General features: G+C 39.0%; 2 protein-coding genes, 2 long non-coding RNA genes, 1 other non-coding gene and 2 pseudogenes across 5 annotated transcripts; 4 read left to right on the top strand and 3 right to left on the bottom strand.

Annotated features, from left to right (window-relative positions):
- Positions 1–7058: 7058 nt before the first annotated feature.
- On the bottom strand, positions 7059–23080 carry LOC118994632 (uncharacterized). Its single transcript, XR_005068109.1, has 3 exons — positions 23070–23080; positions 15290–15294; positions 7059–7219 (listed from the first exon to the last, which is right to left on the bottom strand). It is a non-coding gene; the product is annotated as an uncharacterized LOC118994632 (long non-coding RNA).
- A 38847-nt stretch (positions 23081–61927) lies between these two features.
- On the top strand, positions 61928–108665 carry RNF149 (ring finger protein 149). Its single transcript, XM_037057273.1, is given in 11 exon segments — positions 61928–62189; positions 62192–62387; positions 62389–62525; positions 86140–86390; positions 89369–89437; positions 92572–92654; positions 94776–94848; positions 94850–94873; positions 98767–98968; positions 106838–106981; positions 108551–108665. Coding segments are annotated over 11 exon segments (1371 nt in total). The 5' UTR covers positions 61928–62080; the 3' UTR covers positions 108634–108665.
- On the top strand, positions 63984–64494 carry LOC118994645 (uncharacterized). The gene is made up of 2 exons (XR_005068112.1): positions 63984–64097; positions 64311–64494. It is a non-coding gene; the product is annotated as an uncharacterized LOC118994645 (long non-coding RNA).
- On the bottom strand, positions 87763–88525 carry LOC118994643 (ubiquitin-conjugating enzyme E2 L3-like; annotated as a pseudogene).
- On the top strand, positions 107055–107170 carry LOC118994658 (small nucleolar RNA SNORD89). Its single transcript, XR_005068115.1, has one exon. It is a non-coding gene; the product is annotated as a small nucleolar RNA SNORD89 (small nucleolar RNA).
- Positions 108666–109836: 1171 nt separating the features above from the next.
- On the bottom strand, positions 109837–128695 carry CNOT11 (CCR4-NOT transcription complex subunit 11). Its single transcript, XM_037057272.1, is given in 8 exon segments — positions 109837–110881; positions 110960–111056; positions 113134–113336; positions 114565–114767; positions 118016–118168; positions 122680–122844; positions 127979–128354; positions 128356–128695. Coding segments are annotated over 8 exon segments (1536 nt in total). The 5' UTR covers positions 128497–128695; the 3' UTR covers positions 109837–110683.
- Positions 126850–127651, top strand: LOC118994642 (peroxiredoxin-1-like; annotated as a pseudogene).
- Positions 128696–144179: the final 15484 nt, after the last annotated feature.

Genomic DNA, 144179 nt, shown 5'->3' with positions numbered 1-144179 from the left:
TAGGACTTTTATGGTGTCACAACTTATATTTAAATTTTCTATCCATCTTGAATTTATTTTAGTGTATGGTGTAAGTTGGTAGTCCACTTTGATTTTGTTTGCACATAGCTGTCCAGATCTCCCAACACCATTTATTGAAAAAGTTATTTTTACTACATTTTATTATTCTAACCCTTTGTTGAATATTAATATACCATATTGTCATGGGTTTATTTCTGGACTCTATTCCATTCCATTGGTCCACGTTATGCTATTATGCCAGTGCCAAACTGTTTTCATTACAGTGGACATGGAATATACTTTAATGTCAAGTATTGTGATCCCTCCTACTTTACTCTTCTTTCTCAAAATGCCTGTGGCTATTCAGAGTCCTTTATGATTCCATATAAATTTTTGAAGTGTTTGTTCTATATTTGTGAAATGTATCATTGGTATTTTAACAGGAATTGCATTGAACCTATAAATTGCTTTGGGTAGTATGGACATTTTAATGATGTTAATTCTTCTAATTCATGAATGTAGTATATGCTTTCATCTATTTGTGTCTTCCTTTATTTCTTCCTTCAGTGTTGTATCATTTTCTGAGCATAGGTCTTTTACCTCCTTGGTTAGGTTTATTCCTAGGTACTTTATTTTTCTTGTTGCTACAGCAAATAGCATATTTTCATGATTTCTGTTTCTGATATTTTATTGAGGGTGTATGAAAATGTGTTTGATTTCTGAATACTCACATTGCATAATGACATTTTGACAAATTCATTTATTAAGTCAAGTAATTTTTGGTAGAGTTTATAGAATATTCTATGTGCAGTATCATGTCATCTGCAAACAATGACGTTTTACCTCCTCCTTTAAACTTTGGGTGCCTTTTATTTCTTTTTCTTGTCAGATTGTGCTGGCTAAAATTTCCAATATTATGTTGAATAGTACTGGTGAAAGAGGTCACCCTTGTCCTGTTCCTGATCTTAGTGAGAAAGCTTTTAGGTTTTGCCTGTTCAGTACTATATTGGCTGTATGTTTCTCATATATGACCCTTATTATGTTGAGATATGCTCCCTCTGTTCCCACTTTTGAGTTTTTATCATAAATGGGTTCTGTACCTTATCAAGTGCTTTTTTTGGCACCTATTGATGTGATCTTGTGATATTTGTCTTTCTTTTTGGTTATGTGATGTAGTACACTTATTAATTTGCATATATTGTCCCATCCTTGCATGCCTGGGATGAATCCTACTTGATCATGGTGTATGATTTTTTAAATGTGTTTCTGGATGAGGTTTGCCAATATTCTATTGAAGATGTTAGTGTCTATGTTTATCAGTAATATTGGCCTGTAGTTTTCTTTCTTTATCGTATCTTTTTCTGGATTGGGGATCAGGTTGATGCTGGCCTCATAAAAAGAGTTTGGGAGTCTTCTTTCTTCTTGGATTTTTTTTAAATAGTCCGTGAAACATAGGCGTTAGCTCTTCCTTACATGTTTTGTAAAATTCTCTGGTGAAACATCTGGTCTTTTGTGTGCCTAGAGCTTTTTGATTACTCCTTCTATTTTATCCGCTGTTATTGGTCTGTTCAGGCTTTCCACTGCTTCTTCACTCAGTTTTGGGAGTTTATATTTTTCTAGAAATTTGTTCACATCACCCAGATTTTCAACTTTCTTGGCACATCGTTGTTTTTAGTAATTTCTTAAAATCTTTTGTATATTGTGGTCACTTGTAGTCTCTCCTGTTTCATTTCTGATTTTATTCATGTGGGTTCTTTCTCTTTTGTTTTCGGGTGTTTTTTTTTTTTCCATGTTGAGTCTGGTTAAATTCTAGTTGGTTTTGTGTGTTTTTCCAAGGACTCAGCTCCTGGATTTTTTGATCCTTTCAGTTGTTCTATTAGTGTCCATGTAGTTAAATTCTGCTCTCATCTTGGTTATTTCCATCCTTCTAGTCACTTTGGGCTTTTTGTTGTTGTTGCTCCTCCAGCTCTTGTTGTGTTAGGTCATTTATTTTAAATGTTTCTATTATTTTTAGGTAGGCATATATCACTATGAATTTCCCTCTCAGGATTCCCTTAACTGTGCCCCATAAGTTTTGGGTTGTCCTATGCTAATTTTTATTTTTTCCAGAAACTTTTTGATTTCTTCCTTGATCTCATTCTTAACCCATTCATTGTTTAATAGTATCCTATTCAATCTCCATAAATTTGAGTGTTTTTGAATTTTTATGTTAAGGTTGGTTTCTGGTTTCAGGCCCTTGTGATCCAAGAAAATGTTTGATATGATTTCAATTTTCTTAAATTTCTTGAGGCTTGTTTTTTGTCCTGTTTTCTGGTCTATCTTTGACAATGTTTTATGTGCATTTGAGAAGAATATGTGTTTTGCTTCTTTGCGATGAAAAGTTCTATGCACATCATTTATGTCCATTTGACCTAGGGCATTGTTCAATGCCAGAATATTTTTGTTATTTTCTTTGAAAGATCTATCCATTTTTTTGACAGTGGGGTGTTAAATTCCCTAGTATAAGTGCATTGCTGTCTCTATCTCTATTTTTCTTCTTTTTTAAAAAATATATTTTCTTGATTACAGTTGTCCCATTTATCCCGCTTCATTCCCCTACACCCTGCACACCCCCTCCCACCCACATTCCCCCCATTTAGTTCATGTCCATGTGTCACAAGTTCTTTAGCTTCTATATTCCCCATACTATTCTTGTCCTCCCCCATTTTCTACCTATGGTCTATGCTACTTATTCCCTGTAACTTCTCTCCCCTTCTCCTCCTCCCACTCCCCTTTGCTAACCCTACATGTGACCTCCATTTCTGTGGTTCTGCTCCTGATCTAGCTGTCTGCTTGGTTTGCTTTTGTTTTAGGTGTGGTTGTTAGTAACTATGAGTTTGCTGTCCTTTCACTGTTCATTTTTTTATCTTCTTTTTCTTAGATAAGTTCCTTTATTTCATATAATAAGGGCTTGGTGATGATGACTCCTTGAACTTGACTTTATCTGAGAAGTGCTTTATCTGCCCTTCCATTCTAAATGAAAGCTTTGCTGGATAGAGCAATCTTGGATGTATTTCCTTGCATTTCACGTCTTGAAATACTTCTTTCCAGCGCCTTCTTGCCTGTAAAGTCTCCTTTGAGAAATCAGCTGACAGTCTGATGGAAACTCCTTTGAAGGTGACTGTCTTCTTATCTCTCACTGCTTCTAGATTTCTCTCCTACATTTTAATCTTGGCTAATGTAATTATGATGTGCCTTGGTGTGTTCCTTCTTGGATCCAACTTCTTTGGCACTCTGAGCTTCCTGGACTTCCTGGAAGTCTATTTCCTTTGCCAGACTGGGGAAGTTCTCCTTTATTATTTGTTCAAATAAGTTTTCCACTTGTTGCTCTTTCTCTTCCCCTTCTGGTACCCCTATAATTCAGATGTTGGAATGTTTAAAGATGTCCTGGAGGTTCCTAAGCCTCTCCTCATTTTGTTTTTAATTCTTGTTTCTTCATTATTTTCTGTTTGGACATTTCGTTCTTCCTTCTGTCCATTCCATTGATTTGATTCCCAGTTTCCTTCCCAGCACTATTGGTTCCCTGTGCATTTTGCTTCATTTCACTTAGTGTAGCCTTTATTTTTCATCTAATTTGCAACTAAAATCAACCAGTTCTAAAAGCATCCTGATTACCAGTATTTTGAACTGTGCATCCAATAGGATGGCTATCTCTTTGTTGCTTAGAAATATTGGCTCTGGGGCTTTGAGTGGTTCTTCTGCTTGAGCCATAATGTTTTGGTCTGTTCACACCTGTTATGTATGAGGGGCAAAGGCTTAGGTGTTCACCAGGGCAGGTCAATCTGGTCGCTAGGTTGTGACTGGGGCTGGGGTCAGAGGAGAAATGGCATTTGTCCTGCATTCTCTTGGGTTTTGGTCCCCTCTGTTGCTTCCCACATGCAAATTGGGCCCTTCTGGTGCTGGTTCCCAGGTGGGTGGGCTTGTGCATGTTCTAGGACCCTGTGAGTTTCTCCAGCGAACTCTCCTGTGTGGCTGAAAGCCTCTCCCAGCACCTCAACCCCCCAAAGTTTTTTCCTTTTGTTTATTTAATTTTTGTTCAAGTGCAGTTTTCTGTTTTTTACTTCCATTCCAAAAGTTTTTTCAATCGGTGCTTTTAGGCTTTATATTCCAGCGCTGGGACCCTGCATTGCATGGTCTGTCTCACTGTCCATGTTTTCATCTGGTTTATTGGTCTGGTTGAATGGTTCGTTGTTGTTGGACTTCCACAGAGTTCAATTTTCTGTCTGTTTTGGTTGTGTTTTTGTTTCTAAATCTTTGTTATCCTTAAATTTGGCTGTGCAAGGAGGTACAGTATTTCCACCTACACCTCCATCTTGGCCGGAAGTCTCTATCTCTCTTGAAGTCCTCCAAGATTTTTCTTATATATTTGAATACTCCTACATTGGGTGCATTTATGTTTATAATGTTTATGTCTGATTGATGGATTCTTTCCTTGAGTATTATGAAATATTCTTCAGTGTCTCTTTTTATGGTATTTATTTTGGAGTCTAGTTTGTCCAATAGAAGTGTTGCTACCTCATCTTTTTTTCTCTCCATTTTCTTGGAATATTTTTTTCCAACCCCTCACTTTCAGTTTGTATAGGTCTTTTATCCTGAGGTGAGTCTCTTCTAGGCAGCTTATGTGCGGGTTATGTTTTCTTATCCATTCAGCTACCCTATATCTTTTGATTGGAGCATTTAATCCATTTATATTTAAGGTTATTATTGATTGGTACTTCTTCATTGCCATTTTCCTTCCTTTGTATCTGTCTTCCTCTCTTTCACTCTCTTATTTCATCTTACTAAAGCAGCCTCTTTAGTATATCTTGCAGTGCTGGTTTGGTGGAGGTGTATCCTTTCATCCTTCATTTGTCTGGAAAACGCTTATTTCGCCTTTCATTTGAATTGACAGCTTTGCTGAGTGGAGTAGTCCTGGTTGCAAATCTTTTCTTTCTAGCCATTGGCTTTTGACTTATAGTGTTTCCATTGAGAAGTCTGATGCTGGCCTTGTGGGGCCTCCCTTGTATTTTCTTATCTGTGTTTCCCTGATGGTTTTAAGATTCTCTCTCGGTCATTAAATTTTGCCATTTTCATTATGATGTCTCTTGGAATAGGCCTCTTTGGGACCCTCTGTGCTTTCTGGATTTATGTGACTTTTTCTCTCGTCAAATTGGGGAATTTTCCATCATTACTTGTTCAAACAGGTTTTCTATCCCTTGCTCTTCTCCTCTTATGGAATCCCTATTATATAAATGTTATTATGTTTCATGTTGTCCTGCAGTTCCTTTAACCACTCTTCATTTTTTTCCAGTTTTTTTTTCTTTTCTTGTTCTTTGTGGGAGTTTTTTCTACCTTTTCCTCCAGCTCACTAATCTGATCCTCTCCTTCATCCAGCCTGCTTTTGATTCCTTCTATTGTGTTCTTCAATTCAGAAATTGTATTCTTCATTTCTTTTTGGCTCTCATTCTTAGTTCTATGTCCATTTTCATACAGATATAGTTTGTAGTAAGTTCCTTAAAGCTTCCCTGTAGTTTTTGGCAATTCTCAGTGAGCCTAATGGACTTCCTTATAACCATTGTTTTGAACTCAATATCTGATAGTTGACTTGCCCCATTTCATTTAGCATTCTTTCTGAGAATTCCTCCTTTTCTTTCATTTAGGGGTTGTTTTTTTTTTTTTTTGTCTTCCAATTTTTTTCAGGACACTTCTTGTTTACTCCTCCTTCTTAAATTGATCTGTTTTGACTCCCTGAATTTGTGGTGTGAACTTTTATGTTCAGTAACTTGTGAGATTCAGTTGCACAGTCTCCTCAATCTGAAAAGTTCATGCTCCTGGGAGCCCTTTTATGCCATTTATGTTGGGTCTCTGGGTGTAACCAGGTTTGACTGTTGTTGGATCATTCTTTTCTGGGTCCTTCCCTCCAGGTGGTTGACTGAGGGTCACTCTGTCTGCTACATTTTGTATGCTGTTGTGCAGGTACTGCCAGAACAAAATCACAAAACTGAGGGAACAAACACACTTCTGCAAAAATATGTCCCTGATTCTCCTGGCAACCCCACTATCAACAGCAAAAGATCTAGTATTAATAATGCTGCAATGAGATTAAGACTATCATAAGAAGAGAAATAAATTATAGTATAAAATCTAGTGACAATGTGCACAAACTTGATTGACAAGAAATGAATGTTAAAAAGTTTTGTAGGAAATAAATATCACATATCATGGAGAAGACCACAGTGGATTTTGTCTCAGTAACCTCTAATATTTGCCACTGTTTTTTATTTCTGGATCCACCTCTGGTGATGTCAGATGTTGACCCTGTCTGACCATATGCAGCTTGCTCCAAGACATCATGATAGTGATCTATTGTCTGTGGCTGTCTCTTTCAGTTGTTAATCTAGTCACTCTTCACTCAGTAATTATACTTGAGCCCATAGGGTTAGGCAGAATTCCTCCTAGGGTTGGGGCTATAGTTTCCCCTCAGGCTGTTGCCACTCAGAGGAGTAGTCTTCCTGAGCAGGATGATTGCTACCATATGGTAGATGGCTCAGGACCAGGATCCTAGCAGCTACTCTCTCAGTTCTCTCCCAAAAGCCTCTGTTCCCAGTCTCTCTTCAAGCATCTTTAGTCCATTCTTCCCCTTTTTGCCAGGTATCTGCTGTCTGTGGCTTATTCCTTTGGTTGTTAATCTAGTCACTCTTCACTCAGCAGTCATGCTTAGGCACCAGAGTCTCATGGGGAAGAGTCTCTTCTGGAGTCACAGCTCTTGTTTCCCTTCAGGCTACTGCTGCTTGAAGGGGAATGATCTATCTGCGCAGGATGGCTGCTGCTGTTGGGGGAAATTGATAGCTATTTTAAGACACAACACAGTGACTAGAGAGTGATTTGTTTTTGCAGCCCAGTTGTTTTTGCAGACCAGTGGCTTGTTTTGGCCCATAGAGGACAAAAGCCTCTTTTGGCTTCTCTGAACTGTTTATCCTCTACATACCAGAGATAACGCTCTGGTTTCTGCCTCTGTAAGCTGTCTCCTGCTTTCACGCCAGAAGCAAGGGTCTGAAGGATGGGCCCTTCCTTGCTCTATACAAATAACTGCTCCCCCACTGCCCAGTGCCCAGAATTTGGAGACTGACTCCTCTGGGTCTGTGTGTAAAATAAACTTCCACTCCGTACACCCAAAAGTAGTGAGTTGTTTTCTGTAACACTGCCATATGGGGGATGAGTCAGAAGTGGGATTCCCACAGCTACCCCACAGGTATGTTCCCAAAGCTTCCATCCCTAGTCCCTCCTCAGGCATCTCTAGTCCACTCTGCCCTCACCTTTGCTGGAGCCTAGGGTAAGTAGCTGCAAATGAAAAGTTTTGTGTTAGCCCTTTAAATAACCTTTTATGTCTCCAGCTATCCATCTCTGGCAGAAGAAACCCTACCCCTTTTCATTGCTTTTTTATCTGCATTCTTTTTGGGCTCTGGTACTCTAGGATGGGGACCCCAGCTTAGGGTTTAGATCCCACACTTTTCAGGGAGATCCAATCACTTGCTTAATTATACCTACAGCAGTGCCACCTGTGGGTGACCAGCAAGCCTTCATGAGTCTCCACTGCACTCCTTATCAGGTAGGTGGTGCTGAAGCTGATTGTTCTGTCTCTCTGAGGTTGTAAGTCTTCTCTCTTCACTGTTGCTCAGTGATTTATTCCAGGTGATTCCTCCACAATTTAATTGTATTTCCAGATTGGTATTGGGAGGTTAGTGAGGCTTCCATTCATTCCTCTGCCATCTTGCATCTCCACAGGAAGTGTTTTCTAAGACAGACCACATGTTATGACATAAAACAAGTCCCAATAAATTTTGTTGTTGTTTTGTTTGTTATTTTTATTTTGTTGTTGTTCAAGTACAGTTTTCTCATTCTTCCCCTCCCCATCCTTCCCTGCCTCCCACCCTCATTTCTACCCGTGTTGACTTTGTCCATGGGCCCTTTAAAAATGTTCCTTGAGACTGGGGACTTCCGCCAAGATGGAGGCATAGGTGGAAACACTGTGCCTTCTCCCACAACCAAGTTTTAATACAACAAAGGTTTGGAGAACAAAGACACAGCCAAAGGACAGAAAATTGAATTATATGGAAGTCTGACAACAACGAACCTTTCAACCAGGATGGTAAGAGGGGCAGAGCCAGCAGCGGAGCAGGGTCTGGCAGGAAAGATCCCCCGACCTAGGCAAGCAAGTAGCCTGGACCCAGTCAGGGTGCGGGGCAGACTGACTGCAGTGGCATGTTCGCACACAGTGAGACGGACCACGTAGGCTCCAGGCCTACGTGCAGGCCCCAGTGATGGTAGCAGCTGCCGCACCTGTGGGGGCCAAGGCGGGGGGCGGCAGATGGAACACCATTGCTCCTCTTTGACCCTGCCCCCACATACAGCGTCACAACCCAGCGACTGAGTTGCCCTGCTCTGGTGAACACCTAGGGCTCCGATCCTGATACTTAACAGTCACGAACAGCCCAAAAGATGGCGCAAGAAGAACTCAAAGCCCCAGATCTGATAACTCTAAGCGACTGAGAAATAACGAACCTCTCAGATGCACAGTTCAAACCACTGGTGATCAGGATGCTCAGAGAACTGGTGGATTATAGTCACAAATTAGAGGAACATATGAAGGCTAAACTAATTGAAATGAAGGGAGATGTCCAGGAAACCAATAGTGATGGAAAGGAAACTGGGACTCAAATCAATGGAATGGACCAGAAGGAAGAACAAAACATCCAACCAGAAAGGAATGAAGAAATGAGAATTCAAAAAAATGAGGAGAGGCTTAGGAACCTCCAGGACATCTTTAAACGTTCCAACATCCGGATTATAGGGGTACCAGAAGGGGGAACGAGTGTTCCACTTGTTAATTAAGTAACGAGTGGAACACTTATTTGAACAGATAATAAAGGAGAACTTCCCCAGTCTGGCAAAGGAAATAGACTTCCAGGAAATCCAGGAAGCTCAGAGAGTCCCAAAGAAGGTGACCCAAGAAGGAACACACCAAGGCACATCATAATTACATTAGCCAAGACTAAAATGAAGGAGAGAATCCTAGAAGCAGCAAGAGATAAGGGGACAGTCACCTACAAAGGAGTACCCATAAGACTGTCAGCGGATTTCTCAAAAGAGACCTTACAGGCAAGAAGGGGCTGGAAAGAAGTATTCCAAGTCATGAAATCCAAAGACCTACAACCAAGAGTGCTTTATCCAGCAAAACTTTCATTCAGAACAGAAGGACAGATAAAGAGCTTCTCAGATAAGGGCAAGTTCAAGGAGTTCATCATCACTAAGCCCTTATTATATGAAATGCTAAAGGGACTTATCTAAGAAAAAGAAGATGAAAAATATGAACAGTGAAAGGACAGCAAACTCACAGTTATTAACAACCACACTTAAAACAAAAGCAAACCAAGAGGACAGCTAGATCAGGAGTGGAACCATAGAAATGAAGAACACAAGGAGGGTTAGCAACAGGGGAGTGGGAGGAGGAGAAGGGGGGAGAAGGTACAGAAAATGGCATAGACGGTAGGTAGAAAATAGATAGGGGGAGGGCAAGAATAGTGGGGGAAATATAGAATCTAAAGAACTTGAGACACGTGGTTATAAACTAAGGGGGGAGAATGGTGGGGGAGGGAGTGTACGGGTGGAGGGGAATGAAGGAGGGTGGAATAGAACAACTGTAATGGTATAATCAATAAAATATATTTAAAAAATAAATAAATAAAAATGTTCCTTGATGACCCTTTTAATTATTTCCCTCATATTCCCCACCCCCATTACTTCAGGTTACTATCAGTTTGCTCTTTATTTCAGTTTCTCTGGTTATACTTTGCTTGCTTGTTTGTTTTGTTGATTAGGTTCCACATATATGTGAGATGGTATAGTATTTCTCTTTCACTACCTGGCTTATTTCGCTTAGCATAATGTTCTTCACATCCAACCATGTTGTCATGAAGTGCAGGAGCTCCTTCCTTCTTTCTGTTGCACAATATTCCATTGTGTAAATGTACCATAGTTTTTTGTCCCATTCTTTTGCTGATGGTCACTTAGTCTCAACAAGTTTAAGAGGATTGAAATTATATCAAGCATCTTCTCTGGCCATAAGGCTGTGAAAGTAGCAGTCAATCTCTAGAATAAAAGTTTCAAATACACAAAGACATGAATATTAAATAACATGTCACTAAACAATGAATGGGTCAACAATGAGATCAATGAAGAAATCAAAAAATACCTTAAACTAATGAAAATGAGAACAAAATAATGTGAAATCAATGGGGCTCAGGGAAAACAACCCCAAGAGAGCATTCACAGCATCACAGGACTGTGTGAAGAAGGAAGAAAAAAGCTCAAATAAACAATATANAATATTAAATAACATGTCACTAAACAATGAATGGGTCAACAATGAGATCAATGAAGAAATCAAAAAATACCTTAAACTAATGAAAATGAGAACAAAATAATGTGAAATCAATGGGGCTCAGGGAAAACAACCCCAAGAGAGCATTCACAGCATCACTGTGAAGAAGTGTGAAGAAGTGTGAAGAAGTGTGACTGTGTGAAGAAGGAAGAAAAAAGCTCAAATAAACAATATAACTTTATACTTAAAAGAACTTGAAAAGGAGCAACAAACAAAGCCTAAAGTGAGTACAATGAAAGAAATAATAAATATCAGAACAGAAATAAATGATATAGAATCTTAAAAATGTTATAGAAGTTCAACAAATCCAAGAGATGTTTATTTGAAAAGACAAGCAAGATACACAAATCTTTAACCAGACTCATCGAGAAAAAAAGAGGACCTGAATAAATAATATCAAAAATGAAAGAGAAGAAATAACACTGACACCAAAGAAATACTGAGGATTATAAGAAAATATTTTGAAAACAATATTCCAACAAAATGGCTAAATTTTTAGAAACATAGAATATTCTAAAACTAAATTAGCAAGAAGAGAGAATATGAATAGATATATTAAACCTAGAGAAATTGAAGCAGTAATCAAAAATTTTCTAACAAACAAAATCCCTGGACCAGATGGCTTCACAGGTGAATTTTCCAAATATTCCAAGATTAACTAACACCCCTCCTTCTCAAACTATTCCAAAAATTTTAAGAGGAAGGAAGTCTCTCAAGCTCATTTTATCAGGCCAATATTATCCTCATTCCAAAACCAGATAAAGACACCACAAAGAAAGAAAACTATAGGCCTTGATGAACATAGATGCTAAAGTCCTCAAAAAAAAATACCAGCAAACTGAATACAGTAATACATTAAAGATCATATACGATGACCAACTGTAATTCATTCTAGAAGTGCATGGTTAATGCCACATTCACAAATCAATGAAGGTGATACACTGCCACGTCCTCTTCCAACCACGTTGTCTGACAAAGGTCCAGGAATGGAAGACTCGAGTTCAAGGAATTTGTCTCCCTGGAAGAGAATGTGACATCCAAAATGGGTAAACAATTGGTGTGTTTTATTTTAATTATTTTACTCTTTCTACTGAATATAAGCATTATACTGTACTTACCTATTCCTGTGAAAATCACCCAAGAGGAAGAGACAGTTCAGGGGAAAACATTAGTATTCCCCATGGAACTGCCTGAAAGGATAAAAAAATCCCCTCTAATGAAATAACCCCTGAATGTCTAAAAGTTGTTGGAATAACAGCCCCTCCTTTACCTCGAATAAGAATATATATCAATTAGAATTAGACAGGCAAAGATACAAGAGAAGCTGGTTAGCTACTACAAACTAAGCACATAGGAACGATTACCAAGGAGTTAGAGTCCATAATACATTTAAAAAACATTTTAGACAGAAAAATAGATAGCTAAGTTTGACATCACAAATGCTTATAATGAATTTCCTAACCTCTGCTCTGTCTAGTGTACCTTTTGCCCCATGACAAACTCTGAGAACTTGAATAAACAATAAGACATTCAAACTCTGTAAATAGAGCTATTTCAAATTGTCTGATTAATGGTTCTCCTGGTCAAAACAATCTTTGTTTAATATAACTGAATCTATGGGAACTTTTGTACTTTTCCTGGTTACCTTTGTATTTGATTTTTTCTGCTGAACTGATCATGCTATGCACCTGAAAATGTTAATCACTATCAAAAATGAAAATATAGAGGGGTTAAGATGGCAACAGAGTAGCACTGAGGGAACCCAGCTCTCGTGCATCTGGTGGAAAATGCGGGCGGATCTACCAAAGAACAGCATAATCAACCAACAGTTCCCCAACATTTATGAAAATAGGAGACCAGAGAGTGTGACAGAGGAACCAGACAGCTGCAGGTCAGCAAGGACTCCAGAAGGCGAGTGAGGACAAAAAGCGGCTGCGGCTGCACACCCTCGGCCTCCTAGGCTGCGGGCTTTGCCCAGGCCTGCCCAGGACAGGCAAACTCCGGCGGAGCGTGAGTACTGAAGAGAATTGGCGGGCAATGGGGGCCAGCACCATAAGTGGGAAACAGAAGCCCCATCTGACTTCAGGGCCGGGGCGCCTGTGACGGAGGGAACGCGGGAGGCCCGGAACCCAGTGGGTCGGCAACATACTCCGTGGGAGAGAACTGACTCCCCCCTCCCCGTCTAGGAAGGCAGGTTAATACTGGGCAAGAGACCTGTGGGCTTAAGTTAACGTAAAGGATGGCAACTGCGGACTCGGTGGTCGCCAGCCTGCCAGCCCGCCAGCCCAAGGGATTTAAGAAGGACACTGTCATTGCTGGTCTTTTGGGATTGGGCTGGGCTGAGAGACAGGCTTTGTGGAGAAGTCTCTACTGGAAGGTGAACTGAGGGGCTCTAAAACCGTGGCTTCCCTCCAACCACCCAGCAGCCATTCAGGGGAGGGGTGGGAATGCGTGGTCCTACACGGGACTGAGAAGGACGGTGCTGGATACCGTGGGACAGAGGCAGCCTCCAGGGGCTGTGCACGACCACAGGCCAATCAGCAGACTGCTCGTGCACGCCTGCATACCTGCCCTCAGAGAAGGGGCAACCAGAAAAACCCGTTTGGACAGTTTGAAACCAACAAAGGAAGGGTGATTCCTTTTTTTTTCTTTCTCGTGTGTGTGTGTGTGTGTGTGCGTGTGTCTGTTTTTCCCTCCCCCCTTTTTTTCTCTCTTAACCTCTTTTGTAATTAATATTATATCTTGTAAACTGTATCATTGCTCTATCTTTCAATACTCTGTCCTTCATTTCTTTTCCTTTTTGTCTGGTTTTAGTCCTTCCATTCTTCCCAAATTTTCCGCTTATTCCCCTTTTCTCCTGACTTTTGAGTGTGTGTGTGTGTGTGTGTGTGTGTGTGTGAGTGTGTGTTGGATTGTTTGTTTCTGTGTTGCTTAGTTTTCTTTTAGGTGTATTATTATTATTTTTTGCGTTATTCTTACTCCTTTTTTAATTTTAAGAATATCTTTGTATCCCACCTCTTTCTGTACAGGTTTTTTAGTCCTGGCTGGGTATACTGTACTACCTGACAGGTTCCCACTGCTCTTTGCTCCACAGTGTTTTCCTGATTTTCTATACTTCACGTGCTTTCCTTTCCTATACTACACAAGCTCTATAACCCCCATTTAGACAGATCACATAGAATCTATCACGTGAGTGTTGCTCTAATATTATTGTAAATAAGAGCTGTTATGTACAACAGTAATATTTCATAACACATCTCTCAGACCTTAGACCACGTTACAGGTGCCTGAATTCTATTACTCTATTTACTGACGCGCTACACCCAGTTATTAACCTGTACTCTCACCTTACGTCAAATCTGACCACCTGCAACCACACTGCTTTCCAGATACAACTCACAAGCCCCCCATTCTTAACAAGACACTTAACTTATGCCCACCCTTTCTAAAGTGGTAAGCTGGGTCAAAGAGCATGATTAATCCTATACATAGCCTAGAGATTGTCTATTTCTTCTCTGCCGACTGTGTCCGTAAATAACATAAAATAATCTTCTGCTATCATAAACCATTTTGCCTCCCACCCAACTGATCACACACGCACAATAAAGAAAGGAGTAGGTGGAAGCAGAGAACACCAAGATACCTGCAGGAGACTGCACCACTGACTTTCACAGGTATCCTACCACAGAAGTTCACACCATAAACCCAGTGAACCAGAACAAATCAATTTAAGAAGCAGAGGACAACAAGAAGAGTATCACAAACAATGGGAAGACAAAGAAACAATGGCCAAATGAAAGATAAGGAAGAAGCCTCAGAAAGAATGTTAGATGAAAGAGAGGCAAGTCAACTATCAGATGTGGAATTCAAAGCACTGGTTATCAGGAAATTCAAAGAGCTTACAACGAGCTACAGAAACTCCAGGGGAGATACAATGAACTCTCTGCAAACTATACCAACATGAAAAAGGAAATAGAAACCATCAGTAAAGGCCAATAGGAAATGAAGAATACAATTTCTGAACTGAAGAACACAGTAGAAGGTATGAAGAATATAATCTATATCTCGGAAGATCACATAAGTGAGATTGAAGACAGGATAGAAAAAATCTCCCAGACGGAAAAAGTAAGGGAAAAGAGAATCAGAAAAAATGAAGAGATTTAAGAGAAATGCAAGACAACATGAAACAGAATAATATCCGAATAATAGGAATACCAGAAGGAGAGGAAGAGGAACAAGGGATAGAAAACCTACTTAAAAGAGTAATAACGGAAAATTTTCCTACGTTGAAGAGAGATAAAGTTGCACGGATCCAGGAATCGCAGAGAGTCCCAATCAGGTGGAACCCAAAGAGGCCTACTGCAAGACACATCATCATTAAAATGGCAAACTTACAAGACAAAGAGAAAATCCTAAAGGCAGCAAGGGAGAAAAAGGAAGTGACAAAGAAGGGGGTCCCAATAAGGCTGGCTACTGACTTCTCAATGTAAACATTACAAGCAAGAAGAGAATGGCAAGAAATATTCCAAGTAAAGAGAAACCGAGGCCTACAGTATCCAACAAGGCTCTCAATCAAGATAGAAGGCCAAATAAAGACCTTGCAAGACAAAAGAAGTCTAAAAGAATACACTTCCACCAAACCAGCTCTACAAGAATTGCTAAAAGGGCTGCTTTAAGGAAAGGAAGGAAAAGAGAGAGATGGAGAGGAACATAGGTACATAAATGGCAATGAATAAGTACCTTTCAATAACAACCTTAAATGTAAATGGATTAAATGCTCCAATGAAAAGACATAGAATAGCTGAATAGATAAGAAAGCATGACCCACACATATGCTGCCTACAAGAGACCCACTTCAGGTCAAAAGACCATCACAGACTAAAAGTAAAAGGATGGAAACAAATTTTCCAAGCAAATGGTCAAGAAAAAACACCCGGGGTAGCAATTCTCATATCATACAAAATAGGCTTCAAAAACAGGGCCATAAAGAGAGACCCAGAAGGTCACTTCATATTGCTCAGGGGAACAATCCGCCAAGAAGACATTAATATTGTAAATATATATGCACCCAACTCAGGAGCACCCAAATATATACAAAAATCCTAGAGGACCTCAAAAATGATATTGACAGCAACACAATTATAGTAGGGGATTTTAACACCCCACTGTCAAAAATGGACAGATCTTCCAAACAAAATATCAACAAAGATATTGCAGCATTAAATGACACTCTAGATGAAATGGACCTAATTGATATATATAGAGCCCTTCATCCCAAAGAAGCTAAATACACATTCTTTTCAAATGCATGCGGAACATTTTCCAAGATAAATCACCTGATAGGACACAAAACAAGACTCAACAAATTTAGGAAAATTGAAATCATACCAAGCATTTTCTCTGATCACAAGGGACTGAAATTGGAAACTAACCCAACAGGAAAAAAACAAAAACACCCAAAATCATGGAGACTGAATGGTATGCTATTAAACAACGAATGGGTCAAGATGGAAATCAAGGAAGAAATAAAAAAGTTTGCGGAAAGAAATGAAAATGAACTCACAAGAATCCAAAACTTATGGGACACAATGAAGGCAGTCCTGAGAGGGAAGTTCATAGCAATACAGGCTTACCTAAAGAAAATAGAAACATGTGAAACAAACAACCTACCCCAATGCCTCCAAGAACTCGAGGAACAACAACAGAGACACCCCAGAGCAAGTAGAAGGAAGGAAATAACCGGGATCAGAGCAGAATTAAATGACATAGAGACTAAAAGCACAATTCTAAGGATCAATGAATCCAGGAGTTGGTTTTTTGAAAAGATAAACAAAATAGATAAACCTTTAAGTAGGCTCATTAAGAAAAGAAGAGAGAGGACACAAATAAACACAATCAGAAATGAAAGAGGAGAGATTACAACTGATACCACAGAAATAGTGGGGATTGTAAGGAATTACTATGCAGAGCTGTTTAGCAAGAAATTTGAAAACCTAGGTGAAATGGACAAATTTCTAGAAAAATATAATCTTCCAAAACTCAATGAAAAAGAAGCAGAAAACCTGAACAGGCCAATAACAGCAGATGAAATTAAAGAAGTAATCAAAAAACTCCGATCGCACAAAAGCATTGGAACAGATGGTTTCACAGGAGAATTCTACAAACTTTTAAGGAAGAACTAGCCCTGATTCTTCACAGACTAGTCCAAAAAATCCAAAAGGAGGGAAAACTCCCCAACTCTTTTTTTGAAGCCAGCATCATCCTAATTCCAAAACCAGATAGAGACACAACAAAGAAAGAAAACTTCAGGCCAATATCACTGATGAACATAGACGCTAAAATCCTCAATAAACTATTGGCAAATCGCATCCAACAATACATCAAAAAGATCATACACCATGACAAAGTGGGATTCAACACAGGGATGCAAGGTTAGTTCAATATTCGTAAATCAGTAAATGTAATACACCACAAAAACAAAAGCAAACACAAAAAACACATGATCATATCAATAGATGCGGAAAAAGCTTTTGATAAGGTACAAACCCATTTATGATAAAGGTACTCAGCAAAGTGGGAATAGAGGGAGCATTCCTGAATATAACAAAGGTCATATATGAAAGACCTACAGCCAACATCAAACTCAATGGGCAAAAACTAAAAGCTTTTCCACTAAAATCGGGAACAAGACAAGGTTGTCCACTTTCACCACTTCTATTCAATATAGTATTGGAAGATCTAGCCACAGAAATCAGACAAGAAAAGGAAATAAAAGGTATCCAAATCGGAAAGGAGGAAACAAAACTGCCATTGTTTGCAGATGACATGATAGTGTACATGGAAAATCCTATAGACTCTACCAATAAACTACTGAAACTAATAAATGAATTTGGCAAAACAGTGGCTTACAAAGTCTATATCCAGAAATCAAAGGCATTTTTGTATACTAGCAATGAAACAGCAGCAGCAGAAATCAAGAAAAAAATCCCATTCAATATAGCAAAAAGAAGAATAAAATATCTGGGAATAAACCTAACCAAGGAGGTTTTAAAGACCTGTATGCAGAAAACTATACAACACTGAAGAAAGAAATCAAGGAAGACACAAACAAATGGAAACATATACTGTGTTCATGGATTGGAAGAATTAACATCATCAAAATGTCCATACTACCCAAAGCAATTTACAGATTCAATGCAATACCTAAATAAAGTGCCAATGACATATTTCACAGACATAGAACAAACGCTTCAAAAATTCATATGGAACCACAAAAGACCACGAATAGCTGCTGCAATTTTGAGAAAGAAGAACAAAGTAGGAGGGATTACAACACCTGATATCAAACTATATTACAAGGCCACTGTAATCAATACAGCCTGGAACTGGCATCAAAACAGGCACATAGACCAATGGAATAGAACAGAGATCCCAGAAATAAACCCATATATCTACAGTCAATGAATATTTGACAAAGGGGTCAGTAACATAAAATGGAGTAAAGATAGCCTCTTCAACAAATGGTGTTGGGAGAACTGGACAGCCACAAGCAAAAAAATTAAACTCGAGCATCAACTTACACCATACACCAAAATAAATTCGATGTGGTTAAAAGACTTAAATATAAGCCGGGAAACCATTAAAGTCCTAGAGGAGAGCATTGGCAGGAAAATCTCAGATATTCCACGCAGCAAGGTTTTTACTGATATGTCCCCTAGAACAAGGGAGATAACAGAAAGAATAAACGAATGGGATCTTATCAAACGTAAAAGCTTCTGCTTGGCCAAGGAAAACAGTATCAAGATAAAAAGAGAAGCAACAGTTTGGGAAAACATATTTGCTAATGACACCTCTGACAAAGGTTTAATGTCCAAAATATACAAAGAACTCACACGACTCTACTCAAAGAAGACGAGCAACCCAATTAAAAATGGGAAAGGAATTGAACAGATACTTTGCCAACGAGGACATACAGAGGATCCAGAGACATATGAAAAGATGCTCGATATCACTAGCTATCAGAGAGATGCAAATCAAAACCACAATGAGATACAACTTAACACTAGTCAGAATGGCTACCATGAACAAAGAAACAAACAACAAGTGTTGGAGAGGTTGTGGGGAAAAGGGGACTCTATTTCCCTGTTGGTGGGATAGCAGACTGGTACAACCACTATGAAAGCAGTATGGAATTTTCTAAGAAAACTAAAAATGGATGTGCTTTTTGACCCAGCAATTCCACTGCTAGGATTGTATCCTAAGAACCCTAAAACACCAATCCCAAAGAACCTATGCACCCCAATGTTGAAGCAGCACAATTTACAATAGCCAAGATTTGGAAGCAACCTAGGTGCCCGTTAGTAAATGACTGGATCAAAATCTATGGTACATTTACACAATGTAATTCTATGCAGCAGAAAGAAAGAAGGAGCTCGTACCTTTTGCAACATCATGGATGGAACTGGAAAGCATTATGCTGAGCGAAATAAGCCAGGTAGTGAAAGACAAATACCATATGATATCAGCTTTAACCGGAATCTAAACAACAAAACAAAGAAGCAAGCTAAATGTAACCAAAGACACTGAAATACAGAAGGTCCTGACAGGGTCCAGAGGGGAGAGGTGAGAGATTCACAGGGGAAAAGGGGAAGGACTCACATGAACAAGTATAAAGGACACATGGACAATAACTAAGGTGGGGGGTAGAGATGGGAGGGAGGTGGGGAGCACTGTGGGGGCAGGTCTGGGAATACAAGAAAGAAAACTGTACTTGAACAAGAGTTAAATTAAATAAATAATAAATAAAATAAAAATATAAAAACCTGCTTGTACTTGCAATAAACGGAACAGAGCTTCACTGTCCTTTGAGGCATGTTGTCTTCTGTTACCCATCACTGATGCCTTACCCACCTTTCAGGAACCCCTGGACCCTGCTGTGCCTGGACCGTGGCAATATACCACATAAACAAAGTGAAGAATAAAACCAAACGATCACGTCAACAGCTGCAGGAAAAGTATTTTATGAAATCCAGCACCAATTTATGGTGGAAAAACTCTCATCAAAGTGAGAATACAAGGAACATACATAAACATAATAAAGGCCACATAGAAAAACACACTGCTTGCATCAGGCATAATGAACAAAAGGTACAAGCATTCCCCTTATAATTTGGAATGAGACAGGGATGTCAGCTTTCACCTCTCTTATTCAATGTAGTACTGAAAGTCCTAGCTATAACAATCAGGCTAGAAAAAATAAAAGGCATCCAGATTGAAAAGGAAGAAGTAAAACTGACTTTATTTGCAGATCACATGCTACTGTACAAAAACGACCCTAAGGATTTCACCAAGAAAGTACTGGAACTGGTAAATGTATTTAATAAAGTAGCAGGATACAAAATTAATATCTAGAAATCAATTGCATTTTTATATGCCAATAATGAGCTATCAGAAAGGGAAAGTAAAAAAAAATACCATTTATAATCGCATGAAAGGGAATAAAATACCTAGGGATAAATCTAACCTAAGATGTAAAAGACCTGTAGTCAGAAATTTATAAGACACTTAGGAAAGAGACTATGTTTTGTGACAGCCTGGATGGAACTGGAGAATATTAGACTAAATGAGATAAGCCAGGTGATGAAAGACAAAACCTATGATCCCACCTATAAGAGGAACCTAATGAACAAAACACATAAGCAAGATAGAAACAGAGGCATGGAAACAAGGAACAGACTAACAATGACCAAAGGGAAGGAAGCAGGAGGATAACAGGGGAAAGAAGGCAAAGGGTAAGCAATGTAATATGTATGAATGACCCATAGACATAGACAACAGGTTGCATATTGACTGTGGGAGCAGGGTGTAGGTGGGGTGGAGGAGGGCAAAGGAGAAAAATTTGAGACAACAGCAATAGAACAATAAACTATTTCAATAAAACTAGAGACAAATAAGTGGAAGCACATATGGTATTTATGCATAGGAAGAATTATTCACGCACAAAAATATATGGCCCAAACAAAAGAAAAGACCAAAACTCCAGAACAAATGCATCTAAGCAACAAAGAAATAGCCAACCTAGCACATGCACAGTTCAAAGCACTGGTGATCAGGATGCTCACAGAATTGGTTGAATTTGGTCACAAATTAGATGAAGAAATGAAGGCTACACTAAGTGCACAGGGAACCAATAGTGATGGGAAGGAAACTTGAAATCAAATCAATGGAGTGGACCAGAAGGAAGAAAGAAACATTCAACCAGAAAAGAAAGAAGAAACGAGAATTCAAAAAATGAGGAGAGGCTTAGGAACCTCCAGGACATCTTTAAAAGTTCCAACATCTGAATTATAGGGGTAACAGAAGGGGAAGATGAAAAGCAACAAGTGGGAAAGTTATTTGAATGAATAATAAAGGAGAACTTCTCTAATCTGGCAAAGGAAATAACTTCCAGGAAATCCAGGAAGCTCAGAGAGTCCCAAAAAAGTTGGACCCAAGGAGGAATGCACCAAGGCACATCATAAATACATTAGCCAAGATTAAAATGAAGGTGATAATTCTAGAAGCAGCGAGAAATAAGGGGACAGTCACCTACAAAGGAGTTCCCATCAGTCTGTCAGCAGATTTCTCAAAAGAGATCCCACAGGCAAGAAGGGGCTAGGGAGAAGTATTCTAAGTCATAAAAAGCAAGTACCTACACCCAAGATTGCTCTATCCAGCAAAGCTTTCATTTAGAATGGAAGGGAAGATAAAGTGCTTCTCTGATAAGGTCAAGTTCAAGGAGTTCATTATCACCAAGCCCTTATTATCTGAAATGTTAAAGAGATTTATCTAGAAAAAGGAAGATTAAAAATATGAACAGGAAGACGACAGCAAACTCACAGTTATTAACAAACATACTTAAAACAAAAACAAAAGCAAACTAAGCAAATAACTAGAACAGGAACAGAAACACAGAAATAGAGATCACAGGGAGGGTTAGTAACAGGGAAGTGGGAGGAGAGAGAGGGGGGAAGTACACAGAATAAATAGCATAGATGGTAGGTAGAAAATAGACAGACGTAGGGCAAGAACAGTACGGGAAATGTAGAAGCTAAAGAACTTATAAGTATGACACATGGACATGAACTAAATGGAGGGAATGTGGGTGAAGAGGGTGTGCAGGGTGGAGGGGAGTCAAGGGGGAAAATGGGACAACTGTATGTAATAGCATAATCAATAAAATATATTTTAAAAAAGAATTAACATCATTAAAATATATATACTACCCAAAGCAATCTATAGATACAACAAAATTCCTATCAAGATACTAAAGACTTATTTCACAGAACTAGAATAAATGTTTCAAAAATATATGAAATGACAAAAGGCCCCCCAAATCACCAGTGAACTGGAGAAAGAATAACAAGTTGGAGGAATTATGCTACGTAACATTAAACTATTCTATAAGGCCTTCATCATCAAAACAACATAGTACTGGCATAAAAACAGGCACACAGAACAATGGAACAGAATAGAGAGGCTAGAAATGAACCTATGCCTTTATAATCAATTAATATTTGACAAGGGAAGAAAGCACATTCAATAGGCTGAATATAGTTTATTCAATAAATGGTGTTGGGAAAATTGGACAGATATGAGCAGAAAAAATGAAAATAAAACACCTTTTTGCACCACACACAAAAATAAATTAAAAATGGATCAAGGTCTACAGTTATAGACCTCTAACTGTAAAAATCCTAGAAGAAAACACAGGCAGCAATATCTCAGACACTGCTCATAGAAATTTCTTATCAGATATACCTCCCTAGGCAAGGGAAAGAAAAGAAAATAAACAAATGGAAGTACATCGAACTAAAAATTTTTTGCATAGCAAGGGAAACCATCAACAATATTAAAAGACAACTCACTGAATGGGAAGACATATTTGCCAATACATCAAATAAGAGGTTAATATCCAAAATTTATAAATAACTTATAAAACTCAATAACAAACCACAGTCCAATTAAAAAATGGGCAAAGGTCCTGAATAGACACATTTCCCAAGAGGACAGACAGATGGCCAATAGACAAATGAAAAGATGCTCAACATTACTAGTCATCAGAGAAATGCCAGTTAAAATCACAATTAGATATCACTTTATCCCTGTCAGGATGGCTATGATGTTGGAGAGGGGAAACTTTTTTTCACTGTTGGTTGGAATGCAGATTTGGTACAGCCATTGTTGAAAGAAGTATGGAGATACTACAAAATTTAAAAATGGAACTACCTTATGACCCAGCAATTCTATTTCTGGAAATTAATCCCGAGAACCCAAAACACTAATTCAAAGATTATAAGCACCCTTATATTCATTGCAGCATTATTTACAATTGCCAGTGTCTGAAACTACCCCAAGTATCATCGGTAAATGGGTGGATAAAACAACTGTGCTACATATACACAATGAAAATACTTTCATTTTCAGCCATAAAAAAGAAGAAAGTTGTGCCCTTTTTTTTCTTTTTTTTTAAAGTATTTTTTAAATTTTATTATTGTTTTATGTTTCAATACATTTTTNACACTAATTCAAAGATTATAAGCACCCTTATATTCATTGCAGCATTATTTACAATTGCCAGTGTCTGAAACTACCCCAAGTATCATCGGTAAATGGGTGGATAAAACAACTGTGCTACATATACACAATGAAAATACTTTCATTTTCAGCCATAAAAAAGAAGAAAGTTGTGCCCTTTTTTTTCTTTTTTTTAAAGTATTTTTTAAATTTTATTATTGTTTTATGTTTCAATACATTTTTCCTCTCATCTTTCTTTTTTTATTCCCTCTTCCTTCCTTTTCAAACTTATCACTTCTTCCTCCTTTCTCCTACCCTTTTTTTCTTTTACCCACAAATAAGACAAACAACTTGGAACTGTGAAAAGACCAGAGTTGGACCCAAAGAGGGGGCATCCCAACTGTTGAAACAGAGAGGCAAATTTCACTTTCCTATAGCAGAGAAGCTACAAATTGCTGCATATTTGTATTATTATTGTTTTTATTATTCTTAAATCTTTTATTTTAATGGTATCTTTGTATTCCTTCTCTTTCTATATAGTCTTATTTGCCCTGGATACTTATATTGCATAATTTCACAGGTTTCCCCTGTTCTCTCTGCCAACAGTGTATTGCTAATTAAATATCCTTCACCTCGCTTGTGTTCTTTTAGCACACTGCTCAAAGTTCTATACCCCCTATTCATGTTATCCAGATCACATAGATTCTGTCATATAACTGTTGTTCTAATACTATTATAAATAATACCTGTTCTACACAACTGTAAATAATTAACAACACCCTTCCCAGATCTTAGTCCACTTCACAGTTTCCTCAATTCTCTTACTGTAGTGGTTAACTCTATTCTATAACACACTGCACCTATTTACTATCCTTTACTCTCACCTTACCTCAGACTCTGACCTTCCACAACCTCACTGCTTTCTAGAACCAACTCGCAAGCCTTCCCTCCCCAACAAGAGTCTTACCTTCTCTCTATCCTTTCTTAAACGTGATTGTTGGGATGAAGGTTATGGTTAACACTATACATAGCCTAAAGATCTATCTCTTTCCTACCAGCTAGTACTGTAAATATCATAGAATATTCTTCTACTGCCATAAACAATTTTGCCTACCCATCCAACTGATCACACAAAAAAAGAATACATGGAAGCGGTGAACACCAGGGCACCCACTGAAAGAGAAAACCCAACAACAAAGGAACCACCAACAGATAACAACAAAAGAAGGTGAAGAAGGAAGTGGAAATCACACAAACCTCAATTCATGACCTATCTGGAAATACAACTAAATAGTAGAGAAACTACCTAGTAAAAACAACTGAACAAGAGCAAAGAGAATCCTCAAAACCTGGTACACACAGAAGAACTAGCTTCAATACAACCCGCCCTCACCAGCACAACAAATTAAAACAGGTGGTGGACAGAGGGACCATCAGTTCACCAGCTGGTGGTAGGACCCACAAAAGAAAGATGCAAAACAAACCAAAATCTGTAGACAAACTCAGAGCCACCTGAAAGAACAGCTCAAGACCAGTGATCTGGGGAGATCAAAAAGACTACAGCACTGAATATCACAGGTATTATACTACAGAAGTTCACACCATAAACCCAGGAAGCCAGAACAAATCAATTTAAGAAACTGAAGCTAACAAGAAGAGTCTCACAAACAATGGGAAGACAAAGAAACAACCCCCCAATAAATGGAAAGGAGGAGGCCTCAGAAAGAATGCTAAATAAAATAGAGGCAAGTCAGCTATCAGATATTGAATTCAAAGCACTAGTTATCAGGAAGTTCAAAGATCTCACAATGTGCTACCACAAACTACAAGGGAATAACAATGAACTCACTGCAACCTATATAGAAATAGAAAAAGGAAATAGAAATAGAAACTATCAGCAAAGAGCAAGAGGAAATGAAGAATACAATTTCTAAACTGAAGAACACAGTGGAAGGAATCAAAAGCAGGATCGATGAAGCAGAACATCGGATCAGCAAGTGGGAAGACAAAGTAGAAAAAAACTCCCAGAAAGAGCAAGAAATGGAAAGGGGGCTCAGAAAGAATGAAGAGGGATTAAGAGAAATGCAAGACAATATGAGATGTAATAATATCCTAATAACAGGGATACCAGAAGGAGAAGAAGAACAAGGGATAGAAAACCTATTTCAAAGAGTAATGATGGAAAATTTCATTAATTTGATGAGAGAAAAATTCACACAAATCCAAGATACACAGAGAGTCCCAATCAAGAGGAACCCAAGAGGCCCACTTCAAGACACATCATCATTTAAATGGCATACTTCCAAGACAAAGAGAGAATCTCAAAGGCAGCAAGGGAGAAGAAGGAAGTAACATACAAGGGAGCCCCAATAAGGTTAGCTGCTCACTTCTCAATGGGAATGCTCCAAGGAAGAAAAGAATGGCAAGAAATATTCCAAGTAAGGAGAACCAGAGGCCAGCAACCAAGGTGACTTTACCCACCAAGGCTGTCAATCAAGATAGAAGGCCAAATAAAGAGCTTCCAAGACAAAAAGAAGTCTAAAAGAATACACCTCCACCAAACCAGCTCTGCAAGAGATGCTAAAAGGAGTGCTTTAAGAAAAAGAAGGAAAAGAGAGAGACAGAGAGGACCCAGCCTCAGGTACAAAAATGGCAATGAATAAGTACCTATTGATAATAACCTTAAACATAAATGGATTAAATGCTCCAAGCAAAAGACATAGAATAGCTGAATGGATAAGAATGACCCATACATATGCTGCCTACAAGATACCCACCTCAGGACAAAAAAACCTACACAGAGAAAAAGCAAAGGGCTGAAAACAAACTTTACAAGCAAATGGAGAGAAAAACAAGGCAGAGTAGCAATACACATATCAAACAAAATACTCCTCAGAAAAAGGTCCATAAAGAGAGATCCAAGAGGTGACATCATCATACTCAAGGGAAGAATCCACCAAGAAGACATAAACATTTTAAATATATATGCACCCAACATAGGAGCACCCATAATATAAAGAAAATCCTAGAGGACTTCAAGAAAGATATTGACAGCAACAAAATTATAGTAGGGAATTTGAACACCACACTGTCAAAAATGGACAGATCTTCCAAACAAAATATCAACAAAGATATTGTGGCATTGAACAATGCCCTAGATGAAATGGACTTAACTGATATATATATAGGGAGCCCTTTGTCCCAAACAAGCTAAATACAATTTCTTTTTAAATGCACAAGGAACACTTTCAAAGATAGATCACATGATAGGACACAAATGAACATCAACAAATTTAAGAAAATGGAAGTCAATCAAAGAAGTTTCTCTGACCACAGAGAATGAACTGGACATCAACTCCAAGAAAAAAGATCCCAAACACTCAAAATATGGAGATTGAATAGCATGCTATTAAACAATGAATGGGTCAAAAAAGAATTAAGGGAAGGAATCCAAAAGTTTATGGATACACATGAAAATAAACTCAAAACAACCCAAAACATATGGGACAGAGTGAACACAGTCCTGAGAAGGAAGTTCATAGCAATGCAGGCCAACCTAAAAAAGATAGAAACATTTCAAACAACCTAAACCTATGCCTACAAGAACTCGAGCAACAACAACAAAGATAGCCCAGAGCAAGTAGGAGGAAGGAAATAACCAAGATCGGAGCAGAATTAAATGACATAGAGACTAAAAGTACAATTCTAAGGATCAATGAATCCAGGAGCTGGTTTTTTTAAAAGATAAACAAAATCGAAAAGCCTTTAAGCAGACTCATCAAGGAAAGAGGAGAGGGGACCCAAAGAAACACAATCAGAAATGAAAGAGGAGAGATTACAACTGACATCACAGAAGTACAAAGGATTGTAAGAAATTACTATGAAGAATTGTATACCAAGAAATTTGAAAACTTAGATGAAATGCACAAATTTCTAGAAAATATAATCTTCCAAAACTCAATGAGGAAGAAGCAGAAAGCCTGAACAGACCAATAACAGCAAAGGAAATTGATGCAGTAATCAAAAATCTCCCATCACACAAAATCCCTGGACCAGATGGTTTCATAGGAGAATTCTACAAAGCATTTAAAGAAGAGCTAACCCCTATTCTTCACAGACTATTCCAAAAAATCCAAAATGATAGAAGACTCCCACACTCTTTTTATGAAGCCAGCATCATCCTAATTCCGAAACCAGAGAAAGATACAACAAAGAAAAAAAAACTTCAGACCATTATCGCTGATGAAGAGAGACACTAAAATCCTCAACGCAATATTGGCAAAACCCATCCAACAATACATTAAAAACAGTCATACACCATGACCAAGTGGGATTCATCCCAGGGATGCAGGGATGGTTCAATATTCACAAATCAGTAAATGTAATACATCACATAAACAAAAGAAAGACAAAAATCGCATGATCATATAAGTAGATGTGGAAAAGGCTTTTCATAAGGTACAACACCCATTTATGATAAAAACATTCAGCAAAATGGGAAGAGAGATAGCATTCCTCAATATAATCAAGGCCATATATGAGAAACCTACAGCCCAAATCATACTCAATGGGCAAAAACTAAAAGCTTTTCCACTAAGATCAGGAACAAGACAAAGTTGTCCACTTTCACCACTTCTGTTCAATATAATATTGGAAGTTTTAGCCACAGCAATCAGACAAGAAAAGGAAATAAAAGGCATCCAAATCAGAAAGGAGGAAACAAAACTGTCGCTGTTTGCAGATGACATGATAGTGTACATGGAAAATCCTATAAACTCTACCCCAAAACTGCTTGATGTAATAAGTGAATTTGGCAAAACAGCAAGATACAAAGTCACTATCCAGAAACCAAAGGCGTTTTTGTATACCAACAGTAAAGCAGCAGAGGTAGAAATTACGAAAAAAAATCTCATTTGATATAGCAAAACAAGGAAAATAAAATACCTAGGAATAGAGCTAACCAACGAGGTAAAAGACCTGTACTCAGAAAACTACAGAACACTGAAGAAAGAAATCAAGGAAGACACAAACAAATGGAAACTTACATCATGTTCATTGATTGAAAGATTTAACATCATCAAATGGCCATACTACCCAAAGCAATTTACAGACTCAATGCAATACCTATTAAAGTACCAATAACATATTTCACAGATATAGAATAAACACTTCAAAAATTTATATGGAACCATAAATGACATGGAATAGCAGCTATAATTTTGAGAAAGAAGAACAAAGTAGGAGAGATCACAATACCTGACATCAAACTGTATTACAAGGCCACTGTAATCAAAACAGCCTGGCACTGGCATAAAAATAGGCATATAGACCAATGGAACAGAACACAGAGTCCAGAAATAAACCCATGTCTCTACAGGCAATTAATATTTTACAAAGGGGGCAGCAACATAAAATGGACTAAAAATAGCCCCTTCAACAAATGGTGTTGGGAGATCTGGACAACTACGTGCAAAAAATGAAACTCGAGCACCAACTTACAACATACACCAAATAAGTTCAAGTAGATAAAAGACTTACATATGAGCTGTGACACAATTAAAGTCCTAGAGAATATTGGCAGGAAAATCTCAGATATTTCATGCAGCAACATTTTTACTGATATGTCTTCTAGAGCAAAGAACATAAAGGAAAGAATAAACAAATGGAATCTCATCAAAATTAAAAGCTTTTGCATGGTTAAAGAAAACAGTGCTAAAATAATATGGGAAAACATATTTTCCAACTATATGGGAACACATATTTGCCAATGATATCTCAGACGAGGGTTTAATCTCCAAAATATACAAAGAAGTTACATGATTCCACTCTAAGACGACAAGCAACCCAATTAAAAAGTGGGCAAAGGACTTGAACAGACACTTCTCCAAAGAGGACATACAGAGGATCCAGAGACACATGAAAAGATGCTTAATATTGCTAGCTAACAGAGAGATGCAAATTAAAACCACAATGAGATACCACTTCACACTGTTCAGAATGGCCATCATAAACAAAGCTATAAACAACAAGTTTTGGAGAGGTTGTGGGGAAAAGGGGACTCTAGTCCATTGTTGGTGAGAGTGAACACTGGTACAACCAATGGAAAACAGTATGGAGTTTTCTCAGAAAACTAAAAATGGACCTGCCTTTTGACCCTGCAATTCCACTAAGAATTCTAAAACACCAATCCAAGAGAACCTAAGTACCCCAATGTTTACAGCAGCACAATTTACAATAGCCAAGTGTTTTAAGCAACCTAGGTGCCCATCAGTAAATGAATGGATTAAAAAACAATGATACATGTACACAATGGAATTCCATGCAGCAGAAAGAAAGAAGGACCTCCTATGCTTTGCAACAGCATGGATGGAAATGGAAAACATTGTGCTGAATTAAATACTACAGGCAGTGAAAGACAAATACCATATGATCTCACCTTTAACAGGAATCTAAACAACAAAACACACAAGCAAGCAAAATATAACCAAAGATACTGAAATAGAGAACAGGCTAACAGTGATCAGAGGGGAGAGGGAAGGGAATTTCAGGGGAAAAGGGGAAGGATTTTCAGGAACTTGTATAAAGGACACATGGATAATAACTAAGGTGGGGGTGGAAATGGGAGGGAGGTGGGGAGCACTGGGGGATGGGGTTGGATGGGAGTAAAAGACAGAAAACTGTACTTGAACAATAATGAAATAAATGAAAAATTTTAAAAAGAACTAAATAAAATCGAGATAAGCAATCATTTAGATTCACAATTCAAAACACTGGGTTTGATTAAGTGAAATAAAGTAAAATCTACAGGAAAACAACAGTGGAGAAGATGAAGCCAAGAATCAAATAAAAATTTTTGTACACAAGGAGAAAAAAGCATTTGCTCACAACAACAGGAAGAAAAAAGAATTTTAAAAAAAAGAACAAGGATAGACTTAGGAACTTGTGGGATCTCTTTAAACATACCAATACCTAAATCATAGGGATGGAAGAAAGAAAAGAGAAAAAACAAGAAACTGAAAAGCTATTTGAAAAAATAATGAAAGAAAACTTCCTGAACTTGGTGAAGGAAATAGACAGACAAGGATAGGAAGTACAAAGAGTCTCAAACAAGTTGGACCCAAAGAAGGCAGCAGCATGATTACATCATAATTAAAATGCCAAAGATAAAAAGGAAATCTTACAAGCAGCAAGAGAAAAGCAGAGAGATACCTACAAAGGAGTGCCCATGAGACTATCAGCTGGTTTCTCAAAAGAAACTTTGCAGGCCAGAAGGGACTGGAAAGAACTATTCAAATTGATGAATAGAAAGGACCCACAACCTATCCAGCAAAGCTATCATTTAGAACGGAAGGGCAAATAAAGTGCTTCCCAGACAAGGTAAAACTAAAGTAGTAGTACATCACTAAGCCATTAGTATAGGAAATGGTTAAAGGAATTATATAAGAAAAATAAGAACAAAACAGTGAAAAATTAAAGTGAAATAAATTCACAACTATCAATAATTGAATCCAAATAACAAACTAAGCAAACAAGGAGAACAGTAACATATCATAAATATGGAGATGATATGGAGGGTTATCAGTTTGGAGGGGCAAGGGGAAAATAGGGAGAAGGTTCAGGGATTAAGAAGCACAAATCGGTAGGTACAAGACAGGAGGATGTGAAGAACAGTATAGGTAATGGAGTAGTCAAAGAACTTATATGCATGATCCATGGATGTAAAATAAAGGAGGGATTTCTGGAGGAAATTGACTACTGGGTGAGGGGTTCAAAGGGTAAAAATTGAGACAACTGTAAGAGCATAATAAATAAAGTATATTTTTTAAAAAAGAAGAATGCAGAAGGAAGTGAGCCTCGATCCCAAAGTTGACTTTGCGCTTGCAGATTGGCTGCCTGGCTAGCCTATATTTCTGGTCAAATGGAGTATTTACAGGGAAACAAAAGATAGCAACTTCATCTTGGGCCTAGAAATTTGTTTTAGCTAAGAAAAACAACACAGTAGGATTACAGTAGGAAACAAGGACCCCACTCAGGAAGTTTGTATTTTTAAAAAATATATTTATTATTGATTATGCTATTACATTTGTCCAATTCCCCCTCCCCACTATATTCCCCTCCACCTTGTACAACATTCCCACAAACATTATCCCCACCCCCACCAACTTAGTTCATGTTCATGGATCATAAATACAAATTCTTTAGCTTCTCCATTTCTGCACTTGATCTTAGCCAAAAGGCCGAGAAGCGATAGCTTCTTCATTTCTGATACAATTAACATCCCCTGTCTATTTTCTACATATTATTTATGCTTATTACCTGCACCTTTTCCTCCATTCTTCCCCCTTTCCCCTCTTCCTGCTGGTAACCCTCCATGTGATCTCCATTTCTGTGATTGTGTTCCTATTCTAGTTGTTTGCTTAGTTTATTTTTGTTTTTGATTTTTTAGATTTGGTTTTTGATCGTTGTAAGTTTATTGTCATTTTACTGTTTATAGTTTTGATCTTCTTTTTCTTACGTAAGTCCCTTTAGCATTTCATATAATAAGAGCTTGGTGATGGTGAACTCCTTTAACTTGACCTTATCTAGGAAGCACTTTATCTGCCCTTCCATCCTAAATAGTAGGTTTGCTAGATAGAGTAATCTTGGATATAGGTCTTTGCCTTTCATGTGAATACTCTTTTCCAGCTCCTTCTTGCCTGTGAGGTTTCTTTTGAGAAATCACTGATAGTCTTATGGGAACTCCTTTGCAGGTAACTTGCTCATTTTTGTTTGCTGCTTTTAAGATCCTGTCCTTATCTTTAATCTTGGGTAACATAATTATAATGTTCCTTGGTGTGTGCTTCCTTAGGTCCAAAGTTTTGGGGACTCTCTAAGCTTCCTGGACTTCATGGAAGTCTATTTCCTTTGCCAAAATGGGGAAGTTTTCTTTCATTATTTTTTAAAATAAATTTTCCATTTCTTCCTCTTCCTCTTCTCCTTCTGGCACCCCTATGATTTGGATACTGGAACATTTAAAGTTGACCTAGAGGTTCCGAAGCCTCTCCTAATTTTTTTTCGGCATTCTTGTTTCTTCATTCTGTTCTGGTAAAATGTTTATTTCTTCCTTCTGCTCCAAACTGTTGAGTTGAGTCCTGGTTTCTTTCCTGTCTCTGTTTGTTCCCGTACATTTTCCTTTGTTTCACTTTTTATGGTCAACACTTTTTCCTCAATTTTGTGACCTCGAGTATCCTAATTACTAGTGTTTTGAAATCTCCAATTGATAGGTTGGCTATCTCTTCATCACTTAGTTGTATTTTTTCTGGAGCTTTGATCTGTTTTTCCATCTGGGCTATTTTTTTTTTTGTCTTGGCACACCTATTATGTAGTAAGGGACAGGGCTTTAGGTATTAGCCAGGGCAGGGCTACCCACTTGGTTGCCTTCTGGTGCTGTATGTTGGGGAGGAGTTGGAGAGGGAACAATGCTGCCTGCTCAGGTTTCTGCTGGCTTTTAGTTACTTCCTCTATTACCCACAAGCAAATTGGGCCCTTCTGATGCTGACTGCCAGGTGGGTGGGCTTGTGTATATTTTAGGACACTGAGAGTCTCTCTAATGAACTCTCCTATAAGGCTGGGAGTTTCTCCTGCTGCCAGTACCTCCACAGGTTTCTTCAGTTAGAGGTTTTGAGGCTTTATTTCCCCATTCCAGAACCCTGGATTGTGTGTGCGGTCTGTCTTGCTCCCCAGTTAATTCTCCCGGTTTACACGCACACAAATGTGGGACAGCCTGGTACTCCAGCTGATGCCTCACCTGCCCCAGTCCTCCAGCCACTGCCTTGCCATGAGTCCTCTCTGCCCTGGCTTCCCATCTCCACCCCTCCTAATGGTCTGGATGAATGTTTCTTCTTTAACCCCTTGGTTGTTAGACTTCCATACATTTCAATTTGGGGGAAGTTTTGTTTGTTTTTTTGTTTTTAAATATGCTGTTGTCCTTCTTTCAGTTGTAAGAGGAAGCAAGCATATCTACCTATGCCACTGTCTTGGCCAGAAGTCCAGTAACACCTAGTTTTAATGTATCCTCATTATAATACATTAGCATACTAAGCTACACCTTTCCACTCTGCCACTATCAACAGATAGTGTCTTTATACGGGAAAGCCCATATAAAGACACAACACACAATATAGGCGATAGGGTTCTTCCAACAAGTCTCCACTCCTTTCCTAGAAAAAAATCTTGAATATTCTTCCCTCTTATTAAATGTCCTGCCCCTTTAGTAAATGACCTTCAATAAAAGAAGTAAATCCCACCAGGGAAAAATGGCTCTGCCTATAGAGTAGCCACTATCTGCCTTACTGTTTCACTAATAAACCCTCTGTTACTTTAACTCTGTGCTGGCATGTGTTTGAATTCTTTCCTCTACCAAGCAAAACACCCACAGTGGGTCACAAACCGTCAGATCCCTGGACCCCTATAATACACATGTTGAAGGCATGTTCTTAACTCAGTGGTTGTCAGAAGCTTTGCTGTTTGTAAGTAAAACAATAAGAAGGAAACATTCTAATTTTGTTAGGAAGATCTATGTCTTTAACTAGAAAATCTGCCTCAGTCTTCAACCCATATGTAGACCAGGTTTTTATATAAGATATTATATAGAGGGGTTGAAAGATGGCAGTGAAAAAAGTGGGAGCTTAACCCATTTGCTCATGCAACCACCTGGAACACCTAGCTGACCTTCTGAAGAAAAAGAGTGAACAACAAACAGAATCCCAGCTTATATGAAGTTTAGAAGTCAAAGACTTCAGAGGACATTAAAAAACAGACAGTAAGGAAGTTTTGTAGGTGGACAGAAAAGTCACCATGCCCTGTGCCTGGGACCACAGTATGGTTCCTGCTGCCATAGAAGTTGTTGAGGAGAGCCAGGTCAGCAATTCTAACTTCAAAGTTCCCTCCTCTTCCAGAGCAGGGAAACCAGTCCCCCCTAGGAAAGACCTGGATCCTTGAAGTTGCCAGGGGAGGGGATAAAGACACGGTGGGAGACATACAGCAGGGGGCACTCCCCAGCTTGGTCTGTAGTCGCTGTCTTGACGGTACCAGAGAAATCAGGGAGCAGAGAGACACCTGGAGATAGAAGAAGAGTTGGGCCATGACTGACCATTACCCAGAGAGTCTCCAGACTGGTCAGAGTTATGCTGTGTGAAAAACCTGGTGCTTGTTAAAAATGGCAGCCCCAAACCAAGGGAAACTTACTGAAAACAAAAACAAAAATGGCACAGCAACTGTGCAAGGACATCTCCCTCACAGTACTTGGGCCAGCAAAGAGGGAGGAGGAGAGGCACCTCAAGGACGGATCAGAGGAGAGCAGCAGGGCTCAGACAGTTAGCTGTTCCCAGAGAGACTTAATTTAATAGGGGAACTAAATTGCCTGGAAGGGGCTTTGAGAGTGCACATCATCCAGGCCAGCAAAGAGGGAGGAGGAGAGATGCAGGCTTCCCCTAATCAGTGCACCTCACATGTGGCACAACATGGTAGATTATAGGTGCCAGCATAGTACAAATGGACAGTGGGAGTCACACAGCACACAGAAAGCTTGAGCTTCAGGATAGGCAACATGAATACTGCAACCGAGACCTAGACCCCATCCCTGGGAAACCACAGGAAAGGGAAAAAGTGAAGCCAAGCACCCTCTGCTTCTAACAGCAAGGAAGACCAGCAGGACTTGCTCGGCTACTTTAGAGTCAGCAGGAGGCTCCCCCACCCCCACCCCGCTGCCCAACTATGAGACAATAAGACCTGGAGCTGTGAAAGGACCAAAGAACCAAAATCAGAACCACAGAAAGATCAGAAAGCTAACACAAACTGGGAAACTGAAACAAACTGCACTTTGCTATCCTGCAGAACTTGCATTTTATTTTTTATCTTTATTATTGTTTTTTCATTATTATTATTTCTTTTCTTTTATTATTTTTTATTTCTCTTCTTTCTGTTTAGTTAACTTTGTTTTGATTGTTTAAATACATTGTTTGACTAGTTTTCTTTGTCCTCCTTTTCACATTGTATTTTAATTTTTCTTCTCTCACTTCTCTCATATTTCAATACCACACTAATCTTAGCCTTTTACTTTCTATTATTTTTATTTGGATCATATATTTCTTGTCACATTACTGTTGTTCCTGTATTATTGTAAATAGTTTTGTTCCATATTATTGTAAATACTACACAGCACCTCTCCCTGGTCTTGGCCCATTTTACTCTCATTCTGAGCTTCATCACTGTTGTGGCTAACTTTATTCTGTCACACACTAAGCCTAGTTTCTATCCCTTACTCTCACTGTATCTCACCATCTAACCACACACAAGCACCCTTCTGGATACAGCTCATATTATTTCTCTTCTCTAATAGTCTTATCTCTTTCTCAATGTTTATTAAAAATGGCCAGTTGGGCAAAATATCAGTTATAGCTATACTTCTGCAAAGAATCTCCTTTTAAGTAGCAAAAGTCCTTTACTTTTTGGTACTTAAATTTTAATAGATTTCTCTTCCACAGTCTTGTGGGGACTGTGAGTTGCCCCAGGTACTATGGACTTCACGTGAGTTGCCCCAGGTACTATGGACGAAAGTGAATATGACGGAGCTATGACATGATCTGTTTGGGGAGAAGGAGTGGGCTGTGGCTAGTTTCTCCGGGAAGACAAAGACCAGCAGTGGCCAGTCTCTACGAGAAGAAAAAGGCCCCAAGCACCTTTCTCCATAGCCTTTTATTGGGTGGTAATACACAGAAATACAGGGTGGCAAGGATCAAACAGTAGATAACACTTCAAAGGTATCTGAGGGCTTCAGAGTCTGAGTCAATGTCTGTCAGGAAGAGAGTTGCAAAAACTTTGGGAGACATACTCATTTCCTCTTGGACCCTTATCGTATGAATGAAAGTACTCTTAGCAGAGCAGATTTCACAGGTTTATCAGCAAGTCTTTGTGATGCCAGATTTTTCCCCAGGACACACTCTAGCAAGGCAAGGAGCTGCACTTCTCCCCAACAGGTATTCAGGCTTAAGGAGATTAGAGCCAGGAAGCACTTCTCCCAGAGAACATGGGGACTTGGGCTTTGTCAAAGCTGTGGGGTGAGAGTCCATTGCTCTTTTTTGAAGCCCCCCCAAGTCCTTCCATGAAGGCCTCCCAAGTGATCAAGTCTGGCTTAGGTTGCCCCCCACTGTGAGGGGTCTTATTGGTCATTGACTTCTAACCAAGCTTTGAGGGCAGGGAGAGGAAACTGAAGCAGCAGTCTGCTACCAGAGACAAGCTTTGTCTCCTGAGGCTTGCATTCCAAAGGTCGTCCCTAGCCCTTAGCCACAAGAAGTATAGATACAATTCCTAAAACCAGGCAGAGCGGTCTACAACACAATCTTATATTTTTCTTTGGCCTGGCACCGATCACATGCAAGATTAGATGGAAGTTGTGGACACCAATGAACCCAATGGAGGAGAGAACCCACACACCAACAGATAAACCAAGTACAAGAGAGCCTACAAAAAATGGAGCAAAGGGCAACTATAGAACATCCAGACAAAGAGATCAAAGAGAACACACCACTTGATCCCATAGAACTCCTACCATAGAAGTTCACCCTACAAAAACAGAGAGCAAAGCAGCTAGTAAGTGCAGAAAGAAAAGAGTCACCTAAAAAGTGGTGGGGGTTGGGAAGAAAGAGACTACAATAAAAAGAAATGAAAGACACACCATTAAAAGAGCTAAATGAAAAGGAAGCAAGCAAACTATTACATATAGAATTCAAAAGAATGGTCATAAGAATGCTCAAGGAACTCAGAGAAAACTACAAAGAACTGAATGAGAACTACAACAGTATGAAGTAAGAAATAGAGACTATAAACAAAAACCAAGAAGAAACAAAGAATTCAATTTCTGGAAAAAAAACACTAAAAAGAATTACAAGCAGGCTGGATGAAATGAAGTACCAAATTAGTAAACTGGAAGATAAGGTAGAAAGAAATACTCAGGGAGAGCAGCTGCATAATAAAAAACTCAAAATATATGAAGTTAGCTTAATAGGACTGCAAGACAACATGAAATGCAACAACACTCACATAATGGGAATACAAATAAAAAAATGGAGCAAAGGATAGAAACCCTGTTTGAAAATACAATGACAGAAAACTTCCTGGAAACTAGACAGGGGAAAAGCCACTCAAGTACAGGAAGCACAGAGGGTCCCCATCAAGATAAATGCAAAGAAGCCTACTCAAAAACACAAGAAAATTAAAATGCCATGTTTTGAACACAAAGAGATAATCTTAAAAGCAACAGGGGAGAAACACATACTAACATAAAAGAGATCTCTGGTAAGGCTAGTAGCTGATTTCTCAACAGAAACACTGCATTCCAGGAGAGAGTGACAAAAAATATTTCAAGTAATTAAAAGTAAAGGCATGCAACCCAGGATATTCTACCCAGCAAGACTCTCAATTAAAAAGGGGGTGAAATAAAGTGTTTCCAAGATAAATGGAGGTTAAAAGAGTATACCGCCACCAAACCAGCACTGCAAGATATGCTAAAGTACTGCATTAAGAAGAGGAAGGAAAAGAGTGACAGGGAGGAAGATAGGTAGAAACGGAGAAAATTGACCAATTACCTATCAATAATAACCTTAAGCATAAATGAATTAAAAGCTCTAATCAAAAGACATGGAGTAGTCAAATGGATAAGAAAGCATGACCCACACACACACTGCCTACAAGAGACCCACTTCAGAACAAAACACCTACACAGATTGAAGGTGAAGAGCTGGGAACAAATATTTCAACCAAGTGGACAGGAAAAAAATCTGAAATAGCAATAATCATATTAGACAAAATATACTTCAAAAAAAGAACCACAAAAAAGACCCAGAAGGTCACTTTATAATACTCAAGGGAAGAATCCACCAAGAAGACATAAACATTGTAAATATATATGCACCCAGCATAGGAGTACCCAAATACATAAAGAAAATCTTAGAGGATTTCAAGAAAGATATTGACAGCAACACAATTATAGTAGGGGATTTAAACACCCCACTGTCAAAAATGGACAGATCTTCCAAACAAAGTATCTACAATATATTGTGGCATTGAACAATGTCCTAGAACAAATAAACTTAACTGAAATATATAAAGAATTTCACCCCAAAGCTCAAAATACACATTCTTTTCAACTAAACATAAACATTTTCTAAGCTAGACAACATGGTAGGACACAAAACAAGCCTCAACAAATTTAAGAAAATTGAAATAGTATCAAGTATTTTCTCCAACTACAAGAAAAGGGAACTGAAAATGAACCTCAAGGGAAAAAACCCAAAACAATCAAAGTCATGGAAATTGAATGACATGCTATTAAACAATGAATGAGTCACGAATGAGATTAGGGAAGATATCAAAAAGTTTCCAGAAACAATAAACAATGAACTCAAAACAACCCAAAACTTATGGGACACAGCAAAGGCGGTCCTGAGATGGACATTCACACCAATACAGGCCTACCTTAAAAAGATAAAAACATTTCAAACAAACAATCTAGCCCTACACCTACTAGAACTCAAAAACAACAAACATAGCCCATAGCAAGTAGAAGAAAGAAAATAACCAAGATAAAGGCAGAATTAAATGACGTAGAGACAAAAAGAACACTTCTAAGAATCAATGAATCCAGGAGCTGGTTCTTTGAAAAGATAAACACAATCAACAAGCCTTTAAGCAGACTCATCAAGAAAAAAAGAGAAAGAACTCAGGAACAAGTATAAAGGACACATGGACAAAAACTAACAGGGATTGCAATGGGAGAGAGATGGGGATCACCGGGGGGGGGGGGGGGGGCAGGGCTGGGAATACNTCCAGGGGGGGGGGGGGGCTGGGATGAGAGTAAAACACTCCGCACCTCACTCTGCCCCTCTTACTGGTCTGGTGGAGTGGTTTATTGTTGGTGTACTTCCATACAGTTCAATTTTCACTATTTTGGCTGTGTTTTTGTTTCTAAAACTTAGCTGTCTTTAAATTTAGTTGTGGGAGGGGGCACAGTGTTTCCATCTATGCCTCCATCTTGGCCCAGGAGTTTTTTATAACTGCTTCAATTTCATCAGCTGTTTTTGGTCTTTTCAGGCTTTTTCTTCCTCTTCTTTGAATTTCAGAAGATTATACTTTTCTAGAAATTGTCCATTTCACCTAGGTTTTCAAATTTCTTGGCATACAGTTGTTTGTAGTAATTTCTTACAATCCTTTGTATTTCTGTGGTATTAGTTGTAATTTCTCCTCTTCCATTTCTGATTGTGCTAACTTGGGTCCTCTGTCTTTTTTTCTTGATGAGCCTGATTAAAGGCTAATTGATTTTTTTTATCTTTTCAAAACACCAGCTCCTGGATTCATTGATTCTTAGAATTGTGCTTTTATTCTTTAGGTTATTTAATTCTGCTCTGATCTTGGTGATTTCCTTCCTTCTTCTTGCTCTAGGCTGTCTTTGTTGTTGTTCCTGGAGTTCTTGTAGGGGTAGGGTTTGGCTGTTTGTTTGAAATGTTTCTGTCTTCCTTAGGTAAGCCTGTATTGCTCTGAACTTCCCTCTCAGGACAGACTTCCTTGTGTCCCATAAGTTTTGCAATGTTATGCATTCATTTTCATTTGTTTCCAGGAACTTTTTGATTTCTTCCTTAATCTTATTCTTGACCCATTCATTGTTTAATAGCATGCTATTCACTCTCCATAATTTTGAGTGTTTTGGGGTTTTTTCCCCTTGGGGTTGGTTTCTAGTTTCAATCCCTTGTGACCAGAGAAAATGCTTGGTATTACTTCAAATTCTTGAATTTGTTGAGGCTGGTTTTGTGTCCTACCATGTGGTATATCTTTGAAAATGTTTCATGTGCATTTGAAAAGAATGTGTATTTAGCTTCTTTGGGATGTAGGGCTCTCTACATATATCAGTTAAGTGCATTTGATCTACGCCATTGTTCAATGCCTTGGTATCTTTGTTGATACCTTGTTTGGAAAATTTGTTCATTTGTGACAGTGGGGTGTTCAAATATTCTACTGTAATTGTGTTGCTGTCAATATCTTCTTAAAAGTTCTCCAATATATTTCTATGAGTTTGCATGCTCCTATGTTGGATGCATACTTTTTTTAATGTTTATATCTTCTTTTTTTACTTTATGTAAAAAATATGTAATAAAACTTTGTTTATTTTATTTTATTTTTTAAATATATTTTATTGATTATGCTATTACCTACAGTTGTCCCATTTCCCCCATCTTCACTCCCCTCCCACCTGCATATTCACCACCTTTAGTTCATGTCCATGAGTCATATATATAAGTTCTTTGGCTTCTACCTTTTCTATACTATTCTTACCCTCCCCCTTTCTATTTTCTACCTACCATCTATGCTACTCATTCTCTGTACCTTTTTCACCTCTCTCTCCCCTCCCACTCCTTCCCCTGTTGATAACTTTCCATGTGATCTCCATTTCTGTAGTCCTGTTCCTGTTCTAGTTGTTTCTTTCATTTGCTTTTGTTTTTGTTTTAGGTGTGGTTGTTAATGATTTTGAGTTTGCTCTCATTTTACTGTTCATATTTTTTGTCTTCTTTTTATCAGATAAGTCTCTTTAACATTTCATATAAGGGCTTAATGATGATGAATTCCTTTAACTTGACCTTATCTGAGAAGCACTTTATCTGCCCTTCCATTCTAAATGAAAGCTTTGCTGGATAGAGCAATCTTGGATGTAGGTCCTTGCCTTGCATGACTTGGAATACTTCTTTCCAGCTCTTTATTGCTTGTAAGGTCTCTTTTGAGAAATCAGCTGACAGTCTGATGGGATCTCCTTTGTAGGTGACTGTCCCCTTTTCTCTTGCTGGTTCTAGGATTCTCTCCTTCATTTTAATCTTGGCTAATGTAATTATGAGGTGCCTTGGTGTGTTCCTCTTTGGGTCCACCTTCTTTGGGATTCTCTGAGCTTCCTGGACTTCCTGGAAGTCTATTTTCTGTGCCAGATTGGGGAAGTTCTCCTTCATTATTTGTTCAAATAACGTTTCAATTTGTTGCTTTTCCTCTTCTCTTTCTGGCACCCCTATAATTTGGATGTTGGAATGTTGAATGATGTATTGGAGGTTCCTAAGGCTTTCCTCATTTAAAAAAAAATTCTTGTTTCTTCATTCTTTTTTGATTGGTTGTTTCTTTCTTCCTTCTGGTTCACATCATTGATTTGAGTGCCAGTTTCCTTCCCATCACTATTGGTTCCCTGTACATTTTCCTTGATTTCACTTGGCAGAGCCTTCATTTTTTTAAATCTAGTTTGCGACCAAATTCAACCAATTCTGTGAGCATCCTGATTACAAATGGTTTGAACTGTGCATCTGATAGGTTGGCTATCTCTTTATCGCTTAGTTGTATTTTTTCCACATCTTTGATATTTTCTTTCATTTGGGCCTTTTTTTTTTTGTCTTGACATGCCTGTTAGTTGTGAGGGGCATAGCCTCAGGAGTTCACCAGGGCAGGGTAACCCAGGTTGCTGAGTTGTGACTCTGTCTGTGGGGAAGGGGTCTGAGAGGGAACAATGGTACTCGCTCTGCTCTCTGCTGGATTTCACCCACTTCCCCCACTTCCCACAAGCAAATTGGACCCTTCTGGTGATGATTCCTGTGCAGGTAGGTCTCTCCAATGAACCCTCCTGTGAGGCTGGGAGTTTCTCCCACTGGCTCAACCTCCACAGGTGTTTTCAATCAGTGGTCTGAGGCTTTATTTCCCAGAGCTGAGGCCCTAGGTGGTATAGTCCATCCCATTCCCCAGTTGTTTCTTCAGGTTTGTTTGCACATCAATGTTGGACTTCTCAGCCCACAATCTGTTGCCCTGCCTGTCCACCCACTGCTTCCTTGCTTGCCAGCTGCAGCCTTGCTCACCCCACTCCACAATCTGCTGCCTCACTGGTTCTGCCAGCTGCTTCAGTCCTCCATGCACCACATCATGCTGACAGTCCTCGCTGTCCCTGGCTGCCCAACTCTGCCCCTCCTACCAGTCTGGATGAGTGTGTTTTCTTTAACTCCATGGTTCTTGGACTTCCATACAGTTCGGTTTTCTGTCAGTTCTGGTTGTTTTTTATTTTTAAATTGTTGTTGTTCTTCTTTTGTGTGAGGAGGCACATTGTGTCTACCTATGCCTCCATCTTGGCCGGAGTTCTCAATATCTTCTTGATAGGTGCTCATAATGATTATTATGAAGTGTTCTGCTGGGTGCCTTTTTATGGAGTTTGTTTTGAAGTGTATTTTGTCTGATATGAGTATTGCTACCTGCCTTTTTTTTCCTGTTCATTTCTTTCAAATATTATTTTCCATCCTTCACTTTAAGTCTATGTACGCCTTTTGTTCTGAGGTGGGTCTCTTGTAGGCAGCATATGTGTGGGTCATATTTTCTTTTCTTTTTAGGTAAACTATATCTTTTGATTGAATCATTTAATCCACTAACATTTAAGGTTATTATTGGTAGGTAGTTATCCATTTTCTCTCCTTTGTACCTGTGTTCCTCTCTCTCACTCTTTTCCTTCCTCTTCTTATATTAGTCCCTTTAGCATATCTTGTAGTGCTAATTTGATGCAGATGTATTTTTTTATCTTTATTTTGTCTGGGAAACTCCTTATTTTACCTTACATTTTAATTGAGAGCCTTGCAGGGTAGAGTAGTCTTGGATGCAAGCCTTTGCTTTTCATTACTTGGAGTATTTCTTGCCATTCTCTCCTGCACAGGGGTTTTTCTGTTGAGAAATCAGCTGCTAGTATTATCCAAGCCCTTTTGTTATATTATTTCTTGTTTCTGACTTGCTACTTTTAAACTTCTCTCTTTGCATTTAAAACTTCGCATTTTGATTATGATGTCTTGGAGTAGGCCTCTTTTGAGTTCATCTTGATTGGGACTCTCTGTGCTTTCTGAGCGTGGATGCTTTCTTTCCCTTTCCAGATTTAGAAAGTTTTCTGTGCTTATTTTTTCAAACAAGGTTTTTATCTCTTCCTCCTTTTTCTCTCCTCTTGGTATTCCTATGATTATAATGTTGTTGTGTTTCATGCTATTTTGGAGATCCTTTAAGCTATCTTTATTTATTTATTTTTTTAAAATATAGTTTATTGATTATACCATTACAGTTGTTCTATTCCCCCCTTCATTCCCCTCCACCCGCACACTCCCTCCCCCACCATTCTCCCCCCTTAGTTTATAACCACGTGTCTCAACTTCTTTAGATTCTATATTTCCCCCACTATTCTTGCCCTCCCCCCTATCTATTTTCTACCTACCATCTATGCTATTTTCTGTGCCTTCTCCCCACTTCTCCCCCTCCCACCCCCCTGTTTCTAACCCTCCATGTGTTCTTCATTTCTATGGTTCCATTCCTGATCTAGCTGTCCTCTTGATTTGCTTTTGTTTTAGGTGTGGTTGTTAATAACTGTGAGTTTGCTGTCCTTTCACTGTTTCATCATCTCTTTCTTATATAAGTCCCTTTAGCATTTCATATAATAAGGGCTTGTTGATGATGAACTCCTTAAACTTGACCTTGTCTGAGAAGCACTTTATCTGTCCTTCCATTCTAAATGAGAGTTTTGCTGGATAAAGCACTCTTGGCTGTAGGTCTTTGGATTTCATGACTTGGAATACTTCTTTCCAGCCCCTTCTTGCCTGTAAGGTCTCTTTTGAGAAATTCGCTGACAGTCTGATGGGTACTCCTTTGTAGGTGACTGTCCCCTTATCCCTTGATGCTTCTAGGATTCTCTCCTTCATTTTAGTCTTGGCTAATGTAATTATGATGTGCCTTGGTGTGTTCCTTCTTGGGTCCAACTTCTTTGGCACTCTCTGAGCTTCCTGGATTTCCTGGAAGTCTATTTCCTTTGCCAGACTGGGGAAGTTCTCCTTTATTATTTGTTTAAATACATTTTCCACTCGTGGCTGTTTCTTTCCCCCTTCTGGTACCCCTATAATCTGGATGTTGGAACGTTTAAAGATGTCCTAGAGGTTCCTAAGTCTCTCCTCATTTTTTTGAATTCTTATTTCTTTACTATTTTCTGGTTGGATGTTTCGTTCTCCTTCTGGTCCACTCCCTTGATTTGAGTCCCATTTTCCTTTCCATCGCTATTGGTTTCCTGGACCTATCCCTTCATTTCAATTAGTTTAGCCTTCATATGTTCCTCTAATTTGTGACTAACTTTCTCTAATTTGTGACTGTACTCTACCAATTCTGTGAGCATCCTGATAAATAGTGTTTTAAATTGGGCTTCTGAGAGGCTGGCAATCTGTTGGTCACTTAGAGTTATTGGCTCTGGGACTTTGAGTTCTTCTTGTGCCATCCTTTGGGCTGTTCGTGCATGTTAAGTAGCAGGATCGGAGCCCTAGGTTTTCACCAGAGCAAGGCAACTCAGTCTCTGGGTTGTGACGTTGTATGTGGGGGCGGGGTCAAAGAGGGACAATGGCTTCCCTCCGGCGCCTGCCTCCTCGACCCCCACCAGCACCGCAGCCACCACCATCAACAGGGCCACGCTCCCCGCTCCACTGCACGCGAGTGTGCCACCACAGTCAGCCCTCCACCACTGGGTTCGCCCCCTGGGTCCTGCGTGGTCTGTCTCACTGCGCGCAAATGTGCGACCTTGGTCAGTCTGCCCCGCACCCCGACTAGGTCCGGGCTGCCTGCGCTCCTAGGTCTGTCCTTCCCGACCCTGCTCCACTGCTGGCTCTGCCTCTCTTACTGTCCCTGTTGAACGGTTCATAGCTGTCGGACTTCCGTATAATTTGGTTTTCTGGTCTCTGGGTGTGTCTTAGTTCTCCAAAACTTTTGTTGTATCCAAACTTGGTTGTGGGAGAAGGCACAGTGTTTCCACCTATGCCTCCATCTTGGTGGAAGTCCGCTATCTTTATTTTTTTAGACTTTTTTTCATTCAGTTGCTCTGCCTGAGTATTTCTTTCCACCTTATCTTCCAACTCAGTAATTTGGTCCTCTGTGTCATCCAGCCTGCCTGTAATAGCTTCTAGTTTGTTTTTTATTTCAGAAATTGTATTCTTCATTTCTTTTCTTCAAAAAAAAACAAATAAACAAAAAAATAAACAAAAAAACCTTCTAAAAAAAAAGACATCCAAATTGGAAAGCAAAGTAAAACTTCATTTCTTCCTGGTTCTTGTTTATAGTTACTGTTTCCTCTTTCATACTATTGTAGTTCCCACTCAGTTCTTTGTAGTTGTCTGTGAGTTCCTTAGGCAGCCTTATAACCATCCTTTTGAATTCTATATCTAATAGTTTGCTTACCTCCATTTCATTTCATTCTTTTAGTGGGAAGTCTTCCATTTCTTTTGATTTAAGGGTTTTTTTTTCTCTCCATTTTAGGTGACTCTTTTTGTTTGTTTCTATGCTTCCTAATGTTCCATTTTTCTACCTGTCTTTGTGGGGGTGAACCTCCATAGTAAGAATTCTTTTGGTGTCAGCGATGTGATCTCTATGATCTCCTTGTCTGGATGCTCTAGGTTTGCCCTTTCTCCTGTTTGTGTGGGCTTTCTTGTTGTACTTGGGTTTTTATATGTTGGTGATTCCTTTTTTGGTGGGTTCTCTTTCCAGCAAGTATATTGATGTTCACAGCTCCCATCTAATCTTGTATGTGATCAGTGGCAGGAGGAAGGCAAAATGGATTAACGCAGCAGGAAAGTATTCTATGGGATTTAAAATACCAACAATTAGAGAAGAGATAGGAGAGCCTTTGGATAAGTATAGCATTAACTGTGATATTTCACCCAACTAGCCACTTTTTGTAAAAAGTAAAGATAAGGTTGTTGTTAGAGGAGAGAAGGATTGTGGGCTGGATCCAGAAAAGAGAGGACTTACGTGAGGTTAGGTGGTGAAATATAGTGAGAGTAAAGGATATAAAGTAGGTGTAGTGTGTGGGAGAATAGAATTAACCACAACAGTAATAAAGCTCTGGAATATAGTGAAATGGGCTAAGATCAAGGAGGGGTGCTGCTTAGTATTTTTAATTGTATGGAACAACAATTATTTACAACAGTACTGGAACAACAATAATATGACAATAAATATGTGATTCGAATAACTAGAGTAGAAGGTATATGACCAAGAGTAGTGTGTTATTGGAACACAAGTGATGTGAACGAAGAAAAATTAAAATACAATATGAAAGAAAGAACAAGGATAACCAGTCATACCATGCAATTAAACTAAACAGAAAGAAGAGAAATAAAAAAATACTAACAAAATAAAATAAGTAAAAATAATTTAAAAAGAATAATAGTAAAAATAAATAATAAAGCTCTATAGGATAGCAAAGTGAAATTTGCCTCTGTTTCTCAGTTGTTGGGGTGAGCCTTGTGCTCCCTCTTTGGATCTGTCTCTGTACCTTTCACAACTCCAGGTCTTATGTGTCATTGTCTCACTTGGGAAAAAGAAAAAAGAAGGGGGAAAGAAGGAAAAAAGCCTCCTGCTGACTTTAAACCTGCCAAGCCAGTTCTCCTGGTCACCTTGGCTGTCCCAGGCAGAGCAAGGCTGGGCTTTGATTTTCTCCCTTCCTATGGTTTTGCAAGGATGGGGACCACGTATGGGCCACAATATTCACAGTTGCCCAGCCTCCAGCCAAAATCCTCCATGCACTTCCTGGCCCCTACTGTTCATCTCCACCAGGCCAGTGTCTTTAGTCCACTAGTTGTGTCATCCTTGAAGTACACTAATTAGGGGCCACTCACATACCACCTCCTCCCTCTTTTCTGGCTTGGATGCTGCAAATTCTCAAAGTTTCTTCAGGGCTGTTGAGCTCCTGCACTAAATTAAGTCTGCTGAGGAATGCTAACTTCCCTATCCCTGCTGCCCTCCTCTGAACAGTCCTGTGCAGTGTGCCTCCTCCTTACTCTTCACAAACCAGCTGCAGTGTGGGCCAGGCACTGTATGAGAGCTCCTTAAACATCGGTTGAGAACCTTTTTTCAAGTAAAATCCTGTTTAAGCCCGCTGATCTCAACAAGTGCCTGGCTTTTCACAAAGTCGAATTTCTAACCAGATTGGAGACTATCTGGGTAAAGGTCCAACAGGGCCCCACTTTTCTCCCTTCTCCAGGTGTCACCCAGCTCCCAAATTTCTCTGGTAATGACCTAGTTGGCATCCACAGTCCCAGTAGTTGAACACTGCCTCTGTGCATCTCTCACTTCATCTCCCCCCACCCCACCCACACACACCCAGCGACTTCAAGCATCCAGGTCTCTCCTAGTACCAAGGAGTCCTTCCTGCTTTGGTAGAGGAGGAAACTGCTGTTTTGACTCTCCCCTAAGGATCCCGCAGCAAGTGCCAGAGCCAGGGGCCACAGCAGCCTTGGTGCCCATGGATGTCCCAGGGACCTTACTGTCCCAACACAATCTCCTTATCATCTGTTTTTCAATGTCCTTTACAATTTTGGCCTCCAAACTTTATATATGCTGGGATTCCGTTGGCTGTTTACTCTGCTCCTCAAAGATCAGCTAGGTGTTCTTGCTGGGTGCAGGGGGAAGTACCCTCTGCTCTCACCTACCTTGCTGCCATCTTCCTATATCTCAAGATAGACAAATTTCAAATAAACAACTAACCATTTATTCACAAAAATACAGGAACAACAACAACAGAGCCCAGAGAAAGTAGAGGGAAGGAAATGATCAAGATCAGAGTGGAATTAAATGACATAGAGACTAAAAGAACAATTCATCAGATTGATAAATCCAGGAGCTGGGTCCTTGAAAAGATAAACAAAATCAATTAGCATTTAACAAGACTCATCAAAAAAAAAAAAAGACAGAGGACCCAAATATACACAATTACAAATTAAAGAGGAGACATCACAATTGATACCACAGAAATACAATGAATTATGTTTATGTCTGAGCTGTAAACTTTATTGGAAAAGCAAAATATAGTGCTGTCTCCCAGGGAGAACTGGCCCTTCTCTGCAGGACATGAGTATCTTTTGATCTTTAGTTGTTCCCTTGGGAGAATTGCCTTTCCTCCCATAGGGAATGGTTAGTTAGTCAAAATCACACAAAGCCCTTGGTGTGGAGCCACTTTTGTCTAAAACAGATGCAATCATAGCCCCCAAAGTGAGACTTTGGAATCCCACTTGAGGAAAGGACACTTTACTAGGAATTATCCCCAGACAAACCCTGAATGCTGCTGCCTCTGGGATTCCCTACCATCTGTGTTAGGGTGTTGGTGATTTCCTATCTGGTGATGTACACTCCTGATTCTTGCTTTTCTTTTTCCTCTCACTTAATAAAGTGTTTAACTACTCACCTTTGACTTGTGGTCTTTATTGCCTGTGAAACTGAACCTCCAAATTAAGTGGCCATGATCTTATATATGCCCCTTAATGACACAACCTATTTCACCACTTTTATTCAACATATCAAAATTCTAGCTACAGTGATCAGATAAGAAAAAGAAACAAAAGACATCCAAATTTGGCCCTGGCTGGTGTAGCTCAGTGGATTGAGCGTGGGCCTGAGAACCACATGATCTTGGTTTGATTCCCAGTCAGGGCACATGCCTGGGTTGCAGACCAGTTCCCAGCAGGGGACTCATGAGAAGGAACCACACATTGATATTTCTCTCCTTCTCTCCTTTCCTCCCCCTCTAAAGATAAATAAATAAAATCTTAAAAAAAAACAAATAAACAAAAAAATAAACAAAAAAACCTTCTAAAAAAAAAGACATCCAAATTGGAAAGCAAAGTAAAACTGTCATTATTTGCAGACAACATGATAGTGTACACAAAAAAACCCTATAAGCCCCACCAGAAAAGTATTCGACCCAAGTAAGTGAATTTGACAAAACATCAGGATACAAAGTCAATATTCAGAAATTGAAGGCATTTTAAAAAGATTTTATTTATTTGTTTTTAGAGAGAGGGGAAGGGAAGGAGAAAGAGAAGGACAGAAACATCAATGTGTGGTTGCCTCTCATGTACCACCTTCTGGGGAACTGGCCCACAACCCAGGCATGTGCCCTGACTGGGAATCGAACTGGCAACCCTTTGGTTCACAGGCCTGCACTCAATCCACTGGGCTACATCAGCCAGAGCCAAAGGCATTATTGCATGCCAACAATGAAATACCAGAAATGGAAATTAGGGGAAAAATCCCATTTACTATAGCAACAAGAAAAATAAAGTACCTAAAAATAAACTTAATCAAGGAGGCAAAATACCTGTATCTGGGAAACTGCAGAACACTGAAGAAAGAAATCAAGGAAGGCACAAATAAATGGAAGCCTATAACATGTTCATGGATTGGAAGAATCAACATCATTAAAATGTCCATACTACCCAAAGCAGTGTATAGATTCAACACAATCCCTACCAAAACACCAATGACATATTTCACAGATTTAGAACAAACATTTCAAAATTTTATATGGAACCAAAAATGACCCAGAATAGCCTAAGCAATATTGAGAAAGAAAATCATAGTAGGAGGGATCACAATACCCGATATCAAATTATACCACGTGGCCACTGTAATCAAAATAGTCTGGTACTGGCATAAGAACAGACACACAGATTAGTGGTACAGAATAGAGAGCCTAGATATAAATCCATGTCTCTATGGTCAATTAATATTTGACAAAGGGGGCAGGAGCATAAAATTGAGTAAAAATAGCCTCTTCAAAAAATGGTGCTGGGAGACCTGGAATTATACCAGCAAAAAAAGTAGACCACCAACTTATACCATGCACCAAAATAAACTCAAAATGGATAAAAGAGTTAAACGTAAACTGTAATACTTTAAAAGGCCTAGAGGAAAATATAGGCAGGAGAATTTCAGATATCCCAGGCAGCAATATTTTCATTGATACATCCCATAGGGCAAGGACATAAAGAAAAGAATAAACAAATGAAAACACATCTAACTAAAAAGTTTCTGCACAAATTAAAAAAAGAAAGAAAGAAAACAGCAGTAAAATTAAAAGGGAACCAACCATATGGGAAAACATATTTGCCAAGGATACTTCAGATAAGGGTTTGATCTCGAAAGTATACAAAGAACACACATGATTTCACACCAGAAAGACAGACAGTCCAATTAAAAAATGGGCAAAGGACCTGAACAGACACTTTTCCAAGGAGGACATATTGAGGGCCCATAGGCATATGAAAGAATATTCAACATCACTAGCCATCAGAGAGATGAAATTAAAACCACAATGAAGATACCACCTCACACCTGTCAAAATGTCCACCATTAACAAATTAACAAACAACAAGTTCTGGTGAGAAAATGGAGGAAAGGGAATCCTTAGTGCACTATTGATGCAGACTGTGTGGCCACTGCGTTGAATGCAGATTGTTGTGGCCACTGTGGAAAACACTATGGCATTTCCCCCCAGACCTGAAGATGGAACTGTTTTTTGATCCAGCAATTCCACTGATGAGATTATAACCTAAGAATCCTGAAACATCAGTTCAAAAGTACCCATGTGTCCCTATGTTCATAGTAGCACTATTTATAATAGCCAAGTACTGGCAACAGCCTAAGTGCCCATCAATAAATGCTCAAAAAACAGTACTATGTTCACACAATTGGATACTATGCAGCAGAAAGAAAGAAGGAACTCCTCAAACAAAGAAGTAAAATAGAATCAGAGGCATGGAAATAAGGAACAGAATGATAGAGATCAGAGGGGAGTAGGGAGGGGAATAAGGGAAGAAAGAATGAATAGTGCCTAGTTAAAGAACAAGTATAAATGACCCATGGCCATGAATGCAGGGTAGGGAATGAATATGGGGCAGGGGGAATGGGGCAGGGAAGAGCTTAGGGGGGAAACTGGGACAACCATAACATAAAATAAATAAATAAACAAATATATAGTTTTTCTAGTAAGTTTATCTATTAAAAACAATAAAATAATTTTAAAATAAAAAAATTATGAAACCCAGGATCAAACCATTCAGCATTTGAAATTAAATGTCATTCTGGAGGAAAAAGAGGGAGGCATGGGTCTGGGATTTCAAAGGGAAAGTAGGTAATTCACAGGTATTTGAAATAGGGCAAATTCTTGCGAGGCAACCCAGAAATATTGGGACACAGGGGGATTCTAAAAAGAAAGCTTGTTTGGATCTTCCATGTCTGCCACACTTAATTCTTATAGGCTAAGGTGGATAAGCTAAGGTTCTTATCCTGAAGCAGGTTTTTCCTTTTTTTTTTAAATTTAATTCTTGTTTAAGTACAGTTTTCCGTCTTGTATTCCAAGATCTGCGCCCCACCCAAGTGCTCTCCACCTCCCTCCCATTTCTGCCCCCCACCTTAGTTATTGTCCATGTGTCCTTTATACTTGTTCATGTGAGTCCTTCCCCTTTTCCCCTGTGATTCTCTCCACTCTCCCCTCTGGACCCTGTCAGCACATTCTGTATTTCAGTGTCTTTGGTTATATTTTGCTTGCTTGTTTGTTTTGTTGTTTAGATTCCGGTTAAAGGTGATAGCATATGGTATTTGTCTTTCACCAACTGGCTTATTTCACTCAGCATAATGCTTTACAGTTCCATCCATGATGTTGCAAAGGGTAGGAGCTCCTTCTTCCTTTCTGCAGCATAGAATTCCATTGTATAAATGTACCATAGTTTTTTGATCCAGTCATTGACTGATGGGCATCTAGGTTGCTTCCAACTCTTGGCTATTGTAAATTGTGCTGCTATGAACATCGGGGTGCATAGGTTCTTTTGGATTAGTGCTTCAGGGTTCTTAGGATATACTACTAACAGTGGAATTGCTGGGTCAAAAGCCATATTCATTTTTAGTTTTCTTAGAAAATTCCATACTGTTTTCCATAGTGGTTGTACCAGTCTGCAATCTCACCAACAGGGAACTAGAGTCCCCTTTTCCCCAAAACCTCTCCAACACTTGTTGTTTGTTCTTTGTTTATGGTAGCCATTCTGACTGGTGTAAAGTGGTATCTGATTGTGGTTTTAATTTGCATCTCTCTGATAGCTAGCGATATGGAACATCTTATCATGTGTCTCTGGATCCTCTGTATGTCCTCCTTGGCGAAGTGTCTGTTCAAGTTCTTTGCCCATTTTTTAAATTGGGTTGCTCATCTTCTTTGAGTGGTCATGTGAGTTCTTTGTATATCCTGGAGATTAAACCTTTGTCTGAGGTATCATTGGCAAGTATGTTTTCCCAAGCTGTTGCTTCTCTTTTTATCTTGATACTGTTTTCCTTAGCCATGCTGAAGCTTTTAAGTTTGATGAGATCCCATTTGTTTATTCTTTCCTTTATGTCCCTTGCTTTACGGGACATATCAGTAAAAATCTTACTGCATGGAATATCTGAGATTTTCCTGCCAATGTTCTCCTCTAGGGCTTTAATGGTTTCCTAGCTTATATTTAAGTCTTTTATCCACCTCGAATTTATTTTGGTGTATGGTTTAAGTTGGTGCTTGAGTTTCATTTTTTTGCATATAGCTGTCCAGTTCTCCCAACACCATTTGTTGAAGAGGCTATATTTACTCCATTGTACGTTGCTACCCCCCTTGTTGAATATTAATTGACTGTAGAGATTTGGGGTTATTTCTGGGCTCTCTGTTCTATTCCATTGGTCTATGTGCCTGTTTTTATGTCAGAACCACTGTTTTGATTACACTGACCCTGTAATACAGTTTGGTATCAGGTATTGTAATCCCTACCACTTTGTACTTCTTTCTCAAAATTGCAGCAGCTATTCTGGGTCTTTTATGGTTCCATATAAATTTTTGAAGTGTTTGTTCTATGTCTATGAAATATGCCATTGGCATTTTAATAGGTATTGCATTGAATCTGTAAATTGCTTTGGGTAGTATGGACATTTTGATGATGTTAGTTCTTCCAATCCATGAACACAGTATACGTTTCCATTTGTTTGTGTCTTCCTTGATTTCTTTCTTCAGTGTTGTGTAGTTTTCTGATTACAGGTCTTTTACCTCCTTGGTTAGGTTTATTCCCAGATATTTTATTTTGTTTTTGCTATATCAAATGGGATTTTTTCTTGATTTCTGCTCCTGCTGTTTCATTGTTGGTATACAAAAATGCTTTTGATTTCTGGATATTGACTTTGTAACCCGCTGTTTTGCCAAATTCATTTATTAGTTCAAGCAGTTTTTTTGTAGAGTCTATAGGATTTTCCATGTACACTATCATGCCATCTGGAAACAATGACAGTTTTGTTTCCTCCTTTCTGATTTGGATGCCTTTTATTTCCTTTTCTTGTCTGATCACTGTGGCTAGAACTTCCAATACGATATTGAATAGAAGTGGTGAAAGTGGACAACCTTATCTTGTTCCTGATATTAGTGGAAAAGCTTTTAGTTTTTGCCCATTGAGTGTGATGTTGGCTGTAGGTCTTTCATATATGGCCTTTATTATATTGAGGAATGCTCCCTCTATTCCCACTTTGCTGAGTACCTTTATCATAAATGGGTGTTGTACCTTATCAAAAGCTTTTTCCGCATCTATTGATATGATCATGTGGTTTTTGTGTTTGCTTTTTTTTAAGTGATGTATTACATTTAGTGATTTATGAATATTGAACCATCCTTGTATTCCTGGGATGAATCCCAGTTTGCCGTGGTGTATGATCTTTTTGATGTATTGTTGGATGTGATTTCCAATATTTTGTTGAGGATTTTAGTGTCTATGTTCATTGCCGATTTGGCCTGTAGTTTTCTTTCTTTGTTGTGTCTGTCTCTGGCTTTGGAATTAGGATGATGCTGGCTTCATAAAAAGAGTTGGTAAGTTTTCCCTCCTTTTGCATTTTTTGGAATAGTCTGTGAAGAATAGGGGTTAGCTCTTCCTTAAAAGCTTTGTCGAATTCTCCTGTGAAACCATCTTGTCCAGGGCTTTTGTGTGATGGGAGTTTTTTGATTACTTCTTCAGTCTCATCTGCTCTTATTGGCCTGTTCAGGTTTTCTGCTTCTTTTTCATTGAGTTTTGGAAGATTATATTTTTCTAGAAATTTGTCCATTTCACCTAGATTTTCAAGTCCCCTGGCATACAGCTCTGCATAGTAATTCCTTACAATCACCACTATTTCTGTGGCATCAGTTCTAATCTCTCCTCTTTCATTTCTGATTGTGTTTATTTGGGTCCTCTCTCTTTTTCTCTTGATGAGCCTACTTAAAGGTTTGTCTATTTTGTTTACATTTTCAAAAAATCAACTCCTGGATTTATTGATCCTTAGAATTGTGCTTTTAGTCTCTATGTCATTTAATTCTGCTCTGATCTTGGTTATTTCCTTCCTTCTACTTGCTCTGGGCTGTCTTTGTTGTTGTTCCTTAAGTTCTTGGAGACGTCAGGTTAGGTTGTTTGTTTGACATGTTTCTATTTTCTTTAGGTAAGCCTGTATTGCTATGAACTTCCCTCTCAGGAGTGCCTTCACTGTGTGCCATAATTTTTGGGTTGTTTTGAGTTTATTTTCATTTGTTTCTAGAAACTTTTTGATTTCTTCCCTAATTTCCATCTTGACCCATTTGTTGTTTAATAGCATACCATTCAGTCTCCATGATTTGGGTGTTTTGTGTCTTTTCCTTTGGGGTTGGTTTCCAATTTCAGTTCCTTGTGATTAGAGAAAATGCTTGGTATGATTTCAATTTTCCTGAATTTGTTGAGACTCATTTTGTGTCCTATCATGTGGTCTGTCTTGGAAAATGTTCCATGTGCATTTGAAAAGAATGCGTATTTAGCTTCTTTGGGATGGAGGGCTCAATATACATCAATTAGGCCCATTTCATCTAGGGTGTCATTTAATGCTGCAATATCTTTGTTGATATTTTGTTTGGAAGATGTGTCCATTTTGTACAGTGGGGTGTTAAAATCCCCTACTATAATTGTGTTGCTGTCAATATCATTTTTGAGGTCCTCTAGGATTTTCTTTATATATTTGGGTGTTCCTATGTTGGGTGCATACATATTTACAATGTTAATGTCTTTTTGGTGGATTGTTCCCTTGAGTAATATGAAGTGACCTTCTGAGTCTCTCTTTATGGCCCTGTTTTTGAAGTCTATTTTGTCTGATGTGAGAATTGCTACCCTGCCTCTTTTTTCTTGACCATTTGCTTGGAAAATTTGTTTCCATCCTTTCACTTTTAGTCTGTGATTGTCTTTTGACCTGAGGTGGGTCTCTTGTAGGCAGCATATGTGTTGGTCATGCTTTCTTATCCATTCAGCTATTCTATGTCTTGTAATTGGTGCATTTAATCCATTTACATTTAAGGTTATTATTGAAAGGTACTTATTCATTGCCATTTATGTACCTCTGTTCCTCTCCGTGTCTCTCTTTTTCTTCCTTTCCTTAAAGCAGCCCTTTTAGTAATTCTTGTAGAGCTGGTTTGGTGGAGGCGTATTCTTTTAGACTTCTTTTGTCTTGGAAGCTCTTTATTTGGCCTTTTATCTTGATGGAGATCCTTGCTGGGTAAAGTAGCCTTGGTTGTAGGCCTCTGTTTCTCATTACTTGGAATATTTCTTGCCACTCTCTTCTTGCTTGGAATGTTTCCATTGAGAAGTCAGTAGCCAGCCTTATTGGGACCCCCTTGTATGTTACTTCCTTTTTCTCCCTTGCTGCCTTTAGGATTTTCTCTGTGTCTTGGAGGTTTGCCATTTTATTGATGATGTGTCTTGCAGTAGGCCTCTTTGGGTAACACCTCATTGGGACTCTCTGCAATTCCTGGATTCATGTGACTTTATCTCTCCTCAACTTAGGAAAATTTTCCGTTATTACTCTTTCAAGTAGGTTTTCTATTTCTTCCTCTTCTTCCTCTTCTTCTGGTATTCCTATTATTTGGATATTATTACATTTCATGTTGTCTTGCATTTCTCTTCATTTTTTCTGAGTCCCCTTTCCATTATTTGGTCCATCTGGGAGATTCTGTTCTTTCTTCTATCTCAATTATGCAATCTTCTGCCTCATCAATTCTATTCTTCATACTTTCTACTGTGTTCTTCAGTTCACAAATTGTATTCTTCATTTCCTCTTGGCCTGTACTGATGGTTTCTATTTCCTTTTTCATGTTGGTATAGGTTGCGGAGAATTCATTGTAGCTCCCCTGTAGTTTCTAGTAGCTCCTTGTATGCTCTTTGAATTTCCTGATAACCAGTGCTTTGAATTCCATATCTGATAATTCACTTGCCTCTCTTTCATCTAACATTCTTTCTGAGGCTTCCTCCTTTTCTTTCATTTGGGGATTGTTTCTTTGCCTTTCCATTGTTTGTGATACTCTTCTTGTTGTCCTCCACTTCTTAAATTGGTCTGTTCTGGTTCCCTGGGTTTATGGTGTGAACTTCTGTGGTAGGATACCTCTGAAATTCAGGGGTGCAGTCTCCTGCGGGTATCTTGGTGTTCTCTGCTTCCACCTACTCCTTTTTTTATTGTGCATGTGTGATCAGTTGGGTGGGAGGCAAAATGGTTTATGATAGCAGAAGATTATTTTATGTTATTTACAGACACAGTTGGTAGAGAAGAAATAGGCGATCTTTAGGCTATGTATAGAGGTAACCGTGCTCTTCGACCAAGCTTGCCACGTTTAAGAAAGGATGGACATAAGTTAAGTCTCTTGTTGGGAAGGGGAGGTTGTGAGTTGTATCTAGAAAGCAGTGTGGTTGCGGGTGGTCAGATTTTGAGGTAAGGTGAGAGTACAGTTTATTAACTAGGTGTGGCATGTGAGTAAATAGAGTAATAGAATTCAGGAACCTGTAACGTGGTCTAAGGTCAGAGAGATGTGTTATGAAGTATTACCATTTTATAGAACAACTCTTATTTACAATAATATTAGAGCAACACTCATGTGATAGCCTCAAATTGATTTGTCTAAATGGTGGTTATAGAGCTTGTGTAGTATGCCAAAGGAATCAAGTGCAGTATAGAAAATTAGCAATACACTGTGGAGGAAAGAGCAGTGGGAACCTGTCAGGTAGTAGAATATAACCAGCCAGGACTAAGAAACCTGTACAGAAAGAGGAGTAATACAAAGATATTCTTAAAATTAAAAAAAGAAGTAAGAATAATGCAAAAAATAATAATAATACACCTAAAAGAAAACTAAGCAACACACAAACAAACAATCCAGCACACACACACATACACACACATACAAAAGTCCGGAGAAAGGAGGAATAAGCAGAAAAGTTGGGAAGAATGGAAGGACTAAAACCAGGCAAAAAGAAAAAGAAATGAGGGACAGCGTATTGAAAGATAGAGCAAGAATACAGTTTAAAAGATATAAGATTACTTAAAAAAGAAGTTGAGAGAGAAAAAAAGGGAAGGAGTGAAAACCACACACACACACACACACACACACACACAAAACCCCAAAAAACAAAACAAAAAAACCCTTTCTTTGTAGGTTTCAAAGTGTCCAAACCGGTGTTTCTGGTTGAGGCTAGTGGGCCTCTCTGAGGTCAGGTATGCAGGCACACGCATGCGCGTGGGAGCAAGTGAGCCAGGCTACCGATTGGGATGTGGGTGCCCACACCCCTGGGAGGCTGCCTGGGTCCCGCAGTATCTGGCACTGTCCTTCTTAGTCCCGTGGCGGGACCCAGGTGTTCCCACCCCTCCCCTGGATAGCTGTTGGGTGGTTGGGCCGTGAGGCAAGCTGCTGTCGCAGAACACCTCAGTTCACCGTCCAATAGAGACTTCTCCACAAAGCCTGCCTCTCAGACCAGCCTAATCCCAAAAGACGGGCAACGACAGTGTCCTTCTTAAATCCCCCGGGGCTGGCGTGCTGGTGGGTTGGCAGGCTGGCAACCACAGAGTCCACAGTTGAATAGGGCCCTCTGCCCTTGCCACCCTTTACGTTAACTTAATCCCACAGGTCTCTGCCCAGTATTACCCAGCCTGCCTAGAAGGGGAAAGAGGGGAGTCAGTTCTTTCCCACGGACCCTGTAGCAGGCCCACGGCTCCCATGGAGTCTGTTGCCGGCCCACCAGGTGCGGGGCCTCTGGAGTTCCCTCCACCACAGGCGCCCTGGCCCTGGATTCAGATGGGGCCTCTGTTTCCCATTGGTGGTGCCGGCCCAGATTGCCCACCGCTTCTCCTCAGTACTCAGGCACCACGGGAGGTCGCCACCTTGGGTGTGCGGAGGGCGCAGCCCGTGGCCAAGGAGGCCGCAGGCGCAGCTGCTTCTGTTCTCACTCACCTTCTGGAGTCCTCGCGGACCTGCAGGTGTCTGGTTCCTCTGTCACACTCTCTGGTCTCTTATTTTCATAAATGTTGGGGAATTGTTGGTTGATTATGCTGTTTTTCAGTAGATCCACCTGGGTTTCCTACCAGATGCACAGGAGCTGGGTTCCCTCCCTGCTACTCTGTCACCATCTTCCCCCTCTCCTGAAGCAGGTTTTCCTATAAGAATTCCTTTAGGCAGGTAATGGGAGAGGGACAAAATTTCTTTCTAAGCCTTTTGTTTCTTAAAAATAACCAGCTTAAAATAATCAATATCCCAAAAAGGCATTTTCGAATTGGCAAATTCTGCTTCCTCTCAATGCCTGGGATTTCCTTCAAAATAACCAGCGGGGGTATACTAAAAATGAAATTAGCTGTGAGTTGATCATTGTTGAAACTGTTGTAAGTGCATAGAGCTTTATTATATTACTCTCTGTGCTTTTGGAAACAGTTGAAATTTTCCATAATAAAACTATTAAAAGAAAAGGTAATGACACCTGCCTCACCCCACTACCCCACTTCCTGGGTAAGAGTAGTGCTGTGAGGCCTGTCATGTTTTCTTCTGGGACAGTAGGGAAAAGAGTGAGTGGCACTTGGCAACCATAGTAGGGGATGAAAGCTCAACAGGTTTGAGTCAGTGGTGGCAGCTTTGGATCAGTGGCAAACCAGCTGAGGCCTGGAGTTGATAACAAAATAAGAACCAAGAAGCTGGAGTAGGCCTTGGGGCTCAACAGCTGTAAGACCTGCTCCTATTAGCATGTTGGACTTCACTGACCTATAACCCTGTCAACAATCATCAGTCCTTGACTCTGGATAGATTTTGTTCTTTTTAGGCACATCGGTTAGACCCATGATGCTCTGCTAGCTGAGGTCGACTCATAAAAACAGCAAAGTTGGAATCCTGGCCCTCAGGATACTTAGTATTATAAAGAGGCTTAAAACTGTATTGGAAAGCAGTATTGCTGAGACAACATTAATACGTAAGCTTAACATACACAAGCAGTATGGAAAATAGGAGGAGTACCTAAATTTGCCTTTAGGTGCTCTTCCTAAAGTGGTCCTCCTTCAGTGAGACGAGAGAAGGTCTCATAGAAGAGTAACTTCTGAGTTAAAACTTGAAGACTAAGTTGGTGTCTTCCAGGATAAGAGCAAGGAGATTTCATGAAGTAGTAAAAAAAAGAGAAAGAACATAGCATGAAACTGCAAGGCTTGTTCTGGGAACTACAAGTACTTATTTTACTGGAATACAATATGGGGCCCTAGGACCTGCCCCTAGCCTGCTGAGACTGCTATACTTTATCTTGCTTTGAGACAGGATAGAAGGAAGCTGATGAAATTCCTTGGCACATGGAATAGGGAGATAGCTGAACAAACTGGCTGAGCCATTTACAGCCAGATGCAGAAGGTCACCTCCTGAGGGATAATAACTTCTAGGCCTCAGCTGTATTTCTGCTCCAGGCCCAGAAAAGCAGCAAAATCAGGTGGGTAACAACACTAGGACCAACTGCAAGGGCTAATAACCCCATGCCCCGGCACTGGCCAATCAGTGGAGACCATGACTTGAAAGAGTTCACCCAGAGAACTGTTGAATATTCTACTGAAACCCTCCTCTGAGACCTTCCCAAAGATTCCTGCCTGCAAGAGAAAGATAAAAGCCTAAAGTACCTAGCCCAAGTCTGCTCTTCCTCTGGGGAGCAACCCAGGCCATTTCCTTCTCTCTCTTCTTCCCCCACAGGCACACCTCTCCTAAACTCTAAGGGACCCCACAAGACTTGCAACCAGGAGAGAAATGGGAAGCAACAACTTGTCCCATGCTAAGCCCCTGAACCTGTCCCCAAGGCCTCCATTTCTCTGACTTTCTAGTGAGCCTGGGCTCTCCTATTGGTTCTTCTATGCTAAGCTGTTACTTGTTTCACTGTCCCCAGCTTTAATAAACATATACTCTTAGTCTCCTAGACTCCTGTTGTGAAATCTTTGCTACACAAAGTCAACAACTACCAGATGGCCCTAGACAGACCCACTCAGGGCCAAGCCCCTTGTCCTGTAATACCTTACTCTAGGCATGAGATCCTTTCAGTCTTTTAAAATTAGTTTCTTGATGGGAAAGTGAGAGGAGATTCCAACTTTAAGGAAAACTTACAGTTTGTGGGCCAGACTACATTTTGGAGCACAGCTTTAAAATGCAATCCAATAAAAATACTTAACAAAAAAATTATTTGTCTGTTAAAAAATAAAAAAAATAGAATAAAATTCAGTCCACAAAAATGTGGTAACAACTGGAAATGTAAAAAGGTGTAAGGCCCAACGAAAACACCAGATGTGAGTGGCAACAATTTACTTCCAACCATTAGAGATCCTTGTACAAAGAGGGAAGATGAGTCAGAACTTTTCTTAACTTGTTTTCCTGCAGTTGTAAGTTTTGCATACAGGTCAAGTTTATGTCCAAAAGAATTATTTTCTAATTTATTGTACAACTTGATGCACTTAATTCAAAACAGAGTATATATAAAGTATATAATGAAGAGAGTAATTGTGAGTACAATACTTCAGACAAGCTATCAAGAATCAATTAACACCCTGGTTGATGTGGCTCAGTGGACTGAGCCAACCAAAGCTCTCAGCTTTGATTCCCAGTCAGGGCACATGCCTGGGTTGTGGATCAGGTTTCCAGTAGGGGGCCCGCAAAAGGCAATCACACATTGATGTTTCTCTCCTCTTTCTCCCTTCCTTCCCGGTCTAAAAACTGTTAGGGTGGGCGGGGATAGGAGGAAGCCCCAGCTGGACTACAGTCAAGATGGGCACGGGCTGGACTACGTATCAGGGTGGCCAACGATCAAAATGGTGCCCGGAACACCCAGCTGACATCCAATCAGAGAGCCGGAAGGGCAGACTTTGCCAAGAGGGACATCCTCACAGTAACCTGAGTCCGGGGTAGAGACTACCAATGCTGTATTGCTGCTTTGTTCAGAGGGCACCAATCCCTAGCTCCCATGGGGAAGCAACAAAAACAAAACCCCATGACATTCCCTGCTTGGGTGTGTCTTCCCCAGGCTCACTCTGCAGACCTGGGAACCTCGCCCAAGCGCACAAACCTCAATAAAGCTCTTTATTGCCTACTTTGTGGCTGATTGGCATTTCTTTCTCAGCAGAGCCTAAGAAAACCTTTCAAAAACAAATGAACACAACCTTTATTTAAAAAATAAATTAGCATTTCAAAATTGGTGACAAGAATTTGGAAAATGTGTGTAGCTTTGACTTTTTTAAATTGGATTTTTAAATGTTTTAGACAAGTTCTTTGCCACAGTAAATTCTTCAAAAACATCCATCCGTTGAGTGATTTTATACAAACCAGCCCCCAGGCTTCACGAAGAAGCTTCCTGTTTCTCTGTCGGCCCCTTCCCCTGGCTTCCGGGATGAAAGAGGTTCTCTTGCAGGAGATCGGCCACTGCCTACCAAGCTGGCTTTTGCAAGCCGTCCCGCGGGCTATATGCAGCACCTCCTCCATCCGCTCGCGGAGTCTCAGGGGTCTCAGGCCCGGGGTACTGCAAGTCACCAGACTTTCACAGGCATAAGGGAAGTTCCAAACCAAGCGCAACTCACCAGACAGGTTACAACCCAAGCACCATTCCCCCAACTGGGGTGTGAGGTGACCGGGAGGGCGAACAGCCACACGTTTCACATTGTTCCGCCCCCTTCTCATCGCCCGGCGCCCCGCCCCGTTCCACCAGGTGCGCTTGCGCCGGCCCGCCCAAAGCCCGGCTTCCGTCTTCACTCGCTGCGCAGGAAAGGTTCTCTTTTTCGTGCTCTCAGCTTCCTCTGACGCTTCCTCTCCTTCTGGAAGTCCTCCGACTCTTGGCCCGGCTAGCTCCTAATCAGCCGGGTGGCTCGGCCATGACGCGGCAGCAGCTGCCGGACGCTAGCTGCCCGGCCCTGGCGCTGCTGGCCCTGGCCTTGTGCGTGCCCGGAGCCTGGGGCCGGGCGCTGGAGTGGTACTCGGCAGTGGGAGCTTCGAGTACTTCCACAGGCAGACGAACCGGACCACATGCAGCGTTTCGGCGAGCGGCCGCTTTGGCGACAGCTCGCCCAAGGAGGGCGCTCTAGGCTTGGTGGGAGTCCCGCGCGCGGTGGACGGTGACCCTGAGGGTTGTGTACCCGACACAAGCTTCGTTGTGCCCCGACCCAGCTGTTGGGGGGCTGTCTTGGGTAGCCCTGTTGCCGCGTGGGGGCTGCACCTTAAAGGACAAAGTGCTGGTGGCGGCTCGGAGGAATGCTTCCGCTGTGGTGATCTACAATGAGGAGCACCACGGGAACCTCATCGTGCTCCTGTCCCATGCCGGTGAGCCGGTCTCTGGACGCTGGGAGGTGGCGGGGTCTCTGCAGCGAGGTCTCGGCGGAGTGACTTCAACGTTCTCCTGTTGTATCCTTGAGCAGATGGGCGGGAGGAGGTGGTACGATTTTGATGGCCTGCGGCAATCCAGAACTTTTCAGGGAAGCGCTAGATTTGCTCGTTTTGGCCTCCTGGGGTGCAGTTTGGAGGGAGGGAGGTCAGTCTTCTGAAAATAGTAGGGAAAACAAGAGACATTAAAACCCAGTGGAGAAAGAGTGTAGTTCTAACTGGAATGTCTCATCATGGGTCCTCTTCCACTTGGTGTCTTTCAGAGCCAGGTGCAAAGCACTCCAGGGTCTGGCTGTCTCTTCACCAGGTTCAAGTGGTGGCTTGGTAGCCCTTTGGGTTTTGGAACATATCTGAATATTCTAAACTGCGAGTTAGAAAATCGGATTTAACTCTGAGTCTGAAAGCCTGGATTTAAATTTGGATATGTTGTCTCACTAAATGTAGGGTTATAATACTGGCTTGACTGCCAATCAGGTTCGTTTAATCTTGAATTTAGATGAAAATTTTAAAGCTGTGTTCATTCAAGAAAATATCTTGCTCTTTGTAAAGTGACTGTTTCTACATACATGCATTCCATACACGTTTGCCAGCAGGTTGCATTTTCAAGCAGTAATGATAGTTTAAAAGGCTTATTTTGTAAGATACCTTCAGAATTGAACCTCAGTGCTTTTCAACCAGTGCATGGCAGAGTAGTGTATTATTTGTGCTGCCAAGATCATGACTCATTTTTTTTAAAGTCCCTGCATCTGCAAGTCAGATATCTTTTTTCCTGTACTTTTGTTTTTCGTTCCGTTTCGTCTTTTTCGTCTTTCTGAAGTTCAGATGCTGACAGTAAAATGAAGACAGAAAAGTGACTTTGGATTTGTCCTGTTTTAGCAGAGTGATAGGAGCCGGAGTCAGTTGAGAGGTGAGGAATGGAGACAAAACAACACTAAAGAAGTTTGACTGGGAGGACTTGAGAGGTGCTGAGAAGTGGGCTGAAACTGTGAGGGCAGGAAGAGTAGGATCGAAAATAGTGAGGCATATTTGAAATTGGACAAGAGTGATGTGGTAGATATTTAGGAGAGAGAGGAGGTAACTGAAAGAGTAAGGTCTTTAAGAGGCTGGGTCCAGAATACTTGTGGAGGGGCTGGCCTCAGATAGTAGAGGGAAAATTTCTCAGTTACAACAGACAGGAAGTGAGTTTGGAGAGGAAATGAAGCAGATATCTATTGATGGTTTTGGACCAGGCACCGCTTTTGGTGCAGTTACTGCAGTGATTACGAAGCTGCCCAGTTGCCATTGCATACAAGCCATGAAAGGCAAGGAACAACTGGGAAGCAAGATAGACTGTGCAACTCATGAATCCAGTGCAGGGAAATAAAGCCTCAAAACCTCTGACTGAAAAAAATCTGTGGGGGTTGAGGTGGTGGCAGAAACAACCGGCCTCACAGGAGAGTTGGTTGGAGAGACCCACTGGATCTAGCACATACATAAAACCACCCAACTGGGAGTTAGCACCAGAAGGGTCCAGTGTGCTGCTTTTTTTTTTTTTTAAGATTTTATTTATTTATCTTTAGAGAGGAAGGGAAGGAGAGAAGGAGAGAAATATCAATGTATGGTTGCCTGTCGTGAATCCTCTGCTGGAAACTGGCCTGCAACCCAGGCATGTGCCATGACTGGGAATCGAACTGTGATCCTGTGGATCACAGGCCCTCGCTCAATCCACTGAGCTACACCAGCCAGGGCTCCAGTGTGCTTCTGGGTAGCAGCAGAAGTTACTGAAAGCTAGCCAAAAGCTTACTAAGTAGCATTGTTCCCTCTTGGATTCCTCTCCCACATACGGCACCATAACACAGACACTGTGGATTGTCCCACCCTGGTGAATACCTAACGCTCCACACCTTACTATGTAACAGGCCAGTCAAGATGAAAAACAAAACAAAACCTGGCCCAAGTGAAAGAACACATTGAAGCTCCAGAAGAAAATACAGCTAAGCCACAGATAGCTAACCTATCACATGCAGAGTTCAAAACACTGGTAATCAGGGTGCTCACAGAAATGGTTGCATATGGTTGCAAAAATAGAAAAGCAAAGGCTTTGAAAAGTGAAATACAGGAAAATGTACAGAAAATCAATAGTGACCAGAAGGAAACCAGGACTCAAATCAACGGTTTGGACCAGAATGAAGAAATAAACATTCAACCAGAACACAATAAAGAAACAATTCAAAAAAATGAGAAGAGACTTAGGAACCTCCAGGAAAACTTTAAACATTCCAACATCTGAAGCATAGGCATCTAATACCATCTATACTTATTGGAGTATTATTTGACTATATTTCCCATGTTGTATTTTACATCCCTATGACTATCCTGTAACAACCAATTTGTACTTCACAGTCTCTTCACGTTTTTCATCTACCCTTCCAGCGCTCCTCCTATCTGGCAACCATCAAAATGTCCTCTGTATCTATGAGTCTGTTTCTGTTCTGCCTTGTTCATTTTGTTTTTAAGATTCACTTATTGATAGATATATATTTGTTGCCATTTTATTGTTTACATTTATCTTTTTTTCTTAAAAAAGACCCTTTAACTTTTCGTATAATACTGGTTTGGTGATAATGATCCCCTTTAACTTTTTCTTGTTTGGAAAACACTTTATTAGTTCTTTAATTCTAAATGATAGCTTTGCTGGATAGGGTAATCTTGGTTGTAGGTCCTTTTTTCCATCACTTTGATATTTTGCCAATCTCTTCTCCACAAAGTTTCTGTTGAGGAACCAGCTGACAGTTTATGGGAGCTCCCTTGTAGGTTACTAATTGCTTTTGTCTTGATGCTTTTAAGGTTCTTTGTCTTTAAACTTTGGCATTTTAATTATATGTCTTGGTGTGGGCCTCTTTGAGTTCATCTTGTTTGGGATTATATGCACTTCCTGGACTTGTATATCTATTTCCTTCACGAGGTTAGGGAAGTTTTCTGTTGTTATTTTTTACACATAGGTTTTCAATTCCTTGCTCTCTCTTCTTCTTCTGGTACCCCCAAGATGCAAATGTTGGTACTTATAAAATTGTCCCAGAGCCTTTTTATACTGTTCTCATTTTTTGGATTCTTTTTTCTTTTAGTGTCCTGATTAGGTGTTTTCTGCTTCCTTAACTTCCAGATCTTTGGTTTGATTCTCTGCTTTATGTACTCCACTGTTGATTTCCTATAATGTAATGTTCTTCATTTCAGTTAATGTATTCTTCAGTTTTTCCCCTTTTTTGTTTTCTAGTTCTGTTATGTTTTGTTTCTCTTTGTTCCAGTTCCAAGTTCATATACTATTCTCCTAAGTTCATTTAGCATTCTTATAACCAGTGTTTTAAACTCTGTATCTGGTAGATTGCTCGTCTCCATTTTGTGTAGTTCTTTTTCTGGATTTTTTGCTCTGTTGTTTCATTTGAGACATAGTTCTTTGTCTTTTTTCTTTTTGTTTTCCTTCCTGTATTTGTTTCTGTGTATTAGATGGAGCTGCTATGTCTCACAGGCTTGGTAAAGTGGCCTTATGTGGTAGGTGTCCTGAAGGGTTCAGTGGCACAGTCTCCCCAATCACCCAAGCTAGGCACTCCAGCTGTACTCCCACCCCACCCCCATGTGGGTTATGTACACCTTCCTGGTGTAGTTGAGCCTTGATTGCATTTGGTGCTTCAGTGTGGGGGATTTACCACCAGGCTGATCAGCTGCAAGGACTTGCTGCAACCACGGTGGAGGATGTAAAGGGGACAGGACTTACTTCAGTGGGGCTCCTGGGCCTAGTGAGCCCACCCATTGAGTATGTCACTTGTGGAAGTGTTTGTGTGGTGCTTTGATGTTGTCTGAAGCTATCCACCAGTTGTACTGTCTCTGGGACCTTCTGGGAGGTGCAGGCCAAGGTCAGCCCATCTAGCACGAGTTACATTGTGATCTACACATGGGTGCTACTTGTTCTGGGTGTGGAGGTGCGCAGGAGAGGCTAAGCTGTGAACCAAGGCTGGCTGCTGTTAGTTCCAGGGCTGGGGCAATTTAGCAAAAGGCCAGATCCTGCTTGTTTGAAAGATTTTAGGCAAGTCTGAAGCATGAGACAGGACAGGCTGTGTCTATGGAAAAGCCTCTTGGTTGGGCTGAAGTTTGGATGGGATGGGGTCTCAGGGAATCACCAGCTCTGGTTGAACAGTGTTAGCCAAGTTGATAGAATCTCAGATAAGGTATCTGCTTGCCAGCTCTGTGACTAGAGGGTTAATCAAAGGAACAATGGCCTCTGCCAGCACTTCTGTCTGGGAGAAAGCTGCCCCTGTAACTCTCACCCTGAATCTGGACCAGTTCAGTTGCTATGTATGTCCCTGGTGTCTTTCAAACTGCTGCCCAGCACTGGGAGCTTAGGGGAAGTAAGTCAGAGTAAGGTAGTCGGGGTGGGGGGGGTCCCTTTAAGTGGAACACCTGACTCCTCTGTCTCACTCAGTCTCAATCTCTGCTGGTTTTTACAGCCAGAAGTTACAGGACTTCTCTTTCCAGCACTGGCACTCTGCGCCGAGCGAGGGTCTGCTGTGGGCCTAGGACCCCTGGCTCTTCAGGGGGACTTCCACAGCCAAGAAGTCCCTCCCAATTTTATCTGGCACACATGGGTGTATGGGACCTGCCCATTCTGTTCTGTGTCTCTACCCCTCCTATCAGTCTTATTGTGGCTTCTTTATATCCTTAGTTGTAGGACTTTTGTTCAGGTAGAGTTCAGGTAGTTCTGAATGATGATTATTCTGCAGTCAAATGGTAATTTTGATGGGGTTGTTGGGGGGAGGAGAGTACTGGATTTACCTACAACTCCATCTTGACCAGAAGCCTCAAATAATAAATTCTTGATGATCTTTGCTGCTCTAACCCACAAATGATCTAAAAATTTAGCTTTGAATGTAGAATGTATTTTGGTGCTGTGGGAAGACAGAAATGGCACCTGACAGTCTCATAGGAGGTAGAATCAACTAGAACAGTTTCCAGAAAGACTGATTTTTTTTTTTTTAGATTTTGGGTTTTTTTTTTTCAGAGAGGGGGAAGGGAAGGACAGAGAGAGAGAGAGAGAGAGAGAGAGAGAGAGAGAGAGAGAGAGACATCAATGTGTGGTCGCCTCTCAACACACCCCCTGCTGGGGACCTGGCCCACAACCAAGGCATGTGCTCTGACTGAGAGTCAAACCAGCAACCCTTTGGTTCAGAGGCCCACACTCAATCCACTGAGCTACACCAGTCAGGGCCAGAAAGATTGAATTTTGAAGGACAAGTGAAGACTGTGGAGGAGGTGTCTTTGGGATGTATGGTATTAGTAAGGGTTGGTGGACATTCTGGGGGAGTGGGATTAGCACTGCAAAAGGCTCAGTGCCTGAGATAAAGTCATGCATTTCGGAAAACAGCAAAGAGTTCCCAGTAAGATTGTTGAGTAGTACATTCAACAAATACAGAATATTTTTGAGTGAACCAAATTTTCCAAACATAATTTAAAATTCCAAAAAGAGAATTGTGTTTATTTTGGGGGTCCTCTTTACTCTGAACCAACCATAAAAATATGTAAAATATCTTCAAATTTCAGAGACATTTACATTCAGATTTACTGTATTATTTTCTCTTCAGAGAAGTTAATATTCTTATTGGGCTGTTTCAACTATAATACTAGAAAATAAGTCAATTTTCACATTTACTCATTCAGAAACCCTCTATAAATCATTAGTGTGATGCTGGGCTACAAAACCTAATAAATAAGAACATATAGTACTGGTTTAGTGAAGTAGAGAGACCTATAAAGAAATTATATAGTAAGTGCATAAAAGGGGTATATGTCTAAGAGACTTTGATGCATTGCATACTCAGAAGTGGTGGGTGGTGCTGAAAAACCTTAGTTTGATCTTAGGCTTACCCTTCAATATTTAACTAGGAAGACTCCAGGGTAAGGGAGAAAGGTGGAAAGGGTATGGAATTTAAGCTACTGGAAAGAAAGAAAACCTGAAAGTTCATGGAATTCTTTTGCTGGAACTTTAAAATGTATTTCTTGCTGCCCAAATTAGTTTTCCAGAAGAGAAATCTAATCCACTACTTTAAATATTTCAGTAGTTCCTATTTCCTCCAACAGAATGTTGAAATCTACTTGCAATAGTTTCCTTGGGAGGAGAAATGGTACACTAGACTCAAAGGTCACTTTCGAGAATTTTGAAGCTATTGACCACAAATCAGGTTTTTATGTTTTGGGTTTTTTTGTTTTTTTTACATTTTGTTTGTTTTTGACAAGGTAGTGAGAGGAACACAGAAATTTAAAAAGAAACAGAAATACATCCAATTTTATTTTGGGCATGGAATAGTTTTGTGGATAATTTGGCTTGCTAAAGAATATTTTATTTGGTATTTATTATTATATGACAAGTAGGTTTTTGGTTATATACTACATTCAAAGACCTTGTGATAAGTATAAGATTAAAATAAAACAAACTGCCTCAAATTCTCCTGTCTGATGGTGATGTGTGTTCATTATTTTGGGGAGCATGGGAGGTTGCACAAGATGACTTTCTTTAGTCAAATGTAATTAGTGGCAATGTTAAAGCCTAGGGAAGAAAAATAATCCTAAAGGCTTTTTTTCACCTGCCCTGAGTCTTCGGGGGTGTTTGTGCCTTCTCTGAAAAAATCAGCTATTTAGTTTGAGAATAAGTTGTGCTATGCTATCATATGCCACTGAAGCTGTCTGGTATTTCACAGAGATGAATCAGGAAAGGACAAGGAGAGCAGACAGTAATCCCAAGATGGTGCATTTTTACTCAGCTGCCCTGCTGCCTCTTTACCCCTAAAAATGTCAAAAGCAAATCACAGGATAGAATGAGCCTTTGTTCTGAATTGTATTAATTTATAGTATTGGCCTGGCCAAAAAAGTCTATATGGTTTTTTCCCTTAAAATAAAAGACACATTTTTCATTTTCACCAGTAGCTTTATTGACTTGCGTATTTTGAATATGTCGGCTATCTCTTGCTCTTGGCTTCTAGTTGTGTACAGGCCAAGAATGCTGCTAAACATCTTCCAATGCATAAGACCTTTCCACAGCAAAGAATTATTTGGCCAAAATGTATGTAGTACCAAGAAACTTTGCAGATCACTTTGACACATTCAGTCAGCCACAGCAACTTCTCCATTCACTGCACAAATCTTTTAATGCATTTCATTTGTATTTTTACTTTTCTTGAAATAATAAAGCATAATACCCGGAAAATGTTTTTTTCCTTCCATCTTCAATATTAAAATGGCTGCACAAAAATTCACCAATTTTGATGTTATTTTTAATGCATGCATTCTAACAAAGTTGTTTCAAACGAAGTTAAAAATAACTAAGCACTACTAGAGCCATCTTACAGGAAAAAAAACAAACTTTTTGGCCAACCCAATAGTTCCCAGAAGCAATCCTGGTGCTGTGATTACAAAATGTGAGCGAACATTTCAGCTATCATTCTAGGCATAAGGGTTCTTTTGAATGATTTTTTTTAACTCGCTAAACTAAGATTAATTTCTCAGGTGAAAAATTTCAAATTCGTATGACAAGTTTTCAGTTCAGTGTATCCTTCTGATGATCAGTGTGTATTATTAGTTGCCCCACCCCTCCCCCACTTGAGGTTGTAGGTGTTTAAGAACCTCTCTCATCTCAGTTTATCTTTCACCTCTTACTCATTCATGTATTTATTCAACAAATATTTTCTGAACACTCTGTGCCCCTTCTATGTGAGGTACTGGGGATAATAAGATTAATACTTAACCACTAACCAGACTGAACTAGTTATCTCCCATGTTTTAGTGATGGTTTCACAGCCTAGAGGGTTTCGAAATTTCCTTTGGTAAATTTTCCTGTCCTCAAGGGAAAAAGTTCTCCATAAGCCCATGCAAAATGATCACCCTGTTTCTGCAGCTCTGTTTTCCCTTTCTTGTTAAGTGATACTTCAAAATAGAAAAATTCTCATCTCCATTTTCTTTATCGTTCTTTGGTTATAGTTGTCCTGCCTTTTACCTTATTGCTCACCAGTATCCCAGCCCCAGTCATACCCACAGGCAATTCCCCCCGCCCCCCATTGTCCGTACCCGAGTCTTCTGTTCCTGTTTCTTTGCTTGCCCCTTCCCTTTGTTCCCCCATTTTCCCCCACCCCCTCCTCTCTGGTCACTGTCAGTTGTTCTTTATTTCTAAGTCTCTATTTCTATTTTCCATGTTTGTTTTGTTGATTAGGTACCACTTATAGATGAGATCATATGGTATTTGTCTTTCAACACCTGGCTTATTTCACTTAGCATAATGCTCTCCAGTCTCATCCATGCTGTCATGAAGGGTAGGATCTCCTTCTTTCTTTTTGCTGCATAGTATTCCATCATGTAAATATACCACCCTTTTTTGATCTACTCACTTACTACTGGGCACTTAGGCTGTTTCCAGCTATTGGCTATTGTAAATAATGCTTTTATGAACATTGGGGTGCATAGGTTCTTTTGAATTGGTAATTCAGGATTGTTCGGATATAGTCCCAGCAGTGGGATCAGATTGCTGAATGGAAAGGAAGTTCTATCTTTAGTTTCCTGAGGAAATTCTATGCTGTTTTCCACAGTGGCTGCACCAGTCTCCATTCCCACAGAGTACTAGGGTTTTCTTTTCTACAACTTTGCCAGCACTTGCTGTTTGTTGATTTGGTTATGATGGCCATTCTCACAGGTGTGAAGTGGTATTGCATTGTGGTTTTAGTATGCATCTCTCTAATGGCTAGTGATATTGAGCATTTTTTCATGTGTCTGTGGGTCCTCTCTCTGTATGTCTTCCTTGGAGAAGTGTCTGTTCTGGTCCTTTGCCCATTTTTTAATTGAGTGGTTTGTCTTCCTGGTTTGAGTCATGTAACTTCTTTATGTATTTTGAAGATCAGCTCGTCTAAGCTACCAATGGCAATTATGTTTTCCCATAAGTTGGTTCCCTTTCCATTTTGTTGATGTTTTCTTTATCTGTGCAGAAGCTTTTTAGTTAGATGTATTCCCATTTGTTTATTCCTTCCTTTGTATCCCTTGCTGTAGGGATTGTATTAGTGAAAATATTGCTACGTGGAATATCTAAGATTTTCCTGCCTATGTTCTCCTGTAAGACTTTTATGGTATTACAATTTATATTTAAGTATTTTATCTCTCGAGTTTATTTTTGTGTATGGTTTAAATTGGTGGTTGAGTTTCACTTTTTTTCATGCAGCTGTCCAGATCTCCCAACACTATTTATCGAAGAGGCTATTTTTACTCCATTTTGATTACAAAATGGTCTTGTAATCAAAACAGAGTTTTGACATCAGATATTGTGATCCCTCCTACTTTGTTCTTCTCTCTCAAAATTGCTGCAGCTACTCAGGGTCATTTATGATTCCATATAAATTTTCAAAATATGTGTCTGTACCTGTGAAATATGTCATTGGGATTTTAATAGGGATTGTGTTGAATCTGTTCCTTAGGGTAGTATGGGCATTCTGATGATGTTAATTCTTCCAATCCATGAACACGGTATATGCTTCCATTTATTTGTTCCTTAACTTTTTTCTTCAATATTGTATAGTTTTCTGAATACAGGTTTTTTACATCCTTGGTTAAGTTTTTAAGTATTTTATTTTTCTTATTGCTATAATAAATGGGATCTTTTTTCTGATTTGTGTTTCTGATATTCATAGTTGGTGTACAAAAATACGTTTGATTTCTGAATGTTGACTTTGTATCTCGTTTTGTCAGATTCATTTGTTAGCTCAAGTAGTTTTTTGGTGGAATCTCCAGGGTTTTTATGTATACTATCATGTCATCTACTAACAGTGACAGTTTATTTCCTTCTTTCCAGTTTGGCTGTCTTTTTTTTCCTTGTCTGTTTGCTGTGGCTAGAACTTGCAATACAATGTTGAATAAAAGTGAGAGTGGACACCTTTGTCTTGTGCCTTATTTTAGGGAACACTTTTAGTTTTTGCCCATTGAGTATGAGGTTGACTATGTTTCTGGCAAATGGTTTTTATTATGTTGAGATATGTTCCTTCTACTCCTGCTTTGCTGAATGTTTTTCTAAAAAAATAGGTGCTGACCCTTATCGAATGCTTTTTCAGCATGATATGATCATGTCATTTTTGTCTTACCTTTTGCTTATGTGATATATTACATTTATGGACGTGGATGTATTGTACCATCCTAGCATTCTTGTGGTGAATCCCACTTGATCATGGTGTGTGATAGTTTGTATTGCTGGCTGCAGTTCGCCAAAATTTTATTGAGGATTTTAGCATCGATATTCGTCAGCAGTATTGACCTGTAGTTTTCTTTCTTTGTTGCGTCTTTATATGGTTTTGGATTTAGGACAATACTGACCTCATAAAAAGAGTTTGGGAGTCTTTCCTTCTCTTGTATATTTTGAAATAGTTTGAGAAGAATCAGAGTTAGCTCTTCTCTAAATGTTTGGTAAAATTCTCCTATGAAGCTGTCTGGGCCAGGGCTTTTGTGGGCTGAGAGTTTTTTTTTGATTACTGCTTCAGTGTCACTAGCTGATATTAGTGTATTCCAACTTTCTTCTGCTTCTTGACTCACTTTTGGAGTATTATATGTTTCTAGAAATGTGTCCATTTCACCCAGGTTTTCAAATTTCTTGACGTATAATTGTAGTAATTTTTACGGTCCTTTGTATTTCTGTGGTATTAGTTGTAATCTCTCCTCTTTCATTCTAATTTTATTTATTTGGGTCCTTTCTCTTTTTTTCTTGATGAGGCTGGTTAAAGGCTTGTCAGTTTTGTTTATCTTTTCAAAGAATTAGCTCCTGGAACTATTGATCCTTTGAAATGTTCTTTTAGTCTCTATGTCATTTAATTCTGCTCTGATTTGATTATTTCTTTCCTTCTTCTCACTCTGGGCTTTGTTGTTGTTTCTGGGTTTTTTTGTAGATGTAGGGTTATGTTTTTTATTTGAAATGTTTCTATCTTTTTTAGGTAGGTCTGTATTGCTATGATCTTCCCTCTTGGGACTACCTTCACTGTGCCCCTTAGGTTTTATATTGTTTGTGTTCATTTTCATTTGTTTCCAGAAACTTTTTGATTTCTTCCCTAATTTCATTCTTGACCCATTCATTATTTAATAACATTTTATTCGGTGTCCATGTACTTGAGTGTCTTTGAGTTTTTTCCTTGAGGTTGGTTTCTAGTTTCAATTCCTTGTGGTACAAGAAAATGCTTGATATTATTTCAGTTTTCTTAAATTTGTTAATTTTTGTTTTGTGTCCTATCATGTGGTCTGTCTTTGAAAATGGTCCATGTGCATATGAAAAGAATGTATGTTTTCTTTCTTTGTGGCAAAAGTTTCTGTATATATCAGTTAAGCCCATTTGATCTGCAGTGTCATTCAGTGACACAGTGTCCTTGGTGATTCTTGGTTTGGAAGATCTGTCCATTCCTGACAGTGGCGCATTAAAATCCCCTAGTATAAGTATGTTGCTATCTGTATCTTTTTTGAAGTCCTCTAATATTTTCCTTATATATTTGGGTGCTCCTATGTTGGTTGCATATATTCTTATAATATTTAAAGCATCCTGGGGATTCTTCCCTTTAGAATTATATAATTACCTTCTCTGTCTATTTCTCTCACCTTTGTCTTGAAGTCTGTTCTGTCTGATGTAAGTATTTGTACCCTGGTTTTATTTTCCTGTCCATTTGCTTGGAATATTTTTTTCTAATCCTTTACTTTCAGTCTCTGTAGGTCTTTTGTTCTGATGTGGGTCTCATGTAGACAGCGTATATGCAGATCATGTTTTCTTTTCTATTCAGCTACCCTATGTCTTTTGATTGGAGCATTTAATATCTTTACATTTAAGGTTACTATTGATAGGTTTGTACTTACTGCCATTTTTTCCCTTTGTACCCGTGTTCCTCTCTCTTTCACTCTATACTTTCATCTTCTTAAATCATTCCACTTAGCATCTCTTGCAGTGCTGGTATGCTTTTAACTTTCTTTTGTCTGGCAAACTCCTTATATCACCTTCTATTTTAAATGACAGCCTCACTGGGTAGAGTAGTCTTGGTTGTAGGCCTTTGCTTTTCCTTATTTGGAATATGTCTTGCCATTCCCTTTTGTCTTTTAGTGTGTCTGTGGAAAGTTCAGCTGTTAGCCTTATCAGAGTTCCTTTGTATGTTAATATCTGTTTCTCTCTTTATCTTTAAAATCTGGCATTTTAATTAGCATGTGTCTTGGAGTTGGCCTCTTTGGATTCATCTTGATTGGGACCGTGTACTTCCTGAATTTGTATGGAGTTTCCTCTCTCCAGGTGAGGGAAGTTTTCTGTCATTATTTTTTTGATCATGTTTTTTCTATCCCTTTTTCCTTTTCTTCTTCATCTGGTATTCCAGTGATGCCAATGTTTTTATGTTTCATGTTGTCCTGAAGTTCCCTTAAGCTCTCCTCATACTTTTTGAGTTTTTTTTTCATTTTGTTTCTCTACTGGGTATTTCATTCTACCATGTCTTCCAGCTCACTGATTCAGTCTTCTGCTTCATCTAGTGTGCTTATAATTCTTTTTAGTGTAATTTTTTAAGATACTGTGTTCTTCATGTCTTCCTGGTTCTTGTTTATGGTTTCTCTTTCCCTTTTCATGCTTTGTAGCTCCCAGTGAGTTCCGTGAATATCCTTATAACCATTTTTTTTTTAGAATTCTATATTTGATAGATTGCTTGCCTCAATTTCAGTTAGTTTTTTTACTAGGGATTCTTCCATTCCTTTTGATTGGGGGTTCTTTCTTTGTCCCCCAATTTTAGGTGACTTTTTGTATATTTCTACATGTTTTGCTTGCCTGTCTTTGTGGGATGGACTTACATGGCAGGGGTTCTGTGGGGACTCAGTGGTGCAGTCTCTTTGATCTCCTTGTCTGAATGCTCTAGAGTTGCCCTTTCTTCTGTTTGTGTGGGCTCTCATTATATTAGGGCTTTATATGTCGGTGGCCTCTTTATTAGTGTGTTCTTCCCTCCAGTGGGCTTACTGGTAGTCACAACTCCCACCTTGTCTTATATGCTGTTGTTACAGGTGTTGGTTAACAAAGCAGTATTACCAGACAACCAATCCTATGCCAGCAAACCTTATCAAATCAGCAATTCCAACCACAATTGAACAAAAGTTAATAAAGGTTAAGAGAAATGACAAATATTATAATATGTGACAAAGGGAATATGAGATGACTAAAAGAGATAAAATGTTAATGTGTGGTCAAAGGTAGGAGGACTGATAATAGTTGGGATAAAACAGAGAAAAAGAAAAGGAGAGAACAAAATTCAAAATATAAGTGAAACATGGAAGGATGATGGGAACAATGGGGTAAGAAACAGGAAGGGTACACTATGAGGTTTGAAGTAAAATTGAAAAGGTACTGGACCAATGGGAGCAAAATTGCAGAAAAACCACAGTAAAGTCAATATTAACAACAGCTCAATGAAGTTGAGTAAAGGTGGAACAGGAATAAGAAAATTGTACAAAAGAGAAGAGTGAATATGAGATGTCTACAGTAAAGAAAAATTATTTTGAGTGGATAGCAAAACAAACTAAGAATAAGGAGTAAAGGCTAGGTCCAGAGGGCAGGGGGGATGAAATAAAATTCCTCAGTGAACTGATCTGGGGTATGGGGAAGGTGAAATGCAGTAAGACAGGGGAAGAATATTCTCTGGTTTTTAAAGTACAAGCAAACAGTGAAAAAACAGGAGTTGTGTTTGAATAGTACAGCAATAACCATGTTTTTTTGTCCAACTAGCCACTGTTTATAAAAGATAGTAAAGAAATAAGACTCTTAGAAGAGGGGGGAAAAGAATGTGAGCTGACTTAAGAAAGAAGAGAGCTTATGTGTGGTTAGACGGAGGAGAAATAGTGAGAGTAAAAGATAGGAACATGGCCTAGTATGAGAGAAAATAAAGTTTACAGCATCACTAATAATGCTTAGGGAGATGGTGAAATGGATTAAGATCAGAGAAAAGTGCTGGGTGCGATTTGTCATCATAATATAAAAAATATATGAATAAAAAGTAAAAGACCAAGAGTAGTGAGTTATTTGGAATACCAATGAAGTGAAAGAACAAAAGTTAAAATGCAATATGAAAGGGAGAAAAAACTAAAAAGAACAAAAAGAAGAGAGAAATTTTTAAAAAACATAAGTTCTGATGAAGAGCAAGGTGAAATTTGTCTCAGCTGTTGGTGTTCTCCTTCCATCTTCTTTCTGGATCTGTTTCTGTTTTTCTTTCAGCTCCAGTCCTTACTTTTAGAAAGAAAAAAAACCCCAAACCAGTATTCAGAAATCAAAGGCATTTTTGTATACCAACAATGAAATATCTGAAACAGAAATCAGGAAAAAATCCCATTTGATATAACAAGAAAAATAAAATACCTAGGAAGAAACCTAACTAAGGAGGTAAAAGACCTGTATGCAGAAAACTACACAACACTGAAGAAAGAAATAAGGAAAACACAAACAAATGGAAGCATATACCATGTTCATGGATAGGAAGAATTAACATCATCAAAATGTCCATAGTACCCACAGTAATATATATATTCAACACAATCCCTATTAAAGTACCAATGACAAATTTCACAGATATAACAAACACTTCAAAAATTTATATGGATCCATAAAGGACCCTGAATAGGAGCTGAAATTTTGAGAAAGAAGAACAAAGTAGGAGGGATCACAATACCTGATATCAAACTGTATCGCAAGTCCACTGTAATCAAAACAGGCTGGTACTGGCATAAGAACAGACACATAGAACAATGGAACAGTGTAGAGAGCCCAGAAATATAAGACCCTATGGTCCATTAATATTTGACAAAAGGGGAAGAAGCATAAAATGGAGTAAAAATAGCCTCTTCAGCAAATGGTGTTGGAGGAGCTGGACAGATACATGCAAAAGAAATTAAACTTGATCACCAACTCACACCATGCACAAAAAACAATTCAAGGTCCATAAAAGAAATATAAGTCATGACACTGTAAGCATCCTACAGGAAAACATAAGCAGGTATATCTAATATTCCACACAGGAATATTTTCACTGATATGTCCCCTAAAGCAAGGGACATGAAAGAATAAACAAATGGGATCTCCTCAAAATAAAAAGCTGCATGGCTAAACAAAACAACATTAAAGTAAAAAGGGAACCAACTGTATGGGAAAACATATTGGCCAGTTACACCTTGGATAAGGGTTTGATCTCTAAAATACATAAAGAACTCACACGTTTCTACTCCAGGAAGATAAGTAACACAATTAAAAAATGGGCAAAAGACCTGAACAGACACTTCTGCAAGAGGACATACAAAGGGCCCAGAGACATATGAAAAGATGCTTAGCATCACTAGCCATCAGAGAGATGCAAATTAAACCCATAATCAGATACCACTTCATACTGGTCAGAATGGCCATTGTTCAGAATCATAAACAAATCAACAAACAGTTGTTGGAGAGGATGTGGAGAAAAGGGAAACCTAGAGGACTACTGGTGGGAATGCAAACTGGTGTAGCCACTGTGGAAAACATTATAGAATTTCCTCAGAAAACTACAAGTAGAACTGCCTTTTGACTCAGCAATTTTACTGCTGGGATTATATCCTAAGAACCCTGAAACACCAATCCAAAAGAACCTATGCACCCCAAAGTATGTAGAAGCACAGTTTACAATAGCCAAGTGGTAGAAGCACTTCAGTAAAGTTCCCATCAGTAAATGAATGGATCAAAAAAACTGTAGTACATTTACACAGTGGAATTTTATAGAGCGGAAAGAAAGTTGGAGCGCCTAACCTTTGTTACAGCATGGATGGAACTGGAGAGCATCATGCTAAGTGAAATAAGCCAGGCAGTGAAAGACAAATACCACATGATCTCACCTTTAAGTGAAACCTAATCAACAAAACAAGCAAGCAAAATATAACCAGAGAACAATCTGAAATTAAGAACAATTTGACAGTAATCAGAGGGGAGATGGGAGGTGATTATTGGGGGAAAGGGGGAATGGGTTTTCAGGAACAACTATAAAGGACCCAGGGACAAAACCAAGGTGAGGGCGGAATTGGGAGAGAGGTGAGGGTGGCTGGGGTTGGGGGGAATGGCAGACAACTGTACTTGAACAACAATAAAATAAAACAACAACAACAACAACAAAAAACCCCAGCTGGTTAAGCCTACCCAGGGGGATTTACAGGTCTTCCAGGGTCCTGCAGTTGGTTGGGGGATGGGCTCAGTTTCCCCTTTCTGCTGGTTCTGGCAAGGAAGGGGTATCAGTCTTGGCTACAGTAATTACAGGTGCCTAGTTTCCATGCCCTAACAGCACTGTGTGGGACTCTGCACTGTGTGGGACTCTGCACAGTTGCACCAGGCTGGCACTGATAAACCTTTGCACCCCCTTTATTTATTTATTTATTTATTTATTTTTAGAGAGGGGGGAGGGAAAGGAGAAAGAGTGGGAGAGAAACATCAATGTATGGTTGCCTCTCAACTGTCCCCTACTGGGTACCTGGCCTGCAACCCAGCCATGTGCCCTGACTGGGAATTGAACCAGCGACCCTTTGCTTCACAGGCCTGGGCTCAATCCACTGAGCTATACCAGCCAGGGCTCCTTTGTACCCCTTTGATCAATCCATGAGGTGCACTGAGTGGGAGCAAATCACACACACAATCCTCACTCCTTGTTGGCCAGGCAGCTGCACAGTGAGGTCCATGCCCAGTGCACCTCAGTTCCCCTTTTGAAAAAAGTCTCTGGTCACCGCTGCCTTTCAGAGCCACTGCCTGGCTTTCCACACACTCCAACTCTGTGGCAAGTCCATAGTCTATCCAAGTCACAGCCAGTCTTGGCCTACCTCTTCTCCCAGCTCCAGATGCCTCCATGATCCACCCCCTGACCCCCAACCCTGCACTGTCCTGCACTGTCTTGGTCAATGACTGCCACACTGGTTAGGGTGCGCTGCCTCTTTTTCCCCAGGATTTCAAGTCTATCCTGGTGCTGGTCTGCAATTTCCCTGCCCTGTAAGGGGAGGAAGCCACTAGACTGCTATCACTGACCCAACTCTCCTCTGATGTCCATAAGGCAGCAGCAGTTTCTGGGGCCATGCCCAGGGACTTTCCTTGTCTGCCTATAAAATCTCCTTACCACCAGTTTTGAAGCAGCCTCTTCACACTTTGGCTTCCACACTTTGGCTATCAGCTAAAATTTTGTTGGCTGTTCACTTTGTTTTTCAGACGATCAGCTAAGTGTCCCAGTTGGGTGCACATGCAAGTGGGCGCAGCTTCCGTATACTTCACTGCTATCTTCTTCCCTCTCACTCATCTCCATTTTATAGCTAAAGAAATATTCTCAGAGAAGGCAGATTCTCCTGATTCAGACAGTGGTAACTGAGATTTGAACCCAGTCTGTGGCTCTCCACCCATAAGCTTGTGTCCCCCTGTGACTACATACAGGCCGATTCTTCTACAATCAACTTTTTTAGGTGCTGTATGACATTGGACAGCTCTTAAGGATTCCCAAGCCCTCATCTGTAAAATAATAATGTGGCCTCTTTCTGCTTCAAGTGAAATATAATTATAAAAGTGCTTCAAGATTGTTTTGGGGGAAAAACTGACAGACAGTTTTGTTTTCTGTATAAAAGTTTTTTTTTAAGTATTTTTATTGATTATGCTATTACAGTTTTCCCAGTTTTCTCCCCTTTATCTCCTTTCACCCTGTCTCCCCAACCCTCCAGCATTCTCCCCGCCTTAGTTCATGTCCATGGGTTGTACATATAAGTTCTTTGAGTCCTCTGCTTCCTATACCATTTTTGATCTCTCCCCGTCTATTTTATGCCTACTAATTATGTTTCTTCCCTGTATTTTCCTCCTATTCCTCCCTTCCCTCTCCCCACTGAAGTCCCTCTGTGTGATGTCCATTTCTCTGAATCTGTTCCTGTTCTGGTTATTTGCTTAGTTTTTCTTTTCATTGTTTTTCTTTTCTTTTAGGTTCATTTGTTGATGGTTGTTGAGTTTGTTGTCATTTTACTGTTCATATTTTTGATCCTCTTAAATTTCTTACATAAGTCCCTTTAATGTTTCATGTAATAATGGGTTGGTGATGATGAACTCCTCTAACTTGACCTTATCTGGGAAGCACTTTATCTGCCTTTCTATTCTAAATGAAAACTTTGCTGGATAGAGTAATCTTGGATGTGGGTCCTTGCCTTTCATGACTTCAAACACTTCTTCCCAGTCCCTTCTTGCTTGCAAGGTTTCTTTTGAGATATCAGCTGATAGCCTTATGGGCAGTCCTTTGTACATAACTGTCTCCTTTTCTCTTGCTACTTTTAAGATTCTCTTTATATTTAATCTTGGGTAACTTAATGATGTGCCTTGGTGTGTTCCTCTTTGGGTCCAACTTCTTTGGGACTCTCTGGGCTTCCTGAACTTCCTGAAAGTCTTGCTTCCTTCACTAGATTGAGGAAATTTTCTTTCATTATTTGTTCAAATAAGTTTTCAATTTCTTGCTGTTGTTCCTCTCCTTCTGGCACTCCTATAATTCAGATATTGGAACATTTCAAGTTGTCCCAGAGGTTTCTAAGTCTCTCTTCAATTCTCTGGATTCTTGTTTTTTCCTGTTCTTTTGGATGCATGTTTATTTCTTTCTTATGTTCCAAATTGTTCCTTTGAGTCCTGGTTTCCTTCCTGTCACTGTTGGTTCCCTGAATATTTTGCTTTATTTCACTTTGGGTATCCTTCATTTGTGTTTTTTTTCCCCTCTGACCAAACTCAATTAGGTCTGTGAGCATTTTTATTACCAGGGCCTTAAATTCTCCGTCAGATAGGTTGGCAATCTCATCACTTAGTTCTGAGGTTATTCTCTGTTCTTTCATTTGGGCTATATTTCTTTGTCTTGGCACAGCTGATAGGTTATAAGGGGGTGGGGCCGTAGGTATTTACCCAGGCAGGGCAACCTTCCTTGCTATGCTGTGGTGCTGCCTGTGGAGAAGGGGCCAGAGAGGGAACAGTGAGGCTTGCCTGCTTGTCTCTAGCACCCTTTTTAACAAACTCTCACGTGAAGCTGGGAGTATCTCCCACCAGGGCAACCCCTGCCATAGCCCACAGTCAGTTCTGAGTCTCAGTCTTCCCCTTAAGTCAAGCCCTCCCGTGCAGCCCACCAAGTTCAACACCCATCCCCACCCGCATGGTCTGCCCCGAGTTGCCGAGGCCTTACCAGTCTGGTTGTTCTGGTTGATTTTTTGTTTAATTCCTTGGTTGTTGGAGTTCCATGCAGTTTGATTTTCTGGCACTTTTGGTTATTTATTGATTTTAGATTGGTTGTTTTCCTCCTTTAGGTTGTGTGAGGAAACAAAGGGTTTCTACCTGCACCTCCATCTTGGCCAGAACTCTAAAAGTTATTAATTGAGACAGGTACATGTGGTTCCTTGTACTGGTCTTCCTACTTTAGTATGTTCCTGAAAACTTCCACAAAAAAAGAGCTTTATTTTAAAAAAAGGCTTTCAGCTTGTGAAGGTCCATATAATTATAAGTGATATAACTTACCATAATTGTTTCTGTAGTTGTTTTTCTTAGCTATTAGATGTTTATTTTCCTGAAGCCAGAAAATATCTTAGTCCTTGTTGTGTCTCCCAGTGATGACATGGTAGATTGTGTGAGTCCTGAGACAACTTCAGTACTTGTGAAGTAATACTTTTAGGTATAGGTCATATGATCAGCTCCCAGACAGGAGCCACTTAGAAGGATGCCCTTCTGGTGTTTTAGTAACTAAATATGATGGCTGAGGGCCACAGTGGATTTGCTACAGATTAAATTTCTCTGTAAGGTAAAATGGTGTTAAAATGTTTTTTAGTGTAATTCAAAAGAACATTATATATGTATTTTATTTTTTAAAGATTTGATTTTTAAAAATTTATTTTTAGAGAGAGGGGAAGGGAGGTAGAAAGAGAGGGAGAGAAACATCAATTGGTTGTGTCTCAAACGTGCCCACTGGGAATGAACCAGCAACCTTTTGCCTTCTGGGATGACACCCAACCAAATGAGCCACACCCATCAGGGCTATACATGTATTTTGAAATTAATTTTTGAATAGTAATATGTACACATGGTAGAGAATTTTTACTATGTCCAACTCTTCTCGCTGAGGCACTGGGGCCCTCAGACTCTTGGGTTGCCTTCCAGAGATAGTCTGTATTGTCATGACCATTTAAATCCCGGGGTCACACAGTTCTACATGTTGCTTTTTTTTCTTGTCTGTGTAGCTTGAGTGTTATCAGCATTGACAGAGACGCTGCCTCTGTGTACATTTACTTTGATTTATATAACTTTTCTTATTGATGGACATTTCGATTGTAATAGCAAAAACTTAGAAAAATCTTTGGCAATCAATATCTTTATAGATACCTCACATGTATATATGCAGGTATATCTATGCAATTAAGTTCTTGGATGCGGAGTCACTGGGTCAAAGAGACATGTGCATTTAAAAATCTTTTTGATAGCCATTACCCTCCATACCAGATTGTAATAATTCACTATCTGGAAGTGTACAAGAATGCAGATTTGTGCTTGTTCTTGCCAGTGTAGTGTATCAGACATTTTTATCTTTACCAGTGTAATAGTTATGCTTTTATGTGTGCCACAACATTTTATATATCTAAAATGCATTCTTTGGAGGGAAACTAGGCAGGCTTTTTGGGGGTGATGAAAATATTATGGAATTAAATGGCAGTGGTTTCACAACCTTTGTAAATATTGCTTGGCCAAAAAGTTTATTCGTTTTCCCCCTAAGATGGTTCTAGTAGCACTTAGTTGTCTTTAACTTATTTGAAACAATTTTGTTAGATTCTATTGTGACAGCTGTCATATCAGCATGCATTTTTAAAAAAAACTTACCAAAATTGGTGAATTTTTATATAGTCATTTTCCTATCAAAGATGGAAGAAAATATACAATGTTTTCAGCATATTCTGCTTTATTATTTCAAGAAAGGTAGAACAACCGAAACAATAAAAGATTTGTGCAGAGTGTAGAGAAGTTGCTGTGACTGATCGAAATGTCAAAAGTGGCTTGGGAAGTTCCATGCTGGAGATTTCTCGCTGATTGATGCTCCATGGTCAGGTAGACCAGTTGAAGTTGATAGTGATCAAATTGAGATGTTAATTGAGAACAATCAATGTTATACCATATGGGAGATAGCAGACATACTGAAAATATCCAAATAAATAAAGCTATTGGTAAAAATGAAAAATGTGTCTTTTATTTTATATAAAAAACCATACAGACTTCTTGGCCAACACAATATACTAAAAGCCACTGAATTGTACCTTTTAAAAGGATGAATTTTATGGCATGTGGATTGTATCTCAGTAAAGCTGCTATTTTAAAAAATAAAACCCAGCCCTGGCTAGCGTAGCTCAGTGGATTGAGCACAGGCCTGCAAATCAAAGGGTTGCTGGTTCGATTCCCAGTCAGGGCACATGCCTGGGTTGCAGGCCAGGTCCCCAGTTAGGGGGGCCTGTGAGAAGCAACCACACACTGATGTTTCTCTCCCTTTCTTTCTCCTTCCCTTCCCCTCTCTCTAAAAATAAAAAATAAAAAAATCTTTAAAAAAATGCTTAAAAATAAATAAAACCCATTTCTATTTTTTTATGCACTCTGACTTCATTTACTTTTTCCCTATTCTTATAGGAAATAATTTTTTTGTTTTGTAATATTACATGTATTTTTCTCTAATTGGCCATTGTCTCTATTGATCGTGATTCCTTGATTTCGCTCTTTAGCCATGTAAAAAATTTGTATTTATGTATGGTTGGTCAAATCCTTTTTTTGTTTTCTTATTAGAACTTTGAAGTGCTTTTTCATATTTTGAAGGGTTTTTCTTCAATATTATATATATGTATATATATATATATTTAAAGATTTTATTTATTTATTTTTAGAGAGGGAAAGAGAGGGAGAGAAACATCAATGTTTGGTTGCCTCTCATGTGCCCCCTACTGGGGACTTGGCCCACTACCCAGGCATGTGCCCTGATGGGTAATTGAACCTGTGACCCTTTGGTTTGCAGGCTAGTGTTCAATCCACTGAGCCACACCAGTCAGGGCCAATATTATATATTTTTAAACCCCTATGTTTCTTATGGCTCTTTAAATTTTTTTCCTTTATTGATTTTACAGAAAGGGGAAGGAAGGGAGGAAAAGAAGGAGAGAAACATTGATTGGTTATCCTCTTGCATGTACCCCAACCCAGGGCCAAACCCACAACCCTGGCATGCAACCGTGGCCTTTTTGGTTTGCAGGGTGACACCCAACCAACTGAGCCACATTGGCCAGCGATTTACAGATCTTTTACATTTACTTTTTAAATATTTAAATCTTGGATTCTAAATTCTCAGAATTTATTTTGCCATACATTGTAAAAAAGGGACAATAGCCTTTTTTTCTTCAGATGATACCCAATTGACACCCCCGCGCACTATTTTTAAAAAATAATTCATTTTACCCCATTGATTTGAAATTCAATTTTTAAAAAATATTTTATTTATTTAGTTTTTAGAGAGAGGGGAAGGGAAGGAGAAAGAGTAGGAGAGAAACATCAATGTGCGGTTGCCTCTCATGTGTCCCCCAATGGGGACCTGGCCTGCAACCCAGGCATGTGCCCTGACTGGGAATCAAACCAGCGACTCTTTGCTTCACAGGTCCGTGCTCTATCCACTGAGCTACACCAGCCAGGGCCATTTTTATTATTTCTTAAATTCTTTTATGTTTTTGGATCTAAAGTCTAGATTTTTAATTCTGTCCTGATATTCTTGTCATATTCATGTTACTACGCACTGTTTTAATGACTTTAAATTAAAAGGCTTGTCCAGGTTTTACTGTTTAAAAGGTTTTCTTGATTATCCTTGATTATTTTTTCCTGAAGTGAACTTCAGAAGTGGGATTTTTAAGATTTTTAAGATCCTATTGACATTTTATGGTTATTGCATTGATAGTTCATGAAATTGATTATTTCATTCCTTTGCTGTTTCTCTTCTGTTTTGCCTTATGTTTGCTTGTGCATTCAAAGCAGTGTTAAGTACTAGTGATCATAGGAGTTCTCAGCTTGCCTCCCTAGGTGTAATGTGCATGTTTTAGGCATTATAGTCATAAGGGAAATTGGGCTGTATGGGGTTTTTTTTGCTTTTTTTATTACTGTGTTAGGTTTTACGATCTTAGAAATCATTTTTTTAATCTGTTGTGGAACAATTTAAATATCATTGTTGTTGCTCATCCTTAAAAGGTTTGGTGGTAGAATTCACCTATGAAACTGAGTGGGGCTGTTGCTTTTGAGGAGGTATTTCTTAGTGATTTATTCTACTTCTCATGTAATCAGTTTTTTCTCTTTGGGGGCTAATTTTGGTAATGTGTTTTTCTTAAACTTAACCATTTTATTAAAGTATTTGATTGTATATTCACAAATGAGCTATAGCACTCATTATTTATACAGAGCATTCTAATTTTGTGGTTTTTATATTGACTTCTTTGTTCTTTCTTACAGGAACAGGAAATATAGTGGTCATTATGATTAGCTACCCAAAAGGAAAAGAGATTTTGGATCTGGTGCAAAGAGAAATTCAAGTCAAAATGGCCATAGGGGTTGGCACCTGCCACATACAGGAGTTCATCAGTGGTCAGTCTGTCATGTTTGTGGCCATTGCCTTCATCACCATGATGATTATCTCATTAGCGTGGCTGGTATTTTACTATATACAGCTTTTCCAGTATACTGGCTCACAGTTTGGAAGACAGGTAAATATGGAAAACTTCTTATGTTTGCTTTTTCAAAGATAGTTTATAAATATTTTCCATATATATTGCTTGAAGTTGTATTGGACTCTATTCTTATTTTCATTTTCACTCATATATAATCTAAATATTAATATGACTTTTCTTTTTTTTAATTCTAAAGTCAATTCTTATTTCTACAAAAAGAAAGGCAGTCAAAACTATATAAAACACATGTAAAGGATATTACTGAGTGAGCTTCAAGTGGAGCTCAACTCTTCAAAGACTGTGAGTCCAGAGGGAGAAGGAAGGCTGTTTTATTTCTGGGCTGGGTTGGGCTGGCTTGGCCCACCCTGCTGCTTTGAAAAGAAGCAGCCAGCAGGGCTCCAGAGACCCCAGACTGGTGCTGGCCACAGCCGAGTACTGCCAATTCCAACCCTACAGAGTCAAACCATGCTGAGGGAGGGCTGAGATGGGGCTGCTGAGCTGAGGAGTTGGAGAGTGAGCTCTGTGGCACATTCGGATGGAACTTGCTGACAGGTGACTTGGAATTTCAAATGGTATTCTGGCTTCAGTGTTGTCTGCAGTGACCAACACATCTTCCATAATGGCTACAGGGAGGAGCACCAACCTTTGACCTCAGGAGCCTCTCTGATGAGAAATTCCTTGCACAAGCACAGTGCCCTCTGGCTGGCAGGCTCTCCCCTAGAGTGGTGGCAGACCTGATATTGCAGAGTTTTCCCAGGCAGGCCAGGCCAGGCCAGGCCAGGCTGGAGTTCAGTCACACACACAGACATGGGTTGCCATTTGATCCATGTTATTGTGGTAACATTGGCCAGGTTTTTACATAAGAGCTGGGCCTCCCTTTTCACAGCTTTTTTTTTTTAGGGGGGGTGGTGATAGTTTGCTTCTTTGAAAATTTTTTTTAAAAAGAATATTATAAATTGGAACCAGTAGAATTTGAACAAACTCCCACACTGGGCAGTGCAATATGGGAGAAGAGAAGCTACCAGACTGGACAGAGCTGTCTCCTCTTCTTTGTGGAGGAGACAGGACATGGGTCTGGGGAAGTGAATGAGTGAGAAATAAACTGAATGCAAGAAAGTGAGAGTTGCAAGGGCAGGGGAAGAAAGGGAATGACAACATTTTATGTTAAATCTTAAGGTCTAAATGTAAATTGAAGATTTGGGGTAAATTTGGACCAAGAAAAGAAACACCATTCTTTTAAAGTAGATTAAAGCAGTGATTTTAAAACAAAGAGAGCAGAACTAAAACATCTTAAATTCTTAATCCTTTCTTTACAGGTTACCTAAAACCACTTTTGCTTAAGAAAACTGTAGAAACTTAGTAACTGCCACAAGCGAACCCCAGGCAGTGGCACATGTCAGTTTTCCACAGAGTCCTGCTTTGGGAGATGTTTGAATGCACTGCTCAGGTCTCTGCTCACAGTGGCTGGAATCAATTGCAACAGATTTTAGTCCACAGGTCACTTTTCCCCATATTTCTTTGTAAACTCTTCAGGGTTCTTATAGAATTTTTTGCAGTCCTTAGAGTATTTTTAAGTCAGGTCAGCCCAGAGTGGGTGCTCAGGCTGGGGGTCATTCACCAGTGCTATGAGGGACTGGATTACTTGGTGAGTTTTGATTGCTGGCTTCCAGTTTTCAGCAGTAATTATCAGCAGACAGACCTGCCCCTTTTCATTGATGTTGGGGTGATAGATCTTTGTGTTAGATGTGATCTTCAGTGGTTTGAATGGGTACTCTGCTGAAAAGTTGATTTCCATTCTGAAGGCTCACTTATCATGCAGAGGGTTGTCAGGAACAATAAGCCCTTGCCAAGTCAGTAAATTAGCTTCATCAATCTGGATGTTATGGAACTTTTTCATTACACATTTGCAGATTTCTTCAAGCTCCTTCATCGGCCTCCTGCTGGCTGCCATCTTGGATCTGGTGATATGATTTTTCTGAAAATAACTTTTAAAATTAGAATATATAAAATTTTCTGTTCAGTGGGAAATTAGATATTTTTAAATACAGGTCACTTTTTGCATGTTGTGCTCCTGAAAGGAGGAACTCCTTGTCTGCAGAGGAACTCACTCTCTCAGCAACAGCAAAGAGGGGGGCAGTTGAAGAGCCAGGGGCTTCCAGCACAGACTTTGAATTTCACACTTTTCCTCTGTTGTCTTAAAAAGTAATCCTTCCTGACTTTGGTGGCATTAAATGGTCATGTTTGGGTAGTCTTCTACTTGATGACTAGGAAACCTCTTTTCTTTTAGGGAAGTTAATAGATGGTAACCCTATCCTCAGCTTGCTACTTTCTTTCCAATATTTAAACATACTAATTGGAATTGGGTTCTTGTTCAGATACGGAATTGAAAATAAGCATTGTTGTTAACCGCCCCCCACCCCAGCTTCCCCCATTTACTGTTTACATTCAGTATTATTTTCTAGTGGTTAGACAATCATACTTTATAAAATGTTCCCCTTGATATTTCCAGCACCCACTTGGCATCATACACAGTTATTACAGTATTATTGACTATATTTCTAATGCTGTACTTTACATCGCCGTCACTATTTTGTTAACACCAATTTGTACTTCTCTATTCCTCCACCTTTTTCCAACTCTTCTCCACTGTGGCAACCATAAGTCTGTTGTCTGTACCCTTGAGTCTGTTTCCGTTTTATTAATTTGTTTATATTTTTCTTTAAGATCATATGGTATTTGTTTTTCTCTGACTGACTCATTTGCGACAGTATGGGTAGATCTAGAAATTATTGTGCTAAGTGAAAATAAGCATTCTTGATCAAACAGGTCTTAAATTATATGTGCTTAGTCTATATATTAAGACAAGTGGTAATATTTAAAGTTATTTTCACTATAGTCATTTAACTTTGCTTTTTAAATGGAATTTTTCTATAAGCTACTTTATATTTTATGAATTTTTAAAATAGTGATTTTACATGAAATTTTCAATAATAATAATTTTTTTCCTGCCTAAGAGCCATAGAAAAGAAACCAAGAAAGTTATTGGCCAGCTTCCACTTCATACTATAAAACACGAAGAAAAGGTAATATTTTTGTGTTCTGTTTTGTTTTTGGTTTAGATTACACTGTATGCCTGTCTTTGTGTCTGAGTAATGCTTTTCAATCTGCTAAATTTACAGTATGGAACATGTGGAGTTCTAACTAGATTGAGTTAGCACTGACTTATTTTGTGTGTTCATTTTAAAGCAGGGTTGTCAGAAATAATTTTGTTGCATATGTGATGAGCCTTTCAGATGTACAGTAGCCAATGGCCGTACCTGGATACCAGAATTTAAATGAATTAAATTAAACTTAAAATGTAGTTCCTCCATCACAATAGCTACATTCAAAAGCTCAAATAAATCACACTGGCTGGCTAGTCACTGCCATCCTGGACAGCGCCAGTATGTTCATCATTGAAAAAACTTCTCCACCTGTTGTTGGTCAGACTCAGATGACTCTAAAGAAGATAAAGAAGAGGCTTGACCAGTGTGGCTCAGCTGATTGGGCGTTGTCCCATAAAGCGAAAGGTTACTGGATCGATTCCAGGTCAGGGCACTTGCCTTGGGTTCAGTCGTGGTTCAGGGTACATGGGAGGGGCAACCGAGTGATGTTTCTCTCTCTCTCTTCCTTCCTTCCCCTCTCTCTAAAAGTACATAAACTCTTGAAAAAGATAAAAAAGTTAAAGTCTCTACCACAGACCTTTGAAAATTTAAATTTGTCTATGTTGAATCTGAGACTCGGTGTTCTTCCTTTAATTATAGGGAAAAAATTTGTGGAGAAAGGGAGAAAAGATGTTTTTAAAAGTAGTTTTTTTATCAAAACAAACATTTTGACATGGTTAACCTGAGACTTAACAGGCCAAAATTATACCAGAGTTAAAGCATTTGTAGACTAGGACAGATCCTTAATCTAGACCCTCAGGTTTGAGAAGGTTGATTCCTTAAAAGGAAAACAGTTGCTAATGTAGTGAGTGATGTTTGTTCTTTTTAACAGTCTTTTGTGCCATTAATGTTAATAACCATATTGATGTAGTTGTGGATTGGTTCATTAGTTTTGATTTTTATTTTGTCTCATTAAGTTGTTGAGACTTAATCTATTCCCCCTCAATCTAGTCTCCTTCAAAAAAAAAAAAAAAAAAGCCCTGGCTGGCGTAGCTCAGTGGATTGAGCGCGGGCCTGTGAACCAGAGGATCGAGGTTCGATTCCCAGTCAGGGCACATTCCTGGGTTGCAGGCCGGTTCCCTGCAGGCCAACTCCCAGCAGGGGACGCACGAAAGGCAACCATACATTGATGTTTCTCTCCCTCTCCTTCCCATCTAAAGATAAATAAATAAATAAAATTAAAAAAAAAAAGAATTGCACTTATAGTATATACCTCTTCTTCTGACCTCCTTAAAGAATCAGAACAGAAATAACATTGACCTTTGACCCTTTGACTTAACTTTGGAATCTGACATTGATGGTTTGTGTGATATCTTTCATATTGATATCCCTGGCATTGTGTTATTGGCTGTCTTTCCTTCCCTAAATCCTTCACATTGTAGTGATAGTTGAGTTGTAATAGTTTGTGCAGGGTTTTTTGCCATGCAGGTGAACTGAACAGAAAAAGCTAAAAAAAAAAAAATGTTTTTCCATCGTAGGGGATAAGGTTAGCATCCAATTTATAAAACAAGGATCCTTGGGGAGAAAGTCTCCAGTGCTGAATGCCTATGACAAACTACATGTATTTGGTATAGCCAGTGACTTGATAAAAATGTAGTTTTATGTTTCTCTTGAAATAGTTCTTCTTTGCAAGGCAGGAATTCTCAGTCCTTAAATGAGAAGACATAGATTTATATGTAATAATTTACTGAGTTAAGTCTTTGAGAATGTAAGTATATTGATAGTATCTTCTCTCTTTACAGAACATTTTTGAAAATATGCTTTCATGCACTGTTTTTTGAAAGTTGTCAAAATAAGGTGGTTTAGAAAAGAAGTTTCATATGGTTCATGAGATATATACATGAATTTTCTGATGATTTTGTGTTTTAAACTTACATGGAAAAATGTTGTTTTCTTAAATCTGGAGACTAGTGTGTGTTTTCTGATTTTTCTCTTCCTGTGGACTCATTCACAGTAACATATAAGCTTGTCAATCATTCTTTAAAATGATTTCACCACTCTTGCATAGCATATGATAAGTAGTAAGTGATAATATTTACTTTAGTTGTAACATAATTTTTTAAGTTTTTATAAGGTCCATTTTAATATAGTCTTTGATAACCATATCTACATATAAAGTCAATTTTTATTGCTTGCTTGTTCACAAGTGATACACATGACTAAATATATTTTTTAAGTAATTATGGTGTAACCAAGTTCCATAAAATTAACTTGTTAAAGTTGCAGCCACCTACGGACATTGATTGGTGGTTCCTGAATCCCCATCCCAGAATCCTGAGAGTGAGAGTCTCACTGGTCTTTCTAGGTCTGCCCCTCCCTGCTTTGGTTGATGGGATGAGGCCAGGTGGGTGGATCCTCACTACTGAGGAAAATGTGGGGGTGGGGAGGCTTGACCCATCCATACATTCTGAGAAGTGGACATTTTGTCTTAAGACTGCTTTCACCCCCAGTTTTTGTTTCTTTCTACCTTTGTTAATTTGATAGATGAAAAAATGGTAACTTATTTCAATGTGTAATTTTTTAATCACTATTGAGATTTATTTGCAGTTATTTAGCCATTTGTATTTCTTTTGCAAGTTGTAACTGTACTTCAGCAAATTCTCATGAATATGCTCTAGTTTTTCTTTTTAATGATTCCAGAAAACAAGCAGCTTATTGGATATTCATTCTCTTTAGAAATTTTATCTTTGAAAATAATTAATTTTCCTAAGTAAAGCAAGCATTTGCATTTCTAAAGCCTTTAAAGCATGAACACTTAAAACCTGAACACTGGCCTAGTGTATAACTACTGTTCATGTCTGATTAGGTAGACAATGACATCTTTTTTCTTTTCAGCCAAATTCTTTAAATATTCTCTTGAAAGTGGTAAAAAGTAAATACCAAGTAGAAATTGTGTGTTTAGTTTTCGGTTATACCCATATAGATTAGAACTCATCACTGTTTTACCCAAGGTACAGTGAGTTTTACCAAGGATATTCTGTACACCCAGGTTAATACTCTCTCCTCTTCTATTTGGAATTGATGTTGATGCTGAGAATTGTGCAGTGTGTATTGAAAATTTGAAAGTGAAGAATATTATCAGAATTCTGCCATGCAAGTATGTTCTTTTTACCTCCTGAGATGTTAAAAGATTCAGATTTCCAGTGAAGAGTTTCATGTCTTCATGACACAAAGATCTTGCTATTGTGATGATCTCACAATCATCTTCAGGAAAGACGTTTTCCAGTCTTCAAGACTCCTATTTTATATAGCTTTAGAACTACTTTGCTTAGGACACTGTAGGTGAGACCTGTTGAGACCCATGATATATCTTTGTCATGGATGGGCTTTTTAAAAGTGTAAGGAGCAAGGAAACAAGCATGACAGGGGAAGGCCCTGGTTGAGGGCTAGAATAGGGTGGCAGAGAGGAGGTCAGGAAGGGCAGTGGTTTGCTATTATTTGCCCCCTAGGTTTGGGTTCTTTGGAGAGTTGCATAAAACAATATTCTTCTCCTTTCTCTAGGTACATTAGGGGCTTGGGGCTTTTTTAGCAATAGGAAGTTATATTTCCTTTTTAATAATGGGATAGTTTGATTATTTTCTTAAAAAACTGCTTTGTTTGCGTACAGATATACTAAATCTACATTATTAATACATTTAAGTATGATCAGTTTTAATTATACTTCACAGCTATTATTAGCCAAGTCATGAGATAATACTGGCAGGGTAGAGCAAAAGTAGGTTTACAGTTGCAAGTATATAAAGCACAGTTTATTCCTGTATTATTTATTTATTATTGTTTTATTTTCTGTACAACGACTGAAAACCCACTTTTGCCCCATCATATATACAATTACGTTTGCAAGTATTTTAACATATACAAGCACTTTATAGTAGATTGAGTTCTCAGTAATGTGGAGGAAATGAATAAACACCAGAATAACAAAAGTTTCCTGAATAAAAATACATAATTTAAATATATAGGCATTTATAGTAGGTTGGTGCGGTGGGTACTTAGTGAATGAGGGCAGTACTGGTTGATCACATCCTGTAGAAAATTATTGGAATAGAAAAGTATTTTTACTCTAGGTTGGTTTAAGAGGTCTTTCTGACTTAGAAATGTTGTTTAGGGTGCTACACAGAGAAGCACCAGATATATCCTGACAGCTGAGCTGGGGTTTGTACTTGACCCACATAAGCACACACGTGACAAGAAATGTGCATATTTCCTGGTCTCCTTAGGAGTTTCAATATTTTTACTCCATTTTCTTCTGTGCTTTATTTAGTGAAAGGTGAAAGATTAGAGTATATCTCCTGTGCTTTATTTAATGAATTTCCCAATAAGCCAATGTGTTTCTTTTATGTTTTTGTAAAAGTATTTCCTTTGAGTGAATCAGTTTCAGTTTGAAGATGGAAAGGTCAAAACAGAACTGAGCTAGGTTGTGTTATGTAATTAAGTACTGTTATTTAACTGCACCAGCAGATTATTGTATGATGAACAATTCCAAAGTATTTCCTGTCCCCAGCACTGTTGTAAGCAGTTTGTACATGTTTGCTCCTCAAAAGAGCCTGTGGTATAGGTGCAGAGAAGTTACAGAACTCTAGTTCAAGATCATAGCATCGAGTCACACAGCTGATACACACAACTGATATTTGAGCCTAATCTGTCTGGTCCAACACTGGTACACTTAACTCCTTATCTTCATCCCATATGAGCCAACAAAGACAAGTCAGTAAAAGAAGAAAATATGTACATGATTCTGTTTTTTTAATCTGAAGGTAGTAGGTGACTGTTACAGAAATATGTAGCACATACAAAAACATGTGACAGGAAATGTGCTTTCTAAAGCCTGCAACCCAAAGATGATTTCTTAATATTTTGCTCTATTTCCATTTGAATCATTTTATAGACTTATGTAAGATGCTATCAGTTTAGTATTAGTTTATTACTGTTTATTAGTTTACTATTGGTTTACTTATTCTACATTGTTCCTAAAGGCTTTAAAAAACACATAAAAACATAATCTAGCATAAGGTGAAAATAAACTATACTGTTTTTTTCTGGAATGAAGGGGAAATTTCCCTGTAAGATTCTGTTTAACATGGAAAATAGGATGGTAAGAATGTAGGGTAAGTGAATGTTGATTGGACATTATTCAACTTGTAATGAGAAGATAAGGTGGTAGAATGTGTTTTTTCCTTTATAAGCTACAAACATTGATTCCACCTAATTTTTTTAGGCATATTTTTCATAGAATGTGCATTGACCCATAGCTTTTGGATCACCGCACGTGTCCCATGTGTAAACTTGATTGTTATCAAAGCCCTGGGATATATGGTTTGTTAGATTTTTGTCTATATTCAGTCTTTGCCCTGGTTCTTCCTGAGGGATGTGATGTCGTCACTGACCAGAGGCAAGAGGAATAGTCTAAATACTCCTAACATCCTTCTGGTTCTCTGAAGAAATTTTCTTCTTCATTAAATTTGAATTAAGACATTTCAAAAAAAATTAATGAACTAAATTTGTGATTATAGACTAATATGCTTGATGTTTTCTTAGAAAGTTTGTGATTACTTAGAGCAATATATTTCGGTATAGTACATTGCAGAATATATATGTGTTGGCCAATCTTGTATAAACAAAAATTATGAAATGTTTGAAATGGAAAGAGCCCCAGATGTTTTCTGGCTCAAGGTGCACATCTTGCATATGAAGAAGTCAAAGACAATGCTTCCCGACACCAGTTCTATTGATTCCTGGGTTTTGGAGTCAAATACTATTGGGAAAATGTGTCCTGTATTGAATTTTGCTCCATTAGTTTGATACTTAAGATTTTCATAGTACCTTCCTCAGAAAACAGACACTAGGGCAAAGTGAGAGAGCACATAGTAGCAGCCAAGCCATGTGCCAAATGCCAAACACATTATTACATTTGCCCCTCACAGCCTTGTGTGAGGTAAGTACTGCAGTATCTCTATTTTGTTACTTAGAAACTTGAATTTAGGAGATGCTAACTAACTCATCCAAGGTCACAGTTAGTTAATGGGGAGTCAGTTTCAGAAACAAGTTTGTTTGCTTATTTCCAGGATCCAAGCTCTTAACTAGTCCTACCCTAAAGGGGAGACAGAGAGAAAGAAAACAGATTTTTTCTAGATTATTCTATTTTTTATCATTTTTAGAGTTTTTATATAATCAAATTAGTATCTCAAAATATTATTGATTAAATAGTAAATCGTTTTGGAATAAAGGTCTTTGAAAGAAGTAATGCAAATATAAAATATATTTTTCTTCTTGCTAAGCATAGTTTTAGTTTCTTCTAGTGTTTATTGTAGTTAGGAACTACATAGTTGGGTGTTTTTTTTTAAATAGTCATTTTATGCTTCTTAAAGCCATAATGCCCCTTAAGGCTGCAGGTCTACTTAAAGGTCTCTTACCTTCTAGCTTAGCATATCTGCAAAAGATAGTTGAGAGACCACTACCTTAATAACCCAACATAACTTCCTATGAATTATATTTTTCAAGTGTGAGTTCTGGAATGGCCTCATCATAGGTACAAAGAAAGGGGGAAGAAGGGTCAGCATTGAAGAACTGTCTTGTTTACATCTCATTTGCTTTGATACTAGAAAATTTGTCTTTTCTGTAGAAGTCTATAGTTTTTAATAATGACGACTCTGTGTAAGATGCTATAATATGCTTTCTTAGTGAGCTAGGCTCATCCCCTCTCTGCTCCAGGCAAGATGATGAGCCTTTCTAAGACAGATTTTACAAAGTAGAATCCAGGGAGCTTGACAGGTGTCTTCTTGGCAAATTTTTCCTTCTTCCTTTTCCCTTCCCTAGATATACTCTGAAGCTTATGTAAAGTAACTTACTTCATGAGTCAGTGATTTTTAACCTGCTTGATATTTCTAAAACTTTATATAAAAGGAATTTCACTGACAATTAGTATTAAGAGTTTAATCCTCATGAGTTTTGTTTTTGGAAATATAATTTATATATTGAAAATCAAGATTCTTCGTTTTACATAAAGTTGGGTTGTTTCCTGAGAATGTTAACTTCAGAAAGCTGGATGTATCCTCAGAAAGCTTAATATCTTTTTAAAAAACAGAGACCTGTGGTAACTTTAGATCAAACTCAGTAATTAACTTGTCTTTAATTTTTTCTAATCTTTTGACAAGTACGCCACTTTCTTTAGATCCATTGGCCCCCTCCTCTGTTGGATTCCATAGGTAGTTATGATACACTCTCATGTAGTAACTATAACTAGTTGTCATTTCCAAGAAAATGTCCCCAGTAGGAGAGTAGTCATCTGTCCTTCACAGAAACATCAAAGGTGGACCTGTGGTTTGCAGCTGTAACCACTTTGTTGTGCTATTTATCACTGTTGTTTTCATTTGGCAAGCATTTATCAAAGAATTGCTGTTTGAGGTGCTGATTTGAACTTGGCTCTGGGAAATCAGTGATGAATAAGACTCAGCCCTTCTACTCTGGGCCAGTAGGCCCAGACAGCCATTTTTATCCCAAACACAGCATGGCAGAAGAGGCTGTAGGAGTATGGAGGAAAGAGGGTTTTCTGTGCCAAATGCGTGTGGAGAGGGACAGGGAGTTGTTTTTTAGAGGGGCATCTAAGCTAGATGTTAAAGGATTTCTCTGAGAGATGAGTAATCTTCAGGGGTGTGAACATGTGGAGTTTGAGGCTGACAGGTGGTTAAGTTTGGCAGGTATTGAGAGAAATACCTGGAAAATACGATTAGGGTGGGCTGAGCAAATTTGGACATTATGCCAACTCAACAAAATTTGGTGTGTGGTATGTCAGGAGTTCTGAGAGTGTTCACTACTGATGAGAAGGCTGTAGTAGGCCCTGGCTGGTGTAGCTCAGTGGATTGAGCGCGGGCCTGCGAACCACACGATCACAGTTCGATTCCCAGTCAGGGCACATGCCTGGGTTGCAGGCCAGTTCCCAGCAGGGGACTCATGAGAGGTAACCATGCATTGATGTTTCTCCCCTTCTCTCCTTCCCTTCCCCTCTAAAGATAAATAAAATATTTTTAAAAAATTTTAAAAAAGAAGGCTGTAGTATATCACACAGTAGTCAGGAGATGTGGGGTGTTCTTCCACTTCAATGGAAGCAGCAGGCCAGCATGCCCTTGGCCCTGAGAACCCAGAGAAAGAGAAAGGGAAACAACAGTGCAGTGTGTTCACTGGAAGCAAAGGCGACAGTCTTGGGCAAGGCTCACTGTAAACTCACAGTCACCCCTCATATCATAAGTCATCAGCAGTTTCATTTAATCACAACAAAGCTTTGATTTTAACATTAATCAAACATTAATCTGACATTATCCAAAAGGTTTCGGATAGCCGCCAAATTTTGAGACTTTTAATGTAGTAATCATCCTAGAGTCTCAGCCCTTACTTTTTTTATTTTATTTACTTCTTTAAAGCAGCAGATAGAAGAGGAGGGAAGTTTGAGGAAAATTGACAGCTAATATTTTTAAGTGAATGAAAATCCAATCTGAAGCCCTGTGTTGTTCAGAAACCTTTATTTCTGAAACCCTGTTGCCTCACTGTAAAACAGTAGAACCGTTCCAGGCAGTGATTGCAACTCATGGCCAGGGCCAGAGGTGATCTGCAGCAGACAACCAGGCTAATTTCCACTATCAGTTCAGGAAGGCAGCAGTTTGTAACAACACTTCACTTTCTTTTTTTAAAAAAATATATATATATATTTTATTGATTATACCATTACAGTTGTTCTATTCCCCCCTTCATTCCCCTCCACCCTGCACACCTCCTCCCCCCTCTCCCCCCCTTTGTTAATAAACACGTCTCAAGTTCTTTAGATTCTATATTTCCCCTACTATTCTTGCCCTCCCCCCTATCTGTTTTCTACCTACTGTCTGCTATTTTCTGTACCTTCTCCCCACTTCTCCTCCTCCCACTCCCCTGTTGCTAACCTTCCATGACAACACTTCACTTTCTGTCAACAAATAGTTTAAACAGTGGCATTGCTTATATTAAGGGGAAAATGGTTTTTAGAATAAAAATGTTTAGGTCCTGGAAGGTTGCTTATTGAGAAGTAACTCATTGTTTGATTATGCTAAATGAAGAAGACATCAGTGTACTTTTTGCCATATTCTGTGGATAAGTAAACATTTTCTGTGAATTATGAACAAAAGTTGATAAGCTTTTATTGTGTTAATTAGAAAAGACATTCTTTTGTGCTACCTCTCAAGAGAGAGCTTGAAGATGTCCAGGAGATGTCCACTCCAGAATCAGCCCCTGGAAGTGCTTTGGCTGCAAATTTGATTATTACTGTACAAGACAGTGACAGAAGTGACAGGAGTAATTCACTATCACCCTCCAGTAATGAATCCATGCCACAGGGTGATGTACATTTTAAAGAAGATGCAGGTTTAAACACAGCCTTACAGGTAGGTAGTTGCAGATTATAAAACAAACTGACATTATTAATCATTGAAAGAAAATGAAAAACATAAAGGAAATACCATTTTAATAAATATCTTTTAGAAGTTTTTGGTGTTTAAGGGTGGGGAGAATGTGTTATTAGGTAACATGTTTTATTTTCCTTAGTGTATGAAGCTCTTTTCTGTATCAACAGGTACATCATTTTATTTTTATTTTTTTAATTTATTGACTTTGAAAAGAAACATCAACTTGTTGTTCCACTTATTTATGTATTTATTGCTTGATTTATGCATTATTAGTATGTGCCCTGACCAGAGACTGAACCCGCAACCTTGACAGATCAGGATGACACTGTAACCAACTGAACTCTCTGTCCAAGGCTCTAGATACATAAGTTTTGTATATCTGCATAGTGTCATATTTGGGGTTTACAATAGTCATTTCTTCACACCATGCCCTGTTGCTGACCTTTTTCAGTTACACTTTCATTATGCATATGTTTACCACATGCTTGTTTTCTGTCATTCTCATAGGTAAAATAGAGTAAATCATATTTTTAAATTATTGAGATTACCTTCTTTTCATATTTGTTGGTCATTTTTTCTTTTATAAATTGTTTCATTCTTGGCTTATTTTTCTGTAGAGAAACTGATTTTTCATACTGATACCAAGAACATTTTGGTCTTTATTATATGTATTATATATATCATCACCACCACCCCAATTTCTGTATCCTTTGACTTTCTGATGTGTTTTGCTTAGATATAAATTTTAGATTTTTATCTAATATTTGTGATTTTGCATTTTACATTTAAATATTTAATCCACATAGTTTAAAGGGAGATTGAGCTAATCTGTTTTTCCCCAAGAGTTTAACCAATTATTCTAATATTATTTAGTGAATAACAATTATTTATAAATAATATGTTTTGAGATTTGCAAGACAACACAAATTCCTTCATCTTTTTTCTTTTTAAAAAACCTCTGGCCTGTTCTGCGTTTTTTAAGATTAATTTTGACTGTGGTAATTGTTTCCTTGATATGGTGGCCCTGATAGCAGGACAGTAAGCAAGCCCTGGCAGTAATGTCATTGAGGTTATACTACCTGCCTAAATTTAATCTTCCTTTTGTGTATTTGTTTCCTGAATTGGACCTAAGTTACTGTATTTCTTTTTCTCATTTTTATTATTATATAGTTTCTTTACCTTCTAAGTTTAAATATGTACATAAAATGTAAATATATAAGGAATTCACTAAAATCACTATTAACAATTACTGTTTAACTAAAACTTGTAAGCAGTTATTTGAAAATGAGTCTTCGTTACTTTGGGGATATCTGGTTTATTTACCCAGATTTGGAGGGAAAAAAGGAGTAAACTTTTTTCTTTCCAAATCTAGCTAAAATACTGTCTTGTATCTCTCTTTGAACTTCCCATACAGGCAATATGGGGTTATTCGTATAGTCAGTTTTTCTTTTGTTTAAAATATATTTTCAATTAAAAAATAACTTTTCCTGCAGTCCTAAAGATAATGTGAAATTTAATATGGTGTTTCATTTGTTTGTCTACTTAATAATTATATGTATTTCTCATGTCATTGTCCTTTTAGCCCAGGTCTACACTGTATTATTTAAGTGCTGCTAGAACATTACAGTAACTAGCATAGTTTTCTGAAGTCATAGAACATAGTCATAGTTTCTGTTGATTTCTTTTGCACTGATGACCTTCATATAATGTCACTGGTTTGAGTATATTGACAAAAGTTAGGTAGCATTTGCAGAAGGGCATTGAGATTTTAAAAGCCTCTGATTTCTTTCTTTTTTTTTTTAAAGATATTATTTATTTGTTTTTAGACAGAGGGTAAGAGGGAAAGAAACATCAATGTGTGGTGGCCTCTAACACCCCCACTGGGGACCTGGCCTGCAACCCAGGCATGTGCCCTTACTGGGAATCAAACTGGTGACCCTTTGGTTTGCAGGTCACCTCTCAATTCACTGAGTCACAACAGCCAGGGCTGACTTCAAGATAACAATTTTCACTGTAACTTAGAAATTCGTGCTGTTTTTATCTAGAAAAGTCAACTTTTCATAGCATGTACTGTTGGAGGGTATAATTCTAAAGCATATAATCATGGAATAACTTATCTTAATTTAACAATGCCATGTGGTTTCTTTTGATTTTTTATTTCCTATTTTGTTTGGATAAAATAAAATTATTTTGTATTCCATGAGTGTAGATTGGTATAAAAGAGGTAAAAACATGTAAGTTTTAAGTATTGGAAAATTAGCATAACCGGTTAACCTAATCTCAGAAAACAAAGTCTTACCTCTTAGGGGGAAGATTTTTTTATTGAATTCTTATTATTTTGATGTTGTCAAAGCAATGTCTAAAATATGAATTCCCAGAGGTAGTAAAACTGAATTAATTAGGACTTTACTGCTTTATAGCATGTAAAAACAAAAATTTAATGGAAATTTAAAAATTTTTCGGGAAACTAGCTACTTCAGAGAGGAAAGACTTGCCCTTTAAAAGGGTTGTTTGCGTCCTGGCTGGTATAGCTCAGTGGATTGAGCACGGGCCTGCGAACCAGAGGATCGCGGTTCGATTCCCAGTCAGGGCACATGCCTGGGTTGCAGGCCACTCCCTGGCAGGGGACACACGATACATTGTGTGTCCTCAGCAGAGGCAACCATACATTGATATTTCTCTCCCTCTCTCCTTCCCTTCCCCTCTAAAGATAAATAAATAAAATATTTAAAAGGGTTGTTTGCTTATTTACAGTGTAATTGCAGTAGACATGAACATCTTTATACTTTGAATGAATATAGGAACATTTATATGATTATGTGCCAAACACTGCTTCTTAATATTTTGATAGGCTAAAAAAAGTTACAAGACTAGGGAGGTTAGCAAAATTGCCTTTCTCACTAAACATTCTACCATTCATGAGTCCTTCCCTTGGTTCCAATGAATGAAGTTTTATTATTTACATTTCATTCTGTGGCTTGGGTTTATTTTCTAATAAACACCAAGAAGAAATTGGACTTTTTAAAAAATTGCATTGCAAAAGTATTTCATTGGAACATTTAAGTAAATAGTACTTTAATTACTTTATTTAAAAATAAAGTAACTTTTTATACTATTGCAATTTGTTTGGAAAACCACTTTGTAATAAATATTTAAATGGTAAACATATACTTTGTAATGTATAAAGTTTACAACAATGAGGGGATACCCCCCTAAAACAGAGTTTATTGATAAAAAACTGTATATGTATTCTTACATGTTTAAATTTCAATCACCTTCAAAGCACTCTCCATTTAATGTAATACACCTATCAAGATATTTTTTCCACTGCTCAAAATAGTTTTGAACTCATTGATTTTGGTGCTAAAAATTACTTCTGCCATTTTTATTTCACCTCTTCCACCCCGGCAAAACATTTCCCTTCGAGGACTTTTTTCATTGGGTGAGATTGGGTGAATAAGGATGATGATGCACAGGGGTCATGCCATTTTTCATCAAAAACTGCTAAACACTCAGCATGGTGAAAACTTGTAAGGAAGGTGTGCTTGTAAATCACCCATCATGAAACGGACAAACACACGAGTCTTCAAAATTGTGCTGCAATGAAAAAAAACCTTGCCTGCTCTCCATTTTTAAGATTAATCTTAAAATCATTTTGCCAAGTAACAAAAAGTCCTATCAGAATTTTTATTGTAATTGAATTATTTTATAAATTATTGATGCTTCTGATTTTAAAATTGGCCATCCTAGAAGAGGAAGTATGTTTTTTCCAAATTCATAATATTCAAACTGAACCAGTTTCTCATTTTTTTACATGTTTAGGCTATGTGAGGAAAAGATAGAAATTTTAGAACTTAAGTTTTAAATGGGTACCTGAGGAAAAAAGACTGCACTGTGGAAGGAAAGGAAGGCTGTGATTTTCAGAGAATTACAAAGTTGGGAGGTCAATCTCTAAAGGCATTCTAACTAGCTCTCTAGCCTCCTGCTTGGAATAAACCACCGTACAAGGCAATGCCTTTGTTTATACACAACTCTTATTTTTAGGAATTCCATTGTGTTGAGCCAAAGTGCATACCAATGTAATTTATGCCATTGCTGGCAGTCTCCAGAAAGGAAAGGAAATTTGCTTCTCTAGTACTTGGCCACCCTTGAGATATGTAAATACAGATAAAACTTGTATCCTGACTAAACATCCTTCAAAAGTAGTCTCCTGCCCTGGCTGATGTGGCTCAGTGGATTGAGTGCTGGCTTGCAAACCAAAGGGTCACAGGTTCAATTCCCAGTCAGGACACATGCCTGGGTTCCAGGCCAGGTCCCCAATATGGGGCACATGAGAGGCAGCCACACGTTGATGTTTCTCTCCCTCCCTTCCCCTCTCTCTAAAAATAAATAAAATCTTTGAAAAAGACAAAAAGTGGTCTCCAGGTTTTTCTTCATTCTTATTACCTGTAGTGCATTATTTTGTCAGGGTTCTTCCTCAAATGCCCTCTTAACCTAAAATAATATAATTTCAAACAATTGAAATAAACAGTTGTTTCAAACAATAGAAATAAAATTGTGTAAAAAGAAACTAGGTTACAAAATAACAGTGGTAGATCACACTCATTGGAGAATGTGTTTCTCTCGTTAGTTTTCCTTCCATTGTCCAGTTTACCTTGCACTTAGCTCTAATGTAGGTGCGTTCAAGTATTTGGTTCTTCATTTAAGGAAGTATTCTATTTTTAAAAACCTTTTGTGCTGAAATTATTTTGGACTCCTTTGCGTAGTAATTACACTTACAGGATTTGAATACGAGATTTTCTTCCAAGACACTTTCACCTCTCTGTGCCTCAGTTTCCTCCTCTATGAAACGGGGACAATATATAGTGTCTACCTCGGGTCAGTACATACTGCCTGATACACGGTTGCTATTGTTTTCATGGGCAGTGACCTCCTCAGCACCACCACTAAAGCTACTTGTTTTACTTTGGAAACATACTCTTACACCAATTTGGATAGCATCATATTTTTATGGCACCTTGCTAATCAGATTAATGTTGATTAGGCTAATCCTGGAAAGCATCTCATACTACGTATGACTTGACTGTCTGGAATGGGTTGCCATTTTTACATATAAGCTTTATTTAAAATTTTTTTGTAATTTGTTGCTTGAATTACAATCTCTGAGTAATAGTGTTCATTTAATTAAAGTTCAGAATATGCCAACTGACTAATGGCTTTTGTTGCTTTGTTGTAGAAAGGGGTAGGAGCAGCCTTCAGTGTGGAGGACCCATCTTCTAGCACATTAGCCACTGACAGCAGCATGGACAGAAGGGCTTTGAGTTAAAGGACATTTTTTAAAAATTTAGCACATAGTTTGTATATTTGAAAATAATGTACATTCTTTTACCTTTCATGTTCTGATTTGTTATACAAAGGTCTAAGATACTTAATCTTAGACACTTTTTGATTAGTGTCATATTTACCTACCAAAGTGTACATTTACAATAAATAAGGTTATTGCAGACTATTTACAGAAGAGACAACTAGGGAAGGCATGCTAATGTCAGGATGGGCAGTTTTTCTAAATACTAGACTAGTTACTATGGTACTATATAAAAAAGGTTAATCCTGTCTCTCAAGGGTGGTTTTATACTAAGCACACTGAATTTGGACTAGTTGAAACAGAACTGTGTAATTAAATTCCATAAATTAATCACATTGATTTTCCCTCGAGGTAAGAGATTTTTAAGAACATTAAACTTGTAAATAAGATGAAATCACAGTGGATTGAGCGGGGGCCTGCGAACCAGACGATCGCAGTTCGGTTCCCAGTCAGGGCACATGCCTGGGTTGCAGGCCAGTTCCCAGCAGGGGCCAATTCCCAGCAGGGGATGCACGAGAAGCAACCATACATTGATGTTTCTCTTCCTCTCTCCCTCCCTTCCCCTCTAAAAGATAAATATTTTTTTAAAAAAGATGAAATCAGCCCTGGCTGGTGTAGCTCAGTGGATTGAACGCGGGCCTGCGAACCAGAGGATCGCAGTTCAATGCCCAGTCAGGGCACATGCCTGGGTTGCAGGCCAGTTCCTGGCAGGGGACACGCAGTACATTGTGTGTTTCCGGCACAGGCAACCATACACTGATATTTCTCTCCTTCTCTCCTTCCCTTCCCCTCTAAAAATAAATAAATAAAATTTAAAAAAGGATGGCAAATTTAAAAAAAAAAGATGAAATCAACAGCTTCCTGGCACGTTGGTATTATATATAGATTTCAAAACCTGAGAACACATTTCCATTGTTGTATTACCTAATGTCTGTGACACTTTGGTGGGAAGTTTGTTCATTTTTTCCAACAAATAAAAATAATAATAATCTGTATTTCACATGAGCATTAAGTTCTTCATTACCTTGTTAGGAAATCAAGTAGAGAGACTGATTTTCTTTGTAAATGATGAATGTAATAGATTGGTTCTAATTACAATTTAACATTTATAATTAAAAGGGTAAAGGATGGAGACTTTTTGATTATTGTAACAAAATAAGCAAGTAGCCAGTTTCATTAATTTTAAAGCAGACTTAGTGACCATGACCTTGTTTAATCATCTTTTTAAAAAAATTTTATTGTTCTTGTAAGTGAAAGGAGTATGCAAATATAAAGCATTTGGAGATTGTTATACAAAGTGATTGAATAAAGACACACACCCTGCTTTTCTATCACTTTGTTAGAGCTGGAAGTTGAGGAGGATGAGAGAAAAAAACTTTTTTTATTGATATTTTAGGGAGAGATTTGTTGTTCCACTTTATGCATTCATCCATTCATTCTTCTTTTTTTCGTCCATTCATTCTTGTATGTGTCCTGGGGATCTAACCTGCAACCTTGACATATTGGGATGACACTCTAAACAAATGAGCTACTCCACCAGGGCGGAGTTATTTTTTTTAGAACTTGAAATTGTAGTCATTTGTTGTTTTGTTTCCAATTTGCTGTTACTCATGTGTATCTTTTTTTGTGTGTGGGTAAAAATAAATGTTTAGTGAGAAAATATATTTGACAAAGTTTAAAGAATGCATTCTTAGAGCTGTATCTAAGATATAAAGTTTTAGATAGCTAATTTTTTTCAAACTATTTACCACACTTTGATTGTAGCCACTCATAGTGAATTGAAATATTTAATGAGTAAAGTTTTTTACTGAAGTAAACTCTGGCCAGATTTCAGTTTGAAGAACTATTAAAATAGAAAATGAGTTGTACTTTGAACTCTCATTTAAACAAACAGCCTCAAAGTAAGTTTTCATAATAGTCATCATCTTAAAATCTGCCTTGTCTGGTTCATTGTGAATAGGAAAAATGTGTCCTTGGTTTTATATCAAGTAAACCATTTGTACTTTAAGAAACATACTAGGGAGAAATGACCTAACAATTTTTTCCAGTAGCCAATGAAGCTGACTTCTAAAAGGATAGTATAAGGTCATAATCAGGGACCATCAGATAATAGCTTTCCTTAATTCAAAAGTTTGAACACTAAATTATGAACAGAAGAGATGATAAGAACCGAGGTCTCATCTCTAGAAACACAGATCCTTAACAGCAGAAAAAAATAGAAGATAAACTCTTCATTCAGTATTTCAAAAGGAAAAAAGTTTCCTTTGGTAGGTATTTTATAAGATGGAAATAAATAGGAAGAGTCAAATACTACTAGAATTTGAGCTGAAAACATAAAAGTTGAGAAATTGCTGGAAATATAGAGAATGTAAGTGAAAAGAGTATATACTAAATCAGATTATTATGTATGGTAGTATAATCATTTTCCTTCTAACAATTGTCATAAAAGCTGTTTGTTCACAAATAATGTAGTTTTAACTTTGAAAGTTGGCAGGTGGCCTATGAAAAAGGCAGTGTCCATGAATGTGAAGCATCCAACGTGGCCCCCTGCCTGCCCACGAGCTGCTTTTGGGTGCGCCTTCAGAAACCAGGAAAGTCTGGAGGAGAAGCGTGGAAACAGCACCATGTCAGGTAATTCCCTGCATGCTGTCTTTTTAGGGATCTTGACTACAAAGCCTTTCCAGAAAGCTTGCTCCCTGTAGTTACTGAGGAATGATGACAACAAAAGGCCGAATTGCAGTGCTTCCATCAGCAGTTTGCTCTCTCTGTGGGAGCACCATGACAAAATCTCCTGAAGCGAACCATTGGTCTGACCTCAGTAACAGGGTGGAAGCTTCATGCCTTGGGCTACCTTTCCAAGAAAGGCTCTAAATAGCTCAGGTATTTTGAAGGAAAAATAATCAGTGTATCTTGGACAACACTAGGCCTTAAATGAATAACAAAGGTCTCTCTGTGTACTTTGTACTAGCTGACTCAAAGACAACTGGAATCATAAGGATAATAAACCTTCAAGAACAGGTGTGTCCTCATCTGGATGAAGGATCCAGTGTAACCAAATTTCCCAGTTAAGATAGCTTAATTTGGCAAATTTCTTCTTTTAGCACACTCACATTTATTTCTTCAGTGAATGGTGAGATTAAATCAGTATTACTGATTTAATTATTACTACCTTGAATATTTTAAGGGAATTGTATATTAGTTAAGAGTTTCCTTGATGTAAACCCTATTTTCTGATTTACAAAGCACAAGATGTTGGTCTGAACCAAAATGAGTCTTGTGGCATAAAATATGTTGTGCTTCCATGAGAAAAGCCACCTACACCTTTCCTAGTTTTTGAAGTTTTAAAAATACTTAAAGCATTTCACTTTCAAAAACACTCATACATGTATTAGTTTAAAAGTGAAATTTTTAGTGTCTTAGTCATACCACTGGAAATTGACAAAGTATTAACTTACAAATTGAGAAAAGTACTACATTAATTTAAAAGTAATATAACACTAAAAAGTCAATCCATTCTTTTTTGATGAGTTGTAGGTTTGTGTAATGGGCTAACGGGAAATTAGCCCATTAGCTAATTTGTGTAATGGGCTAATGAGAAATCTGGGAACCCCATTAACTTCTCTGTACTGATTGCAACATTGTTGAATCCCAGTATTATCCCAGTGCTTTTGGAAGTGGGTTGGGGTTTTTCCTGAAAACAGCACTGCAAAGAGGAGATAGAAAATGAAATCAGCAAAAATGTCTTTAGGTAGATGTAAGAATTTTAATGAATGTGTAAAGAGGTTTTCCATTCATTAGTTTTCCAGATACCCTTAAAATGTGATCTTAAAGGGGTATCACTGAAAATTTTATTTAAAATATTGGGTGGGGCAAAAGTAGGTTTACAGTTGTCATACGAAAACTACAGAGTTCTGTGTAGTTTCCGTATGACAACTGTAAACCTACTTTTGCTCACCCAGTAGGTATGTATATGTAATCCCTCATTCTCCATGGGAAGGTGAATCATTACAGAATAAGATGGTGTGTGCTGCTTAAAATTATGTGAAAATATACTCAAGAATAAAAAGTGATAACCATTTTTGATGCCATTTCTTAACATGGTTTAAGTGAATAACTGTTAAAGAAAACTGTTTGAAATAGTTGTATTTTAGGATCCCAAATATTCTTTTTGAAGTAACTTCTACGTCTTCTTTTCAACAGATGGTTTGAAGATACTAAAGCAAAAAACTGGAACTAGAAAATCTGGAGAATTCAAGATGTGTTTAAGACAAAAGTTAAATTGAACTCATCTGAATACACTTAAAAGTTGATTGCACACACACACACACACACAAAAAAAAGTAAAAATCCATGGAAAGTTAATTGTGGTTACTGAATCCCAGGATTATATTTTCTTGTATTTCAGGTAAACCTTTCTCTGCTTTTAAACCTCTTTAATGAAAAACATTTTGCTGATGTTTTAAATATAAATCTTGAATCAGGTTTATGTATTATGTTCTATAAATATAACTACTGTCCTTTGTAAGCTATTTGAAATAAATTTGAAAGCCTTTCCTCTTTCAAGAAAACACCAATATTGTGATCTTGAGATGATCAGCAGCTATCACTCTATTCAGAGTCTGTGTCTGCGAATTTGCCTAAAATGTATTTGTAACCTGAAAATCAGTATGGGCAATACCTCTGCAGTTGTTTGTGGACATGTACAGAGCAGTAAAAATTCTAGTTGCCTGACACACATACATGCTCCAGTTGAGGAAGAGTCTTGTTTCAGCTCTCAAACTGTCAATATGTGACCTTCTCATGGTCTATTTATTGCCCCAGTTTGTACTTTTTGTCCATGGTTTCACATTTTAAAATGGCCCCCAAGTATAGTGCTTAAGTGCTCTCTACTGGTCCCAAGCACAAGGTTGTGATGTGCCTTACAGAGAAAAATGTATGTAAAATAAACTTTGTTCACACAAGAGTTACAGTGCTACTGGCCATGAGTTTAATGTTATCAGAGAATCAGGAGCCTAAGGAGGGTTGTTTCCAAGCAGTGACAGTGGTGGAAACTTTGCCATTCCAAAAGTATTTTTGAATAATGAACCCTTTCCCTCCAATACTAATATGCAAAAAATAGTGATGCCCACTTTAAGGGTATTGAGAGAAAATCAAGTTTGTTGCCATCATTTCAGATGTCTGATGGTACTCCTGTTACATCAGCTTGTGTCCTTACTTTAAGCTAATATACTTATAAATCCCTTACTTTTAAAAGGTTACCTAAAATAAAACTTGTTATAGATCTAGTACTACCACTTTTTTGCCAGTGTTACAAGACTGAAACTTCAAACCACTAGGCTTGGTTTTCTTAAACTTTTGCTGATGATTAGACTGGAAGGTAATTCCTATTGAACAGATTACTTCCTTATAAGTATGTGCTTGAAAACATCTCAGTACATAAAGAGCTTTTCAATTTCTTCAAGAAGAAAATATTCAGATAATACAGAATTTATAAAAAAAGAACTTTAATGTAAGGCACTGTTGTCCAAAGTTAAATGAGTGATGACAGCCCCACACGAAGCCCTTTTGCTCTCCTACTTGTCAAACAGTATGCCTGCCTCACCACAGGCAGAAGAGTGCAGAGCCTACTCAGTCAGCAGTTTTACATGACAGTTCCTCAGTAATGGGATTACTTCCCAAAGCACTGACTGTCTTTCCTTAAAGCAAAAAATGACTATCTTAGACTAATAACAGAAGAACTAAAGAATATCATAAGAGAAAAAAAAAAACCCTGTAAACTATACCAGCTGATATGTTAAGTCCTCATGATAAGAAAGGATAAAGTTACATGTTCTTGGTTCAAACTCTGCTTGATGAGAAGCTAAGAGTTACATCCGTAAAATGGGTTCAGGGATCAAACTTCTGTTTGCCACATGATTCAAAAACACTCAACTGATTTCACCTCAAGGACACTACAACAAATCTTTAAGAATGTCTTCATTTACTTTCATTAAATACATTTGACATTAGAACCGTAGGAAAACTGGATTCTTGACCTAATCGGAAGCCTATAGTTTGTTTTAAATAAAAACAGGCACCTTTTTAGTATTAAAGAGCTCATCTACTTTTTTAGAGTAATTTTGTTTGGATAACCATTCCTTCTGTGTTAAGACATCTAAAGACATTTTTCCAAGTTCTTAACCAAAGATTCTTCTAAAGGGATGTAAAACTGTTTTAAGTAGTTCATGTGTTGTTTATATGCATTACACCAAACAGTCCACTCAGGGTTTTAACAGTTTTAAAAAATGAATTGCAGTACAGCTGAACAACGAATGGGGTGGTTCTGATAGGGTATTATTTTGACATTTTGGTCTCAGAAGGTGTTTCCCCAGTGTCCAATGTCTTCAACAACCGGAAAAGGCCAGCAGCTTCTCGTATCCTACTGAACTCAATACAGAATGCCTGCACTTCTATAAACAAGTCCTGCACATTAATAATTTTGTTACGGATCAAGGACTGGAGAAAGACACACACAAGACGCACCAAACGATTCTGAAAAAGAGAAAAATTTTAGTGTGCCAATTTTCTTGGCAGATATTTATAAAACTTGCTAAAATTTCTATTACTTACCTGCATATATTTATCCTTAATTTGTTCACAGGTAGAGATGCAATTTGATATATAAAGGTGAATAAATTCAGGAGGTAGATCAACAGCTGTTGTCAGTCTGTTTCATAAAGTTAGAAAATTAGGGGTGTTCATTGTATTTGCTAACTTTAAAATACATTGTGGTAATATTATGGTTATAAAATACAGAGTTTCCTTTGGTCATTTAGTACAAACTTCTGATGTAGAACCAATTACCTAGTTTTAAATATACTTATGCAAATAAGCCTAAGAACCACATCCATTTGTTAAGAAATGACACTTCCATTTTTTGGCCATGCAATTCTTTGAGCACAATGTTCCTATGTGTTCTTGAATCATAATTGGGAGTTCATATCTCTCAAGCTCTGATAGCCTTGGCAATGACTGTTCATTTATTAAACCCTGACTACATGTAAGTGCTCTACAAAGCAGTGCATCTGAAGGAGGTATACATTTACTGACTAAATGGCATAATATGTAACTAAATGCTAAAATGAGGCACTTGCAAAGAATAATAGTGTATGAAAAGAGTTGGGAAAAGCCTTAAGGAAGGGCAAAGAATTTAAATTGACAGCTCAGGAGAGAAGTATAGGACGTGAGTAAAACTTGGAATTGGGGATTAGCACAACACCTTCAGGAACACGGTAGGCAAGACCTGGCTGGAAGTTAACAAAAGGCATGGTATGCTGGCAGATGAGTTTAGAGTCTCAAAGGGGGAAGGCTGGTATTTTTCAAAGGATTCTATGGAATATTTTAAGAAGAACTAAAAAAGATGAAGTGAGAATTTCATGTTCGTTTAAAGGTATCCATGCTAACTGTACAGTATGAATTTTCAGAAGAAACTAAACTTTGAGTCTAGAATTTTATCCCATAAGTCACTGATGAACTAGTGTTCCAAGGAAACACTGCAATACGCTGCTGTGGTCACAGTTGTTTTATCCTTACAGCTAATGCTCTATGATTTGGGGGGTGGGGCAAAAAGAGCAGAACTTGTCCTAGATGAAGTTATTGATAGGAAGACATAATTATTCTTGGACTAAGTGCCAAATGTCTAGCAGATAATAGCTCCTATAAGAATGTGGTGAAGTGAAAGAAGTGAGCTCTTAAGAGTTCTCTCAATCCAAAGGATCTGAGAGAATGCAGCCCCTAAAAGACGAGTGAGTCTTAACAGTAGGGGAAGAGTCTTGAACAAGGAGAAGGCAGAAATGAAGTAGCATGTTTTAAACAAGCAGCTAACCAGTTTTGCCAGTGACAAAAAATAAAGTTGAAAACCTCATGCTGCTTTTCCCACTCCAAAAAGGATGCACTCTTATATTTGGGATCACCTGTCTTTAGCTAGGCTTTTTTTTTTACCAGTTGATTAACTTAAAAGGATATAGTTTGTAGTACAATTTTAAGTAGGTTATTAAAAATAAACAGGTGTCAAAAAGTTTGTTCTAATTGAAGCTCAGTTGCTTAGCATTCAGAATGGATTTCCCAGGCAGCAAAAAGACCATATAAATTTAGCACCTGAAACAGGACACCACATGAAAGGAGGCCAAGAGAAGCCTAATTTGGGATTGCTCAGACAAACCTGTACATATAGCTACCCTATAGATAAACAGCTTCATAAAATAGTAGCCTACCAAGCTAACTCTCCCAAGCCTATTCAGTCCACAATTTACCTAAAATGTATTTTTGAGGAAAATAGTATAAAATGGGAAGACACTACAGAGAACATCAGAAAGGGAATGTATTATATTGACAGTCAATGACAACAGTAAGGAGAGTCAGGTTGGGAGAACAGAGCAAGGGCTTCTGGGTTGACAGTCCTAGAATTCTTGCAGCAGCTAAAACCCATACTTTCCCATGATATAGCTGTTAGTCACTACCAAAAAATAATGTAACATCTATTTGTATAGAGGTAGAGAATATACAACTATATAGAAAAGTAAATTTCAGCAACTAATTATGTCTATTAATGCTAAATATTTGAAGTCCTACCTGCCTTCTGGGTTCTTTCCTGTGAACACTGAATTTCACATGTAGTAAACACTAAGGCTTAGATAATTTATTTAATGGGTTTTCTCAAACTAACAAGATAAAAAAATTGTTGTAGTTTTTCTCTTCTAGTCACATAACTTACCCCCACATTTGGTTACATGTTAGGAACTTACCGATTTACAACTTCCATGGAATGTAAAGACATATCCATATTGACCAGGACTGAAAAATATTCGGTGATCTGGCTTGATTGCATTAACTTCAGCAACATTTCTATGGCGACTAGAGGGTTATTTTCCACTAGGTCAGGAAGTTTGGCTGGAGTAAGGCCAATGTGATAAACAAGTTTGGGATCTTTTTCCAACTCACCAAGAAGCTAATACAATCAAATTTTTAAAAAGAGAAAGAGGTTCTTTAGTCAAAGTAGACATTCTGTTTCCTGCATAAAAAAATTGTATTTTACACAAAGAGCTATCAAATTATCTGCATTGAACCAACTTCATAAATTTCTTCCCTGAAACCCATGTTCATAACTACTTGATATTTTTATTAAAATATAAACACTTATGATAGTTTATAAATATGCCACTGATGCCTCATGGGCATTAAACCAGACTCAATATTGTCCATTTGAATAAAATACTGTGTGAATTGTAACATTGTCCTTACAATGGGTTTCTTTTTCTGTCATCTGATATAACTAAAAATAACTTTAATTACCAAGTAGTTTTCCCAAAGAGCACAGACCCTAGAGAACTGAGAAACATCTGAAATAACAGCAGAGCTAAGCTCTAGGTGGGGAAGAGAAAGTCCTGAGAAGGAAGCAGGATGGAAAAAGGGAGATCTGTACTACAACCCATCTGCAGTATTTACGGTTCAAGTCGCATTCACACTAATTCAGTGAGATATCCTCAAAAACAATTATTCCCACCAAATAATTACTTTTTCTTTAAATTTTTCTATGTTCTTTCCCCTGTCTACTTACTACTATGTACCACAGTGGACTATGTTTCGGGATGACCTAGTAAGTAAAGTGAACTAAAAAGAGCTATTTACTTGGCTTTGAAAATAACATTTTTGGTGGTAAAGTGCACTGGAGATGTCGGCATCTCCTGACAAGTTCTAATATGAAAGCATGCAATCTGAATAAAACTCACCAACCAGAAACCACCCACAGGGTGTCCTTCCAAGAGGAGTCTTCTAATTGGGCAGCAAGGGCTAGTTTATCTTACCTGAGCCTTTTTCCTTTTCTAAAATGTTAATAAATCCATTTACCCTCAGGAGAGTTATTGTCCAGTTTCAACATAACAATGTACATAATATATGTCTAGCTGACAGAGAACATGAGCAAAATGCCAAAAAAGAGACTCATCCTATCCCTCCCAGAGTCAAACTGATCCCAAACAAATAATTGGTACACGTTTAGTCCTTAGACTTCTTGCCCCACCACAGCGGGAAGGGCAGAAGAGAGCTTCAGATATCCCAAAACTCTGGATCTGAAATAACGGCCTACTGTTCAGGCTCCTGTTAACAGTATCATTTTATTGGTCATTTATCATGTTATAAAAAACAAAAATGAATGATGGATTAAAGAAAAGGTTTACCTGTGTTTGTTGAGGAGAAGATAGGGGGCTTTTGAAGGCTTTGGCCATTATTCGCTTGATCTCTACACCCGTGCTATTCTTAACACACATTGACTTATCCCACTGAATCGAATGGTCAGGCTCTGTTGGATTTAACCACGCCAGCTCATCCTCACAAACATGGAGTGGAGGTGGTGGACGAATAAACTCTGGCCGAAAATGGCCTGTAAAGGAGAGGAGCAGTAACATGTGACTGCTGCTGTCAGCAGGCTAACACCTATACACATCTATATACATCTCACACATTTCACTTAATGAAGTACACTTAGCACCCCTTTCTAAGGATGGCATGATAAAACTGAGATTTCAAAACCAGAAGCACAAGGCATATAGAAAGTCAGGGTTTTATTTACCATATAAAGAAGAAAATGAAACACTAATAGAACATTATTATGCCAGAGACCAAATCTGTATTTTTGGAGAGGAGAGGAATATATTACCATGATCTGACAGCTTTCCATTCAAGCATGATTACCACTAAACAGCAAAAGTACACAACCTACTATATTGGTAAAAGTCTCTTCATGGGAAAAATGAAATACTATTTGATTTCACTCATCTTATTCTTAGTTACCATTATTTTATTCAGAGACCACTATAATTTATATTAGTTCTATATCTGTTTCTTACAACCTTGAAGTGGGAAATTACATGGGGATGAAAAGTCAGGAGGGGAAAATAGTATTGGTAGACTTGACATCTTCAAATAAATCTGAGGACTTCAATAAGTTCATAAATACCATATTCATTTTCATAAAACTGTGAAAGTACAACAGGAAAATAAAATTACTCAACACCTCAACTATTTCATAAACAAGACTGATCACTAAGTTAGAAACCCACTCAAATAAATGCTGGTTTGGACTTCTGCTAGACAAGTTTCACATCTCTGGTTTCCACATAGGGCCCAAGATGACTTGTTTCGATCTTGGATCCTAGCTCCTGCCAAACTTGAGATATACTCTATTCTATTGAAAATGTCTAGCTAAGAATTAACACCTTAGTTTAAACTACACCATCTCTTCTTTTACATCCCCAGAACTAGCACCTGAATCTCTCATGAGCACCTATTTACACTGGGTTGGCCAAAAAGTTTGTTCAGTTTCCCCCCCCCATAAGTTGACTCTAGCAATGCTTAGTTGTCTAACTTCATTTGAAACAATTTTTGCTGGGTTATATTGTCACAGGTGTTTCAGTGTGCATTTAAAAAAAAAAAAACTTATCAAGTTTTGGCTGGTGTGGCTCAGAGGACTGAGTGGTCTGTGACTGAAAGGATCACAGTTCGATTCCCAGTCAGGACATATGCCTGGTTTGTGGGCCAGGTTCCTAGTAGGGGGTGCACAAGAGGTAACCACACATTTATGTTCCACTCCCTCTCATTTACCCTCCCGTTCCCTCTCTCTAAAAATAAATTAAAACTTAAAAAAATTTAAAAACTAAAAAGCTTACCAAAATTGGTGACATTTTGTATAGTCATTTTAATATTGAAGATTGAAGAAAGTAAGCAACCTTTTCAGCATATTGTGTTTTATTATTTCAAGAAAGGTAAAATGCAACTGAAACGCAAAAAAAAAATATTGTGCTTGTATGAAGGTGCTGTGACTGATCGAATGTGTCAAAAGTGGTTTCCGAAGTTTCATGCTAGAGCTTTCTCCCTTGACTATGCTCTACAGTGGGGTGGACCAGCTGAAGTTGATAGCAATCAAATCAAGACATTAACTAATAACGATCAATATTACACTACAAAGGAGTTAGTGGACATACCCAAAATTTCCAACAAGCTTTGAAAATCACTTGTAACAGCTTGTTTATGTTAATCATTTTGATGTTTGGGTTCCACATGATTCTCTACTTAAACATAACAAATACATTCTGTTTTTAAATATTTATTTTTACAGAGAGGGGAAGGGAGGGAGAGAGAGAGTGTCTAACCCAACTGGGGACTTGGCCTGCAACACAAGCATGCGTCCTGACAAGGAATCGGCTGGACACTCAATCCATTGAGCCACACCAGCCAGGGTGAAAACATTTCATTTTGAAAACAAATTATGACTGGCAATGAAAAGTGGATACTTTACAATAACATGGAACAAAAGAGATCCTGGGGTAAGCAAAATGAACCACCACCAACCACACCAAAGGCTGGTCTTCATCCAAAGAAGGTATATGTATACTTTCTTTGGATGTATACATATACCTCTATTATGAGGTCCTTCTGGAAAACCAAACGATTAATTCCAACAAATACTGCTCCCAGTTAGACCAACTGAAAGCAGCACTCAAGGAAAAGCGTCTAAATTTAGTCAACAGAAAAAGTATAACTTTCCATCAGGAAAATGCAAGACCACATGTTTCTCTGATGTGTTTCTTCTAACAGTTTCCAAAACTGTTACAGCTTGGCTGGGAAGTTCTGATTCATTTGTCATATTCACCAGACACTGCACCTTTGGATTTCCATTTATTTTGGTCTTTACAAAATTCTCTGAATGAAAAAATTTCAGTTCCCTGGAGGACTGCAAAAGGCACCTGAACAGTTCTTTACTCAGAAAGATAAGTTTTGGGAAGATGGAATTATGAAGTTGCCTGAAGGCAGTGGAACAAAATGGTGAATACACTTCAATAAAGTTATTGGTGAAAATGAAAAATATCTTTTATTTTTACTTAAAACTGAATGGACTTTCTGACCAACACAATATAATAAGTTCCCATGAGGTAAGCATGCTGAGTATTTGTTTACTCAATGTCTGATGGATTTGCTTTTCACATACCTTTCTGATGGCCCATCCAGTCAAAGTACACCTGAGCAAATATTAAAACCGGTATGTGCTATGGACTTTCAGGTATGCTTGTGACCAGCTGAGATGTCAATACTAAACCCATTTATCCCAAAGATTTACTATAAATGTCATAAAAACAAAGTTGAGTTTTAAACTTATGTTGATACTGTAATATGGAGAACACTTTCTTAACCCTAAGCAGAAAGGCAATCACTAAAACCACATAGAAGTTTATAAAACCAAAAGATGCAGCTATAATATTTCAAGTTCAATAGATGTTTTGTTTAATATAAATTATGAGCTATAAGACCAATAAAACTTTAGAGTGAAGAATAATAGTGATTAAACTAATAGGTATAAAACAGCTAATGAACTACAAAAATACACTCATTGCAGTAAAATCAGAGAATTTACATCTTCAGATATGCTGATGACAGATATATGACAAAAATTTTGGTATATAATTTTATTAAAGAAGGTAACATTTACCAAGTGTCTCCACTATATTCCAGACACTATACTAAGAAGTTTCTCATTAAATCTAGTTTAGGCAGCAATGAAAATAACAATGTTTCAGAAAACCATCTCAAGGGATGCTGATAAAATAAAATCAAAAGTATAAAAGATATACCTACTTTCAATTGGTGGCTTTGGGCCACTGACTAATGCTTCCGTGATCTGAGAGGCAACTGAGCTGTCAAATCCAGAATTAGAAGAATCTGGGTCTGGGTCACTGAGAATACTAGGGAAGCCAGCCTTACTTTGGGTTGGCAATTCAGATTGGCGTTCTGAAAAGGTTAAAAAAGGAGACATTTTAAAATTCAGGAGAGTGAAAAGACAAGCTCCTAACTGAGGAAAGCTATCTGCAGCAAATAAGCAAAAGGCCAGATTCAGAATATATATATTTTTCAAAACTCCTATATAAAAAATTTCATAAATAGGAAAAAATGAGCTAATCACTTCAATAAGAATTTTATTTTTTTAAAAAGCCTAATTGGGCAATACATATGACAAAAATGTTCAATCTGACTTCCGGCCAAGATGGAGACATAGGTAGTTACACTGTACCTCCTCGCACAACCAAAAGGAGGACAACAACAAATTTAAAGCCAAAAAACAACCAGAACTGACAAAATTGAACTGTATGGAAGTCTGACAACGAAGGAGTTAAAGAAGAAACATTCATCCAGACCTGTAGGAGGGGCAGACGGGCAGCCGGGCAGAGAGGATTCACAGCCAGGTGGTGGCTGGCAGACTGGGCGAGGCAGCAGCTGGAGGACCAGGGCAGTCCCACATTTGGTGTGGATAAACCGGGAGGAACAACTGGGGAGCATGACAGACCAGGCAACCCAGGGTTCCAGTGTGGGAAAATAAAGCCCCAAAACCTCTGACTGAAAAAACCTGTGGGGGTTGAGGAGGCAGAAGAAACTCCCAGGCTCAGAGGAGAGCTCATTAGAGACTCACAGGGTCTGGAATGTACAGAAAACCACCCACCAGAGAATCAGCACCAGAAGGGCCCAGTATGATTGTGGGCAGCAGGGGAAGGGACTGAAAGCTGGCAGAGGTCTGAGCAAGCAGCACTGTTCCCCTCAGACCCCTGCCCCACTTACAGCTCCATAACGAAGTGATGTGGGTTGCCCCCCCGGGTGAACACCTAAGGCTTGGCCCCTTACTACGTAACAGGCCAGCCAAGACAAAAAAAATATGGCCCAAATGAAAGAATGGATCAAAGCTCCAGAAAAAAATACAAGTAAATGAAGAGATAGCCAACCTATCAGATGCAGAGTTCAAAACACTGGTAATCAGGGTACTCACAGAATTTCACTTTTCAAGTGAAACAAAGGAAAAGGTACCGGGAACCTTTTCCTTTGGAAGAAAGGAAAAGGAAGAAAGGAAGAAACCGGGACTCAAATCAACAATTTGGACCAGAAAGAAGAAATAAACATTCAACCAGAATAGAATGAAGAAACAAGAATTCAAAAATATGAGGAAAGGCTTAGGAACTTCCAGGACAACTTTAAACATTCCAACATCCAAATCATAGGGGTGCCAGAAGAACAAGAGGAAGAGCAAGAAATGGAAAACTTATTTGGAAACATAATGAAGGAGAACTTCCCCAATCTGGCAAAGGGAATAGACTTCCAGGAAACCCAGGAAGCTCACAGAGTCCCAAAGGAGGTGGACTGAAAGAGGAACACACCAAGACACATCCTAATTAAGTTACCCAATATTAAAGATAAGGAGAGAATCTTAACAGCAGCAAGAGGAAAGGAGACAGTTACCTACAAAGGAATTTCCATAAGGTTATCAGTTGATTTCTCAAAAGAAATCTTATAGGCAAGAAGGGCTAGAAAGAAGTATTCCAAGTCATGAAAGTCAAGGACCTACGTCCAAGATTATTCTATCCAGCAAAGATTTCATTTAGAGTGGAAGGGCAGATAAAGTGCTTCCCAGATTAGGTCAAGTTAAAGGAGTTCATCATCACCAAGCCCTTATTGTATGAAATGTTAAAGGGATTTATCTACGAAAAATAAGAAGAGCAAAAATATGAACAGTAAAATGACAACAAACACAACTGTCAACAACTGAATTGAAAAAAAACAAAGACAAATTAAGCGAACAACTAGAACAGGAACAGAATCACAGAAATGGAGATCACATGGAGGGTTATCAGCAGGGAAGAAGAGGGGAGAATGGGGGAAAAGGTACAGGGAATAAGTAGCATAAATGGTACGTAGAAAATAGACGGGGGGTTAAGAATAGTATAGCAAATGTGGAAAACAAAGAACTTATACATATGACCCATGGACATGAACTGGGGGTGGTAGTTAGGGGCAATGCGGGTGGGAGGGGATGTGCAGGGTGGAGGGGAATGAAGGGGGTGAAATGGGACAACTGTAATAGCATAATCAAAAACTATACTTTTAAAAATGTTCAATCCCATTAGAAACCTGGGAAAAATCAGTTAAAACATAAGACACTATTACACACCCACTAGACTAGAAAAAATTAACCAACCTGGCATTATCAAATGAAGAGGAGGTTGTCAAGTAACTTGCAGACTGCTAATGGGAATGAAAAGTGGCACAACAACTTTGGAAACCACTTTGCCATTAAAATCTTACACCTGCTTACCTTTCCATCCAGAAGAAATTTTGACATGCACACCAGCAGAATATACAAAAATCTTCATAGCAACATTATGTCCATCAACAGTAGAGCAGATAGTAAAGAACTTGGATTCTACTATTTGGAATATATACTTACAACTCAATATCAAAAACCAATCCAATTAAAAAATGGGCAAAAGATCTGAATAGACATTTTTTTTGAAGAAGACAAACATATGGCCGTGAATAGATGCTCCATATCACTAATCAGCAGAGAAATGCAAATCAAAATCCCTATGAAATGTTACCTCAGACTCGTCAGAATGGCCATCATCAAAAAGACTAGATAATAATGATGGCAAGGAGGTACAGAAAAGGGAATGCTCACACACTGTTGGTGGGATTGTAAATTGGTAATGCTACTATGATATATAGTAGGAAGATTCCTCAAAAAGTTAAAAACGGAACTGCCACATAATCCAGCAATTCCACTTCTGGGTATTTGTCCAAAGAAAACAAAAACAGCCATTAAAAAGATATAAATAATGCTGTAGTGAATATAGGGATGCACATATCTTTTTAATGGCTGTTTTTGTTTTCTTTGGACAAATACCAATAGCCAAGATATGAAAACAACCCAAATGTTCACCAATAGAAGAATGGATAGAAAACGTGGTGTGTATATCTTATACACACCTGTGGTCCGTGGATCCCACTGTGAGATCTTAATTGCCGACCTCTGCAGAGACGATGTATGAAGATAGTATAACTTGCTTTTTTTTGTAATTGTGAAATGAATGGCTTACAATATCTTTAATTTGGGTAGGGTATAGCAAGCAGCAAACTCAGCCACTCTGCCAAGCTTCTCAATCCCAACTCTAATCATATATTCCTTCCTGAGCTTGACATACTTTCAAACCTTCTCACAGGCTGACTCAAGCCATCAGATGTTGAAGGGTCAGATTTGATTCTCATTTAATGGAATACAAAGCTAGAACCCTCAAAATACATATTGCTTCTGAAAGTTAAGGTGACTGAAATTATCTATCACCTCTGTGACCTATGTTCATACTATCTTTGGTTATAGAAATAATCATTTTAATTCTGATAATAGATTGTATGTGGAACCAGTAGCTAGTAAGTACTTCTGTGTACCTTTAATCTTAAAAGAAAAAGATTTCCCTTGCTTTCAAAAAACTAACAATTGTTATATTGTTAATACCCAATAGTTAAAAAGCGAGACTCAGAATACTGCAAGGAAAAAGCAGTTTACTAAAAGATGTCACCTTTTATATAGCAGCCAAATATTACAGGTGTGTTTAGTCTAAGGATGAGGCACACAAAATGAATACTGCAGCTCATTTAATCACTAGGTCAAGGGTTCACAAATCTGGTTATATACTGGAATTTCCCTAATGAATCACTCTTATGTGGTAAGACCCCACCATCTGTATTTTTGCTCAGAGCAGGCAAGCAAAAGGTGCCTCTTCTCCTTCACTCATCATAGAGGCTCTCTCTGACTAGCCAGTTCAAGAAAGTCTCCCTATTTTCTATCACAACACACTTTTGTTTCAAGAGCACCTATTCATTTGCTTATCTGTATAACACAGAATGTGCCCAAACGATCTTGAAACAGAAGAACAAAGTGGAGGTCTTACACTTCCTAATCTCAAAACTTACTACAAAGCTACCATAATAAAAAATGTGGTACTGCAATAAAGACAGATGCATAAATTGTGATACAAATCAGAGATGCCAGAAATAAACACTCCCATACATGGTCAAATGATTTTCAACAATGGTGCCAAGAGAACATTGTTTTGGCTATTCGGTATCCCTTGAGATTCAATATGAATTTTACGATGAGTTTTTCCATTTCTACAAAACATACTACTGGGATTTTGATGGGAATTGCATTGAATCTGAGTAGAACCAATGAGGAAATTTTTAAAAAATTTAACAGACTAAATTTTATCCAGCATTCTTTTTAAATTGGAGAAGCAATCCATTCAAATTAAAACTCAAATAAACATGTCATATTAGCAAGAATCTAATATTAAAGCTATGTTTTTCATGGAAAATCCTAACCTTTAGCACAGCAATAAACCTTCATTTTAAGTAGAGTTCCTTAAGAAAAAAAGGCTTAATACTATTACACAAGGATACCCAAACCACCAGTTCCTCCTTACCAGCCAAGGCTAGTTGAAGCCCGCTAATATCCACAGATTGGCCCATGTTTCCAATGTCCATCAAGGCAATCTGTCGAGGCGTCTTTTTAAAGAGTTCCCTTGGGGGTGCCAGCATTAGCTGGGAAAGAAAAAACTTCTCTGGTGGAGTTATAGGAGGTAAAAATCCTGCAAACAAAGATGTATAATGATTTCTCCATAGGCTATTTTTATTTTTTATTTTTTTTTACTTTACGATGAAATTCATTTCAAATTACTATTTAAAAAAAGATCACAAGAAAGTCAAGCCACCAATAACTAACAAGTTTAAAACAATACTTTGATTTCAACCCTTCCCACCCTTCATTAGTAGTAGATTTCTGTGTGCAGACAGATATTTAGGAGGCAAACAGACTGGGGTAAATTGAAATACTGTAGGAAGCTATTGTCTAAGAGTAAGAATCCAGAAAAGATGGTGCGGTGTACTTCTGTTCTACTCAGAGCCGAAACAATGGCTGATAGATTATAAGGGAGAAAATCTTTTAAAAAATCTGTTGTGATAAAAATATGGCATGTTATCTAAAATAGCCAGCTATTCGACTGCATTCATTAATTGTCTAAAATATAGACAAACCTGTATTGTGTGATCAAGAAGAAACATGGCATACTATTGAAATCGATCTATTCATTCACAATGCAATATATACAGTATGTGAAACTGTCTAGAAGCATGTGCTAATACTTGGCATAACAAAACAAATAAAATCCAGAGAGGTCTTATATTTATACACTTGGAGTCTAGAGAGAAAAAAATGGAGTTAAAGAAGCAATTCTAGTACAGTATGAGATAGGTACAATGGGCTCTGTTGAAATATGGAGAAACAATGTTTTTCTGCTTTGTCATACTTTGTGAGTGACTTCCAATATCAAGGTCACGTCATGGTCCAAGATTACTGCTGGAGTGCCAACCAAGCAAGTCATTTCTAGCCAAGAAAAAGCTGAAAAGGAGGTGAAAAGGGGTTTCTTAGAAGCTCAACTCAAAACTCTCACTTTTATCACAGTGGCCAACCCTACTTTCTGGGGAGGCTGGGGGATATCACTCCCAAGGTTCTCTATTTGGGAAAACAATCTGTGATCTCTGCTATATTCCTCATCCAACTAAGTAAATTGAGAGCAAAAAAAATATTTTTCTTTTCTTTTTTTTTTTTAGTTGTTTAACCTCTCTGTGATTGTTTCCTCACTTTTTATTTTTTTCCAAATTTTTTTAGTTCTTTTTCAAGTACAGTTTTCTGACTATTACTCCCACCCCATCCCCCCTGTGCTCCCCCCTCCCTCCCATTTCCACCCCTCTCAGTTGTTTTATTTTTAAAAATTAATATGAATCTGGTAAAATTAGCATTTGCTACTTGCCATCTCAAGTTACACATTTTTGAAGACAAAATTATTTTAAGTTTCAGTTACCCAAATATATATATTTATGACAATGTAATTGTCATTTCAAATTCGATGATTTGTGGCAATATCAATAAAACTTAAGACTTTTATAATTATTAAAAACTTTGTTTCTAACATTCCTCAATTCCTGCAAGCAAAAACAAATTTAAAAACTATGATCTCACCTTTAACTGGAACATAATCAACAAAAGAAAAAAGCAAACAAAATATAATCAGAGACACTGAAATTAAGAACAATCTAACAATAGCCAGAGGTGAGGGGGGAAGGGACAGTGGGGAGAAGGGTTTTCAGGAACAGGGACAAACTAAGGGGGAGAGTGGAAGCAAGGGAGGGAGGTTGGTTTGGCTGGGGTCAGGGGGAATGGTGGGGAGAAAATGCAGACAAGTGTAATTTAACAACAAAAGTAATTTTTAAAAACCTACAACATTAAGAAATGGTTTTCTTCTCTGCTACCAACAACTGTGTACAGGTGGAAGAGACAAAGAAATACTGTCAATGCAAATACACTTCACGTATCTGCTTCACAATATCCAGTGCAGCTACAAAACTCCCAGTGCTGAATGTTGCTTTCCTTTTGTCCAATATTCAATTGCTCACCAAGCCTCATCCATCCTACCAAAGCAATGTTGCCAGATGCCATTCCTACATCACCATTCCTTGTCCCCTCTTCTTGCCATTCAAGACAGCCTTCCTGGTTTCTCCAGCTCCCAATTTTTACTCCTGTCCCACCACAATCCACACACTCCCCACTCCCACTTAACATTTGGTTACATTTCTAGGTATAAATCTGCTTCTATTACTTAACCTGTTTACACAGAAATAAACCCAAACTTCTGCCACCATTATGAAACCCTTTACAATCTGGCCCTGACCCTCTTTCCTTAACTCATCTCTTGAATTCCCCTCTAATCCATGTACCCTACACTCCAGCTGCAAATTCTCTCAGCTTCTCAGATTCCAGATTTCTAAATGTCTAATACACCCAGTTCTTAAAACCTGGCATGGCTACACTTTTTCCTTCCACCACCATCTCCAACCAATTTCCAGCAAAAACATCACTCCCTTTGAGAATGACTTCATTTACACTCAGGTGTATGTGACACCTGGCACAACCCTTACCACATTGTTATGACTATGTTTATATCTCCCTCACCAGCCTGCAAGCTTCTTGAGTACAAGGAAGCCTTTTTATTTACTTCCAGATACATTCTCAACACTGGCTCTGCATTTGAATCATGTGAAAATCTTTAAAATACATACCTATTAGATGCTCACCCCAGGTGTACAATAACCTAAACCTTGGCATGGATATTCTGTACATTGTATATTTAAGTACCATCCCTACCTAATTTAATTAAAGTAATGATGATAATTGTTAACAGTTATTCTTCATTAATGACTACCAGCTAGAAATTATTGCATTTTACAAACAAAAAATCTGAGGCACAGAGAGAGAGAATAACCAATCCATGGATTCCTTCCCTGACAACATTGTGTTTACAATGCTGTCTGCCATCTAGATTTAGGTTTAGACTCATCAAATTTGAGAATGACATCATTTAAATCATGGTTCCTTTGTCTAAGCAGCCTGAAGAATTCAAAGGGCCATGTGACTTAAATCCCAACATGTCACCATCCTCTGCTAAGGGGAATATAGCGTGGTGGGTTTTGAAGACTCAAAAACAGGTAGCATTCACTTTCTGGTCATTCTCCAACTTCCTGAAACCCTAGGGCATCTCAACCACCATGAAGGATCCCCCTCTTAGCCAAGGGCAGCAAAGGAAACAAACTATAAGATGCTCTAGATTCAGAGGGTTTCCAAGCAGGACCACAGGCTAGCTTAAAATGTAGAAGCCCTGCTGTGCTATGAAAAAACTCTGTGGTTTACCTTTTGACTTCCTGTATAAGTGGCCCCTACCTAGGGAGTGATTTGTCCTTTTCCCCATGCATTAAGTGCTATAAGATCAAGCCATTTCCCACCTCCAATTACCTATTCCACCCACTACACTGGTCCTTGTGTAAGTCTTCCATGTACCCTCACAATCCCCCACTGTCCCTTTCTCCTTTCCTGGCTGCAAGTCTCATAAAGCATATCAAGTTTAAATTTAAAAAAAAAAAAAAAGCCCTGGCTGGTGTAGGTCAGTGGATTGAGCACGGGCCTGTGAAGCAGGGGGTTGCTGGTTCGGTTCCCAGTAGGGGCACATGCCTGGGTTGCAGGCCGGGTCCCCAGTGGGGGACACATGAGAAGCAGCCACACATTGATGTTTCTCTCTCACTCTTTCTCCTTCCCATCCCCTCTCTCTAAAAGTAAATAAATAAAATATTTTTTTGAAAAACACAAAACAAAAAGAAAAAGGCAGCCTCTTATCAACCCACTGATCCAATCTCAGAAATGTTGCACACACATATTTACACAATGTTTAGTAATCATGCGTTTTCTGCCCTAGGCCTTGAATTTGGAACAATGTTCTACCCTCTGCTCCCATATTATCCAAGAACACCTAAAAGCCCAACAAAGGTACCTGCAAAATTTATAAACGCTGTTTTATGTGTTTCTGCCCAATAACTTCAGGTTCTTCAAGTTCTGAATAGTAGCCTCTGTTTACTCATCTGAGACTTAAAATCAGAGGCAGTGTGTCATTAGTTACAATTTCACACCACTTGATGGACTTTACAAAATTGCAAACTGTATTTAAGGTATTAAAAAAGTCAAGCTTGGCTTCGTGAGTATTCTTCCTGACCTCCTTCTTGTGGTATTTGAGCCCGAGAGCAAGATGTCTTCAGGAAATGCTAAAATTGGGCACCCTGCCCCCAACTTCAAAGCTACAGCTGATATGCCAGATGGTCAGTTCAAAGATATCGGCCTATCTGACCACAGAGGAAAATATGTGGTATTCTTCTTTTACCCTCTTGACTACCTTTGTGTGCCCAACTGAGATCATTGCTTTCAGTGTTAGGGTGGAAGAATTTAAGAAACTCTACTGCCAAGTGATCGGTGCTTCTGTTGATTCTCACTTGTCACATGGCATGGATTAAGACACCCAGGAAACAAGGAGGACTGGGATCCATGAACATTCCCTTGGTTCAGACTCCAAGCACATCATTGCTCAGGACTATAGGGTCTTAAAGGCCGATAAAGGCATCTCATTTAGGGGCCTCTTTATCATTGGTGAAAAAAGGTATCATTCACCACACCACCGTAAATGATCTTCCTGTTGGCTGCTCTGTGGATGAAACTCTCAGACTAGTTCAGCGACACACACAGGGAAATATGCCCAGCTGGCTGGAAATTTGGCAGTGATACCATCAAGCCTGATGTCCAGAAGAACAAAGAATATTTTTCTAAGCAGAAGTGAGCACCGGGCCTTTATAGGGTCGTGGTGGCAGTGTACAGCCATGAGAAAAAAACCTCTCTTTTACTATTGTCATGATTAAAACACAAGATGTTACATTAAGGACAGATATGGTATGGGACAAAACAGGCCTTTCCTGCAGGGTTTGGGGAGGCGAGCCTTTCTTTTTTTGGAGGAAATGGCCTGAACATATATATGGTCATTTGACATGGTCAACAGACATGTACGGTAGCGGAGCATCACCTTTGATTTTGTGTAGTTTCTATTAAAACTTGAACTGAGAAAACAAAAACAAAATGTCGAGCTCCACACGGCGCTTTATGACTTGACGGCCTGTACTAATGAAAGGATTATTTTCGATGCCATCAATTTGTAATTAAACTGCCACTTATCCACACTTCAGAGTAGGAGGCTGAGGAAATCGTTTCAGATTTCATTTCACTTGCAGGCGGAAAGCGGACGAACTTAACTACCCACAACACACCAATTGGCTTCAGACGCCTGCTGGACGCACCTGAGAGCGGCGGCCGGTCCGGCTCCTGGCCGCCCCGGGCCGGCGGTGCGGGATTGAGCAGGTGCGCAAAGCTGGCGGCGAAGGGATTGGCGGCGAGTGGCTCGGTGCGGTACATCTCCCAGAGCAGGTAAAGCGCCGTGAGTCGCTGCGCTGCGCTGGGCAGCAAGTCCGGCTGCTGCAACAGCATGACCAGCACCGAGCCCAGGCGGAAGTGGTCGGCCTTACTGAAGTAGTGGTGGAAGGCGGTGGACAGGCCCTCGAAGGTGCTGCCGCCGCCCGCCTCCTCAGAGATGATGCTCAGCAGGCTCGAGAGCTCCTTCGGGGTCAAACTCATCCTGCCCGTGAAGCCCACCCGGCCAGTACTCCCAAGTCCTGGAGGCGTCTGCTGCGCCTCTGCCACTGCAGCTGGAGGCCCTCCGGCCGTCCCTGGACGCCGATGGCGCAGCTTCCCGGACCACTCTTTGTTCCGCGTCGATGAAAAGGCGGCCAGACTGCGCACTCGCCCCCACGCCAGGCATCAAAACCACTCACCCGCAATGCTTCTCCGAGGGTGTGGCCTTAGCGACGGCTTGCTCTGTGTCCGCGACCGTAAAGCGTGGTGTTACGCGACAGAGTCGCAAAGGAAATACATCGAAGAAGCCAGACCGCTGCAAAGGAGATGGGTGGCACTGAGCAAAACAGAAGCTGGTGGAGCTAGGGCACAGAGGGGATCCGAAGCCACAGGGTGGGCGGGATCAAGAGACCGGAAGTGGGGCGAGGACTGCCTGGGCGGGCTCAAGCTTCGGAGATACAGGAAGTTTGTCCTCAGGATTTGGTCCAAGTCTACACCAGGGTTAATGGGCTTTCAGGGTAGTCCTTGGAAATATGGGCTACGTTGTTCAGAGAAATGCATCTTGGATTCTAAATACTTTAATTAATGTAACTCACGTGACTGTTTAAGGGGAATAAAGTTTAGTTACGGTGAAAGTGCAAGTAACTAAACATCACACATTATCCAAGTAACTTTCTAGTCTTACACTCCTTTTTTGCAGAAATGGAATCACACTGCATGACAGCTTTTATACATGGTCATTGTGGAGAGCAGTACAAATAAAATGGCATTATGTGGTCAAAATAGCATTAAGTACATAAAACAAAATGGAGTCAGCCATGACACTATGGTTCAAGAGAGAAATTACCCAAGTAATGCTGCACACATCTGGCAAGGAGACATACCCAAGATACCTGCACATCTGATCAGAAGAGCCACCCACCCTGCAGGGTGGGACCACCCACAGATTAGCTCCTGGGGAAATGCCCCACTTACTATCGGGTGCCAAGACACCTATCAAGAGACCCAGAAGGGTACAGTACGCCACTCTCAAAGGTATGACTGAGGCAGGCTTAAGACCATTGCTGAGACAGCTGAGCTCCACACACCAGAGTGCTGCTCCCTGCCACAATGATCTCTCTTGGCATCAGCTGCAGCAGGCTCTGCCCTGCTGGACTGAGGACTTCCTCTGCCCTGCTGCCCATCTGGCTCTGGAGATCCTTCCTTGCAAGACACTGATGACTCCCTTGCTCACCCATTGGGTCTCCTGGACCCACAGACTGAAACTCTGGGACTCGAGTTAGTTACCCCCCAATTCTTTCATATGATGTTATTACTCATTGTTTCTGAGTGACTAGTATTGTTAGTAGGTTAATATAGATTTGGATCAAATCTGCATTAATTAAATCTGAGAGAATCTAATTAATAAGATCCAAATGAATAACATAGTCACCTGTCTTGGCTCCCTGTTATTTCTTGGTGCTGGAATTGTAAACAGGGTGCAGCCAGCCGCCCCCCCCCAAAGAGGGATTTGTAATGGGGTCCAGAACTTGAGGTGTCCAGAAATACTAAAAAAATATAGAAGGTCGCCCTGGCTGGCATAGCTCAGTGGATTGAGCGAAGGCCTGCGAACCACACGATCGCAGTTTGATTCCCAGTCAGGGCACATGCCTGGGTTGCAGGCCAGTTCCCAGCAGGGGACTCATGAGGGGCAACCATACATTTATACTTCTCTCCTTCTCTCCTTCCCTTCCCCTCTAAGATAAATAAATACAATCTTTAAAAAAATATATAGAAGGTCCTCAACCCCACAAGTCTGAACTTCAGGATGAGACATATGGAATAAGGCCATTGAAAGTTATTTTGCATATCAACAGTTTTGCAAATAACTGCAAGAATGGTCATTTAACATATCTAAAACTTTTGCTTGGTTTCATAAGATAAGTTGAGTAGGTGTGGCCATGCTTTGAGCTAGGGAGAGAACATAACTGGGAGACAGCTACCCCTGATTAGAGCACCTACCTGAGAGCTTGGAGATCGTTGGCTGCACCCTATGGGCCATGCCTGCCCAAGCTTACTATGGCAGCCCAGAAAAGCTGGGAAAATATGGAATGCTGGCAGCTGTAGCTGATTGTGGTAGGAGTTGGATATGGGGATGCAGAGGGAAATTCGTGCCAGGATTTAAACCCAGGCACAGCAGCCATGCAGGAGAACCATGCAGTCTTGGGGTTGGGGGAAACACAGGGTTTTGGATGAAACCACATGGTTTGAGGGCTCCCTTTGCCACACAGCTTAGGAAGCTAGAAAGCAAGATGTAGCAGCGATGCAGAGCTCTCTCTTGGCAGTTTGGAAGAATGCAGGAGAGACGTTGTGGGAAGGAAAGGGGTAAGAGGACTCTTGCTGCTGGGCCATGAGAAGGTGCCACTCGGGTTTGGATTAAGAACTGGAGATCCTGGCGACACAGCCAGTGGTGCTAGGAACCATGGGAGGCCTGCCAGCTGAGCACAGATTACTGGGAAGAACTGGAAGCTACTTGAGTGACAGACTTCTACTTCTTTTCCTGAGATACATTACCTCCAACTGGGCAAAGTGGGGAAGGAAGGACTGTATGTTTGTGGGTGTTTAAAGGGATTTTGGAATTTTAATGAAGACATTAAGTTATTACTCTAAGCCTAACTTATAAATAATTCCTTTCCTTTTCACCAACCTTTGACATTGAGAGCCGTACTTCCCTGGCAGAGAACAAGGTGAACTTAGTAAAGGGGGACCCTAGAAGAGGGGGGTCCATTCGGTAATAGTATCTTGTCCCCCACTATGTGTCCATTCTGTAATAGTGTCACCTATAGGAGTAGTGGTCCTACAGGTATGCTTTGTGCTTTTGGTTCTTAAGGTCTGGATCAGACAATCTGAGTGGAGACCAAAGGCTGATTTGTAGGAAAGACTATATCATGAGCATATGCTCACGACAGTCATTTTAACAAGATTTCAAGGGAATGGTTTCAATAAATATTCATTTCTAGCCACAGCTGGTATAGCTCAGTAGGTTGAGCATGGGCCTATGAACCAAAGGGTCATTTGTTTGGTTCCCAGCCAGGGTACATGCCTGGGTTGCAGGCCAGGTCCCCAGTATGGGGTGCTCAAGAGGCAACCACATGTTGTTGTTTCCCTCCTTTTCACTTTCCGTTCACCTCTCTCTAAAAATAAAAAAATAAAATCTTTATATAAAAAAGAAAAATATTCATTTCCAAAATTGGTGTGCAACTTTTTACTTAGCCTGCCCTAGGACACTGATTTCTGGGTCTTCGTTGCACGTTGAAGGCTCTGGAGTGTTGTAGTGCCTGGTCCAATTCCCACAGGCGATGACTCAGGTATTACAGAATAAAAATGAATGAATTTTTAATAAATTTTGGGGAGACACTCTTTAATCTAGTAGAGGCCCTAAGGTATCCTGAGCATATATCTTAGTAGTTCACACCCACGTCTTCTGTGTCCTTACATTTGTTAACCTACAAATAAAAGGCCAAGTAAGAGGCAACAGCATTTATTTGAAATCAAAAGAACATCTATTGGGGAAGCACTGATTCAGTCAGAAACCCAAATGGTGTTCTGATTAGGAAGAGAAGGCAAGGGTTATTTATGAGAAAGGGAAGGGGAACAATTACATCAATGAATGAAGGTTTTTCTATAGGTGCAAGTAAGATAACATAGTAATGTTAATTCTAAAGAAGTTTTTAAATTTTCAGTCCCATAGGGAGTCATAACTACTCCAGTAGTTATAAATGGTTTCTTGTTACCTTTGCAAACAGTTCCTTGGTCCTCTTAACTCCACTAGCTGGAGACCCTGACTTGAGTTTGCCAGGTTGTCTCAAATTGTAGCTCTGGATAATGGTTGTCTGTAGAGTCTGTCAGTTTTTCCAAGCTGACTCCAGGAACTGGCAGGTCAGAGCTTATTGCAGTTCCCTAGACTAGAGCTATCAATATGTCCTGTGATAGGGTAGGACTGCTTATGACACTGAACACATGATGGTAAGATAATAGCATCTTAGCCTAGATTTGTCAACTTTTAATATGAGAAGATATGTATCTCAAAGACTTTAGTATATGTGGATAAGGTGCTTTGGGTATTTAGTTCATGATGTTAGCTGATTAACATTATGCAGGAAGAATCCCAAAATAGTCGATTTAATTTAAAATGTTGGTCAATCCTAAAAATGAAAATCCCAGTTAGTTATTGGCATTGGTGGACTTAACACATCAGTGGTATACACATCCATGTCAGTCACTTGTCTTCTCAGATATGAATTTACTTTTTTTAAATCCTTGCCTAAAGATATGCTTTTATTGATTTGAGAGAGGAAGGGGAAGAGAGAGACACATACATCAATGTAGAAGAGAAACATTGACCAGCCCAACTGGGGCTCCAACCCACAACCTAGGTATGTGCCCTAACTGGGAATCAAACCCACAAACTTTTGGTGTATGGGATAACACTCCAATCAACTGAGCCACCCAGCTAGGGCTGAACTTTTTTGATGCCCACACTTTTTTCTTCTTTTGTTCCAGGAATCAGCCTTCTGAAGTAGGCAACAAAAATCCAGAGAAGGCAGATTAAAGTATGAACAGGTATACTGGCCTCATGTGGACTCCATTCAGTGGGGTCCATATATTGTGGATGTAATGAATAAATTCACACAGACTGAAGAAGTCTTGTGGAGAAAAAGAGATGGCATAGCCAGTCTCTGAGTGAGAGTGCCCCAACCCTTGCCTGGACAGACTTTTCTGGGAGCATTACCTCAAGAAGGGTCTTTATTCATTATTATCAGGCAGTAATGATCAAAAAATAGATAACATTCAAAGAACTATGAGGGTTTATTTGAGTCGGGGTCAGATAGCTAAAGGGCCATAAAACCTTGGGAAACAAACTCATTTCATGCTTGGACCCTTATCAGGAAATTGAGGACATTCTTAGCAAAGCATGTTTCACAGGATTTTATGCCTTCTTTCTTAGGCCTGATCACCCCAGGGAACTGCCCATTCCTGTCCAGGGCTTCACTGCCCTCTGGCATTGTTTCAGGCTTAAGTCATGCAGGGAAAGTAAGGCAGTCAAGAGATTAGGAGACTTTTTACAAACAGAATGAGGATTTAGGATATGTCAAAGCTGAGGGGTGAGGGTCAATCACCTCCTTTTTTCTATAGCCCCCCCCCCAAGTCCCTCTCTGAAGGCTCCTTCATGACCTTGCCTGTCTTAGGTCATTCCTTCCTTGAGGAATCTTACCTGTCATTAGCTCACCAATCATCTACCCAGGGCCAAGCAGAGTGAAGTAAAAGGGGGCAGAGGTGGCACCCCTGCCAGGGAGATAAGGTTTGTCCCCTTAGTGTCTTAGGGTCCCAAGGTCTCTTACGTAGCCTTAGCCACGGGGGGTCATAGCTTCTGAAGCCAGGAAGGGCAGTTCCCAACACTGGCCACCAATGTATGATATCATGCCTGTATATAAAGTTTTGCCTCCAGTCATGTTGGTCATGGTCCATAGCACAATACCATGATAACTTGAAATCACACATAATAAATTTAAGTACATTTCAGACCTAACAGGGTTCATTAGCTTTTCCTACAAACAGTGAATAGACTTTTGCAGAAAGTTACAAATTTATTTTTGATTTTTTAGTTTAGGAAAACCTCTAATCGTAGTCTCTAAATGGCTGGTGGGATTATATATGTACACCTTTCAGAGAAATAACTTGGTAGTATGCATTAAGAGTCTGAAAAACATTAACATTTTGTTTAAATAATTCCACTTCTGAAAGTCTATCAGAACCAGAAAACTCTTATTAGATGAAATATTCAATGGCAATTATTTTTATCAGCAACACCTAAATGTCCAATAATAAGAGAATAGCTAAGCAAAAATATTATGCAGTCATTGTATTGTAAATGTTATTTATCAACCATTTAATATTTATTATATGGCACATCCACACATGATTTGCCATATAATAAATTAAAAATGAATTAATAGACTGCAATTAAAAATGAATGAACTGCCCTGGCTGGAGGCTTAGCTGTTTGGAGTATTTCTGATACACCAAAAGGTTGTGGGTTCAATCCACAATCAGGACACATACCTAGGTTTCAGGTTCAATCCCTAGCGGGGGCACATACAGAAGGCAACCAATTGATGTTTTTTTGTCATGTTGATGTTTCTCCCTCTTTCTCTCCCTTCCTCACTCTCTAAAATCAATAAATATATCCTCAGGTGAGGATATGCCCTTCAAAAAAATGAATGAACTATTATTTGGTGGATCAGCTTGGATGGATCTCAAGGGAACTATACTTGGTGAAAAAATAAAGCCAATATCAAAAGTTCACATACTTGTGATTACATTTATATAACATTCTTGAAAATAACAAAATTTTAGAAATAAAAAATAAATTAATGGTTTTCAGAGATTAGGGATGGCGGGGATGGGGGTAGGAGGTAGCAGAGAGGTGGCTGTGACTCCAAAAGGAAAGTATGAAGGAGTTTTGTGGTGATGGAACACTTCTGTATCTCAATTGTGATGACAGTTACACAGATAAACACATAGGATAAAACTGCATAGAAGTGCACACATACCTTGTAACACTGCTGGTTTTCTGATTGCCATTGTGCACTGTAGTTATGTAAGATGTTACTGTGGAGGCAAACTGGGCAACAAATATGGAAGACTCTCCCTATATTTTCTTTACACTTTTCTATGAAACTTCAATTATTTTAAAATAAAAAGTTAAAAATAAAATAGAAACATTTCCATGGCATAATGCTAATTACAAAAGGCAAAATAAATGTAATGTGTGTATGTACATACACACACATATATAAACTTGTAAACAGTGATAGTCAGTGATTAGACAGATACCTTTTTTTTCTTGTTACTTCCAAATAGACATCTATTATTTTTAGGATGGAAAAAATTTTATTGAGAGATGGCAAACATTCATTAAAAGTATATGATTGGACTTTGTGCTTGTCCACTGTGACATCTGTCTGTACCTTCATTCCCCATTGCCCAAACTAAAGGAATGTGAAATGTTCCTTTTCCTTTTCTGTGAAAAGTTTCCAGAGCAAAAGGAACATTTGTTCTGCCTCTTAAGACTGGTCCACTCCTTTACAGCTGGTTGACAATGGTGTCAATCCACTTTCCATGTGGAATACTATGCAACACACAAACCAAAGCAGTCCAAGTCTTCCTGTGATGCTAATAGCTCTTACAGTTGACTTGTGTCTTATCCATCTCAAGTATTTCTTACATAAAAAGTTGGAGAGGCAAAAAAGTGAGAGGGAGGTGACTTCAGTGGAAACTTTTGGTTTTCTGCCGATCAGATGAATAGTCAGTCACCTGTGAATATGTGAGCATCAGAAAGCTCTTTCCATATTTCTGATTCTCCCCAAGCTCTTCTGTGTTCTGTATGTAGTCATCAGTTGCATGGGGTTTCTTTGCAGTTGAGGGCATTCAAATGACCTGACCAACCCTGTCAGAAGAGTAGTAATCTTGAGAACCAGGCTCATGTGGTCTGCAACATGGGTGCAGCTCAGCAATCAAGTGCCAAGCCCCATATGCATGCCCCGCTTGCACTATCTGGGAGACACAACATGAATGAGACCCAGTCCCTGCCTTTGAAGAGTCTTTCAGCTAGTTAGCATCCTGCTAGCATCAGCCAGCCTTGGTTCACATCTTGGCTTCACTTGGACACCTCCAAGCCCAGCCCAAGTAGCAGCCACTTGCAGATCACTTTGTAGCTTAGGCTGTATGACCCCATACAACACAGGCAGTGGCTAACTTTGGATGTGCCCACAGTAATCAAGGCTCAACCACAAGAGCAAGGTATACACAGCCCATGCAGTGAGTGCTCCTCAAGTGACCAGCTTGGGTAATAGGGGAGGCTATGCCGCTGGACCCTACAGGACACCTACTATATTAAGTCACTCTACCAAGGCTAGGAGACATAGCACCTCTGCCTAATACATAAAAACAGAGGGAGGCTGCCAAAATTAGAACACAAAGAAACATGGTCCAAATGAGAGAACAGAACAAAATTCCAGAAAAAGAACTAAACATAATGGAAAGAAGAAAGCTACTACATGCAGAGTTCAAAACAGTGGTTATAAGGATGCTCAAGAAATTTAGTGAGAACTTCAACAGCATAAATAAAGATCCAGTGAGAAACAAAGGATACACTAATTAAAATAAAGAACAATTTACACAGAATCAACAGTAGAGTAAATGGAGCCAAGAATCAAATCAGTGAATCTGAATTTAAGGAAGCAAAAAACAACCAATCAAAACAAAAAGAAGAAAAAAGAATTAAAAAAATGAAGATAGTGTAAGAAGCCTCTGGGACAACTTCAAGTATACCAACATTCACATGATGGTGATGCCAGAAGGAGAAGAGAGACAGAAAGAAATTAGAAACCTATTTGAAAGAAATAATGACAGAAAACTTCCTTAACTTGGTGAAGGAAATAGACATACAAGTTCAGGGAGCATGGAGAGTCCCAAACAAGGTGAAACCAAAGAGACCCATATGAAGACATATTATAATTAAAATGACAAACGTTAAAGACAAAGATAGAATCTTAAAAGCAGGAAAAGAAAAGCAGTTAGTTACCTACAAGGGTGCCCTCATAACATTGTTAGCCGATTTCTGCAAAGAAGGCTAGAAGGGAAGGCAAGAAATATTCAAAATGATGAAAAGCCAGGACCTACAACCAAAATTACTCTACCCAGCAAAGCTTTTAGAATAAAGGACAGATAAAGAGCTTCTCAGACAATAAAAAACTAAAGAAGTTCATCACCACCAAACTGATAATATATGAAATGTTAAAAGGTCTTCTTCAATAAGAAGATAAAAAATATGAAAAATAAAATGGCAGTAAATACACAGCTTTCAACAGTTGAATCTAAAAAACAAACAAATGAGCAAAACAGAAACAGAATCATAGATCACAGAATCACAGAATCACTTTGATGGTTGCCAGATTGGGGTGGGTGAAAAAGGTAAAGGGATTAATAAGTGCAAATTGGTAGTTACAGAATAGTCGTAGGGATGTAAGGTATGGCATAGGAAATAGAATAGCTCAAGAAAGAATATGCATGACCTGTGGACGTGGACAATTGTGTCGGGATTGCCTGGGGAAGTAGGGAGGGGCTGGATGGAGAGGGCAAATGGCAAAGATTGGGACAACTGTAATAGCATAATCAATAAAATGTAATTTAAAAAAGAAAAAAGAGCTCAATTCTCATATCTGCTTCTGTATTTAATCTATCAGAATGTGTCGTTTTGTTTTATGTACAGAGGTCTGTCCAGCCATTGTTAATATAACGAGAATGGTTTATGTGCCATTCACGTAACCTGGCAGCCAAGGAGTGTGGACTGGAATCATGCATGCATGTACAATGATGCATGACTTCACTGTACTAGTCAGTTAGGGCAATACACTGTTGAGTGAGCATGTGTGCTGCATGGCCGTAGAATTCAAAACAACTGAATGACTAGAGCAATGAATCTGCATCTAATTTTGCATTAAGCTTGAAGATTTCTCTGCAGAAGCTATTTGGTGTCTGACAAGGCTTTCAGGGATGATACAATGAATACTGTGCAGATGAAAAAGTGGCACAAACACTTCAAAGATGGTTGAGAATCTGTTGAAAGTGATCCACATTCTGGAAGGCTGGCAATAAACCAAACACCTAAGAATATTGAACATGTACAGGCCACAATCAACAAAGATTGGTGACTGACAGTGAGAGAACTAGAACCTGATCTGGGGATTCCAAAAACTCCTGTGTCCAAGATTTTGATGCAGGATCTTGGCATGAAACATGTCATGGCAAAATTTGTTACATAGCTTCTACTGCCAAAGTATAAGAAACATTATGCTGCAGTTGCTAATGACTTGATTTAAACAACCACCAATTAACCAGGTTTCCTCAAGAAGGTCATATCCTGAGATGAATGTTGAGTCTACAGCTATGATACAGAAACAAAGGTCCAGTTGTCCCAATGGAAGTTGCCTGGTTCTCCACACCCAAAGAAGGTGCTTCAAAGTTATAGCAAGATCAAGACCATATTAACTGTTTTTTGGTTGGGAAGATGTGGTCCACCATGAGTAAATCCCTCCAGGCCAAACAATTAATAAGGAGTACTACACCAATGTTCTTTGTTGGTTGAGAGGTGCAATGTGGGGGCAACTTTGCCTGCAAAGTCCCCCATCCACCACAGATGAAAATGGAACTACCGAGATGTGATCTTCAGAGGAAAAAGACCAAGAACCTCTTCTTCAATGGCTTTTATGAGGTTGTAATACATAGGAATACAAGTAAAGCTCATCAATCAATGTCAGACGAAAAGGCTCAAACAATAGATGACATTTCAAAGAAATCTGAGGGCTTAATCTGAGTCAGTGTCTGTCAGGTAAAGGGGTTGCAAAAACTTGGGGAGACATACTCATTTCCTGCTTGGACCCTTATCATATGAATAAAAGCACTCTTAGCAAAGCAGGCTTCACAGGACTTTAGAAATTCTTTCTTATGCTGATCACCCCAGATCCTGCTCTAGCAGGCAAGGGGCTGCACTGCCTTCCCCATCATAGGTTTTTAGGCTTAAGTGGATTAGAGCCAGGAAGTGCTTCTTCCAGATGGAAATGGGGACTCAAGCTATATCAAAATAGCCAGGGGGCAAGGGTCTATCACTCCCTCTTTGTTGCAGCCCCCGAGTTCTTCCTTGATGGCCTCTCAACACTTGATTGGTTTAGGTTGCCCCCCTCTGAGGGGTCTTAACCCCATCATTGACTAACCAACCAAGTGTTGGGGGCAGGGGATAAAGCAGAAGCAGCATTGCTGCCAGAGACAAGCTTTGTCTCCTTAGTGGCTTGCAGCCTAGAGGTTTCTCATTCAGCCTTATCCATGGCGGGAGGGGGGGGGGGTAGTTACAACTCCTGAAACCAGGCAGAGCGGTTCCCAACAGTGCCATATGACAAAAACAGCTGCAGCTATGGGTAACTGGTGATTGTCAGCTTCATCATGACAATGCGCCCTCTTATGCATCACGTCTTATGCAATACATCAAATCACCCAGGTGACTCACCCCCTCGCCCCGTGAAGTGCAGATTTGGCATGCTGCAACTTCTGGCTTTTCTCAAAACTAAAATTACTTTTGAAAGGGGAGAGATTTCACACCATTGGTGAGATACAGGAAAATATGATAGGGTAGCTGATAGTGATTCATGATTCAAAAAAAGAGTTTTGCAGAGTGTTTTGGAAAGTGGAAGAGATGCTGGGAAAACTGTGAGGTCCCAAGGTGCCTACTTTGAAGGGGAGTGAGGCATCATTGTCCTCTGTACAGTGTTTCCTGTATCTTGAATAAAACTCTGTCTGGACAAACCTCCTATATGCCAACAATGCAGCCTTATTCAGATATTAGTGAAAAAATGAAGATTATTTTAATAGATGTTTTACATAACTATGGCTATTTTTTATACAACAACAAAACTTAATAATTTGTTACATTAAAAATATTGGCCTATCTTGTACATGTGTGCATCTTTCACCATGGATGATTTGGGGGCTATCAGATATTAGTTATTTGGAAAATATTGTTCACTGCAATATGCAGGTCTTCTCACCATTGATACCTTTCATAAAATATAAAACATCACATTTATTAATATCATCACTGACCTCATCAGAAAAAATATTTTAAGAATTTAGAGAGTTCTGGCCCAAGATGGAGACATAGGTAGAGACCCAAAGCACTTTCTTTGCTTCCTCACACAACCAAAAGGAGGATAACAACCAATCTGAAATTAATAAACAACCAAAAGCACTAGAAAATCAAACTGCATGGAACTCCAACAACAAAGGAATTTTAAAAACCTCATCCAGAATGACTGGACCAGTAAGGCAGCAGACTCAGAAAAACTGCAGTGATGTGGATGACCTAGAGGGTGAGGCTGGCTGCTGAGCTGGCAGGATGTGAGGCAGGAGCTGAGTTAAGGGGATTCAGAAATGGCTGTGGGCTACAGTGGTTGCAGCAATAGGAGAATGTTCCAGTCTCACACCAGAGTCCATTGAAAAGTACACTAGAGATGAGCAGGTGAGCTGTTCTCTTTCCTCTCAGGTGCCTCCCCAACAGGCAGCACTGCAGTGCAGCAAGGAGGGTTGCCCTGCTAGGGTGAATACCTAAGGCCCTGCCCCCTTACAACCTATCAGCTGCATGAAGACAAAGAAATATGGCCCAAACGAAAGAACAGAGTAAAGCCTCAGAAAGAGAGCTAAGCAAGGAGGAGATTGCCAACTTACCTACTAGAGAATTTAAAGTCCTGGTAATCAAAATGCTCACAGATCTGATTGAGCTTAGTCAAAAAATGCAAAAAAAAATTAAGGATAGCCAAAGTGAAATAAAGCAGAATGTTCAGAGAATCAACAGTGACAGGAAGGAAACTAGGGCTCAAAGCAATGATTTGGAACAAAAGGAAAAAATAAACAACCATCCAGAACAAAATGAAGAAAAAAGAATTCAAAAAGGTGAAGAGATCCTTACAAACCTCTGGGACCACCTGAAACATTCCAATATCTGAATTATAGGGGTGCCAGAAAGAGTAGAACAAGATCAAGAAATTGAAAACATATTTGAACAAATAACAAAGGAAAACTTCCTCAATCTGGTGAAAGAATCAGACTTCCAGGAAGTCCAGGAAGCCCAGAGAGTCCCAAAGAGGTTGGACCCAAAGAAGAAGACACCAAGACACATCATCTTTAAGATTAAATATAAAGACAGAATCCTAAAAGAAGCAAGAGGAAAGGAGAGAGTTACTGGCAAAAGAGTTCCCATTAGACTATCAGCTGATTTCTCAAAAAAAAAAAAAAAATCCTTGCAAGCAAGAGCGGGCTGGAAAGAACTTTTCAAAGTCATGAAAGGCAAGGACCTACATCCAAGATTACTCTATCCAGCAAAGCTTTAATTTAGAATAGAAGGGCAGATAAAGTGTTTCCCAGATAAGGTAAAATTAAAGGAGTTCATCATCACCAAGCCATTATTATATGAAATGTTGAAGGGACTTAATCTAAGAAATTAAAGAAGATAAAAAATATGAACAGTAAAATGACAACAAACTCACAACTATCAACAAATGAACCTAAAAGAAAAGAAAACAACAAAAACAAAAACTAAGCAAACAACAGAAGAGGAACAGAATTGGAGAAATAGACATGGAGGAATTTCAGTAGGGAGGGGGGAGGGAGGAATAGTGGGGAAAAGGTACAGGGAAGAAGAAGCATGGTTAGTAGGTATAAGGTAGATGGGGAGAGATAAAAATGGTATGGGAAACAGAGGACTCAAAAAACTTATATGTACAACCCATGGATGTGAACTAAGAGGTGGGGAATGCTGGAGGGATGGGGGGCAGGGTGGAGGGGGGTGGGAAAAAATTGGGAAAACTGTAATAGCATAATCAATAGAAAATATTTAAAAATAAATAAAATAAAAAATAATAATAAAAAAGAATTTAGAAACTGTGAAGCTCACAGTGGCCATACAGGTTCTCCAAAACCCCAATTTTCAAATGAATGCCCAAATTTTATCACTGGCAACAGATACCATTAGTAATTTTTCTTTAAGTGACAGGCTTCTCTTGTTCATTGTCAAGAAAATGTTTGCCAAGTGGTTGAATCTGAATAGCTGTCATTTGTTTGCTAATCATCCATTCAAGTAAAAATGTTGTTCCATGAAATATTGGCTAATTAGGTTCAGAATTCAATTTCCAAAGTGCTTTTCTTTGAGACAACAATTGAGCCAGTAGGAGTGCTTTATGTGTACTTCCCATTTCATCAACTAGAATATTAAAAAATTATGTGCATAAGAGATGAGATTAATAAAATTAGTAATGGTTATTGCTTCATTATGGACATTCTTTTTTAAAAAATCCCCACCCAAGGATATGTTTATTGATTTTTAGAGAGAGAGGAAGGGAGATAGAGAAACATCAATGTGAGAGCGAAGCATTGATCCTTGCCCCTTGTATGCACCCTGATCTGTCACAGGGATCGAATCTGAAACCTAGGTATGTGTCCTGGCTGGCAATCAAACCCTGCAACCCTTTGGTGTGTGGAACAACATTCCAGCCAACTGAACTATCTGGCTAGGGTGAAGACATTCTTAAGTGAAACTGGCTTTTATTCTTTTTTAATGTGAGTACATAGCAGTCAAAAACAGGTTTCTAGAATAACTTTGTGCAGCTATTTTATTTATGCCAAAGGACAGCAATTGTACCATCAATGCAAATGCTAATGCAATAAAAAGGCAATTAATGTCTTACTTTTATTATGAAAATAATTTTGACATCACCAGCCTCCTGAAAGGGACTCAAGTATCCCCATTAAGTTTCTTTGGACCACATTTTAAAAAAAATTTAATTGTCATTCAAGTATAGTTTCTGCCTTTTATTCCCATTGCAACCAACCCCCCTAACCCTCTCCACCTCCCTCCCATTTCTACCCACCCCCACACACCTTGTTTTTTGTCCATGTGTCCTTTATACTTGTTCCTGTAAACACTTCTTCCACTTTCTCCCTGAAATTCCTTCCCCTCTCCACTCTGGTCCCCATCAGCCTGTTATCTATTTCAGGGTCTTTGGTTATGTTTTGCTTGCTTGTTTGTCTTGTTGTTTAGGTTCCTGTTAAAGGTGAGATCATATGGTATTTGTCTTTCACCACCTGGCTTATTTCACTTAGCGTAATGCTTTCCAGTTCCATCCATGCTGTTGCAAAGGGTAGGAGCTCCTTCTTTCTTTCTGCTGCATAGAATTCCATTATGTAGCAATCAAAATGGATGTGTAGGTGGAAACACTGTGCCTCCTCACACAACCAAAATTAAAGACAACAAAGATTTAGAAACAAAAACACAACCAGAACAGACAGAAAATTGAACTGTACGGAAGTCTGAAAACCATTCAACGAGACCTGTAAGAGGGGCAGAGTCAGTGGCTGGCAGGGATTGCAGAAGGAAAAGGCAGTGGCTGCCAGACCAGCAGTGCAGGTGGCCCAGGGCTGATAAACCAGGCAAAAATGGGCAGCAAGACAGACCATGCAACCCAGGGCCCCAGTGATGGAAAATAAAGCCTCAAGAGGACTTCTGCCAAGATGGAGGCATAGGTGGAAACACTATGCCTTCTCCCACAACCAAGTTTGACTACAACAAAGGTTTGGAGAACAAAGACACAGCCAAAGAACAGAAAATTGAATTATACGGAAGTCCAACAACAACTAACCGTACAACCAGGACGGTAAAAGGGGCGGACCCAGCAGCGGAGCAGGGTCGGGGCAGGAAAGATCCCCAGACCCAGGCGCGCAAGTGGCCCGGACCCAGTCATGGTGTGGGGCAGACTGACCGTGGTCGCACATTCGAGCACAGTGAGACGGACCACACAGGCCCCAGGGGGCGAGGGCTGACGGTGGTGGCACACTCGTGTGCAGTGGGATGAAACGTGCGGGCCCCGGTGATGGTGGCAGCTGCCGCACCTGTGGGGGCCAAGGAGGGGGCGGCAGACGGGACGCCATTGCTCCTCTTTGACCCTGCCCCCACATACAGCGTCACGACCCAGCGACTGAGTTGACCTGCTCTGGTGAACACCTAGGGCTCTGATCCTGATACACAACAGTCACAAACAGCCCAAAAGATGGCACAAGAAGAACTCAAAGTCCCAGAGCCGATAACTCTAATCCACCGAGAGATTGCCAGCCTCTCAGAAGCACAGTTCAAGACACTTTATCAGGATGCTCAGAGAACTGGTGGATTATAGTCACAAATTAGAGGAACATATGAAGGCTAAACTAATTGAAATGAAGGGAGATGTC

Source organism: Sturnira hondurensis, unplaced genomic scaffold (genome assembly GCF_014824575.4).
Source record: "Sturnira hondurensis isolate 20B ecotype Veracruz unplaced genomic scaffold, ASM1482457v3 Scaffold0009664, whole genome shotgun sequence".
In the NCBI taxonomy this organism is placed as follows: domain Eukaryota; kingdom Metazoa; phylum Chordata; class Mammalia; order Chiroptera; family Phyllostomidae; genus Sturnira; species Sturnira hondurensis.
This window is presented reverse-complemented; position numbering and strand designations above follow the sequence as displayed.